Consider the following 140,746-nt stretch of genomic DNA (forward strand, 5'->3'; position numbering starts at 1 on the left):
CACTGTACATCCGGGCTCTTGTTACAGATCCCTGAGAGAGGCCTTGTTCTGGACAGGGCGTTCACTGACTCACGGGGACACGTCAGCCAACATCGCTACGGAGGCTACATACTCAGGACAGATAAGCCACTTGTACAGATCGGACCTGACCTGGCTCACGGATCACGACGCAGAACTCAACGCCGGGCTTCAGAACAGGCTCCTTATTCCACGTGTGGCTGGGTTACTGCTGGTGTGGGTTGCATCCCCCAAAGTTAATTTAGCTTTCGAAGTCCACATATTCCATAAGAATTGTACATGATTTTAATGAGAGACTAATTACGACTTGTAAGTAGCTAAGCACATCAGAGTAGGGTTACAGCAGGGCAGGCGGGCCAAGGGGGCAACGTTAGAACTGCACGTTTTTTAAAATTTTTATACAAATATATATTTATTGAAGTATAGTTGATTTACAATGTTGTGTTTCAGGTGTACAGCACAGTGATTCAGTTATATATGTGTATATATTCTTTTTCGGATAATTTTCCCTTTAGGTTATTACACAATATTGAGTATAGTTCCCTATGCTATACAGTACTGTAATTTTAAAAGTAAGCTCCGAACCTGCAGTGGCACATGGCTACAATTAGGAACAGCGGACAGTAAGAGGAAGAGCCTGGGGGAGAGGCTTGGACCACATAAACCCGCTCCTCTGGGGACCCCAGCACACTACTGCGAGCGGCCTGCACAGGGCCTTCTGGAACCAGGGTGCCACGGACACAAGAGCTGCCGGGAGCGGCCTGACATGTACGACGGCTCTTCTCTCCATGTCTTCCATCTCGAAAGGCTTCCTTTCCACATCTGGAGGTGGCATCTGAGGCGCAGGTAGGATGCTCAGTAGCAGGCAATGACAAGGATGCTCAGCTGTGACCCACACCCGTCCCCCCCTTGAACTGAGCAATGCAGGGGACAAAACAATGGAGAGAGAGCTTACCTCCTCTTTTCCGCTATTTGAAGATTTAAAAAAATTCATTTATCCAAATCACTAGAGTTAGTTACTTTGGAAACAGCGAACAAGAATCATCTGAGGGCGTGGGTCAGCTTTCACAAACTTGTCAGGCTGCCCCAAGGGCTTACTTTAATTCCAGCAGCCCAGTCTTGCCCACTTGAACTCCGGTTACTGGAAAAGGCATTTGCCGTCAAAGAAACACCACACACGCAGCTTTAAACCAACTGTGTGATTTTTATTGATGGGCGACAACTTTATACTCCTAGCTATCACTAACTGTGTACAATTAGAGACGCGGCATCGTAGAAGAGCAGACAGCAGAGTTAATTAGACAGCAGACGCAGGGAATTATCAATCTTCATTATGTTGCCCGTGTTTCATTACGTGTACACAGAAGCATGAACGCAATTTGAAATCTTTTAGTGGCAATAAAGTTACAATCACCCATCCATGTGACTGACACCTTAACTCCAAGTATTTGATCTGCAATGTGTACGTAAGCAGCTTCTCACCGCACAATTATTAAAATGTGTTTTTCCTATTAGGAACCAGCAACTTATTTTTTGTGTTTGTTTATCTTTTGAAGTAAGAGCTATTTCTTCTCTGATAACTGGCTCATTTTTATCATTTATCAAAAACTAAAGGGTGAGGGAAGAAAGTGTGATGGATTAAAAAATTTGTTTTTGTAAGGAAAGATAAAATTCATTTTCACAAATTTACAAGTGTCGTTGCTGGTGCAGGATTTATTCTACTACGCAGTTAGACTGGGAATCAAATGCAAGTTCCCCTTCTTACTCAGGAACCGGCATTATTTCGGAAATGTGGTGTTTTGTGTATTTGCTTAAATCAAGTGACAATCTGTCTCAACCAGATGATTTTGATTTGGAAGTTAGAAGTCAACATAAACTATGTTGTGCACAAACCCCAGGCGTCTCCTTTCATTCTAGCCCATTTCTGCAACAGGAAGAAAGAGTTTCTCTCTAAAGAGCCACTAAAGAGAGGAGGGGGGTCGGTGAGAGCCGGTGCCCCACGAGCAGCGTCGGCACACACAGCGGCGGCTACAGCAGGTCCACGCGGCGGTAGTACAGGAGGTAGGCCGTGCGCTCGGCAGCGGGCTTCACCACCTGGTACTGGTTAATCACCTTGACCGTCTGGTCATCGATGCGCAGCCAGCCGTTGAGACCGATCTGGAAGACGTCCGTGGTGTAGTGGCCGCCCGTGGCGCTGCTGCCGTGGTGGTAGACCACTGCAAGAGAGGGCCCGGGCGCCCGTGAGAGCGGCTCCGCACACCAGCGCCTAAGTGCCCGCCTGCCCCGGCCACGGACCTGCCTGTCCCACGAACGGCCTGGCACCAAGGCAGGTGGGACAGAGAAGTGGGATTATACAAAGCAATGCCGTTTCAACTCAAAACCGTTCAACAATTTACAATACAAAGTCATACATCTACATCTTAATAACATATTCAAAACGCTCAATACCTCACAAACTATAAAAGAAATGTCAACTAATGGGGTCGTCCCATCTGTCAGCCCTGTAGGCAGGCTCGTCAGCCGCCTTAAGACTTGATACAGGAGACAGTCCCCTGGGAAGCAGGACACAGAGACGCTCCCTGCAGAGCCATCAGCCAATGGCCCTCTGGGAACACACACCGAGGCCCAAACAACAGGCCCTGATCCAGCCACTTCCACTTCTAGACTGTTCTCAACAGAGTATCTGAATCTTGGACAAAGTGAAAACATGGAAAAGCCTATATTCACACTACAAGGAATGCTGAGTGCATTACACTACAATAAGGTGAATTTTTTCGTAGACCAGATTAAAAGCATTTGGTGGTGTAGGAATATGCTTACATTACATGAAAAAAACAAGAATCCGAGGTTTTCTGTGGACTGTCACCCGTGACAAGGACAGCACCGCCCCAGGAGGGTCACCAGCGCAGTTAGCTGGGCTGAGTGGGCAGTTGTGGAGTCACCCTGCAGACACTAGTCATTGCTCTTTTTTCCTTTTAAAAAAAATTTCTAATTTTTCTACAACCATGTTTTAACAGAAAAAAATACCTGCCATGTACTTGTTCATTAAAGTTGTGTAATTCAAACAGGAAGCCTTACTTAGCCAGAGGTCTAAAACAAATATAACTGTCGGAAGACGCTGAAAAGGTATTAAAGACAGTGGGAGGGCACATCCTCCCCCTTCTATGCAGAGAAGGGGCTGGGAGGTGGCCCAGCCACCAGCAGACCTGACCCTGTGTGAGGGAAACAGCCTCCAGTGACATTCCGAGGGGGGGGGGGCAGCAGTGTGGCCAGGGTGAGCTGCGCGTTGCCGTGAGTGGCCTGAGGACAGTCACTTGGAGAGAGGGGCACCATCTGGTACGAAATTTCAGCCATAAATAGCCTGAACGTCGGCGCGCTCTCCCACTTGTAGGGACATCCAAATCCACCCTGAGCTAGTGACCTGGGCTGGTCAGAGCCGGGCTCTGCACAGAGGCCATTCTGCTGGGGCTCAGAGGACACTGAGGCCCTGGCCTGCTGGTGACGAACGTGACTGGTCACTGAGGGACAGCAAGACTGTTGGGCCGTCAAGTGGGAAACCAGCAACGGAACCAGCACCAGCTCACGGCTGCATCGAGTCCTGCAGGTCACAGCGATGGAGAGGCTGCCGCAGGGCAAGGGAAGCCCCGACACCAGCATGTCCCTCTGACCCCAAATCCAGCTGTGGGGCGTCTGTCCGGATTTTCACCTCTAAGACCTACCAGACTTGGTTTTGGTTTTTTTTAAGTGACCAGGTCAGTAGGATTTAAAGGACCTGTGGGTTTAACTGATTTGCGTTTCCTCTACGACACTTCATTTTAAATATTCAGAAGAGAAGCGCTCTACCCGTATTCAGGTTTCTCAAGCGGCAGACCTGTACCTAACATGGTGATGTGTAACAGACGCCCAGCAAGCCCACGTCACAGAAGCAGAGCTGAGAATGAAGAGTTTTCCAAAAGCTCACGCAGTACACTAACTCGTTTTCTTTGTCCCACAGTCAAAACCATTTTTAAAAGTACCTCTTTACTCACAGTTTACAGAAAGCTGCAACCAATCCGGTGACCGTATTTCTGAGATTAGAAGGCTCAGATGAGGATTCAGGGGTGCAGGCGAGAGCAACTCCAGAGGGAGCCCCGGGGTCCCCTGACCAGGAGACGAGACTTGCTAACCCTGCCCCTGATCATCACCTGGCCCTGACAGGGACCCAAGGGAGGCTGAAACACGTCATCACCCTGGTACCTCAGTGCCAAACCCCGAGGAGCCAGGCTGGACCCTGGGGGCCCTCTGGCCTCAGAGGAAGACCACAGAGAGGCCTCCGAGCTTCCAGCCCAAGGCAGGTCAGGGGGAGGGTGGCTACACGCCAGGAGTGTGTTGCCCACCAGGTCCCAGCAGGCTGGGGTGAGGCCGTGATCAGCCACCTCCGGGGAGAAGAGCGAGTCAGAGGGAGCAGATCCTGGTGGGAAGAAAGGGCCAACTGGGCCCAACACCTTCTAACCTGGCACCCGACCCACCCAACGACCAGGGCCCAATCCAACATCCCAAGAGCTCAGGGGTGGACCGAGGGCAGGAGTGTGAAGCTCCGTTCTGCCACTTAAGGGCACAGAGCGGCCAACGTTCCTCCACGAGTTTCAGTTTGTCCTTTTACAAAATGGGGATAGCGCCACATACCTCTCAGGACACTGTAAGGACTAAATGAGATACTACATAAGAAGTATCCAGTGAAAAGGCTCAATGAACGTGTGAGGGCCAATAAACAGCAGTCATTACAGACAGGCTCACCAAAGGCAACACAAAAGGAGCGGTGGGAGAGCAGCTAGAAAATTCTAATAAAAACGGCCAGAAAAGCAAACACAACTGTTGCAACCAGCAACTCTTAAAAGACACATAAGGCCTCAAAGGCATAAAAGACTCCGGCTGTAAAAGAGAAAGAAGCATGGAAGGACAGGAGGCGCAGAAGATGGACGGGCTCTGCGGGGAGCTCTGCGGGGTGGGGGTTGGGGGGTAGGAGGTCGTGGGCTGCTGAGGAGCCTGCGCTCCCCTAGCCTGGCTGCGGCCACACCTCAGCACCCACTCCTACAGGCACCACGACCGCAGCAGGGAGGGTTCCCAGCCTGGCAACCCCACACCTCTGGCTCCAAGACAGAGACAGTGGTGTTAAACGACGTCTCACGCTGGGCTGAGCTTTAGAGCCAAGAGAATATTCTGTCAAATTCCAAACACACCAAATTTTAGGTAAAACGCACGTTTTCAAATGATTTCCAGACTTATAAAGTCCACAGGGATACCAATAATCTATTCTCTACGTTAAGTGGCATTACAACAAAATTGTGCCAGGATTATAAACCTTTTCATCGTTGCTTTAACGGGAAAATGTCGTACAAATTTACTTACCTGCAAATAGCCTATAGGTTCTGTGGCATTTAAAATTCTTATTTTTAACCCCTGGAGAGAGCAGTTCTGAAAAACAAAATATCAAGAGCTTTAATCTATAAAAGCGCTGACACACAGAGCTCCCAGAAAGGGGCAGACAGCAGCCTCCATTCAAGTAACCCACCCAGTGGACCAGGGAGACCAAACAGAACTCCATCCCCTCATCTGCATAAAAACTGAGCAGCGAGGAAGGCCAGCTGCAGGGTAGTAACGGATGTCACCAGAACCCACCCATCAGAGGACAGGGGCATATACCGAGCCTCTAGCTCATGCTAGAAACCCCTTACAAGCAGATGTTCTAAAAAATGGGAAAGAAAAAAACAAAAGCAAAGCAGCTCTGGAAAGCCTAAGGTTTAAAATGTTTTACACATGAGTCAGACCACAAAACTCCAATAAACAGTAAGATGATTTTCGGCTGGCGTTTCTTCCCCTTTCTGGTCCTCAAACAGACCATGAACGGGCACAGGAGGCAAACCTATCAGCCGAAGGCGGCAACTCGTGAGAACAGGGTTGAGAGCCAGAGTCCGAATCTTAGGGGGAAGGAAATGCAACGTGCCTGGGGTGCAGGTGAAGCGATGGTGACCCCAGGCCCACTGCCCGGCAGGTCCCAGTGCCGGGCAGCGTGGGGAGGAAGGAGGGAGGAGGACGGGAGTTTGCGCCTCCAGGAGACCAGGGACGACGTCCCACGTCCTCTTTTCTGTTCTCCAGGCCCCCGGACACTTGGAGCATCACCTCGAGCTCGTTACACTCCTGATCGAACTTCACTGTTGCACAGAACATTTCTCACAAATTCTGAACCTTTCCAGGAAAGTTTTCCTTCAAGCTCACTTCTAGCAAGACAACTAGGTGTTTTCACCACAATGTGCCCAAGCTGCCGAGCCCCGGAGACCTGGCGGAGACCCGGGGCTGGGGCTGCAGCTCTGAGGCCGGGGTCCCTGCCGCCGGAGGGCAGGGGAAGCATTCCCCACCCGCTAAAAGCCCAGTTAGCCAGGCTGCTCCACTCAGCTGTTAGCACTCAGTATAAGGACAAGTATTTCCTACCAACAACCCACAAACTTTTTATATTTAGTATTTTTCTCACCTAGTAATATTTTCATATAGTTTATTTTTGCCTTTATTTTTAAAAGGCCATTTTAGTGAGAAATTTTAACCTAAAGGTCTATTAACAGTCAAGAAATTTAAAACAAAAAAGTCATGAAAGAGAGCTTCTGAATCCTGCCATGACAGAAAATGCTGAAGCATCAAGAAGCCGGCTGATTTCCAGAGCACTGTCATCATAAGCGCTTTTGCCTTACAGAGTCGTTACCTTTACTAATTTCCAAGTCCACAGGATATTCAATATTTTTGATAAGCTTCTGACATCCACCTGTCTTCTCGTAAACAAACCGTTTCAGGTGCAGCACGAGGACAGGAGGGAGCTTTTCCAGAGTCACCCTTCGACTGATCTCAACCTGAGACACACAAAGCACACAGGAAACGCCATCTTACTCCGAGCGGCAGACGCCACCCCACCTCTCGCTCCAAGACTCAAATGTTCCGGGGCGGTGCTTCTCAAAGCTTCCTGAGTCACAGGGTCTTTGGAGAATCTAATGGGATCTTTTGAGAGGTACTGACCTTCCTCTTAGAAAAATGCATATATCTCTACAGACACAACTGCAGGAGGTCCTAAAGGTCCCTGAGCCAAGTTAAGAACCTTTGTCCCAGGGCATTAAATTGGCATAAAAATTTAGAAGCTAACTTAGTAATACCTTGAATTACATACGTATTAACTTATTTTTTAAATAACTCTCACAGTGCTGATAAAGCTGAAGCCAATGTGTTTCTTGAATTAGATGCTCTAAATAACTCTAAAGCTATTTAGTGTAACCATTGGTTTTATAACAGTTCCGCTTTTATCAATTCAAAATGCCCCTTATGAACTTTCAAGGTCTACTGAACGCTGCTTTTTATTAAAATCCATCTTCACAAGCAAACTTAACCCCTTTATGTACTGTTCTCTGTGTCTGCAAACGTGTTGATGCTTCCAGTATTTAGATGGAGAATACTTTCGGTAGAAATACTTGTCCACGTAACAATCCGAAAGACAGGAGCATATAATAAACACCCAGAAAGCTTTCGGAGGACTACACGCGTATCTGGCTGAAGGTATCTGAAGCGAAACTAGTGGTCACTGCCACCTGGTTTATTAGGGTTGAAGACCCTTTCAGGCCTGTCTTCCCACCCAGACTGAGGTCCCAGGCATGGAAATGGCCCGATCACCTCGACATTCCCATTGAGTCTCTGCTGTCCAGTGTCTCACATCCAACAAGAATTGTGAATGAAGAAAAGCATGACTCCAGTTCCACAGTCAAAACCAGCGATGACGATGTAAGACTCCAGCTTCCTCACTTGTAAAATGACAGTCAGACTAAAGTACCTCTGGGATGGTTTCTCAGTGCTAGTGACGTGCGATTCTGTTCGTTAAGGAGCTAATCTCAAATCCTTAATGAATGTTCCGGGTTTCCAGAGAAACTGAGCCACACTTTCTAACACCCAACAAATCCAGACCTTTTTTATTTAGCTAGTATTTTGTACAATCATATTTTCCCACGGTCTTCCTGTGTTCCCAAAGAAAAACAACTTTTGACCTAAAAACCTAATAAAATTAAAGTAGGTACTTTGAAAAGTAAATTAAAAAAATCACATTCCAGAAAATGTGTTACTTGCTCTTCACAGACACGCTGTACAAGCTCCCTCCTCAGACACCTGCTTCCATAGCCATGGAGCGAGAACGGCCAGCAGCCTTCTCCGTCGTCTTCAAGGCGCCACCGAGACGCCACTTCTTCCACGACTCCTTCCTCCAAACCTGCCATCTAGAATCCATCACCTTTTCCTCACCCTCCTCTGACCCCAGGCCAACAACCACAGCCACCGCTACCTCAGTCATCACGCCCCACCCACCTCTGCCCAAACAGCAGTTTAACTGCAGCAAGAGGAAAACAGACATATCCCCAGAGGGCTCTCCTGGGAGCGCAGGGAAAGGCTGCCCCCCGCCCCGGCAGGATCGGCTGCTCCAGTGGGGAGGGGCCAGGATGGCGAGTCCACCTCTGGAGTCACGGCTGCCCCAGACAAGCAGGTGGACAGTCCCACAGCCAGTACATGACCCAGCCTCCCAAGAACAAGTATGCACTCTCTCTCTCCCATTAAGTTCCACCGTTTCTCTAAGGAAAAACTACCACTTTTACTTTTTGAACAAAATGATCCACGAGAAGCAATTAGAAAACACGGGGGAGAACTAGGCCTAACTTCTGCAGATGCCCCGAGAGGTTGGCTTGACCAACACACAGCAGACGGACGGAAGCTCTCCACACCCCGCCTTTGCTCCTCTTCACGTGGATGGAGCCCGAGCTGCGAGGCAAGGGCAGGGCCCTTGGCCCCATGAGGTGCTGGCAGGTTTCCTACGCTGGGCTGTGCTGGCTCACCCTGTGGCCATCACACACAGCTACTGAAATCAGGCCTCACAGGAGTACTGTGAACTGTTCAAAAAGGCACCGCCCTAGCCAGTCTACATTCATCTCCCCTACACACCTCTATGAATGCACAGCCACGACCTAGGATACATAACGGAGAAGGCACGCTCTACTGTGGAGGAGAAGTCGGGCCTAACTGGCACATCTGGACGGCCAGCAGCTAACAAGCCCTCAGAGAGCAGAGAATTATCGCCTCTCTCGACGGAGCGGACACGCTTCCTCTTGACTCCTGAACACTGAAAGAATCAAGACTTTATCTTTTTTTCAGATTAAATCAAAGAGTAACAGGCACCAGAACAATTATTTTCTATTTTTCAACGTCCTTGAAGATCTACAATCAAATGCAAACCAGACTAGAACATCTTTTATATCCTAACTCGCTCATGAAATTGTGCTCTATGGTATCAGGAATGTGAATGAGCTATCGGCCTTTGTCAGAGGTGGTATTCACTCTACGGTGCCATGACTGGATGGCCAGCAAATGAAACGCAACTCAGAATAAATAACCCCAAAGATCGTGACCTGTGTTTCATGACTTAGACCCAAGGGAAGTTGGGAGGATCATCTGTTTCAACCATTTCATTCTCAGAATGTGGAAGCTTTCCGTCCAAAAAGAAAGTTAAGCCACTGACTTGAGAGGCAGGGCTCAAACCCACTCCTCCTCATTCCAGAGTCTGTGCGCTTCCGCCCACCTCAGAGGGCCCCGGGATGAAGGTCCAAGACCAACTGTGAACGTACCTCTTGTTTGGTTTTGGTGGTGTAACCCTGGACAGACTCTCTTGCCACCAGGCTTTCCAACGCATCCTGGACGGTGCGTATCTTGTCCGACTGGATATCCAGCTGCAGCGTGAAGAACGGCTGCAGGGTGGCAGATTCTTTTGAACTCTGCTGGTAAACCACAGACCTGAAAGTGGAAAACACACCACATCTAAGAGCTCGCCTTGCCACTCTCCCTGAGGTTATCCAGCAGGACAAGAGGCACAAACACTGCAAGCGAGGTTACTCAGCATCACTGGCCAGAAGACCAGAGAGAACAGAAATGCTAAAAACACACTGAAGAAGTTTAAAATAATTCCACTCAGTACCACCTCGGAAGAATTTCTAGCAACTCAATCCACCAGCTGAAAATTTTCCCAGCTTAAGAGCTCTGGAAGAAGACCTATTTCACCTTCCAAACGCCTCCCCTCCACTTTACTTAATGCACAGACTAGCAAAGGTGACAATCTTCCCAGAGTCAAAATGCTGACACCTTTTATCCTCTCGGGCGTCACAGCCTGTTGTAATAAGAGAGGAAACCCCGAGGTAAACAGAATACTTTGGACAGCATTTCCCCCATGAGAACGACTTTACAATGGAAGGGGAGCAGGGTGTGTGTGGCAGGAAGGTGGCCACCACCCTCAAGCAGGAGGCTGCCCGCTGAGCCTTGCTTCCTTAGCTGGGTTTTCATTTCATTTTTCTTTGTCCAAGTTTTCCTGAGTAAAAATGTGTGTCGGGCCCACGTCTCACGTAGCCTCAGCAAGGAGATGTTCCAGGAGTTCAACGTGGGATTGTCTCTCTACAGTCCGAGTGCCCCAGTTTATACATGAATAAAAGGGGCGGACAGGTAGTCAGACTGCTGCGAGGGGCAGGCGAGCGGCTCTCTCGCCAGCTTTCCGTCTCACACACTGCCTTCCCGACACACAGCACAGGAAGCACCTCCAGGCTCCCTGTGAGGAGGAAGCCTTGAGGGGGCGGCCGTTCCCTTGGTTCCAGAGAGAAATAGTGGGAAAATAGTGGGAACAGCAGTAATGGGCCTGGACTTTACCAAAAGGGTAGACAAGGTGGAGGAAGGTGCTGGTCTTTCTGGGGTAACTGGAAAACCACCAAAGGAGCGTGAATTTTAGGAGAAAAGCTTTCAGTTCGTCTGAATAAAGAATAATGCTTGGGAGTTCCCTGGTGGTCCAGTGATTAGGATTCCGTGCTTCCACTGCTAGGGGCCTGGGTTCGATCTCTGGTCGGGGAACTAAGATCCCACAGGCCACACACCATTAAGAATCATGCTTAACGGTGCCTACTACACACACAAAAGCAGCTCCTAAGTTATAAGGAGTAGTTCTGTACCTTTGCTTTATAGTTAAAAAACAAAAATCAACACCCAATTTCAACGCAAAGAGCCCACAGAGGCTGAGGCTACAGGGACATGAAGAGTCATCTGGGGCAAGCTAGGAGCTTCTCCAAAGTGGATCCTGGTTTTCCCACTGCTTATTCTCAAGCACATCTGGGATCTTTGTGGCCTTGCAGTCCGGTTGCTGTGCCTCCCCACAAACACGGAGCCCTCGTCACAGCCACTGGGCCGCGCCCTCGCTCCTCCCCGACCCTCAGTGAGCACCCCGAGGGAGACAACTTCAGGCTGCTCTGCTGACAGAGAGTTAAGGGCGCTGACAGCCTCCTCTCACTGCTGGTCACCAAAGTGGAGCCCCGCTTCCCTCTCCCAAAAGGGCCCTTCCCGAGGATCTGCATCTGGTGAAAACAAGCTGCAGCCACAGTGGTGGGGTTGGTGTCGGGAGGCTGACACGAGACTCCAAAACAGAAAGGGGCCTGCAAAGTCTAGCTCACAGGGAGGGCACAGAAATGACGTGTTCAGTGTCGTGTGACCAGCTTGGGAGGGGGTCGGGCACATTTCTGAGGATTTCATTAGCCTGTTGCAAGGTGCTCAACCTAAACTGTTTTAGAGCAGAGAGACTGAACTGACTTGCGATGCCTTGCAAAGGGTGTTACTTCTTGTTCTGGGACGACGAAAGGCTAAGAGGCTCACTAAGAAAACCAAAAACACACTCCTGTAGGTGAAGCTGTAAGGTCTTCAGAAGGAAATCATGCCATAATGCGGTCCTTCAGACTCTGGATGAGTAAGGAGGTCCTCGGAGTCAGTGCAAGTTCTACTGAATTCCACATAATGGTGGTACTGAACGGCTCTAACGTAGATAAGTCAAAACCTTCTAGGATTTGCCTGGTGGCGCAGTGGTTGAGAATCTGCCTGCTAAGGCAGGGGACACGGATTCGAGCCCTGGTCTGGGAAGATCCCACATGACACAGAGCAACTAGGCCCGTGAGCCACAACTACTGAGCCTGTGCGTCTGGAGCCTGTGCTCCGCAACAAGAGACGCTGCGATAGTGAGAGGCCCATGCACTGCAATGAAGAGTGGCCCCCGCTTGCCACAACTAGAGAAAGCCCTCACACAGAAACGAAGACCCAACACAGCCAAAAATAAATAAATAAATGTGGGGTTAAAAAAAAAAAAAAGTTATTAAAAAACCTTCTAGAAGGACTCCATGAATGAGCAATGGGCAGCTAGTCTGAGGGAACTGGGGCGGGGGGGGGGGGGGCGGTGCCCAGGTACTCCAGAAGGCCACGTGTCCTCCTCTGTGTAAAAGCAGCTCCCTCTGCACTCTCTCAGCTTCCGAGCTCGCCTGGCTCCCGTGCCTACAATTCCTCCAATCAGATACATGAATTTCTTCTCTTAACAACACATGTATTTCCATTAACTTGTCTTTCTCTTCCTACCCGGCTGTGAGCAGCTGGATGGAGGGAATGTCAGTGTCACTGAGGGGTGAGGAGCCCCTGGCAGAGAGGCAGGGGCAGCGCCCACTGCAGGACCCACCGTGGGTTGTGTGAGAGCCGTGGGGCCGGCAGGAAGACTGTCAGGAAGTCCAAGAACAGAGCAGGCACAGAGTGCAAAGGCAAACCATCCAGTCCCAAATTTCTTAGGACAAATCTTACACCTCCCCCCCTCCAGCAAAATGGCAAAACCTGAAAAAGGCAAATGCTAAATTATTCCAGAAAAGCATAAAACCTGATGTGGCCACCAAAAATGCCAGTGATGGGGGTCTGAACAAAATCCGCCTGGCGAGTGACCGAAGTCTTGTTTCGGGGGCCCACTTGCTCCCATTCGTCCTCACTTCCTTCGCCTAGTTCTTCCTGCTCGTCTTCATTCACTGAGTGGCTTCGGGGTCCATTGGAAACAGTAAGTTCTGAAAAGGAGACTCTGCTTAGGCTACTATTTACACAAAGAGCAAAAACTAAAAGTTCTACACAAACCACCTACACAGATTGGTCCACTGGAGCTTTACAGTGAGATCAGAGTGTATTCTACACTGAGGACAAAAGCCATGTGTGCGAAGCTACAGCATCTCCCTGCTGGTGTGGCCGGCGACGGAAGATGCCGTGGGACACTTGGAGAACTCAGGTGGGACGGGGAAGCCAACTCTACTGCGTAACTGCAGTCGGACTCCATCATCTGCGAAGGGACTCGGGTCACGTGGGAGAGCCAGCCATCCCTATCTCAGGAGACCCATGCTTTACCATTTGGGGTGAACTAAACTGCCATCTGCAACTTGATTTTGAATCCCTTGGGGAAAAATGTCGTGGGGGGCTGGGGAAGTAGAAAGAGAGATCAATAAGGACAACACGGTAGCAACCGTGGAATCCAGTGGTTATGCAAGTAACCAACCTATTCTTTCAGTTTTTCTCTATGTGTAATCATTTTCCTAATTACAAATTGAAGGGGAAAAAGCAGAGGTTCTGGAAATACATTTATGTATCTGAAATATACAAACACAACATTCTCAATGGTACATAATAAGCAATGTAAAAGTAACTAGTTATCTTAATGAGTAAATAAATGATTTTTGAAGGGCGAATGACTGTTGGGGGAAAAGGCAGCTTACTGTATGAGCATATATATAGCATTTGTTTAAGAATAATTCTTAAGAAAATGTTCTACCCAATTCTGGAGCAAGCACACCATAACCTACTTTCGTTATTTGGTGAGAGAAGTTTCTTCAGGTTCAGCATTTCCTCATGAAGTCCATTTAGAATGAAGCCTAAGTACTCCTCAGCATCTTCTTGTCGACCCTGAGAAGTTCAAATAGGGTCACGTTAATCTTAACCAATTACTCTTCAAGGCCTGAGCGGAGTGTGTTACCTGCATATACAAACTATGCCTTCTCTTAAATTTTCAGTAAGATTTAACATAAAGTGTTTCCCAAAAATCACATGAATTTTTCTTTGGACAGTTAAGATGTGTGAAGTGGGGAAGACTGGGTGTGCGAGCGGGAGAGGATTAAATATCTATCTCTAAGCAATAGAACAGGGATTTCTTTTTAATTTTGCTTTTCTGTATTTTCGAAATTTTCTACAATAAGTATACGTTACCTTTATAATAAAAAAGTTATTTTATAAGTTGCTTTTTTGTTTAAACGAAATAGAATGCACAACCTCAGGGGTTACCATTCACACTGCAAGTTGTAAAATTAGCAGCCCTGTATGTCTCCTTTTATTTTTGATGATGGGCAACCATAGGAGAAAGGACCCAAATTATATGTGAAAAACTCTATTGATTTAAAGACTTAGCTGCCTGCTTTACCAACACACATCAGCACAACCATTCGCAGATGAATCACACAATATGGTCACACACTAGTTGTATAATCTTACACTGGTTTCATCTGATCATATAATTTATCATGATTGGTTCATATTTCATTCTTTGGAGCATAATGGCGTGAGTGTTCCAAGGATCTGCAAATTATTCTGCTTGCGGTCTCTGAGTAGATCTGTTTGCTTCAATGGAACTACAGCTGTGGACGGGGCTGTCTGGTGTGAGTGCGTCTGTGGGAAAGGGCAGAGGCTGGCACAGCCCAAGACGCAGAAAAGAGTTAACAGTGCTGGGAAAGGCCTGCTCACCAGGTTGGTCCTTGGCTGGCATCTGGGAACTTGGATTTCAGGAGGGTTCCCACCATTCCAAGAACTGAAAAGGGAGTGTGCCAAATTGTGCAAACAGTGTGGTTTGTGCTGAGCACTGGCCTTCCCCCCAGGAGTCTGGACTGGAGGCTCTGTGAGGCAGAGGGTAGGGTGCCTATGTGACCAGCCCCTAGCAAAACCCTAGGACACTGAGCTGCTGAGGAGCTTCCCTGGTGGACCACAAGCCACACAGCTGCCACAGTCTGATGTGGGAGGAACTGAGTGAGTCCTGTATGACTATACCCGGAGAGGAGTCTCGTTTCCTGCAGACGTTGCCTGAGTCTTTACTCTGTGCTGATTTTGCTTTGTGTCCTTGGGCTGTACTGAATCCGAACTAAGGGTAACAGCTCCTGAGTCCCGTGAGACCTAGCGAATCCTCAACCCTGAGGGTGGTCCTGCAGACCCCAACCAGCCGAAAGTAATGTAACTTCAAAAGCTGCAGGATCTCAGTGCTGCTCAGCCACAAGAAGCACCCTGAGCGTTACCTCTGCTCCCCCTGAGCTGGGGGGCCCGCCCCTGGCTTCTAGAGCATCTGTGTACTCATCTCTCTTAGTACTTGTCTTGTCTGCTTCCTCAGATGATAGATCTAACTCCCCCACTGGACGAGGCGCTCTGCGAAGCAGAGGGCACCGTTCACTCCATGCCCGCCTTCCTAACACGAGCAACACCCCCAAATCCTGAGCTTAACACCAAAGGCTACGCCATGGGCACATGAAGAGCCCCTGGTGGCATGCTGCTGCAGTGCCCTGAGTGTTCCCTCTTCTTCGAAACAAAGGGGCTGCAAACAATATTACTTTAGTCAGTTTTAACACAACTTCCTTAAATATTTCCTAAAGAATTCCCCTTTTCTGGCATCATTTCAATTGCTTGTACTGACTCATCACGAACTCTGTCGGGGAGGAAAGAAACGCTCCGGTTAACTGTGCAAAGGGTGCCCTTGACTTACCCTGAACGCCGTCAGGGCCCTTTACAAGACCTCCGTGGCCCTTGGCCCCATGCCTTCAGCAGCAAAGTGTATGACTAAAAATGAAGGCCCGAGGGAGCGTGGAGAAGACGCAGCACTCCTGAATGCGGCCATTGTTCCCGGCCCCACGGCCCCGCCCCTGCTGCAGGGCAGTCCATGTGGAAGTGAAGGAGCTAACTCCGCTGCCAGGCTCTGCCACTTCTTAGCTGTGACCTTGGACAATGACTTCACTTTTCTCAAATGGAACAAGCAGGCAATAATCACACTTTATTCACAGGGTTAAGTAAGTTAACGGATGGAACAAACTTACAGCTGTGGTTGGTCCCAGTAAATGACACGAGCTGTCTCTGATTACCATCATTATCATCCCATACTCTAATTCATCCTAGCAACTGACTCCAAAGCAAGCTTAGATCCACTGAACACCCACTTAATCGCCGCAGTGCAAGCAGAGGGCAAGCACTGAATACGCAACAGGTAAGGCACAAGCGTCACACTGGCTACGGAACGGCAGCCCCAACCTTTTCGGACAAGCTCGACTTGATAACTGTCAGCAGTCTATAAATGTACGTGGGCTCAAAGGCAGCTCCCGGGCGGATGTCCCTCACGGCTTTATCCCCAGGAGCTGCAACGGAAACAGGACACAGATCTTTACACCTGAAGAAGTCTTAAAATGACAAAAGGCATCATCATCAAAACTCCCCCCAGCACCAGCCCAATGCTGAGAATAGTACAGGCGTAGTAACCTGCATGTAAAGAGACATTTTCTTTCCAGCAAGCCTGAATTTCTCAAACTCAGTCACCTGATTTCATAACTCCCAAAATGTAATGGCATCAGAACCCTCGTTTGTACTCACCTTGTCTGGGTTTTGGAGGTACTGGCATATTAGTAAACTCATTCATTAGCCGAACACTAGACACGGGGGGGAAAAAGTGTTTAGTACATTTTTTTAAAAAGACATACTATTACTAAAAAGTCTTGACGGCTAAGTAGAATGTTATCTAGTATGAAGATAGCCAACTTTAGATAACCAATGCTGTAATAGCTAGTGAGCTCGTAAATCTTTTCTACATAAGTTTTTGGTATATTTCAAAGTGATATAATTTGGTAAACACTAAAATTTATTCAACTGAATCTAAAGAACACAGATAAACAATGTTCCATTTCCATTTCTGGTTAACTTCCATAGAAAGTCATGAACACCACATTTAAAAAAAAATAGAATTACAGGATTCATGTGCAGGAAATCAAGAACTTTGTTATTTGAATCTAATTATCAGAGGGGGAAAAGCCCACCCCTTAACACATTTTCAGCAGCTTACTTACAAGCTATCTATCATGGGTGTGGACGTACAAGGCCTTTGCACTTTTGAATACAGAGGAATGAACTTCATCAGGTGATACATCGGAGGGCAAGCAACCAATGCCTGCAGTGTCTAAATGATGGCAGTAAGGAAGCGTAAAGGAAATAAAACCAATGCTCCAAATTGTGGAAAGGCACGTACAACACAAGAGCATATAAAACTAAGCAAGCCAAGGACACTGAACGACTTAGATATGTAAACACAAAAGGGAATAAACCAACTAATCCTGGGGATAACTGCCTTGTGATATCCAAGTAGTTTATAAATAAGAACTGGATTCAACCAAGATAATCAAGTCAATTAACACAGGATTTCCAGTTTAAGTGGTCACTCTGCCCTGTTATTCAGGACCATTTTAATGAGAAACTTGCCTGATTCTGTCAGTCACAGGTCAACAAATCATCTCTCTTTTTGGTCACGAATAGCCCAGTTAATAAGCAGCAAGGAACAGAGGTTTTGGATTCAAAATGTGGGGTAGACACCCCACAGAAGCGGAACTAAGTCGAATGTGCCCAAGGAAGAGAAAGCTGCAGAAAGCCAGCCTTGGGGACAGCCTCTGAGAAGGATACAGCATTAATGTAGCACCAGTTTCCTTTATTGATCAGCCCGCGGGGTTGCAGTGACACCGGTTTATGAATCAGGGTTACGTTCTCCAGTAACTCTGAAAGAGGGAAGCACAGTGAAGACGTTAATGGCATCTTGAGAACAATTCACGCTCTGCTCTGGGAGGGGGACCCCCTTCAACAGAGCACACACGTCACATCCAAAGCGAAGGCAGGCTGTGTTACAGCTTCGTTCTGTTCAGCATCACGTAATTATTTAATTATTAAAAATTTCAAAAATATTTGCCCCCCGAACACTGATGGCATTTATTTATCTTCCTGTGGCACAAGGACTGTTTTAATAAGAAACAGGAAGGGCTTAAAAAATGACGTGACAGTATTCGGGAACAGACTTAAAAGATACAGGCTCTTCTAACACCGACGGCCGCGCAGGCCTCCTTAATCGCGTGGCGCTCAGACTCCATCCAGGGAAGGGCTTACGGGCAGGACACGTCTCGTTCACGTCTGGACGCCCAGCACATTGCAGTGGGTGTTCGGTGACTGTTCAGCAAGTGATGATCCCTCTTTTAGGGACAATTATCTCCTACGAACTGAACTGTATTTTCATCAAAGTCCCACTCAGAATACTAAAATCCCTTATTCCATTTAGAAATAAGCTTCGTTATCCTCAGATTCCCCTTTTGACATCACTCTTCCCCATAGTCTTAAAATAGCTGTAAATGCCATCTTTACAAAAGAATGCTGTAAATATTGGTAAGTAACTGGCCCTTTTTCTTTTTAGAAATGTGTTATGACAAGGTCTCCCCACGTCCCTTACAGATCCTTTCACAGTGACAGCCACAGTGTTTGCCTACCCCCCACTCTTGGCAAGTGCGTTACAACTTATGACGTTAACTCGCTGCACTGGATCCTCAGGGATCCCAGAGCACCACCAACCATCCCGCCTTCACCAAAAGGAAACAGAGGCTCAAGGTTAACTCGCCTGCCTGTGACCTCACAGGAGCCAGGCAGCACAGTCGGTACCCAAATCCATGACGTGCAGCCACACGACACAGCCCCCCCCGTAACTTTTAGACTGTGTACTAGGGAGCACGCATTTGATATCAGCACCCACCACCCAAAGCATCAAACAAAAGAAGCCTTTTTTTCCTAAAAACACAGTTGCACTGGCAGATGCCAGACTTCAGAATTAAATGAAGAAATTAATTTGCAAGATTCTAATGTCAACACACACACTCTCTCCCTCTCTCCTGTGAGGGTAAATGCCCTCTGGCCTCTAACTGAGGAGGCACAGAGAATAATTTTCCCATTTATTAAAAAGTGAAACATAAGCGACTCAAGAGAATCCATGGAATCTGTTCAGTTAGACTAAGCTTGCCAAGGTCCTCTTGTCTCTCTCACTACGGGGCACAGCGCTGGGCCTTCACGGAGGAACAGATCAGATACACAACTGAACCACACGCCCACGTGACTGACACCCAGCACAGACACCGCTAGGAGCTCCATCTGTATTATTCATAATCGGCCTAACAACCCTGTCAAAGAGACACCATTATCATCCCCATTTCACAGGTGACAAAACTGAGGTCCAGAGGGGTTAGGGAACTGGTGCAGGGCACATGACTGAGCTGACATACGAGTCTGGGTCCCAGAAGCCGGGCTCTTTGCCCTCAGGAGACAATGGACTCTGCTTTAAGATCCTTTACTCTAAGGTTTCTGATACTAACTTTTCCCCACAAGCTGAAGATCTTCTTCTCACAGAGGATTTTTGCATCCATCTTTGAGCCATTTTATCACAACAGCCCATAATTTCCAGTATGTGCCACAGAATGGCCATTATTTCATATAGTTACTCTGCAAAATATCTGTGCATTTTCAAACAAGCATCAGTCCAAAATGAACGCCCCATCAAGACACCTGTGAATCTTTGCCATAGCACTTTTATATCTAAAAACAAATTAAGCTTTCACATAATCATACAACTCAAAACCAACTGCCTTCCTAACACAAGGACCCCTGATGAACGACATGCTGCAGTTGGCTAAGCCTTGCCTGGGCACCAGGACCTGCAGGTGCAGAGATGACTGAGCTGTGGCCCTGCTGTAGCGGGGCCTGCAGACCCGTGAAGAAGGGACCACACAGTGCAGGCTAAGCTGGGTGGCGGCAGTGGCGGGGGCTGCCCCGCCCCATCCAGGGACTGGAGAAACCTGAGGTAGCCGGGGGCCTGTGACGGCAGATGGTACCAGGAGAACATCTCCAGCTCGGGGTGATGGTGCCTTCCACCCAGAGGAGAGAAGCAACAGGACAAGCGGGTTCTCTCCTGTTCTGGGCAGTGATGAAAGAAGGAGTTCAGTTTTAAGAGTTTTACAGGCTCAGATAAAAAGGTACGTGGAAGACACCAGTAAACAGTACACTGACACTCACAGACCAGCCAGTAAAACACACACACACGCGCGCACACACGCGCGCGACCCTGCAGCTCGGGGCCTGAACTGTACATTCTGACAGCGGTGGGTCGGAAGCGGAACCCTAAGCACCACCCACGTCCAAGTGACAGGCTAAGGAGAATCTGTCACGGTGATCTAGAAGGACAGGGCAGCTGGAATCAGTAGTGGAAGCAGAAGCACGTTCGAGGGCCTCAGGGAGGAAAGCAAGAGCGGAGACCACTCGTGCAGGCTCCCCTGGCCAGAAGCCTGGCTGAGGAGTAAGACACAAGAAGGGGGTCACTAAGGGGCTCCCAGGAGCTAGGGAAGGGGAGACTCACCACAGTGTACGGTGGGGAAAGAAAGGAAATAGCAACCTCAATTTTCTCGATGATACTGGAAGCAAAGTCTCCCGGGGTTGGGGGCAGGGGTGAAGATGGGAGGGGAAGTGGCTTGACAATATCAATTCCTGTTCAATACAGACACTGAAGGAAAACAGAAAGAAAATGATCAGGGACAGGCATGCAAGATCTATCTGAAACTTCCCTTCCATGCATCTGTTTTAACAGACTCAGAAATAAGTTTATACGTAGTCAAAAGTGCTTTGGATGCATATCTTGTTAAACTAAAAACAATCATTTACAACAGGCCAACTCCACTCTCAAAGGGGAAGCAAGGGGCTTCCCTGGCGGCGCAGTGGTTAACAATGTGCCTGCCAGCGCAGCGGACGTGGGTTCGAGCCCTAGTCCAGGAAGATCCCACATGCCACGGAGCAACTGGGCCCATGCGCCACAACTACTGAGCCTGCGCCCTACAGCCCACAAGCCACAGCGATTGAAGCCCACACACCTAGAGCCCACGCTCCGCAACAAGAAAAGCCACCGCGATGAGAAGCCCGCGCACCGCAACGAAGAGTAGCCCCCGCTCACCCGCAACTAGAGAAAGCCCGCGCACAGCAACGAAGACCCAACGCAGCCAAGAATAAATACATAAATAAATAAATTTATATTTTAAAAGAGTTTGAGAGAACCAACACTTTTCAGTTCTCCAGAAAGAAATGTTTGCTTCAATTCCTTACAATTAAGTTCTGAATATTCTGTGAGTATACAGCATATTAATAAAGTCACATTTCAAAAGGAATGAAAGGTTGTAAAAAATTAAGATTAAATATCTTATTGCCTACGATTTTCTCTTAAAAACCAAACATCCACATAATTTCAACGTTCAGCTTCATAACACACTGGAGCTGGGTGGAGCTGAGCATTCCTCCCCCTGAAGAACTTCAGTGACCACAGACCGAGCCAGACGCTAACGTCTGACGGAGTCCACGGCGCGCTGCCCCTCTCCTCCCACCCAGTCAAGCGGCACCGGTGCAAGGACAACGCTCACTCCTGTAAACGATCTCCATTCCTGTTACTGAATGCTCCTAAAATAAATGAATCTTACTGCTCTGTTTCTGAGGTCAATATTCATGAATGCAGACAAGCGAGTATGAATACTGCTTTTAATGTGTTGGTGTAACAGTTGGCTCTACTTAATGAAGTTCCTTTTATAATAACAACATCACCGTTTCCATTTAGATTTTGCTCAAGTCCAATGAGCACTGAGGGGCAGCCAAAGAAGAGAGACGGGGGGTATTTCCTGAGGCTGAACCTTTACATCTGACCTATGGTCCCAAGTCATCACTGTTGGTTTTCTATTTTACTTTCTTTTAGGGCACATTATCAGAAGTTGACTGTAGTAACAGACTTTCCCCCCAGAGGCCTTCTTTTCAATCCATTGTTGTTGGTATAATTTACTCCTCAGACCTGTTTAGACAGTAACTTTAGGAAGGTGGCCTCCTCAAGCCATCTTTTCCACAGGAGTTGGCAGGGTTGCCCAGGAATGATGTTACAGGCACAGCACAAAATGCCAGAATGGCTGCATATCACATAAAAGATAGGAAACTGAAACCGTTATCTTCACCTTCGTAACATCTCAAACACTGACATATATTGTAGCCCACACACATAACCACAAATCACTCAGATGAAATGATCCATAAGCTCAAGGGCAATACTGGCACTGTAAACTTTTAAGTCCATATAAACTATGATTATTCTTATATTTTTATGCATCACATTTTGTTTTCCTAAAATTAGCACTTAGGTCATATTACCATTTAAAATCCATGAAAACGCAAGTTGCAGAACTTTCACTGATTCTTAAGGCTCAATAACTGGCTCGTAATTGACATTCTGATGCTGCTGACCTGCTTTTCTGTCATCTTCCTAACTGTCCAGAACATTCTCCAAGTGTTTTTCTTTTCCTCATTACGTCACTTTGGAACAACACACGCTATCTTGGTTACCTAATCAGGTGGAGGACAGCAAAGTGACCAAAATGTACCACTACCCGTTGGCTATAGATCAACTTATGTTTCGTAAGTGGAGGAGTGTCCATTTAGTTCTTTAAAAGAGACATGACAGAAATATTAGCAAGGACATACACCTATCAAGTTAGATACGGACTGAACTCTCACCCCACAAGTGTGACTTCTGCAAACAGGTGCTGGACCTCCTCAGCTCAGGGCCTGCTGCATGATCACTGCCTGTGTTGCTTCGGAGAATTTGAAGAGAAAATGCAAATTGTTGGAGAATTATTTCTCAAGGACAGGGAAAGTGTTGAATATAAACGTGATTTATAAACCACTAAAACAAAGATCAATCGGGGTATGTTTTTGTTTACAATAAATACAGACCCAGGAATTCATTTTTCTGAGCAGATCCAACTTGTAGTGATTTTGTTGCTCTCTCCAGCAACAATTTTTAGGTATAAAACTGTGCAAAATCATCTATTAAGTGTGTTTTACTAAAATTCATAATAAATGACATTACTAGATACCTCAATTCCCCCACAGAACAGAATTTTTCTAAAGCTTTCTAAGACCTCAGTTTACCTAGTTCTCTTACACTGGAAGTTTAACTCCTTCTATTTGGGCATCTGGCCTAGTCTCTCTCCTCGCCCACCATTATTTACACTCCTTTAAAACAAAATACACTGACGCAAAACATAAAATACAAAATAGCTCTATTTGTGATTTGAAAGCATTTGATACAATTTAGGTTTGGGACAGGACAAGTGATCCTCAGTAAAAACCCAGGAAGCATGTAATGTTCATCACAAGGATATGTTTCATTTCGAACTCTGACCCTGAGCTAACGGAGGGAGCACAGGCAGAGATCACGCCTACTTTTCTGGTATTTGTCATACTTACTCTCCAACAGGGGTGTGCCTCAAGTTTTGCAACTGCTTTCAATACAAGCTATAAGAATTAAGATTTTCAAGTTTCTTCTGCTCACCTCCTAGCTCAGTTATTCCTACTGAAAAATGGCATACAGCCCCTCACAGACACAAACCACTCACTGAGACACAGACCCCGCGGGCCTCTCGTGCAGGTTCATACTCCCTGCGAGCTTAGGGAAAGCATGTGGTGTTTCAGTGTAAGTGCTCTCCCTTTCCATCTCCTTCTTAAGTAAGAGTTTACACTTAAGAAAAACAGCAAATGAAAAAAAAATGTTGACAAAGGACACCAAGCAGACGGCCTTGCCACCAAAAAGGTAAAAGCAGAAGCCATTACAGCAATGGGTAAACAGACCGTGGGTAACTGAAAGCTGGCTATATTTCATTTCAAAAGGCTTTATGTGATTCTCATTCTTTGTTTACAGTTGATTTGTCTTTCTAATTTGTGTTTCACTTGTGGTTATACAAAAACTACTTGGCATTTGTTAAGCACAGACTTAATGGCAGGGCAGATGATCCAGAAATGCAGACATCCAAATTAAATGACCCTGGGGTCAAAAACTGGCTGTGGATATTTATATTATTCTAAGAACTCAAAAAAGAATAAACTTATCTGAACTGTTGTTCCCTCCTCTTTCTTTCCCAAAAGTTAATAAATATAATGATAAACACAAAAATTATTCTCTCAGTAGAACCACTTAGACGCTAATGCAAGTCAAATTCTGTGATAACCAACATCAACAGATCTTTTAATGGAGCTAGAATTTCACACAGTTAAATACTGCTTAAAATAAGTGGACCTACGCTTAAAAGTGTGCCCATTTAGGGGATGTCTGTGGTAGTGATCTGACCTACAATAAACTGAACCTACCTTATCGTTTTTATAAAGTAAAACCTCTCAGGAGGAGAATGTGACAGAAGGAAAAATTCCAAACAATCCTCTTTCCCTGAGCTCGGTATGAGTCCAAGAGTGACAACGATCACTGCATTATTTTACAACATGAAATACTGAACACTGTCAGCAACTACACTGTGTATTTCCAAGGTTCAATAACCAGGCTCAAAAGAATGAAGTATTTTAAAAGGAACCACACTTCTGCTCAGATAATTAAAACATCTTTACAACGGACCTAATCAAAAATAGAATTAAGAAAGTAAATGGGGGTCCCCCCGCGGCAATGGAGGAACACACTGCATCAACTCAAAAATGATTCGATTGTAGCAACACTCTCCACTAATACAAATAACTAAGAGCCTCTACTTTTACATCATTTTAATTTACTTTTCTTTTTTTGTTGTTGTTGGCCGTGCCGTGGGGCTTGCAGGGTCTTAGTTCCCCGACCAGGAAACCCAGGCCCCAGCACTGAAAGCGCCTAACCACTGGACCACCAGGGAATTCCCTTCACAGTGTTTTAGAAAGCAGGTTAACATTAGATTTTAGCAGGTCAACTAGATTTTAACATACACAGCAAACTACGTATCAAACCACATTTGAAGTCATATGACTAGAATGCTTTAAAACATTTAAAATGAATCTTTTCTTTCTTATTTTAAACAAAGACTGAGAAAATTTCCCAGGAATGGGAGGTTTTTCCTCTGTGAAGCAATTTTTAGGAACAGAAATACAATTACAATGCCTTCTGACTTTAAACTCAGAATGCACGTTTTTAAAAGCGTCGCACCATGTATCTCTCATTACAGACTAAAAATAAACTTTTAACTTAATGATCTATTCAAAGGCTTTTACTTCCCTTTCCTGACCTTGACAGCTTTCCCTTGCAATGCACACATTTTAATAATAATAAAACATTACTAGCGTTTTAATATTTGTAATAAAAAATTCACCCAAATAACCTAAAAGTTATCACTTTAAAGCCCAAAATGGTGATTCATCTATCAATTAACTTCTCATTTTAAGAGAACTCCAGACACCTAGATTAATCAAAATAATGTATTCTGTATAAGGAATAAAATGCTCATTTAAAAAAAATTTAAATTATTGCTTGCTGTCATCTTACTGCCATCAAAAGGATGTGTTTTATATTTGATGGAATTCTGACCATTCATAAAAGGGTATGCATTTTGCATCTTGCTACTGCTATCCCCCTCACCCTGGTAATGAATGCTGTCAGGCATACCAAAATGTTAAATCAGCAAACATCACATAAAGTCGAAATAAGACAGCTAATTTTAACTCGGCTAAGGGGCAAAAACCTGGAAAGGTGGTTACTAGTAAAGTCCTCGGTACAATGAAACCCGAAGAGCAGCCCCGGCTTCTTCGACAAATATAAACAGACACGGCCCCTCTGCTTCTGACTTTCTACTTTAACTTTAAAAGTCGTAAGTCGTGCAGCTTTATAGTTTTACTGTGAACTGGTCCTACTTTTGAGCCTCAGCATGTGGAATAAAACATTAACTTTAGGCCAAACTGTTACCGTTTTTCTCATCTTGTCAAGGGTTGGCCTTGGTGTGCTAAAACTGAGTAAAATCCATTTACTCAATCCAAAATAGGCATTAAAAAGAAAAAACTCCAAATACTTTCTTATACCCTGAGAAATAAAGAAACAATACAAAGTGAGTCCAAATCAGGGATTATGACACCAAAGGTATACAACAGCTGGAACATAGATGGGACTGCCTATTACACAGTCACACAATGGAGCACAATGACTTGATCAAAAGGCAAGAAATGGAAATGTAATTTGTCAATAGAAAAGGACTGGTAAAAAAAGTGGTAATGGACATGGATTTTCCACTTAACATGAAGGTACGACAACCCCTCCCCACCCCATTTTGCTCATATACCATTATACTTTTAGTAACATTTAAGGTACAGGCATTATTCAGAAATTCCTCTTAACACACGGGTAATCAATCTACTACCGCTGTGGGCAACAACATACCAGCAAAGTTTTTAGCCCAGCCTGTCTGTGCCCATCTTGGCTTCACACTTGTATCTTTTGAACTATACCTGCAATCTTTATAGCTACAGGATCTTCTGAAACTGGAACCAGCCCTTCCTTGACTTCGGCCTGCTTTTCAGAGACCAGGGAAGATGTGGCAGGAGGGGAATACTTAGCTTCCATGGAAACCACAGGCGAGGAGGAGGCGCAGGAGGAAGGGGGCTTAGAACCATGAAAAAGACTGGCCCACGACTTGGCGGGCTGCCTGTGACCGGCAGGGGCGGTGGCCGCCGCAGAGGCCACGGCGTCCACAGGAGGGGCGCCGCTCTCGGCCCTGACGGGCTCTGAGTCCAAGCTCTCCACAGTGTGCAACTCCACCCCGTTGGCAGCCGTGCCCTCACCCAAGGATTCAAGTATTTGTCCGTTAGTGACTCCAAGGTTCTCAGTAGTATCGGTCCCAACGGCAGGCTGAGCCACAGCTGTCCTCAACAAGGTGTCCCTGCTGGCCTCTGCAGGGAGGCGAGAGGGCTCCAAGTTGGCCCCGGGGCAGCCCTCAGGCTGCCCTGCAGTCCTGGCCCCGCTGTCAAGGGCTCCAGGGAAAGAACCAGCAGGCACGGCGTCGCTGACGAAGTCCGTGGTGTCCTGGGGGCTGCCCCAAGTCCTGGGTGTCCCCATGGGGGGCACATCACCCATCGAGTCCACATCCTCCGTGCCTACACTGTTGGGGACTGCTGGACCGGCATGGCCATTGACCAGGGCTTCTGTGGAGGGACCACCCTCGCCGCCGTCTTTCAAGTAACTGTAATACCCAGGGGGGCGTTTTTTCTTCTTTTTCCGCTCCCTTTGTCCAAGACCACCCGAGACGCCGTCGCTCTCCAAAACTTCCGCCTCCACGTTGGAGCTGCCGTCCAGGGCGAGGGCAGAGCCTGGGTACTGGCAGTCAGCTGAGCTGAAGTTCCCTTCTTTATCGATGTCATTGGGGATCTTTTTGGAAGTTGTGCAATTAAGGATAAATTCAGGGGCCTGAGGATTCAATGTGCTTGAAATACTGCAGCTGGGAGTTCTCAGCAAAGTGTCATTGGGTTCAATTACTTCATTAACACCAAATTCAATTCTCTGACAGTCCTGCCCTGTTTAGAAAGAAAATGATCAGTAAACACCCCATTAGTTAAGAACACAGCTAAACAAACTATAAAAGTCTCAGTAATTATGCCTTTTTGAAAATGAAACCTAAAGTCTTATAGTAATTAACGAAGCTCTGACATTTAATTTCTGTGAATAAATAATTTGCTGAAATAAGTAATAACTACAAAATTATATTTAACCTGGGGATATGAAATACAGAAGCCTGTATGTATTTTCTACTCTCAGGGCAGCTAAGGGAGACTTTCAGAAGGTAGAAATTAAAAGAAAATTATAACAGAAAAAGCAAAAAATATTCTGCCTACCTAAACACATCCCTCAATAATGATATCTGACTTTATTAGCTAACTCTCTATAAGCCGGAGACTAGGGCATATGTATCTTGGAAAACTTAATTTTAAAAAACCAAGATGACTAACATGGGGACTTAAAAATCAATGCCATATATATATCTATATATATATATATATCTATATATATATATATATATATATATATATATATATATATATGGCTTCTCTAATTCGTGTAATTAATTCCAAAAATATGAATCACACAAAAGCACTCTTTCAAATTATCCATCTCCCGGATCGTCTCTACTGACAACCTTAACTGAAGTCCAAAAATGGCCTTACATGATGAGTGCATGTGAATTCTACTAAATTAATTCATACTGGATTAACTCCATGGGTAATGAAGGTACTTCCAAAAATCCCAGAAAGATAAAGTTAGGACTGCAAACCTTTAAAAATCTCCTTGCAATCCTTCAACTACTTTCTCCCCACTGACAACCAGCTACATATTCTATCCATTCTAACATGGACATTTTTCCATGGGTCACATCTCAGAAATTAGGTTGAGTTTTAGAATCAACTGAGTCTTTCAACAGACACCGAGCACCAATGTCATCTTATATCTGATGAAGTAGTTATACATTTAGAAGTTAAGGAAAGGACACGTGCTTTTAAACTCATTTTTCGTGCATAACTGAAGATTTCTCCAAGTCTAGAACAAGAGACCCACTTTTTTTCCAAGGTATGTATTTCAAGGGGAAAAAAATCACCATACCAAAATAATCATATTCTATTAACAAAACTGAATATATTTTACTTTGGAAGTCTTTTTAGAGAAGAAAAAAACAGCCCCACAGAGGGGCCAGGGCCCTAAACAGTTTCCTAATTCTCCATCTGTTTTGATATCACATGCCCTGGGGGTGGGGGGAATACAACAGCCTGACAAACAAAAAGTTCCTGAAAAAAGAATACTAATGATGGATATGCCTAACAGCAGGCTTTACTATAAAGCCACCAATAGGACAATTTGAATCCTTTGGCCCCTGAGAGCTGAACTGTTGTTTCCTTATTTTGAAAACAATCACCACAGAGAAATTAATTTCTCTATTATTATACCTAAAAGTGAAGTGTCCAGTCTGCTTCCAGGTATCCCCTATCCTGTGAGGTTTCAAGGGTACAATGCTGCTAAGTGGACTGAAATGGGTAGACCTGAAGAAGTGAAGGACACTGGGCATGAGGAGACTGTCCTTTGGAGACTGTGATGTACCTTGTGAATCACACTAAAAATTAGTATGTGCTGTATCATGCAGTGAGTGCCAGATTTTTATTATTTCCGATAGACACAGTGCCTTCCACATCTCAATTCTTAATCTTATCGTATCATAGAACATTCTAGAATGTGACGTGACATTAACGGAACCATTTCAATATGCTACAGTTGTCATCAAAACATTTACCCAACAAAGTATCTGATCACATCCCTGGAAGCCTGATTCCTACCCAGAACAGTTCCTTTTCTTATTCAGGAACACTGGTCATGGACACACACGTGCACTGCACTCCAGGGCAGAGAAGTCAGGACTAGGCCCAACCTGTCAGGCCAGAAGAGTGGTGGAAGGCCTGGAAGCTCCTGAGCACTCGGGTCATGCAGGCAGTGGATTTGTTGAAGGAAGGAAAACCAGCTCAAATAAAACAATTACATCCTAACACATCACTTCTCAAAGTCTGCGCACTGTAGCACACACGGTACAGTGGCCTGGGGTGCCCGGATGGGGTCCCGGAGTCTGCGATGTTCAGAGGCCCCCAGGAGATTCTCATGCCCAGGACTGTCTGAGAGCTACTGCTTAAGTGGCTTCCTCGGCTGATTTCTCCGATCAACTCTTAGTGAGTCAATTCAACAATCACGGAGCACCTAGCTATGTGCAAAGCACTTATTATCGGGGAGGGGGGTGGGGTACAGAGGTAAGGCAAGGTCTCTGCCTCAAGGAGTTACATCTACTAGGGAGACAAACATTTAAGACGGGAGATGACAACGCAGAGGGTGGGTAGGAGGACGCCTCAACAGCTTTACGAAAAGAATGCTTCCTGACACAGGGAAAAGAGATCTACTTCGATCAGAAGCTAGAGAGAGGTCAGTGGAATTGACAGGATAACTAGATGGGGTGGGTGGTGAGAAGTAGGGGCTATTTCCCGCTTTGGGAACTGACTTAAAAAAGGCAGCAGTGGGCCTCCCTGGTGGCGCAGTGGTTGAGAGTCCGCCTGCCGATGCAGGGGATACGGGTTCGTGCCCCGGTCTGGGAGGATCCCATATGCCGCGGAGCGGCTGGGCCCGTGAGCCATGGCCGCTGGGCCTGCGCGTCCGGAGCCTGTGCTCCGCAACGGGAGAGTCCACAACAGTGAGAGGCCCGCATACCGCAAAAAGAAAAAAAAAAAAAAAAAAAAAAAAAAAAAGGCAGCAGTATAAAAGGCACGCCGTGCAGGAGCCCCCGCCAAGAGCGTGAGTCGCTGGCCATGGTGGGCAATAGAACAGATCCCTCTGAAGTGTTCATCCAAAACCATCCTGAGGGCTTCCCTGGTGGCGCGGTGGCTGAGAGTCCACCTGCCGATCCAGGGGACACAGGTTCGTGCCCCAGTCTGGGAAGATCCCACATGCCGCGCAGCGGCTGGGCCCGTGAGCCGTGGCCGCTGAGCCTGCACGTCTGGAGCCTGTGCTCCGCAACGGGAGAGGCCACAGCAGTGAGAGGCCCGCGTACCGCAAAAAAAAAAAAAAAACATCCTGAGAGTCTACAGCACGGCAGATACTGTACCGTGCAGCTGCTAAACGCAGAAACGGATGAACTGTGGTCTCTGCCACCCACAGCTGAACTCAGCCTAAAGAGGGAGGCCGAGGGAGCCAGCACTGCAGGAGAAACAAAAGTAACGGAAACAGAGCAGAAAACGCCTTGGAGAAAAGGGGTCTTTAAGCTGGCCTGTCACTAACAGTGTGAGTAGCCGTGTTTCTGGAGGATTAAAAGATGGACTTGAGGGCTTCCCTGGTGGCGCAGTGGTTGAGAGTCCGCCTGCAGATGCAGGGGACACGGGTTCGTGCCCCGGTCTGGGAAGATCCCACATGCCGCGGAAGCGGCTGGGCCCGTGAGCCATGGCCGCTGGGCCTGTGCGTCCGGAGCCTGTGCTCCGCAACGGGAGAGGCCACAACAGTGAGAAGCCCGTGTATCGCAAAAAAAAAAAAAAAAAGATGGACTTGAGAAGAGAGAGGAGAGAATGGAGAAAAAGAGCCAAGAAGGGGATCCCCTGGTGGCGCAGTGGTTAAGAATCCGCCTGCCAATGCAGGGGACACGGATTCGAGCCCTGGTCCAGGAAGATCCTACATGCCATGGAGCAACTAAGCCCGTGTGCCACAACTACTGAACCCACACGCCACAACTACTGGAGCCCATGCACCTAGAGTCCATGCCCCGCAACAAGAGAAGCCACCGTAACGAGAAGCCCACACACGGCACTTGAAGAGTAGCCCCGCTCGCTGCAACCAGAGAAAACCCACGCACAGCAACAGAGACCCAACGCAGCCAAAAAGAATTAAAAAAAAAAAAGAGCCAAGAAGCGTAACTTAGCAAGGATGCCAGCCTAGAAGGAGGGATGTGGCGAGAGAGAGAAGGAAATGGATTAGTGGCGAGTGACACTGGAACACTGGGGGGTTGGACGAGGGGAGGAGGGGGAGGTGCAGCCTCCATCTCCAGCCTAAGCGACTGGGAGGATGGTGAGGCCACTACCTGGACCAGGATGGAAGGACTATTATAACAGGGAAAATAATGAGACATCTCTTAAGCACTGAGTAAACACCTGTGGCACATCTCCTATGCACCAAGTACACGAAGATAGGGAGAACCTCAACCCACAGATAACAAAGCCACTCTGGAGGCTGGGCGGCCCTGCAAGGGCATGTGGGTCCCTGTAGCATCGCTTAGTTTACTGTCGTCCTAAGCCATCATTGGAACTGTTCTCTCCCTTACGTTCCTTACAAAGTTGCTAATAATTTTAGATATAATCACTTTCTCATTTTACTATAGACAAAGTTTACATAGTCTTTTCACGGTTTATATTTAAATCTAAACTATAATAAAATCCTTTCATAGGTCAGACAAGGCTAAAGAAACAGGGAACCAAATCCCTGCTCTCAAAGAAAACGTTAGGCTTTTAGCTTCTCCAAGGCCAGCAAGGACCTTTAACACAATGCAAACTGAAAAATGGTCTAACGGGTTTGACATGTGCAAGGCCCCTGCTGTTAGAAACACTGGGCACTTAAATAATACGAAAGGGTTGCATCTCAACAACCGCCATCTCCACTGATCAGCTCAGTGTCTGGGACAGAGGCAATCAATAATAACAGGCCAAGAGGTGAAGAGGTCACCTGAATTCCCAAGAGCCTTGGTGACAGACGGGGACATAAACACAAACTGCAGGACAACAGACCCGAGCTGCCACTGAACCAGGCAGAAAGCACATGCTCAGAGAATCGCCAGCTCTGGACCCAGCAGCCAGCGCATCCAGAGAGAAAGCTCACTTCAGAACCTTTACAAAGAGCTTTGGCTATGAAGGAATATATATCTTTGTCACTGAGGACTGTTAGGAAAAAAACAGAAATGAGCAACTATTTCCTTAACTCACCTTTGCACGTCTGGCACTCTGAAGCACAGAAAAAACTTTAATTCATTCGTCAAAGTGGTTCGGTGATTAAATCTGCTATAGCTTACAGCAAAAACATCAAGCAATAAGGGAATGCTTATCCAAAAGGTATGGACCAACCGAACACCACTTCCAGGGAGCCTGCCCACCCAGCACACACGTCAGGGAATGAAGGAGAGCACAAGCTTACCATCGGGTAGCTCACCAGCGGCCTGTGCGCCACATAGAACTGCTCCACCGTACGGAGGAAGCTGCACAGGGAATCGGAAAACAAATTTTAATTCAACAAATTGTTAAAACGCAAAACATGCTATTTCATTACAGCAACCTTCATTAAAACACTTTATCCATGCACCTTCTCATGACATTTTAACAAAATAACACAGACAGAGAGGCAGTAAGATTAAACATCTTCATTTTAAAACACCACTGGAATGCTTTCAAACATTTATTGTTAATAAACAGATCCAAAAATGAGGCAAAAAATAAAAATGGGCTCCAATGGACATGTCAATCCACTACAATAAAAGTCTCATGCCACACCCTTCATTTCACAGGAGCTGCAGACTGCCCACCAGTACAACAGTGCTTGTCTTTCTCCATCCACTAGTCAAGAGTCTTCGTGGCCATCTGCGCTTGACGTTCACCATCACTACATGTCCACTCAGCCAGAGGCAGGAACCAGGCCCAGGGGCAGAGAGTGGACAAAGCCTCTGAGAAGGAAAAGCCTGGGAATCGTGGCTCCCTTTTTAACAGGGTGCCTTAGATAACTGAATTAACAGCTAGTGATCACATTCCTTGTTTGGAAGAGAGAAAGCAAAATAGCAGGTGTCTGAGCTCTTTGTAAATGCAGGAAGGTATCATGAATATACCCAACTTTTCCTTCCTAGCTATTCCATAATACTTAGAGGAGTCAGAAATGTTTCAAATGGATATGTCTGAGATGAGAAAGTTTAGGATGGGAAGGGGTAAGGTTAAGTGGACAGATAACTGCTACCTGAAAGCAGAACAAAAGAACAAAACAATTATCGATACATCCTGACACAGAACTTCTCGAAGTCTGCACCCGGCAGCACACACAGTACAACGGCCTCGGGTGCCTGGATGGGGTGCTGGAGTCTGCGATGTTCAGAGCACCCATGAGATTCCCATGCCCACGACTGTCTGGGAGCTACTAAAGTGGCTTCCTCAGCTGCTTTCTGCAGTCAACTTACTAAGTCAATTCAACAATCACAGAGATAAAAGTTCTCGCCTGAGAGAATTAATGACAAATAAGAAGCTAAGAAAACAAAGGCAGATTTGAAAGGAACTGACCGCTTCCTGGACTTGAGAGCAGCACAAGTTTCCACCACACGGGGGCACCCCAGCATTCATCACGGCAAAGCCCAGGTGGGCTGCACTTGGCCTGGCACCTGCCGCGCAAGACCATTCCACATAACATCCAAACGCTCACACCCGGTGCCCCAGCATTTACCGCTGGCGTGGACACACGGAGCAGAAAGGTGTGTCTGGGGAAGCCACACATCAGGGTGGTGTCACTCGGCCGTCACGCAGGACGTTTAGCAAACGCCCATACACCGAACTGCCTTTTTGTTTCCATCAGTGATACTAGGGTGCCCCCTGGTGATGAAAATTACACAGTTGTAAGGTGCTCAAAGTATTTTACTTTGTTTTTTAAAATCACACTGCACTTCCACAAAATCTAGGGAGTGGTAGAGGCAGGATCTGAAAACAGAGCGCCTGGCACATGCCAGGGCAATACTACTATTTCCTGTTTGTGTATTTAAGACATTTATTTTGACTTACTAATCTGGTAAGTGCATAATTGTGGGAATTACTGAATGCTGGAGTGAGTTCAGGCACAGAAAAAATGTGTGTTTTATTTTTACTCTATAGCCTCATACACGGCACCTTTAATGCAATGAACCTCTGTCACTTGTAAGATGCCCCTTAGTCTGTGGTAAGTGGGTATAATAAATACACAGCAGAATAAAAGTGTAAGACGTGTTCAAAGTTCTCATAGTTACTTATAAGAATAGAGAATTTTAAAAGCACAGCAAAAATATAAAATCTCACACACAAATGCAAACTGAGCAGTGTAAAAAATAGAAATCTAGGGCTTCCCTGGTGGCGCAGTGTTTAAGAGTCCGACTGCGGATGCAGGGGACACGGGTTCGTGCCCCGGTCCGGGAAGATTCCACATGCCACGGAGCGGCTGGGCCCGTGAGCCATGGCCGCTGAGCCTGTGCGTCCGGAGCCTGTGCTCCGCAACGGGAGAGGCCACAACAGTGAGAGGCCCGCGTACCGCAAAAAAAAAGAAAAGAAAGAAAGAAAGCTAGTTACATCAGATACAAAATCAAATCGACTCAGTCCGAAAATAGTGCTATCGTACTGTGAGGTCAGTACCCGGGCCCTTCACTAAGAAGGTGATATTTTACAATCTTTTGGGTGCTGCCACTATTTATTGATCGTGCTCTCTCTAAAAGACCCTCATGAACCCTGAATCTCCCCTCTGAAATCCCAATAAGACACCAAACCACTGAGAATAACTGTCTTAACTCTGCATCACTATACACACCCACACATGCACGCACACACCTCTACAGCTTGCACTATGCTATCCTGGGCTTGTTTATTCCACGGCTGGTTGAGGAGTATGAGTTGCCCAATGTTGAGTTTCTGGAAAGTTTCAAGAACAATAAGCATTCTCCCCCTATTTTTGAACAGCAATATAATAGGATTATGACTGGAGCTCAAAATACGCTTATTCAGTAAGTATACTGTATATTTTTTCCAGTTGGAGAAATTCATTTTTACATTGCCCTGGCTTATCAACTGGAAGACAGCTTTAGAAAAGATATCAAAACTCTCAGTTGAGAGGTATGATGCTTTTGTAGAAAGTTAGACTGTTTTTACAATTTAACACCCTGTATTTCTCAAATCTGGTTTCTCAGTCCTTGGTCCCAAGCAGAGAAAAAATACTTTAAAGTTCCTAATAGCCAAAAAAATATACGACAGGGTTCTAATTTATGCCATGGCCACATGGAAGGAACTGTGAAGGTATGAGGTGCAATTATTTTACCTTTGAGATAAAAGGTCAAACAAATGATTATGCAGTGGAATGAGATAACCATTCCTCACCCACCAGTGCAACCACACACCACCCCCATTAAGCAGTCCATGTCCCATGTGATGATATTACTATTATAACCCAGCCCCCTGTGTTATAATAATTATACAGTGAGAAAGATAACTCAGCCTAATCATGTTAATTAGCCTGTGTCTCTCTTCTGCAGGTTACTGGACCATATGTGATTCTGATAGTCAACACTTGTCATACCTCCCCCCAAACACTGATGACACACAACTACAGTTTCCACAAATAAACAGTCTGGGGACTTCCCTGGTGGCACAGTGCATAAGACTCCGTGCTCCCAATGCAGGGGGCCTGGGTTCAATCCCTGGTCAGGGAACTAGATGCCACATACCACGACTAAGAGTTCACATGACACCACTAAAGATCCCGCATGCCACAACTGAACACCCCACGTGTTGCAACTAAGACTCAGCACAGCCAAATAAATAAATAAATATTTTTTAAAAGTTTGATGTAACTTTACTATCAAAATCCTTCGTATCTACTAACATTTGGTACACACGAAATACTACAGAATACATTAATGGCTTCCCAACATTTCTGTGAGGTAAATAAGCATCCTCCACTTTCCAAATTTACAGTTTTAAAAAAAGGCACATTGGGCTTCCCGGGTGGCGCAGTGGTTGAGAGCCCGCCTGCCGATGCGGGGGACACGGGTTCGTGCCCCGGTCTGGGAGGATCCCACATGCCGCGGAGCGGCTGGGCCCGTGAGCCATGGCCACTGAGCCTGCGCATCCGGAGCCTGTGCTCCGCAATGGGAGAGGCCACAACAGTGAGAGGCCCGCGTACCGAAAAAAAAAAAAAAAAAAAAAAAAAAAAAGGCACAATGAGATGGAGGGAACTGCCCAAGACCATCAAGCCTGTTTAAGTAGCAAAGGGAGAAAGGAACCCAGCTCTTTAGACTTGATATATTGTACATTCTCCATTTTCATACCACAGGAAAGCCCAAGTTTTTATTCTGACACTTACTTGCAAACAGGCGCTCACAAACTCACACACACACACGCACTCACTTGAGACAAGCTATAACGTAAAGAATTGGGCTTTTATTGTTTTTTTAAACTCTTAATCACAAAGAGCACAGTTACAGTTAGACTGTGGCGTTCCCAGCAAGTACCACCATATTTTAGCGTGAGTCAAGACAGAAACTGTTTAAAACTTGAATCATTAGTATAGTACACAGAGTACAACGTCAATTAACACTAACACTTGGGGAATATAGGATTTGATTATGTTTGTCCTAACTAACTGTTTTTTAAATCATTAAAGACTAAACTTCAATCCTTACTCCACAGAATTCTAAAATGCATAGATACATTTTATTGCCTGAGTAAATACAATATATAATCTAGCTTTCACTATTCCCCAGCTCATATCCTTATATTTCTTAAAATCATAACTGCTAACATCAACAAACACAAGAGACAGAGATGGCATTGAGCTGAATTTGTTCATTTTCTAAAATAAAACCTGACATAAGCTTTATCTCCTCTGATATCTTTCTTTTTCCTAAAGTGAAGAAAACAAGTAATAAATCTTTCTTATATCTGCATAGCCTACATAATGCTTTCAAAATGTTCTCACTTAGTCCTACTTCCACAATCCTAAAAAATTTTAGAATTCAAGAAGCCAAGGTGAAGAGCCAAGGACTTGCCAAGGTCACATGTAGGTGGCCCACCCAGACCCTAACCCTATTTTAAGCACTTAACTTCTCCTGCCCCATTTTAACAAACAAAAGAACCCCATACATGAATATCTAATATGCATGCAAATATCCAAAATTAAGGAGTCTAAAAGGCTAGTTAGATTTCATTAAAAGTTAACTAAGATTTTACTTAATATATACACTTACTTCTCCCTTTTCTCCTTTTCAATGCAATTTCAACAGTCTTCATATTTAAAACATCAATCTGAAAAAATGTTCCAGATAAGTTTTTATTAAACTAAAATAGTAACCATCAATCACATGAAGAGTGGACATAAAAGAGGACCTGGGTGGAGATATAGCACAATCCTGTTCAGGAAACTATCATAGAGATGTTAACTCTCCTACAAATTAATGCATAATTTTAACACAATTCCAACTGAAAATTCAATAGGATTTTTCATGGAACCTCAAGTGCTTATCATAAATTCCTAGGGAAGAGTTATGGATGAATAAGAGACAAAATACCTGTAAGTATAAAAGGGTGCCTGTCCTATCATAAGACTGATTGTAAAGCTGCTGCAATTAAAACAGGGGAAGCAGAACCCACTGAGCCCATGTGGAGACGTGCGGCCTGACTGTGGCACCCCAGCAAAGGGTGAATGGTGCTGGGACAACCTGCTATTGCCATTGGGTGGAGGGAGGTTAACATCCCCAATACACACACACACACACACACACACACACACACACACACACACGATCAACACCACAATCTGTTTCATTATATACTAAACTGAAACAAAAACTTTAAAACTTTTTAAATGTCTTTATTACCTCAAGGAAAGGAAGAATTTCTTAAAGATATTTTTAAAAAAAACAAAAATCCACAAACCATGAGGAAAAAAAATCAATACATTTAACATTAAAACTTTTAAATGTACTCCCAAAGATTATTAATCTTATAAATCAATTTAAAAAAAGATAAGCCATTTGATAAAAATATGGACAAGGGGTACAGACCAGGTAATTAACAGAAAAGTAGAAATCTACACTGCCAACAGACATATGAGTAATGTAATGGTGCTCTATTGTTTGTAATCTCGAAATGCAAATTAAAATAATGAAGATCCATTTATTACCCATCAGATTAACAAAAATTTTAACTATGTCTATGCTGACAATTAGCAAGAATTTTTTTAGGGACTTCCCTGGTGGTGCAGTGGTTAAGAATCCACCTGCCAATGCAGGGGACACGGGTTCAATCCCGGGTCCGGGAAGATCCCAGACACCGTGGAGCAACTAAGTCCATGTGCCACAACTACTGAGCCTGTGCTCTAGAGCCCGCGAGCCACAGCTACTGAGCCCGCATGCCACAACTACTGAAGCCTACGCACCTAGAGCCCGCGAGCCACAACTACTGAAGCCCGTGTGCCTGGAGCCCGTGCTCCGCAACAAGAGAAGCCAATTCAATGTCCGTGCACGGCAACGAAAAGCCAAAGCAGCTCCAAAGAAAAAAGAAGAAGAATTGTTTTAAAAAATGAGATCTAAAAACCCTCATGCCCTGCTGATGGGAAGGGAGACTGTTAAAACCACTTAGAAGGCAGATGCACAGTCTGTAATAAAACTAAAGATTCTTATTCCTTGCAGAGCCTCTCAATTCCATTCCTAGGAATATTTCCTGGAGAAACCCACAGAGGAGCACGAGGAGACATGACAAAATATGTTTACTGCCACATTTTTGTAACAGTGGAAGAAGCACAGACTTAAATAGTCCTCAACAGGGGAAAAGGTATGTTCAATATTTAACAGTTAACGGGGAATTCCCTGGCGGTCCAGTGGTTAGGACTCAGTGCTTTCACTGCCGTGGGCCCAGGATCATGCTCTGGTCGGGGAAGTAAGATCCCACAAACCACGCAGGGCGCGGCCAAAACAAACAAACAAAAAATATAACAATTAAAATCAAAGACCAAGAACAAAATGTTCAGATAAATCTAAAGAATATTTAACTTAAAATAAGCAAACTACAAAATGATGAATACAGTATGAAACCACTTATGTGACATTATAACCACAAAAACAATATGCTGTACTATCTATCAATACATATGTACGTAGTACAAGGCGAAAACCATAGTCAGGAAACAATGTTGAGCAATTTCAGCAGAGTTAGCATTTCTGGAGAAGAAGAATGAGAGGATACAATGGGGGCTTCCACTGTAATGCTTTGCTATTTATAAATATAGCAAAATGTTAAGAGTAGTCAAATCTGATTGGTGGGTTCAGTCATTTCTCATGTTAGTCTCTACACTCTTCTGTACGCTGGAACTCCTCATCAAAAGGCATAAATTAAAAAACAGAACTAACACATAACCATCAATTAAATGCACGTACTCAATAAAACAAAGTTGTGTCTTACCTCTACTGAAGAGCGAGGAGTCACAAAGAACTGATTGAATTCATCGGGGCTAAAATCTCCAAAAATATACTGAAAAAAAGAGAATTACTGATCACATAAAATACACAAATCATACAGTTTCAGAAAAAAAGTGTTATATCTCAATCCTATGAATAATTGGGCCAGAACCCCTAAGACCCTTTCTCCGTTAAACAAATCAAGGATCTGCAACAGATTTCTAGATGGAGTGTTTTCCAATTACAAATAATAAAATACTTAGGTTTTCCATAAATTGTCAAAGAACAGCCTAAGGTTAACAGAGCTTACTTTTGTTACCAAGGCTGTTGCCCCAGAATCATGTCCCTGCCCCTCCCTCAAATAGAAACCTTATTCTTCTCTAAGTTTCGGGAGGAAGCTGCAAAGAGGAAAAAACAACTGGTTAGAACCAACAAGGCCCAAGATGGCGGAGGAGGTGACTTCCAGCGGAAGGTGAGTCTCATTACATCCTCATGGTAATAGGTGAGCATATGCTAAATGACCCACCCACCAGCACCCGGCTGAGGACCGCCTCGACAACTGAGAAAGTCCAGACAAGGACTGAAAAGGAGAACTGCGACAGTCCCAGGTCCAAACCACACCCCTGTTCTCTAGGGAGTCATGAATATTCCTCCCACTCTTTCCAAATCCCTCTCTTTTACCTTGACCCTCCTATATATTGGTACCTCTGCCCAAAGTGCGTTGAGAAGTTGATTTGGAACTAGGTTCCTGCTTCTCCATTCTCTGGCCATTGAATAAAGCTTGTGCCGTTCCAGTCTCAGCATCAGTTTTGTTATTGGCTGCACAAATCCGATCAGAAAAAGAACCTCCCTGGTGTAGACAGGTGGCCTCAGCCGGGGCTTAGGACCACAGCTCGGCAACACTTTGAAACAGGTCAACTCTGTACATCAAACTTGTAAATAGACTCCTGCTTGCAGGAGAATTGTTTTGGTTCACAAACATTTCTAGTTGTTCCATTTACCCTTCGGCTGACTCATGTCACTACCTCCTTTTCAGCTGTCCCTACCATACATATTAAAGAAAAGCAGAAAACGTGGTTCCAACGGGAAGATAGGGGAATCCAAAAAAGGGAAATGTTAATGACTGTGGTGGATGAACTTTAAAAATATATGTGTAATTTTTTTACCTTAGAAGTACACTGGAACATGATACACAGATAAACATATTGTTCAACAGACACAAACCTCGCTGTGAACTCTCACTTCATAGAATTCTGAACGTTACTTTCTGAAAAACTGGTTAACCCGCAAGGAAGTAAGTTTGACGAGTGCCAAGCAGCTCATATTCTCCCTGAAGCTTCAAGAAACAAGTCATTGATAAGAATCAGTATGACCTGATTTCTACAACAGAGAATCACTCACTTAATAATTATTTAGAGCCTATTAAGTGTCATGCACAACAATCGGTATTAGATATAAAAATGGCAAAAGCAGAGTCGTGGTTCCTCTAACAGAACTGCAGTCTAACAACTTGTGGGGAAATTTACAGTATCTAAACATATATAAATAGATAATAACCATCATTATTATAACTGAGTAAATGGAAACTAAGTCTCAAAATCTGTTGGTAAGAATGCACCAGTAGGGACTTCCCTGGTGGCGCAGTGGTTAGGAATCTGCCTGCCAATGCAGGGGACACGGGTTCAATCCCTGGTCTGGGAAGATGCCACATGCCTCAGAGCAACTAAGCCCGTGCGCCACAACTACTGAAGCCTGTGCACCTAGAGCCCGTGCTCCGCAAGAGAAGCCACGGCAATGAGAAGCCTGCGCACTGCATCGAAGAGTAGCCCCTGCTCGCCACAACTAGAGAAAGCCCGTGCACAGCAATGAAGACGCAACGCAGCCTAATAAATAAATTTATTTTTTTTTTAAAAAGGAATGCACCAGTATTTCTGGGGAAAACATTTTTTTGGAGGGCTCTTTCACAGTAGCTACCAAGACCGTGAATATATATTAAAAACAAAAATGTCTTGACATAATATTTACGTATACTTGCAAAAGTCCACAAAGAAATTGTGCACTGACAGTAATGGTGAAAATGCAGAGTCCCAAAAACAACTTAGAAACAGTCTTCTTCTGAAATACTTCTGAAATATTGTGAGCTTAATTAGACTTATCACCAAAACTGGGGGAAAGCTTATTTTAATTTCACTCCAGCATAACACAAAGCAATGGAAGGGAAAGTTATCTTTAAATGACAAGAAAGAAAGGTGGGGTGGGGGAAGAAATGACACTGCTGCCTGGCATGCCTTCATAGTCCCATTGCAGAGAGATCTGTAAGTCTAGATATAAACCTTTAAATTTACTCAGAAGAAAAAAAAAGATGAGCGATACAACGGGAGAAAATATTCCAGACAATACCAACTGCTGGCAAGGATGTGAAGCAACTAAGGATGCGGAAGGATACAGCCACTCAGGAAAAGAGTTCGGCACTTTCTTATTAAGTTACTTACCATACAACCCAGGAAGCCCCCTCTTAAGTACTTACCAAAGAGAAATGAACATCTATGTCCACAAAAAACAAAACAAAACAAACAAACAAAAAAAACCCTGTATGCTGAAGTTTACAGCAGCTCTATTCATAACTACCAAAAACTGAAAAGAACCCAAATGTCTATCAAGAGGTGGATGTGATACATCTACATGATGAACTACTACTCAGTGACTCTCAAAAGCATCACACTAAGTGAAGAATTAGACTTAAAAGGCCAAAAGCTACATGACTGAACTTATATAACATTCTAGGGCTAAACTCTAAGGACAGAAAACAGACCTGTGGTTGTCAAGGTCTGGGGAAGAAATTATTTTAAAAAAGGCACACGGGAACTTTTAGGGGGAATGGAAATATTCACAGGGCAAGCCTGTTAGAGAAATAGTAAACTTCCAACCTGCCAAGGGAACACACCCACGAAAATACTAATGATTTCAGCCCTTGAATGTGAATGGACAACAAGAAATCACAAGACACGTGAGGGAGCAATCAACAGCAATAAAGAGAGTTACTATTAAAATGAGGGTGAAATGAATCTGCGTAAACAAAATATAGGAAACAGAAAAGAACTTAAAATTCCAATCTGTATCCTGAAAGAAATTCTAGCAGGTAAAATAAGCAGATTGCCATGAAAAAAAAAAAGGACGTATTAGGGACTTCCCCTGGTGGTCCAGTAGTTAAGACTCCATGCTCCCAATGAAGGGGGCCCAGGGTCGATCCCTCGTCAGGGAACTAGATCCCGCATGCCACAACGAAGATCCTGCATGCTGAAACTAAGACCAGGTACAGACAAATAAGAAAAATTTTTTTATTTAAAAACAGGAACCGGGACTTCCCAGTGGCGCAGTGGTTAAGAATCCACCTGCCAATGCAGGGGACACAGGTTCGAGTCCTGGTCGAGGAACCACAACTACTGAGCCTGCACGCCACAACTACTGAAGCCCGTGCACCTAGAGCCCGTGCTCCACAACAAGAGAAACCACTGCAGTGAGAAGCCCACGCACCACAATGAAGAGTAGCCCCCGCTCGCCGCAGCAAGAGAAAGCCTGTGCGCAGCGACGAAGACCCAACACTGCCAAAAATATAAATAAATAAATAAATAAATTTATTTTTAAAAAGAGGGGGGACCAATTACAGAACCAGAAAGTATTCACAGAAATCAGAAGATTATTAAATTTAAATTACAAAATTTACAAGCTCAACAGAAGATCTTAACGTAGAATCAACAAAATAAATACAAAACAAGACAGCAATGCCTTGAAAGTTCCAAGAAAAAAGTATTTTTTGTTTTCATAGAATTCTATTCTATAGTTTATTACTCAAGTGCAAAGGGCAAAATAATTCTCTGACACTCATACACCCTTGGGATGGGTGGGGTGGGCTGCTTAAGAATTCCAGAAAATGAATTCAGGAGGTACATGAGCAGCAACAAAGAGGATCCAAAAGATGATTGACACTGTAGCTGTGAAGCCCAATGCAAACATGAAGACTCATGTTGTTTTATTTAATACCAAGAGTAGAAATGTTGTCCACGTAAAAGATATCCACTCTACCTTCTAAGTGACTACTTTAATTCAGAATGTGGGGAAGACATTAGGATGAGAACTGAAGGTTCTATAGGATTGCTAAATTATTCTTTTTTTTTTTTTTTTTTTGCGGTACGCGGGCCTCTCACTGTTGTGGCCTCTCCCGTTGCGGGGCATAGGCTCCGGACGCGCAGGCTCAGCAGCCATGGCTCATGGGCCCAGCCACTCCGCGGCATGTGGGATCTTCTCAGACCGGGGCATGAACCCGTGTCCCCTGCATCAGCAGGCGGACTCTCAACCACGCGCCACCAGGGAAGCCCCTATTCTTTTTTTTTTTTTAATTTAATCTATTTTTTATACAGCAGGTTCTTATTAGTTATCAATTTTATACGTATTAGTGTATATATGTCAATCCCAATCTCCCAATTCACCCCACCCTGCTTTCCCCCCTTGGTGTCCATACGTTTGTTGTCTACATCTGTGTCTCTATTTCTGCCCTGCAAACCGGTTCATCTGTACCGTTTTTCTAGGTTCCACATATATGCGTTAATATACGACATTTGTTTTTCTTTCTGACTTCCTTCACTCTGTGTGACAGTCTCTAGGTCCATCCACTTCTCTACAAATGACCAATTTCACTCCTTTTAATGGCTGAGTAATATTCCATTGTATATATGAACCACATCTTCTCTATCCATTTGTCTGTTGCTGGGCATTTAGGTTGCTTGCATGACCTGGCTATTGTAAATAGTGCTGCAATGAACAGTGGGGTGCATGTGTCTTTTTGAATAATGGTTTTCTCTGGATATATGCCCAGCAGTGGGATTGCTGGGTCTAAGTTATTCTCTTTAGGCTGGTTTTTTTTTTTTTTTTTTTTTGGCTGCTTTGGGTCTTTGTTGCTGTGCACAGGCTATTCTTCGTTGAGGTTCCCAGGCTTCTCATTGAGGTGGCTTCTCTTGTTGCAGAGAACGGGCTCTAGGCGTGTGGGCTTCAGTAGTTGTGGCATGTGGGCTCAGTAGTTGTGGCTCACGGGCTTAGCTGCTCCATGGCATGTGGGATCTTCCTGGGACCAGGGCCCGAACCCATGTCCCCTGCACTGGCAGGTGGATTCTTAACCACTGCACCACCAGCGAAGTCCCTAGGCTGGTTTTGTCTTGGAAAAACAAATATTAATGAAATGCTCATTTAAATCACATTTCTAAGTAAATTTATTTGAGTTCCTATATAACGTCTTTTAAAAAAGAGAAATTGGCCAATCCAATAAGAGAATTAAAATTCCTAAAGATTTAATAAAATCTTGTCAATGGAGGGGGAGGGGCGATAGAACCCCCCCACACACTTGCAAGCCTTCTTGTCAAGTCCCTGTGCCAGTCTGCTGGGAGCAACCGCATGGTCAACAGTCAGAATGCTTAGAAAGGCTCCAGGGAAAGCCTTTTTCTATTATTTTCAATTTTACTATTTTTACTTAATTCTTTATTTGTAAAGTACTATTTGAAAAACTTTGCTATAGATTTTAAATGTGCTTTCTCATTACAACTTCATGTTAACAACTTCCCGGATATGTATCTTTAACCTGATTACAAAATCCACGTGGGGGGCTGGGGGTGGGGCAGGGCACAGATTCCCCAGCAGTCCAGTGGTGAGGACTCCACTGCAGGGGGCACGGGTGCAACCCCTGGTCACAGGGAACTAAGATCCCGCATGCCGTGTGGTGAGGCCAAAACAAAACGAACAGCACACACACCAAACTCACTGGGTGGGGGTGGGGTGGGGGGGGTGGGGCTGAGGAAGGAGCAAGTACAGAGAGCAGAAATCTCCAGACACAGGGAGGGTGGGAGGGTGGGAGGAGATATGGGGACATATGTATAGGTATAGCTAATTCACTTTGTTATAAAGCAGAAACTAACACACCACTGTAAAGCAATTATACTCCAATGAAGATGTTAAAAAAAAAACACAAAGAAATTTTCATGGCAAAAAAAAAAAAAAAAAAAAGAAATCTCCAAGACACTGTTAAATAGAAAACATTCTTTAGGTTAAAAAAAAAAGGAGGAAAACAGAAATATTGATTTGTGTTTGCATAAAGAGATAGATATTGGAGAGGGTACCAAGAAGGGAGTAAAACCCTTGACTATTCAGAGTTGGGGGCAGGGCGGATCCCTGTGGAGGTAGTGGAGCGGGAGTGAGATTTCTTAGCGTCTATCTTTTCAGAGTTCTTAGTTATCTATTCAAAATATTAATTGTAAAAAGTCAATGTAAACAAATCATTGTACAACTATTCAAATATACACATTTTGCAAAGTTGTGTTTGCATCTATGTTAGTTTCAAGATCTCCCTGACAACAGAGACTAGGACTTGATGAAAACATTTAATCCAAAAAAGATACCATAAGCAACTGCCAACTATCAAATATGCAACGCTAAAGTATCATTTAACACCTGACAAACTGCTAGCCAGAGCTGCTCTGAACTCCAATGTAATTCCTGTAACACCAGCCCACATATATCAATAAACAACTCCAACAAAACACACATGAATCACATCCTCTTGCCCCTAATCGGACCTACTTTCTATCTTTAAAACGCATGAGTTTTTTTAAATAAGTAGTTACATTTCAACAATATAAAAAACAGTCCTTTCAGTTTTGCGACTGAGATAACAGAGGGGGTTGCTAAGAAGCTGGTATTATCAGCGTCTCTGCAAGGTACTCACTGTCCAGAGTTTTGGTTAGGATTTCTATTCCCTATACAATGAGTATTTCCCATATGCTCATGGCAGATAAACTACATGTATCTTTCTCCTATGTATCTGTACACATATTTCTTAGACTCAAATAGGAATTCAAATGAAACATAGTAACTGCAGATAAAGAAAGGCCTGATAGTTGGGGAGTTCATTCTCAAAGGTCAGCAAAGGTCAAGTCACTGAGGTCTCAAGTAAGGGGAGATTAAGAATAAAAGACAATTTCCTGCCGTCACAGTGAGTGTGAAAAAAAGGTAAATATTTCTTTCATAGGCAAAGAAAGTCATGTTTCTTTGGTAACCACTCAAACATTTGTGGGAAGTGATATAGTAAAATACCCCACATAAACCTGGAGGCTATGACACCATTTCAGTGCTTATCAAAATCATCTGCATCATTCAAGAACAATTACAGGAAGCATTACTATGAAGAAGCATTTTTTAACCACACTGTTCCAAAATGGCAAACAGAAATACTGCTTGTACAGTAAAATTTACCTTAAACAAATAAGAAAAAAAAAGTTAAATTACAAAGTTAAAGCTACAAAAGCAAAGAAAGGCCAAGTATTTATTCAACTGCAAACCCCAGTGAGTGTACATAAATCACACTGCCCTGCATTTTAGTGACAATTATTTAACTAAAACTGTATCTGAGTAAAGGTTAGAGCATCACAAGTCTTGTGACACCAAAGAGTTTATCACAGAAATTCAGGGCAGCCAACTGCCATTAAAATGTTCAAGTCTCACCATCCCCCAAAATTTTCCTAATCTTCAATCACAAATTATTTTAGATGTTTGGCAAAATGAAGAATGTTACCGAAAAGCAGGGGGAAAACTGTGCTCTCCCAAAAACTCAATGTCACAAAAGGCTGTGGAAAAGTTCCAGATTACAGGAAGCTAAAGAGACAGGACAGGCACTTCCCTGGTGGCGCAGTGGTTAAGAATCTGCCTGGCAATGCAGGGGACACGGGTTCGAGCCCTGGTCCGGGAAGATCCCACGTGCCGCGGGCTCCGCGTGCCACAACTACTGAGCCTGCGCCCTAGAGCCCGCGGGCCACAACCACTGAAGCCCGCGCGCCTGGAGCCTGTGCTCCGCAACAAGAGAAGCCACCGCAATGAGAAGCCCGCGCTGCCGCAACTAGAGAAGAACCCACGTGCAGCAACGAAGACCCAACACAGCCAAAAGTAAAATAAATAAACTAATTTATTTAAAAAAAGAAAAAGAAAAGAAACACATCAGGAAAAGGGGCACGCCCACAGCACATTTAGGGTAGAAACAAGCCACTTCACTGCAGCCCAGCCCCGGGGGCATGGATGCTCTGAGCCTGGCCCCAGAGGGCCTAGGGCTGTACAGCCTGGGGAAGGGGCAGGCCGTTTTCCTGCTAAAGGAAAAGCAAAGACACAGTCTCAGCCCAAGGGAGGTAAGAAGAAGGAAAGGCATTTGCCAGTCGCCCGCATGACCTACAGTTGGTTCTCCACGGATCTAATGAAGCCACAGGAAACAGCACTTTCTGCTTTCTACAGAAAGCAGGGGACACGGAGGACGACCACCACAACGCGGCACTAGGGGGCGCTGGAGCACAGCTTCCAAAGCTCCATCTCCAGAAACACGGGTAATTATATAGGCTGCCACCAAATCCATGTCCTCTGCCTTCAAAAGGACTCAGGAAAATAAGACGTCAGCCTCTGAGGTAAAAAAATTAGGATACAGAGGCATGATCAATAAACACATTGCTGCGTGTGCACCGTACACACTGTACAAGTTCCAAGGCAATCACTGGAACCACTGTGAACCCAGCCCCTGGGACAATGTCCTGAGAACAGACACAAAGCCAAGCCTCGCAGGGTTCAATGACAGAACCAAGCACAAAAAGTACAAAGTCTTCTCTCTCTTTTCCCAACCCAAGGAAACTGAATTTGGGAGACAGGAGGAAACATTAAGGACTAATAAAGTGTTCCAAGCGATAAAAACTTTACTTTCGTCTCTAAACTAAGGGTATATGCCAGACTGAACAACCTCCAGGGTTCTTCCCAGCTCCAAAAGGATCTCCTGGATATAACCAGGAGAAACACAGGTTTGGAAATGCTCTCAGACTAATATGGCTACCAGGTGGTTGGCCCCTGAACACATCATGCTGACCGAAAGAGGCCAGACTCAAAGGGCCACACGTTGTATGATTCCCTTCGTGTGAAATGTCCAGAAGAGGTAAATCCCTAGAGACAGAAAGTAGATGGTGGCTGCCAGAGGCTGGGTGCGGAGGGGATTAGGGAGTCACCACTGATGGATATGAAGTTTCTTTTTTTTTTTTAATACATCTTTACTGAAGTATAATTGCTTCACAATGCTGTGCTAGTTTCTGTTGTACAATCTTTTCGGAATGATGAAATGTTCTAAAATTGACTGTGGTGATAGTTGCACAACTCTGTGAATATACTAAAAACCACCAAAATGTACAGCTATTTTTTTTGTACAGCTATTTAAATGGGAGAATTCTATGGCATGAAATTATTCCAACGAAATAAATGAAGTTAAAAAAAATCAGGTCGGTAAGTACTTGCATAAAAAACCATTTAGATTTCTTTACTAAACTTTTTTTTTTTTTTAATCAGAACCCAGTACTTGCGGACGCTAACTGACATCTACTGAACAGTCACTGTGTGCTAATCTTAACTTTGGAAAGTGGTGTGCGTGGCCTGGGGACACCTGGAGATGACGCTGTTCAGTCACCGCACAGCAGAAATTTCACTGATTTAACAGTACGGACAAAGCACCAACTACCACACTGAACTGTGCTAGATTTTGAGAATAAATTTTGAATAAGACAGACATAAGGTTTGGGACATCGTGACAATTATAGTTTTGTCACAGTGCAAGTGGACTGCAAGTTGCAAAGAGCATTACAAATGGCAGAAGCAGACAAAGGAAGAGGGACGCAGAGAAAGGCTTATTCCTCCACTGACTGGGTAGCAGCAGGATTCTGCTTACTTTCTTGGGGCCAAGGAGTCCTGAGAAGGGAACAAATGGAAAAACTGTGACAAAGCCACTCCCACAGAGCGCATCCCTCCTTAGGATTCAAATGTCAACCTACTGCAGTTTAGTGTTAGCTTCATGTGGTTTGTGTATTTCATTCTGACTACTCAAGTCCTATCACAAGTTATTCTCTCTTTTCCAAGCAGGACCTTTGATAGGTTGCATGTATTTCTTTAAGTGCTCTCGTGGGGAGTCTAAGCTAAAACTTGTTGGCAGACTGCATTCTCCAAATTGGAAAACATGATTCACTTAACAGAAATCCACTTTTACCAACTTTCAAGGCCTATTGTACATTACACAATGCCAGTTAAATTTTAACTTGTTTTGCTCTAAACGATTACTAAACAGCCCTCATTATACAATAACTTGGTATACAGACTTTTTATCACATGGAACAGAGCTGATAGATTAGGGAGTTGGTGCTTGTTATCTGGGACGGCCCTAGTAGAAAGAAGTTCAAAATTCCACCTATCTTCATATCCATTACAATCACCTTGGTGCTAATCTAGGAAGGAAAGGGAAGGGATGGGAAGGGGAAAAGCAGAACACCAATAAAAAAGAAACATGTGTCACAACTCATCAAACTATATACATTAAATGAATGAAACTCACTGCACACGTATAACGCCTCCATAAAGCTGGTTTTACAAAAGGAACAGACACCAAGTTCAATTCATCTTCCCATCGCCTGCAGTTAACGCACTACTTGGCTTACAGCAGGTGCTCAAGAGTTCTGTTGAAAAAATGAATTCAGGTAGAGGAGGAAGAAAAGCAAAGCCCACAACAAGTACAAGTTCCAGGGCTGAGGAACGATGACCTCTCCTTCTACTGCTCTACAGCAACAGTCCCACTCCCAGATGTCAGCAGGCTGACAACAAAACTCCAACTGAACTACTCACTGCTTCTTGTTCTCCTGTTTTTACTATCGCCAGAGATGCGCCAGCAGGGGCACAAAATATAAACTTTTAACATAGTCACGATATAACATTTAATTTTTAAAAGTAACACTTAAACACAATCAAGAAAACTGAATTAAAGCTTTACAGAAAACTTTAATAAGAGGATACCTATTCTGACCTAGAGAAAAATAATTCACAATTATCACGTGGTCTCCCAAACTAAAGAAAAATCAACTTCCAAAATGTTAAATCTTGAAGGGGAAAAAAGAGGGCAAAACAAACCATGGATGTGCATCAGGGCAGGTCAACCTTTTGAAAGTCCATTTTTACTCCCCATCCCTACATGCCTGACCACCAAATAAGTCTCCTGTGTCCAGCATGAAGGAGGCATTCTCTAGTCTTTCTTGCCCCCTCTCTTTCCTACTTAAACTTCTTTTTAAAAACATATTTCAGGGGACTTCCCTGGCGGCTCAGTGGTTAAGAATCCGCCTGCCAATGCTGGGGACACGGGTTCGAGCCCTGGTCCGGGAAGACCCCACATGCCACGGAGCAAATAAGCCCGTGCGCCACAAGTACTGAGCCTGTGTGCCACAACTAATGAAGCCTGTGCACCTAGAGCCCGTGCTCCGCAACAAGAGAAGCCACTCCAATCAGAAGCCCTTGCACCACAACGAAGAGTAGCCCCCGCTTGCCACAAGTAGAGAAAGCCTGCACACAGCAATGAACACCCAATGCAGCCAAAAGTAAATAAACAAACAAAATTTATTTTTTTAAAAAAAACATATTTCAGGCTTCCCTGGTGGCACAGTGGTTAAGAATCCGCCTGCCAATGCAGGGGACATGGGTTCGAGCCCTGGTCTGCACGCCACAACTACTGAAGCCCGTGCACCTAGAGCCTGTGCTCCACAAAAAAAGAAGCACCGCAATGAGAAGCCTGAGCACCGCAACGAAGAGCATCCCCCACTCACCACAACTAGACAAAGTCCGAGCGCAGCAACAAAAACCCAACACAGCCAAAAATAAATAAAATAAATAAATGCATTTAAAAAATAAATAAAAACATATTTCACTAAGAACTCCCTATTTGCAGGCAGATTCACTTTTCTGTCATAGATGTGGCTCATGTTCCTGTGGACAAAAAGTCTTTCCTTTAAAACTGAGGCATGGGGCTTCCCTGGTGGCGCAGTGGTTGAGAGTCCGCCTGCCGATGCAGGGGACACGGGTTCGTGCCCCGGTCTGGGAAGATCCCACATGCCGCGGAGCGGCTGGGCCCGTGAGCCATGGCCGCTGAGCCTGCGCGTCCGGAGCCTGTGCTCCGCAACGGGAGAGGCCCCAGCAGTGAGAGGCCCGCGTACCGCAAAACAAAAACTGAGGCCCAGTAAAACGAAGAAGACTGAGAGTACCAAGTGTCGATGAGGCTGCAGAAGGGGACTCAGGCACTGCTGCTGCAGACATGAAAGGATGCCACCACTTTAGAAAAGCCTGGCAGCTTCTTACAAAATAAAACATACACTTACCCTATGACATATAACCGTTCTACTTCTAGGTATTTCAACCATGCGAAATGAAAACATATGTCCACACAAAGACTTGCACATGAACGCAGTCAAGAGCTTCATTCATAATAATCAACACTGGAACAACAAATGTCCATCAAGAGGTGAAGAGATAAACTGTGGTCCATCCATACAATGGACGATCACTCAGCGCTGAAAAGGAAGGGACTCCTACAACACGGGCAAGTATCGAAAATGTTATGCTGAGTGAAAGAAGGCAGATAGAAGAGTACTCTCTATATAATTCCACATGAAGAAAATTCCAGAAAACAGAAACTTAGCCTATAGTGACAGAAAGCAGATCAGTAATTGCCCGGCTAAGGGATGGGGACTCATGGTGAAGGGGCATGAGGGAAATTTCTGGGCAGTGAAAATGTTCTATATCTTTACCACGGTGACAGTTACCCTGGTATATACATTTGTCAAAACTCAAACTGCAAGCTTAACATTGGTACAGTTATTGTATTAAAGTATACCTCAATACGGTTGACTTTAATTAGACACACATCTATAAATAAGGTGGATGAAGCAGCTGTAATGTAAAAACAACTCTTGAAGACCAAAGACCACAACACTGATGTTTCATTCACATAAGCAGAATTCTTAAGTACTCGATAAATATTCACACACACATCAGGACTTTTTTTTTTAAGATTTCATGTTCCTTGGTTCAAAGACCCTAACTACTGCTACACAACACCACCTAAACTAGTAGGCATGTATTTGTACTGTGCTACCTGTTATCACTGTAACAGGCTCCTGTAAGCCTCCAACCTCAGGTTGTTCATGACTGGCCTGGCCTTTATAACTGCCTAGATCCCCTGACCACCTACTCAAACTCCACACTACATACAGACAATAACTGCCCACAACGCTGAATCAAAACTAGTGTTGCATTAAACAGAATGCTCCATGAGCAGAAACTTGTTAGGTCCATCTGTTCTACAGGATTTTTCACTTAATGAAATATGCTGGAACCAAACCAACAAAAGCTTGGCTACTGAAGGCCACCTGCCAGAAAGGAAAGTGCACCACTAAACCAGAGCTCCACATTAAAAGACACTCAGGAAAACAGAAGTGTGACTACCTAAATTATTTTCTTCTAACCTAATGGTCACTGCCAATGGTCTCTTCAAACACCTTGGAAAATCTAGAGATGCCTAAGAAAAAGGACTCAGGTTAGCTGTTACACACACCCCTCTCCTTCAACTTTAAGGAGGAAGTATATAGAATATTCCCTTTCATGAATTACTTTGGTTGTAATGAAAACCAAAGTTAGAAGAGTTGGTTGAAGCAGTAAAAGCTGCAAAATTACTATCTGCTAAAAATAAAAGAATGCAAAAGCAGGTGCTGAGGGCTTGAGGACCACCATGCCTACTGAGGAAGCAGTCCACTGCTTACTTTCTCAATTTAACCTCCACCTAATGGCCTGTTGAAAAATAGCCTCCGAAGACTGTAATTACGGAGGTCCAGTTTACTTTACCAGCCAAAACAACAGACTGCACTCCATTCTTGAATTATGTAAGTTCACTGTTACGATTAAAAATCTTTTATTAGAAAAATGAAACTCGGGACTTCCCTGGTGGCACAGTGGTTAAGACTCTCCGCTCCCAAGGCAGGGGGCCCACGTTCAATCCCTGCTCAAGGAACTAGATCCTACACGCATGCCGCAACTAAGAGTTCACATGTCACAACCACGAAGCCCAAGAGCCACAACTAAGGAGCCAGCCTGCCACAACTAAGACCCAGCACAACCAAATAAATAATAAATTTAATAAAAAAAAGAAAAATGAAACTCAAGACTTTCCAGAAAGTCTCCCTTATGGTAAATATGTGAAGCTCAGGGCTTCAGTATCCTAGAAAAGAAATTTTTTTCACCCAATCAACTCACAATACTCTGTTTTTCATACAAAGGCAGAAAACCAACCCCAGGAAGAGCTCACCAAGCAGGGGAACAGGGTCAGCTGTGCAGGACAAAGGCCTCAAGCAGTGCTTCTCAGCCTTGACTGTACCTTAGAATCACCTGAGGATCCTCAGGCCACAATTCTGGGTTCAATGGTGGGAGGCAGGCTTCCTGTGTGACTCTGATGTGCAGTCAGGGTTCAGAATCACTGAACACAGGGGCATTCCCACAACCCAGCGATTCAGGGATGGGAGAAACAAGGCAGACAGCTGGAGGGAGGGCCAGCAGAGCTATTTCGACACTCAAGTATGCCCCCAAACCAGACAGAAGGAACTATAAAACAATGAGATGACTGTTCACTCTATAGGAGGACCCACTGCTTGATGAACAACCAAAGCAAATGTTTTTAAAATGGAAAACTATTTTAGTGCTTTTAAGGATTTATTTATCATTAACAAGTTAAAGGCAAACAATCAGAAGAAAAACTATAATGCAACTAAGCTAGAAATAATGTGATAGAAAAATTCCCCTCCAATGCAACTTTTCAGAAATGTCTTTTCCACAGAGACACTTCTTTGTAACTGAGCTCATTTCCCATTTGCTCTTTAGACTCAGTGAAATCTTTCACCTTCAACATTCTGCTGTTTCAAAAATAACCTCCCAATCTAAACCAAAATCATTCTACCTCCTTAAGCTAGTCAATCTATCAAGCACTTGATTAGTAATAAGATCTCTCTCACACACACTTTTCATAATAATTTTACCTTCAGGGGATTCCATAACTCTACAAGACTTGGTTCTGTTTCTTTAACCATTCTCTCTCCTCTGGGATGGCACCTGGATATTCCCCCGCTAAGCAGCTCACCTATTCTCAGCTTCAAGTATGTTGATGAATTCCAAACCCACATCTTCAACTTGGATTGCCCAACTATACTCCAGTTCCATATTTCAAGCTGCCAGCCCCTAGGCTCTTCCACTGTTACGTTCTAGTTTAACCTTAACATCAAAAGGTCCATTATTGGGCTTCCCTGGTGGCGCAGTGGTTGAGTGTCTGCCTGCCGATGCAGGGGACACAGGTTCGTGCCCCAGTCCGGGAAGATCCCTCATGCCACGGAGCGGCTGGGCCCGTGAGCCATGGCCGCTGAGCCTGCGCGTCCGGAGCCTGTGCTCCGCAACGGGAGAGGCCACAACGGTGAGAGGCCGGCGTACCGCAAAAAAAAAAAAAAAAAAAAAAAAAAAAAAGTCCATTATTTTCTCAAAACCAGGTTTTACACTTATGCCAATAGCAAACTTCACTGTTCTTCCAATCTTCTAGATGAGAAACCTTGAAGATTATCTTGAATTATATACCCCAATTCCTGGCACAATCCCATCAAAATGTTCAAAAATTTTTATTTGGTAAAAACAATAGCAACTGCATGAATTGAAATAAGCATTCTAATTAAGTGATGCATCCTGACATCCATACACCCACACCTGAGATCCAGAGAACAGGATCTCAATGAGTCAAAGGCAAGAGCAGAACCTTTCTGAACACAGAATATACCTCAATAATAAGATTACTAAAAAAAAAAAAATGGGGGGAATTCCCTGGTGGTCCAATGGTTAGGACTCCACACTCTCCCTGCCGAGGGTCCAGGTTCAATCCCTGGTTGGGGAGCTAAGATCCACAAGCCACAGGGCACAGCCAAAAAAAAACCAATTTTTTTTTTTTTGATGCATCTCTTCAATCCTAGTGTTACTATCCAGCTCAAGCCCTTACAACCCCTCCATGCCAGGGTATCTGCAATAACCAAGATTAGACTTCAGCATCTCAATACCCAATAAAATGCTTGGCACATAACAGACCCTCAAATGTTGACAGAATGACCAACAGTCCTAAAACCGTCTGTCACCAAACTAAACATATTTTTATTGAACACCAATGGCACAGAAGATATAAAAAAAGATATTTTAAATGTTTAAGCAATGTTTACTGCCTTCAAAAAACCTGGGGGATGGGACAAACACCTAACACATAATGAATGACTACGGTGGGTTAAACACTGCCCTGAAGGCACTTAATATACAGATCTCATTTAATCGTCACAATATTTCTAAAAAACAGTGATTCCCCTAACCCTTTTTGGGTGGCAGTACACTCCCCTGAGGATATGATGTAAGCAAATTAAGCCCACTACCTGAAGAATGCACATACACATATTTTTGCACATGATTTCAGGACTTGCAGACCCTCTGATGCTCCTAATGTCTTATAGTACCCTGTTACTCAAAGTGTGGTCCCCAGCCCAGCACCAAAGGAATAACTCAGGAGATTATGCAGCTCTCAGGCTCCACCCCAGACCAACTGAAGCCAAATACGCCATTAACATGATCCCCAGCTGATTCTTAATGTAGGTTTAAGTTTGAGAAGCAGCAGCTGTATCTCACACAGTCCCAGGGTCCTACCGTAGGGTAAGCCCTGCATCCTGTACACCACCACCACATAGCTCCAAACTCCTCTATTAAGCTGGGTGATGGTTTATCATCCAAACTGATGTCACCTTTCACAGTGAAAGGACCGCATTAATTACCCTGGAACACGTGTCAACTAGGACATATGGTCAACTCCTAATTGTAAGGGATACAGAGATGGGACCTAAACTCTTGGTGTAATGGCCTAAACAACCTAGCCTCATCTCCGTGTGCACGTAAGAGCCCAGTTACTCCAAATGTACTCACTACTCCTCGGCTCTCCATGCAGGCAGCTCCCTGGTGCCTAGTCCTCTGCCCATCAAGCTCAACAGAGGCATCACCCCCTCAGGGAAGTCATCGCAAGCCCTATTTCTTTCAAACCCTTTTTCATACCTCATGGTAATTCTCACTTACCTACATGTTTCTGTAAATGAACTACGATCTCCTTGTGTCTTTCAGTTCTGGATCCCATCCACTTAAGTACAATACTTAGACTCTGGTAAGTAGCCGTCGACCGAGTGAAGATGAAAACACTTGAGGTTCAGAGAAATAATCTTGCCCAAGAGCCCAGGAACATAAAATGGGACAGCCAGCACTGGAACCTGGGGCTGGCCTCAATGCACAGACACACAGATAATAAAGCAACAATAAAACTTAAGGAAGAGGGCTTCCCTGGTGGCGCAGTAGTTGAGAGTCCGCCTGCCGATGCAGGGGACGCGGGTTTGTGCCCCGGTCTGGGAAGATCCCACATGCTGCGGAGCGGCTGGGCCCGTGAGCCACGGCCGCTGAGCCTGCACATGCGGAGCCTGTGTTCCGCAACGGGAGAAGCCACAACAGTGAGAGGCCCATGTACCACAAAAAAAAAAAAAAAAAAAAAACTTAAGAAAGACTATAAGATACAATAAGAAACCATCAGACAGTCCAGGATGACCTGCCAAGGAGAAAGGACCGAGTCTGAGGAGCCCAGAAGGAGGAAACGATAAACCTGGAAAGAGTGGGGAGGGATGAAGCGTCAGGTAAAGGATTCTGCGGCCATCCTCCCAACGTTCACTCTCTTCCTCCCCTGTTGGATAGTGGTCACCCAGTTCAGAAGGCTGACACTCCCCACTCCAGAGGGGAGCCAACACAGCATGCCACCCCTCTAGCCCAGAGCACTTGGTTCAGGGTGACCCAGAGGGCACAAAGCTCAGGGCACTGCCAAGAATTCTGGGACACACACACACTCTCTTGGGCCGGTTTGTGTGCTGGGCACAAATGTGAAGCCCACAACTACTGTAGCCATTTTGCCACTGGGGGGGAAACTAGGCTTCGGATAATAGTGATACAACACAAGTGAAGAGAAACCAGGTCTTCAAAGATGTCACTGAACTGATGAATCAAACCAACCTTGAAGACTGACCTACGTACAGAATTTCTAGCGGCGTGAGCCAGTAAATCTCTAGGTTATGGTGTAAGCCAGTTAGAGCTGAGCTTTCTCTTACTTGTTATCAAAAGTATCCTGAGACAGAAATGGAGTGAGTGATCCAGGGGATTCATACCAAGTAAGATCACTCAAAAAGCAAAAAAAAAAAAAAAAAAGTTAATCTGAAACCTAAGTCCTCCTCACTCTCCCACACGGAATGCCCTCCTCTTTTCTCTCCATTTGCCCAAATCCTGTTCATTTTCAAGGTCACTCATTGCCCACTTCCTTCACTCCCTGAACTCCCCCTGCAGAACCTGACATGCGCACCACCTAGTTCAGCACATTACACATCTCAGAACCCGCCCCAATGGTTCCCTCTGCCTCAGTCACCTGCTGAGTCACCCACTACCTACACAGGGTTAAGAACGCTTTAGTTACCTTCCTGAGCAGCTACAAGCAGTAGCTAAAACAGCCTTCAGCAAACATGAGCCAGCTGGCTGACAAATATTATATAAAAAGACCTTTCTCAATCTTTTTCAAATATTTCATAGTGTAACTTGCTTTTGATCAAATTAGTATGTAGTTTAAAAATAAAAACATAAAAAAACTTCATGTTTTAATCTACCACTAATTATTTCCTTAATATTACTAAGCAAAATGTATCTCCCATTCTGCCTCCAAGTAACCAATGAATTAAAGATGTTCATCTTTCAGTTTACAATACTGGGCTTTAATTATCTCTGGGAAATAAGATCATTCACTCACAATGAGAAACAGCTAATAAATAGATCCAAAACATGCCAAACATCACTGTTTTTAGTATGCATAAAATATAACTTGTGGATACTCCACAGTACTTAAAAATAACATTGAAGAAAAATGTTTAATAATCAAGAGTGTTTACAATACAAGAAATGGGGAAAAAATACTGAACAACATACAGCATAGTCCTAGGTTATTAAAAAAGGAAATGCATTACCACAAATACATCACAAAGAAGCTGCCCTGCTCCCTATGCATCCCGTTCCAACTGGTCACCCCAAGGCCTTCGCTTCCTCCACCCCCTGCCCCAGGCTGAGGTGAGGCCTTCAGCACTTCTCAACTGGATCACTGAGTGCCTAACTGGTCTTCCTGCCCCCGGACTCATCCTTCACCCTCCAAACCACATGCAGCCACCACACTGCTTTCTCTAAAATGTGAACCTGATTATTTTAGTCCCTAGGAACAGGCCTGCAAGGCCCCCCAAGACCTTTCAAGACAAAAGGCTCCAGCAGAGCACGCAAGAGCCCCCAGGGCTGCGCCCCACCGCCCAGAACTGCAGGCTCAGGGCCATCCACACAGGGTCTCTTGCCCAGAGCGCCTTCTCTCCCACCAGGAGGGGTGCCGCTGGCTTCTCCTCATATCACAGAACTCAGTTCCAAAGTCTCCTCTTCGGGAACTACTTTCCTAACAAACCGACGAGTTACTCACTCTGGATTTCAACAGTGGATGAGACTCTTTCCCACATTCAACCATGGACTTCCTGAATATACCCACGGTATTGTATCTTTCATTAATTTATTTATCAATAATATTTTTGAGCACTTACTACATTCTAGGCCCGGGGAATGTATCAGTGAACAAAAGAAATCCTTGCCCTCATTAATCTTACATTCTAGTAGGGAGAGAGAAAATGAACAAAGTAACTACGTTAGGATAGGATATTAGATACAGGATATCAGAAGGTGGTAGGTGCTGTGAAGACAAAGCAAGGCAAGAAGGTGGTGAGGGTTCAGGAGGCTGGATTTTAAAGAGGCCAGGGAGCATGGACATATATACACTACCAAACGTAAGGTAGATAGCTAGTGGGAAGCAGCTGCATAGCACAGGGAGATCAGCTCGGTGCTTTGTGACCGCCTGGAGGGGTGGGATAGGGAGGGTGGGAGGGAGACGCAAAAGGGAGGGGATATGGAAACATATGTATATGTATAACTGATTAAATTTGTTATAAGGCAAAAAATTTAAAAAAAAATAAAATAATAAAATAAATAAATAAATAAATAAAGTAAAAAAAAAAAAATAAAGAGGCCAGGGAGGCAGGCCATCCTGAGAAGACATCACCCACACCGAAAGCCGCCCAGGGCCAGGCAGCAAGCTCGTGGACAGAGGGGGGGCATGCTGCAGCAGAGGGTCTCGGGTAGAGAGGACTTATTTGTACTCATTTTTGTGGCACTTAGCTGAGCTCGAAAAATAACCAGTGGATGGGGCTTCCCTGGTGGCACAGTGGTTGAGAATCCACCTGCCAATGCAGGGGACATGGGTTCGAGCCCTGGTCTGGGAACGTTCCACATGCCACGGAGCAAATAAGCCCATATGCCACAACTACTGAGCCTGCGCTCTAGAGCCCATGGGCCACAACTACCGAAACCCGCGCGCCTAGAGCCCGTGCTCTGCAACAAGAGAAGCCACCGCAATGAGAAGCCCGCACACCTCAATGAAGAGTAGCCCCCACTTGCTGAAACTAGAGAAAGCCCATGGCAGCAACGAAGACCCAACGCAGCCAAAAAAATAAGTAAATAAAACAATAAATATTTATTAAAAGTAAATAACCAGTGGATAAATAATGACATTGGCTGAGATATCTAAGGTGACAAAGGTGGCGAACACAAAAAATAACTGAGGCAAGCCAATGGAAAAGTTCTCTTTCCACACTCACCGCTGACACACATTTGGGCTCTCCACCTTGGAAGGCAGACAGCTCTGTGGCTCTTGAATTTGGGGATAACAGCATTTGTTCAGAGCAGGCCAACGAAGGATCAATGCTACGGACCACTAACTGGGACCAGGAAAGCTATAGTGAAGGCATTTTATTTACATCAGTAACGGTGCTCTGATCTCCGCTACAACTGTTGAGAAACAGCCCAAAGAATGAAACAAAACAGCTTATTAGCTGATACACAGATCAGTCACCTGGATTCAAGAAACTACACAACAGAGATAAAGAGAGTCGTGAAACCCTTAAAGAAAACTTAGAGGTCATCTGCATTCTTAATGCAAGAATTACCACCGATCTGAATACCTCAGGAGCAGCTCACCTCTTCTCCATCAGCTCTCATTACTGTAAAGGTATTTCTGGGGAGGGCAAAGCCGTCCCGTGTGCAGAACCACACCATCATCCTGATCTTCATTCCTAGAACTGGAAACACCAAAACCAACCCTCGTGCAGTCCTGAACCTGACAGCCAGCCAGCTGCCCCCACATGCAGGACAGGATGCTGTGCCCAACAGTGGGGCCGCTGGAGGGGAAGCAGACCCCTCAGCGCTCAAGAAAGCTTTCCTGAGCCCCAGGCCGCTCCCGGGCCCCTGTGCTCCTACCCTGGAACACCTGCCAGACTCTAGCCAGACGACCGTCTGTGTACTGTGCCCTCCGCCAGGCAGGGCCATGCTGTCCTTCCGCCACTCAGGCACTTGGCCCATTCGGGGCCAGCAGGCTGCAGGCCTCCGGGAAGGGCTGACTGACCAGGGAGGAAAGACACGGCACCCCCAGAATCCAAGTCCACAGGACCCTCCAGGCTCGCTGTGCACGACACACATGGGTGTCCTCCCCTTCTCCCCAGGGAAGAGAGGAAGCTAACTCAGATCTGTTTTCAACCAAAAAGAAATCAATGGCCAAGAAACAAAATGGCAACATATTTCACTTTCTTTCCACCTTAAAAAGAAAAGAAACTCATTTTTCAACATGTGTCAGGGGGTGAGAGGCAAACTCTTTCCAAACTGAGCTGCAGCAACTCTGTGTCCAGGACTAGTCATGGCTAGGATATTGCTACAGTGTCACTGCATGTGAAGTTCAATTTAGAGCCAGTAAACTTCCAGCCCAAACTGAAGAGAACGCTTTTTAAGATTTTTTTTTTTAAAGCTATCTCTTAGCTCGTTCTCACTGAATAGAACTCTAGTCACAGATGAAAAAGGAAATTTGTGCTCCTGGCACTTAACTCACACTGTGTAGCGTGGCATGGAAAAGCCAAGAATTCAGTAAGAACCAAGATGGAACCAAGAGTGATTATTTTAACACCAATTTGCGACAAACTGGAGACAAGAATTTCTAAGCTGACAAATCCATGACCAGCAACCAAAAGAAGGCAGCAAGAGTTTCCGATGGCAAAATGGCTTAATGCTCTGCACAAATCCCCAAAGAGATCTTGACCACAAATGGGCTTCGGGATGAATTAGGAATTTTGTTCCGTCTTGCTGGGACATCAGACGGTCACAGTTAAATCGAGCTGTGGCCAAGTCTGTGCTGCCCGCACACCATCCCCAAGGGCCCCATCTCACCACACGGAGCACTGCAGTCTCCCGTGGCTACAGGGAACGTAATGTTCATGTATATATATGTATCTTTGTAATTGTGTTTTGCAGCTTATGAACCCCAACACAGGCCTCAGCACCGAGCAAGAGCCGGATACATGTTTGTTGAGAAGGAATTAGTCAATGAGCTAGTTACTGAACTTCAAACAAAACTGAACTCTCATTCTGAAGACCCAGTGCGGCAGGTCTTCAAACAGCAACATTTTCAGGCTCCTCAGTTGGTTCTCTTCCCAACTCACTCTACTCAGTGCTAAAATTAATAATATTATCTCTCAGAGAGCCACAAACCTGTACCTTTTGTTGTTGTTCATACCTAACCTAGACTGGAAAAGTTTTAAAATGTCCAAGATAAGATTTAGTTAATCCTAGTCATTGAAAAGTGTTCAGCAGGTTAAGGGAAAAGCTGTAAACAAAACGATGTGGAGGGGGACTTCCCTGGTGGCACGGTGGTTAAGAACCCGCCTGCCAGTGCAGGGGACACGGGTTCGTGCCCCAGTCCGGGAAGATCCCACGTGCCGCGGAGCAACTAAGCCCATGAGCCACAGCTACTGAGCCTGCGCTCTAGAGCCCGTGAGCCACAACTACTGAGCCCACGAGCCACACTACTGAAGCCTACACACCTAGAACCCGTGCTCTGCAACAAGAGAAGCCACCACAATGAGAAGCCTGCGCACTGCAACGAAGAGGAGCCCCTGCTCGCCGCAACTAGAGAAAGCCCACGTGCAGCAACGAAGACCCAACACAGCCCCCAAAATTAATTAATTAGAAAAAAAAACCTATGTGGAGGCTCTGACACCTGCGTGTGGCTGAGGCCCTAGGGGGCTGAGGGAAACACAGACTTGGGGGCCTAATTAGGAGTCCCTACTTAGTGTGTCTGGATGGCCACCAGGATGCCAGGTGACCTGATGAGAGAAGACCATGACCAAGGATCACAACTTAAAACATGCTATTACATAAAAAGATACCAAATGTCTAAAATTTACCACAAAGAGTACCAAAGGGAAGCATTTCAAAATATTAACAAAAGTCATCTCAGAGTCGTGAGATATTAGGGGTGATGTTTTTTCTAATATTTTCTTTATTTTCTAGGAGCATAATCAAGTATCTAATGCTTGTTTTAAAGGTGCCCCCCAAAAAACATAAAGGGAATAATGTCCCCAAATGACATTCCCTAACAACTCTATCCAACTATCACTGAGGACATTCAAGGGCTATTTGCCTTGCATTAATCTGCCTCAGATGACCCCAAAAGAATGTCCTAATTTTTCCCCCCTCAAAGTTTTGAGATTTAAGATGCTTGAGGTGCTGAGGTGAGCAGAGCGAACACCCTGAGACCTGGAGGAGAGCCAGAAGAGGGACACACCCTTGCCACCCCATATGCAGGACCCCAAGCGGGCCCCTGCACAGCCATCTCCCTCAGCAACGCTAACAGAGAGCGGGACGAGCCACTTCCTCGAACCCATGCTTTCCCACAGATGCCCACCTGCTGACAAGGGCAGACGCCGTCCAGGCTGGACTGGCAAGGTCCCTCGCCCCTCCTGACTTCGGTCCCGGCCCCTCACCCTACACGCCAGTCACCCATCGAGCCCACGTGCTCCAGCGTACCGCAGGCTTTGAGACTTTGTTCCTCTGCATGCTTTCCCCCCACACCCTGTCCTTATGCTTCTCTGCACAAATGTCGCCTTTCTAGGAGGGTCGTCTTCCCAGCTTCCCCTGATGCTACCCCTTGTCCAGTCCACGTGACGCTGCCACTCCTCCCCACCTCCACGGCACCCTCCCCACGGTGGCCCACAAGCCACCGTGAGCCCACTGGGATGGTTCTGCAGGGCAGGCAGAGTGTGAGCGCGTGCCGCCCTCCTCCACACTCTCCCCGGGGTAAGGCTGGCCGCCCGCACCTCAGCACCCAGCGTTCTGAGTTCTCAGGGGCTCCCCACACCCTCCAGCTACAGAGCCGTCTCCGGCTGGGTATCAGCCAAGGCACCGCTTCCGGGAGCCCATCCTTGACTTCCCAGGGCCGCGCCGACAGACCTTGTGCCCTCCCTCCCGGCACAGTCCTCCGTTTGGAATGCCACAGGCATCGCTGTGACTATCTGATTAGCGTCTGTCTCCCTCACTAGACAGTGAGCTCCCTGGTAAGAGGGACAATGCCCGTCTCTGCTCATCACTCCATCCTCAGCGCCTGGTACACAGCAGCCACTCAATAACTACCTGCTGAATAAATGAATGAATGAATAAATGAAAGTTTCTGACTGTATTGTTCACACCTCTGTTACAGGAATTAACACCCTAAAACAGTATCTACCAATTAGCCTGCTTCCCTCTCCCACTACCCTGTGAACTTCTAAAGCACAGAAACTCTCTTTTCAGCTCTATCCTGCTAATGCCTGGCCACCAAAATTTTTTGTTTGAACAATTACAAAAGATATAAAGTCCTTTATATGTCGTTCTGAATAAAGGTGTCTGGTATCCTACAAATTAATTCCGAAGGACACAGAATGCAACCCCTAAAAGACCTGATTTTGCATTTTATTAGAAGTAGTTGAATATGGTTTCTGGGGAGAGGACCTGACATGAGAAACGGGACAGTTTTTTTGGATTCTTTTCTTTCTTTTGCCATTGCAGTACTTTGATAAAAACAAAGTGGGAGGGACTTCCCTGGCAGTCCAGTGGTTAAGACTCCACACTTCCACTGCAGGGGGCATAGATTCGATCCCTGGTAAGGGAACTAAGATCATCGTGTGGCAAAAAAAAAAATAATGATAAATAATGATAAATAAATAAACAAAAACACAAAGGGGGAGGTGAACAAAGCCTGATTTTGGAGAAGACGGGGAAAATCCAGGTGCATCACCCAATTCCCCACTATTCACTAGGGTTGATGACCTATCAACCTTTCCAACTAACAAAAGGTTTGTCCTCTCAGTAATCTTCTTTAGTGCAGAGTTGACCAAGAGACAAGAATTTAATTTTGAATCAGACTTTTTTTTTTTTTTTTTAACAATACAGAAACTTAACAGCATGGCTGCTATAATTAAGGGGCTGAACGTCTTCAAAATATTACTTTTTAAAAAAATGGTTTGGGCATTTTAATAGTCATAAATTTCTACAGCACTTCCACAGTTCTCAGTATACAGGTCCCAGGGAACCACTTTTACCTCCAGAACATCTGCTCCATCCCCTGGCAAAATTTGGTAAAAATAAGAACACTTCCTATACTTGAATAGATGCCTTCAATAGTTTTAGAAACAAGACTAGCTCCAAAAAATCCAGCTCAGTGACTACCTGGTTAGAAGAGACTGCATTATGAGACAAGGAAACAAAAACAACAATGCCCAAACACAAAAAGGCACAGAAGACAGACATCAAGGTGAGGACCAAGGATCAGGGAGGAAGAGAGTGACATACTTTTTACTTTAAATATTTCTGTTTCAGAAATTGCAAGTCTTTATTTTGTATTTAAAAATAAAATCAGTGGGGCTTCCCTGGTGGCGCAGTGATTAAGAATCCGCCTGCCATTGCAGGGGACACGGGTTCGAGCCCTGGTCTGGGAAGATCCCACATGCCGCGGAGCAACTAAGCCTGTGCACCACAGCTACTGAGCCTGCGCTCTAGAGACCGCAAGCCACAACTACTGAGCCCGCATGCCGCAACGACTGAAGTCCTCGCGCCTAGAGCCCACGCTCCACAATGAGAAGCCACAGCAATGAGAAGCCCGTGCACCGCAACGAAGAGTAGCCCCCGCTTGCCGCAACTAGCGAAAGCCTGCACGCAGAAACAAAGACCCAACACAGCCAAAAATTAATTAAAAATAAAATCAGTAAGAACTTTCACCAAAATGCACTCTACACAAAATCTTGTAATTAATAATTAGTAGCAGATTAGCAACCCTTAGTAATTACTAACACATTAATATCTTTAAACATGTAAACCTTTATTTCATTCATTTGGCCATTCCATGAATCTTCACTGAGGAACTACCATGGGGAAGTCACACTGTGAAACATCAGGCCTTTATCCGTTCAGCCAAGTAGAAAAGGCAAAGGATAGAAGTCCAAAGACCTGCTCCTAAGTCCCTGATAGCTCATTTAAGAGCCATGCGACTTCACATCACAACCTTTTTTTAAACCTTTTTTAAAAATTTTATTTATTGATTCATTTATTTTGGGCTGCATTGGGTCTTTGTTGCTGCGCGCGGGCTTTCTCTAGTTGTGGCGAGCAGGGGCTACTCTTCCTTGCGGTGCGCGGGCTTCTCATTGTGGTGGCTTCTCTTGTTGTGGAGCACGGGCTCTAGGTGCACGGGCTTCAGTTGTGGCACGTGGGCTCAGTAGCTGTGGCTCGCAGGCTCTAGAGCGCAGGCTCAGTAGCTGTGGCTCGCGGGCTCTAGAGCACAGGCTCAGTAGTTGTGCACGGGCTTAGTTGCTCCGCGGCATGTGGGATCTTCCTGGACCAGGGCTCGAACCTGTGTCCCCTGTATTGGCAGGCGGATTCTTAACCAACGCACCACCAGGGAAGTCCCACAACCTCTTGAGTCTCACTTTATTCATCTGTAAAATGATGATAATAACAACACATTACAGAGTTGCCGTAAGGATCAAACCAGTCACGGCACTTCATAAACCACGCAGCTTATACACTGCACAACTTTCTCCACATGCTGATTGCTGCAATGCTTAATTTTATAATAAGTATGCTCTTCCCCATCCAATTATCAGATCTACCCAGAAGGCCTACTCTCCAGGGTCTCAAATAAATACACACATCTTAGCAGCCACTTAAGGGGAATTACTACTTAAATATCGAGAGAAGTTTTTTTTATAAGATCAGGCAAGAATCTCTGAAAACTCCAGAATTAAATGTCATTTTCAAATTCTCTTCTATTTCCCCCCCCCAAGTCCTATCACAAGAAAAAAATTGATGTTTTCAAAAAAAATAGAAAGGGTATATATTTTAATGATGCAAGTGTCTCAAAAGAGGCAATTGCTTCACTCCTCTGGAGTTATGAACTGTCTAAAATAGGAGAGACACAAAAGAAGAGGAACACTAGAAATCCTCTTGACAATTATCAGAATACCAAATAAATTCACAAGTTGAGTGGCCCTGACTAAATTTAAATGGATATAATAAAATTTAAAATGTACTGCTTATATCCAGAGCAAAGGATACCATCATGTTTATGCAAGAACTATTAAACAACGCAAACTAACTCATTAGACCAAAAGGCAAATCCAAATTTCCCCCACAGAGCCATGTATTAAATGTTCTTGGGCAGTGCTAGTTCTAGTTCACAAGGCCCATGGCTTGCAACACGTAATTTATACAGATATCCAGCCTTATTCAACGTATTTTAAAACACAGAAATAAGTATTTTTGACTTGTACTCACAATAATGATAAACTTCTATTTTTGTGAACAGTGAGGAGAGTAAGTTGAGAAAATGGTCTGAAAAGCTGTCCCCACCGCTTCCCGTGCAACCAGTGCACCTCATGGGACTAAAGCCCCAGGAGTGGGGGGGGGTGCTATTCATGGGACCCCTCCCTTCCCACCCCAGCCAGCTCGTTCACAGTAACAGGTCTATAACACGAACCCCTCCATTTTGTGTGGTCTTAAATGCGTGTTTTTTCCTACATTCAGTTTCTTACAGCAGGAATACCTCTAGTATTATCCAATTAACATTTAAGTTTTCTTTTTCACAGTAGCTCCAATGACAACATAAGTTTGCAGCTGTCATGGTGAATCTTTTGAAACTTTAAAGACTACTTGCCACAAAAGAGCACGGGCATGCCAGCATTTCTTCATAAAACAAGTACAAACGGGGAAACAAGATTGTACCAGAAAAAGAAAGGGGGGGGGGAGAAAGAGAAAGGCAGGCAGCTATGTGTAAAACTCAAGTACCAAAGGCACAAGAGTGGGGCACCAGCCTTTCTATTAGGAGGTACTTTCATTTCTAATGCACTACTTAAATCAGAGAGTGTAGGCTTACAAGATGGCCCTTGAGCTGATACCAGAAAAATAAATTGAGAACTGATCTGAAGAATGACAACCAGTAAAGCTGCAGACGAAGCCCAGGAGGGAGGGGCCTGAGGGACAAGAGCAGGCGTCCTCAGTGCGCAGACTCTTGGTGCGGACCTGGGCTAACACTCTCCAGGCACACGGTCATCTCTCAGTTCTCAAGTGAGCCAGAAAAGGAAAGTCCAGAAAGACACGCTGTATTCTCTCGCTCCCTGCCCCAAACCACACTTCCACTCTACACCTCATCGACCCTGTTCCCAGGAGAGGGCAACCTGAGCACAGTGCCTTTCAAAACAGGGAGCGGCATGGAGCTATTGGTTTCTTGGGTCTCCTGCTGAAAATGGGGTCATGTCTGAGGAGCTTTTAAGCAGTCAGAAAGTAGCCCACTCATGAAAAGTCTACACTCTGAAGACTCTACATCTAGGTTTATGATAGACTCTACAATTTCTGATTCTTGAAACAAATACTATAAACCTACCCCCACCGGCTGCCTTTGCTTTGCCTACTGTTCTTAGTACGGACTGCACTGACAGGAACGGTCACAGAGAGACCTATTGGGAGATCACTTCAATAAACAGGAAAACTGCAGTCCAAGCACACGTAAGTCTTTGGAAATGAACATCTACACTGCTGAAGTAGCACTAAAGTGACAAATGACAGTAATCCAGTGGCCCAAGGCCAGTAAATTCCATTGCAAACAGATTTATCTGTCTTGTGCCACAGGGATTCTTGCATGTGTGGCAGTAAAGACAGCTGTAACAGCGTAATTACAAATTCAAAAGCAAGTGCTTCCCACTGTTCTCATATTCGGTGTATTATCAGTAAGAAGTGTCCTCAGCAACCACCCTTAATGTGCCACTTGAAAAACCAGACCCACTAACAGCCAAGTACTTGCCTGTCTGAAATTTGTAAAAACACAAGAACAAACAAAAAATAACCTTGATGAACTATAATTCAAGTAGAGATGATACAACTTTTCTCAGTTACTTCAATATTATATTCTGAACACAGCACAGAGTAAATGTACCACTAGGCCTGGCATTAAATAATCATTAAGCTTTGGAATTCTTTTCTCCTTTAAGTTTTCCTATGCAAACCACTATTCAAACCACTTCAGTTCCACATAAAAAAGCCCTCAAATATATGTCCTAACTGTTGCTCTAGAGAGGAATTTGGAATGAGGCGGTCCACTTACTATTTGCTCATTTCAGGACACTGGTCCCCACAAGACAGGCTCCAGAGGGTGAGGGTGAGGCCCTGGATAAGGCTCATCTCCACTGCTCCTGTGTAGAAACCACTGAGGCGACCATCAACGCACAAGCTTTAAATGGCTTACCTAGTCTTAGGACATGTTTCAAGATTTTGCTGTCACTATGCAAAGGAAAACTGCTATCTCCAAATACCCCGCATTGCAAATAATTTTATTTACTTCAGTTGCTCACTATGAAACTCCAATAAAAATGTCTCTCTTTGGAAAACTACTAATACTGCTGTCACTTACAAAGATATTCAACGATACAGCAACACTACCATACGCTGTAAACTGGATCCAAGAAATTCCACAGTGGAAAATGTGGGCGCCCCAATGCTGTATGTGAGGCAGTGAAAAGATGAGAGTGAGCCCGCTGCACAGGACCAGGACAGGAGCAGCCACACGATGTCCAAACAGGGTGTACGAAGAATTATTGTAGAGTTTTCACTATAAATGACTGCAATGATCACAAAAATCTCTTCTGGTTTACGGCAGAATTGGTCAGTTCAAATTAATTACCCCAAATCATTTTCATCAGTTCCCTCATGCCAACAAATGTCAGAGATGTACTTTCACTCCAACTGTCAAAGTTCGTTGTATTTATTAAAATGTGTTGAAAACGACTGGCATTAGAAATGTTTCTAAGTTTTGCACTGTTTATGTCAATCCGGGGAAAAGGGTTCAATCAATGGTGTGGAAATAGGCTATAAACTATATAAATGTTTTAAATTGTGACCTTAAAATCCAATTTTAAAATAGGACTCTTATAAAAACTTAATAAAAGAAAAAAGAAAATAGGACCCTTACTGTTAATCTGTGATTCATATCTCCAATAATAAACAAGAAACACGCATAATAACAAATAACAGTGCTTAGCAGAGGGCAAGAGCCCAACCAATATTTGTTGAATTAATGAATGGCCATGACTATGGCAGGACCTTCAGGACAGCAGGTAACTGAATAAAACAAAATTATTAAAATGCTTAGCCTGACTCAAGCAGGATCCAATCATTAAATCCTATCACATATGATTTCATTACTTGTTTTCATTACTATTCTTCTAAAAGAAAATTATGAAAAGAAAAGAAAAATATGAGAACTCATACTATTTCCTTTCCTACCTTCTGCATGCTACAACTTAAAAGCATTTTAATCATACTTTAGTTTTTTTTACAAATTTATTTATTTTATTTTTGGCTGCATTGGGTCTTTGTTGCTGTGTTTTCTCTAGCTGCAGCGCGCGCGCAGGCTTCTCACTGCAGTGGCTTCTCTTGTTGTGGAGCACGGGCTCTAGGCACACGGGCTTCAGTAGTTGTGGCACGTGGGCTCAGTAGCTGTGGCGCACGGGCTTAGTTGCTCCACGACATGTGGGATCTTCCCGGACCAGGGCTCGAACCGTGTCCCCTGCATTGGCAGGCGGATTCTTAACCACTGTGCCACCAGGGAAGCCCTAATCAAACTTTAAAAGAATAAACCCAAAGTGCTGCTAACATTTATGTTCAGCTAACTGTTGCCACTCCAATTTTTTAAAGATGTGTATAGGCAATATTGCTGTATAAAACATAAATACTAGGACATTAAGGAAAGTAAATGAAATTACAATCACTTTTACCTATTATCACCACTCATTAACATTTCACTTTGCATTGCGATTGGTGCTTCCTGGTGCTTCCGATAATGGAAGTGGGGACTTCCCTGGTGACGCAGTGGTTAAGAATCCGCCTGCCAATGCAAAGGACACGGGTTCGAGCCCTGGTCCGGGAAGATCCCACATGCCGCGGAGCAACTAAGCCCGTGCGCCACAGCTACTGAACCCGCGAGCCACAACTACTGAAGCCCGCGCACCCAGAGCCCGTGCTCCGCAACAAGAGGAGCCACCGCCATGAGAAGCCTGCGCACCGCAACGAAAAGTAGCCCCCGCTCGCCACAACTAGAGAAAGCCCGTGCACAGCAACAAAGGCGCAACGCAGCCAAAAATAATAATAAAATTTAAAAAAAAATTTTAAATAAGAGCAAAGCTTAATTTAAAAATAAAATTTAAGGTGAGAAAAAGGCAAACACCAAACCTCTTAAGGAAAGAAATCTTTGAATTGCACACTTGTAAAACTTATTCAACCACTACTAAGCCCTTTTTTTGTGCAAAGAACTATATTGAGTTACTTTAAAACGCAGATGTACACGTGAACAAAAGTTTAAAGGGGAAAGTTGTAGAGCAAACTAAAGTGCCAAAAGTTTAACAAAATTGCTGCTTCCTGTAAGGTCTCATTTTTTAAGTTATCGAGTCTCAAATTCCGCGACACGCGTTAATTCCAATAGTTACTAAAACCGACTCCATTTCCAAAAGGGCAACAAAAACCAATTGCTTTGAAAGGGTTACGATTTACCGGCCACCAGTTTTCCAACAGCTACTTTGTTTCATTTTCCTTTATTTAATACATATTTAATACAACAGCACACTGAGACGATATAAAAACGCGCAATAACTTCTAGGGCTTAGAAGTCAACACATCAGCGGTCCACAGCAAGCCTGACAAATAATACCACATGCCGATTTTTATCCAGACCAATTGTATTTGGGGGAGTGAGGAGAGGGAGTAAGAGCTCAACTCTACACTCACATCTCTCTAAAAGCGTGCGTTTTACTCTTTCTTTCCACTATGGGATTATCACAAACGACCCCTAAGATACCGCTCTGACAGGGTGCGTTAGTAGTGTCACCCAGGCTGAGGCGGATTCGTGCAAAAGATGTCACTCAAAGGCAGGTACAAGTATGGTCCTGGCGAGTTATTTAGAGTTTTCTTTGCACCAGTAACCTTAGGCTGCTTCTTAGTGACTTGAGTCTAAAAGTCAGAACACCGGCAAGCCGCCCCCCCGCGCCGGGTCAATCAAACTGCGAAAGCAACCTTTGGGGCCATGGGGAAAACGGGGCACCCCAAATCTTGGTGGCTCGTTCCGGGCAGAGAGGCGACCACAGGGCGTGGAAGGCTATGCCGCCCCGGGGCCTCCCGAAGATTCCCGGCTGCCTCCTGGAGCAGCCAGGGCCCCATCTGCACCGCCGGCTCGCCCCGCGGTCCAGCCCTGAGGTTAACCCCTTCGCGCCCCCCACGCCCTCTCCAGGCCGGCCCGGGCGCCCCCTCTCCGCCGCCCCTCTGAAGCGGGGCCCGGTGGGCTCTGGCGCGGGGCGGGCCGGGCTGCAGGCGGCCGAGGCGCGGAGGCGGCGGGAGGCTCGGGGCCTAGTCCCGGGCAGCGTGTCCCGGCGCCCTCCCCCACTCCCACACGCTCGCTCGGGGCCGGGGTGCGCCCGCCCGCCCGTCCGCCCGCCCCGGCGCCCACCCGCCCGCGGCCCGGGGCCCCTTCCCGCCGAGGGCGCCGGCCGACTGCTACCTGCGGGTTGCGGAGGGCCATGGCGGCCCGTTTCAATGAGCCTCGGCGCTCGTCCGACTCCTCACGCTGCTTCCCCCGCCGCCGCCATCTTCTCGCCCGCACATACACACTCGCATCGGCCGCCGCGCCTGCGCACTGGCCGCGTGCCGCGGGGCGCGGGGAGGCCGGGCGCGCCGAGCGCGCGCTGCGCATGCGCGGCCGACAGGTGGGCGTGCGCGGCAAGAGTCGGCCCGGGGCGGACCGCGAGCTCGCGGCCCTCGGCGGATGCGGGCCCGCCCGCCGCGGACCTGGAGCTCCCGGGTCCGGCTGCGGCGCCGGAGGGGAAAGGACAGTGGACGGAGGTGATAACGCCAAAGCGCCTGGTCGGCTCGGGTTTCTCACCAGCCGGGAGGCCACCTGGGTGCTGGGTGGGACTCGGGATGTCCGGAGCCCGGGAGCCGCGGCCTGAAGTCCGCCCGCGCCCCCGAACCCCAGGGTCGTCCTGGGCCGGGGTCTCCGAAGTGCGCGCTGAAGATCTCAGAGTAGTCCCGGTTTATGGAGGTCACATCCGTCCATTCATTAATTTATTCACTTTTCATTCATTCCACAAACACTATCTGAGCGTCTACTCTGTGCCACGCCTTTAGCTAGGCATTGGAGAATATTTTGAAAAAATAAAAATGAAAACGCACCGGTAAAGCATTTAGGATTGGGGCCTGGCAAATAGTAAGCACTCAGCGTTGCCTACTATCACACGCATACATGCACGCATACAGACAGACCAGCTTTCGGGTCATTGGTTCAAGAAACAGTGAACCCCCTACTTGACCATGCAGTTTATCACCTACTTTGGCCCTTCTAGCTGAGTGATTCGGGCAAGTTAATTCCGTTTCCTAAGTCTTTGGTTTCCTCACCTGTGAATGAGGCTAATAAAATTTCTTAACTCCCAAGATTTCTGTGAGGATCAAATTAGGTGAGTGTGAACGCACCAGCCCTCAATAAACATTAGCTTCTGTGATTATTATTCATAACCATGATCGCTCTTTTCAAGTGCTCAGCAAACAGAGAGCCTATTACCAGACCCTGTGCTGAGCAGAGAGGATCAACAGTAAGATCCATTGCCACATTCCACAAGGCAGAGGGCCTGGTCTTTTCAAAAATGGGATGCCATGAAAAATATAAGAAGGGGAAGAGATTGTCTAAAATAAAAGAGCTAAACTGATACAAACTACTATATATAAAATAGATAAAAAACAAGGTCCTACTGTATAGCACAGGGAACTATATTCAATAGCCTGCGATAAACCACAATGGGAAAGAATATGAAAAAGAACATATATATGTATAACTGAATCACTTCTCTGTACAGCAGAAATTAACACATTTTAAATCAACTATACTTCAACACAAAATTCTAAAAATAAAATAAAAGAGCTAAATAAAAAACTTAACCGAATACAGTGTGTGAAGCTTGATTGGATACTGGTGTGTTTTAACCTGGTAAATATTTTTTGACAGTTGGAGAAAGTTGAGTATGGCTTGGATGTAGATGATTTTCGTGAATTATTGGTAACTTCCATAATATAATAATGATATTACGCTCATGTGAGAGAATGTTGTTTTGTTAGGATATGCATCTGAAGAATTTAGGGGTGAATGTCATAATACCTGAGTTATTTTTTAATGGTGCAATAAAAAATAAAATTATATAAGCACACACAAATACACATAGAGGGAGAGAAACTAAATAATGCAAAATGTTAACAGTTGTTGGATCTAAGTGGTACCATCAACTTTTCTGTATGCTTGAAAAAAATTTTTAACAAAAAACTAGGGAAGGGAATTCCCTGGCAGTCCAGTGGTTAGGACTCCGAGCTCTCACTGCGGTGGCCCTGGTTTGATCCCGAGTCAGGGCAATATGATCCCACAAGCCCCGCGGCTCGGCCAAAAAAAAAAAAAAAAAAAGCTAGGGAAACAGAATACAATAATGTATCCATGCTGTGATTAAAACCACAGAAAAATTCTGCCTACATATAGAGAAAGACAGGGAGGGATATGAAAACACATTGGTGACGTAATGGTTGATATCTGATTTTCATCATAACGGTTCTTGAACAAAAAATCAAAATTATGGGACTTCCCTGGTGGCACAGTGGTTAAGAATCTGCCTGCCAAAAAAGGGGACTCGGGTTTGAGCCCTGGTCCAGGAAGATCCCACAGAGCAACTAAGCCCACGTGCCACAACTACTGAGCCCGCGCACCTAGAGCCAGTGGTCTGCAATGAGAGAAGCCACCACAGTGAGAAGCCCGTGCACCAAAACAAAGAGTAGCCCCCGTGCGCAGCAACAAACACCCAACTCAGCCAAGAAAAAAAATCAAAATTATGATCAATGAGACCCAGTTTCAATTTTCAAATCACTTACAGAGATATTACCACGAATTTTTTTTTTAATGTTGACACTATTGGGGTTTTTTGGGGGGTGTTTTTTTTTTTTGGTTGTTTGTTTTTTGGCGTTTTTTTGGCCACACTGGGTAGCTTGCAGGATGTTAGTTCCCCAACCAGGGATCAGACTCGTGGCGTGCCCCCTACAATGGAGTCCTGGAGTCCTCTCACCACTGGACTGCCAGGGAATACCAAAAGTATGTTTTCTGTTTGTTTGTTTTTAATGGTGGCACCACATAATTTCAATACAAGGAGATAAATGTGAAAAGGAAAATATGAACAAACACTGTGGGCCCTGCAGTCCTTAGCAAACCCTCCTACTAAGAGCCAAGGGAGGAACCCAGAGTAAAGACAGGCCAGAAATAAAATCCTGAGTCCCCCACTCACTGGGTTGCATGAATTTCAGCAGGTTACTTAAACTGTCTATGACTCTTGTAAAAGGATGTGTGGTAGGCAGAATAATCTCATCCCAAAAATGTTCACTTCCTAATCTCCAGAACCCTGTGCAGGTGTGACTTTACATGGTAAAAGGGACTTTGCAGATGGGATTAAACTGAGGACTTTGAGATGAAGAGATAATTCTGGATTATGTAGGTGGGACCCATATAAACACAAAGATCCTTAAAAAAAGAAGGGAGGAAGCCAGAAGGTCAGACAATCAGAGAAGTAACAAGGGGCGGTTGTGGCGCGGTGGTGGGGGGGGGCGGATTTCAAGATGCTAAGCAGCTGGCTTTGAAGATGAAGGCAGGGTTATGAGCCAGGGAATGCAGGAGGTTCTAGAAGTTAGAAAAGAAACAGACTCTCGGGCTTCCCTGGTGGCGCAGTGGTTGAAAGAACGCCTGCCGATGCAAGGGACGCGGGTTCGTGCCCTGGTCCGGGAAGATCCCACATGCCGCGGAGCGGCTGGGCCCGTGAGCCATGGCCGCTGAGCCTGCGCGTCCGGAGCCTGTGCTCCGCAACGGGAGAGGCCACAACAGTGAGAGGCCCGCGTACCGCAAAAAAATTAATAATAATAAAATAAATAAAAATAAAAATACCAACTTGCACCTGCAGACGCCGTCAATGCCCCCCTCCCACAGATAAGGCGACGTGGCACAGAAAGGCTCCATGACTTGCCTGAGGCCACACAGTGGGGGAGCAGGACCAGAGCGGGGACTATGGCCCCAGCGTCCAGGTGTTAAAAAAAAAAAAAAAGAAACAGACTCCTAAAGCCTCCAGGAGGAACAAAGCCTTGCCTACACCTTGATTTTAGCCCAGTGAGTCTTCTGACCTACAGAACTATAAAATAATAATTTGTAAACCAGTCAATTTGTGGTCATTTGTTACAACAGGAAATGAACATAGGGGATAATACCACCTCCTTTGCAAGCCTGTTGCCAGGAGGAAACAAAGTAATGGGTCTAGCACACTGAGTATGGTGCTGAGCACTTTTTAACTACCAATCAATAAGTGACAAGGGACTTTTTTTTTTTTTTTTTTTTTTTGCGGTACGCGGGCCTCTCACTGTTGTGGCCTCTCCCGCTGCGGAGCACAGGCTCCGGAAGCGCAGGCTCAGCGGCCATGGCTCACGGGCCCAGCTGCTCCGCGGCATGTGGGATCCTCCCGGACCAGGGCACGAACCCGTGTCCCCTGAGTCGGCAGGCGGACTCTCAACCACTGCGCCACCAGGGAAGCCCTAAGGGACTTTTTATTATATCCCAGGGAGGCTGTAAGTTTTCTCCAAGGAGGTAACATTTGAGCTAAGCCTTGATGGCTATGTCTTGAGAGGGCACCCATATTTCCCCATCTGAACCAATGGATACATGTTTTGACAAGCAGGAGTTAACTCTTGGGCCCAAGGGGTCAGAGTATTTCAGTTAGACCTGTCCTACCCGGAAAATTCTTTTCTGAAACTCTGATAGTATAGAAGAGTACCACTAGCTGTGTGACCTTGGGCAAGTACCTATCTCTCTGGACCTCAGTTTCCTCATCTGTAAAATAGGAGGAATAATACCTTTCAGGAATGTAGTAGAAATAAATATAATGACAAGAAAAGGTACGTAAATTGCTTAATAAGACGTTCAGCATAGAACAAGGGCTCGATAAATGATGGAAATTATCATTAGGATTCCCAGACTTTTTGGAAAGGAAGGTGATGTTTGCACAGGCTCAGTGCATTTGACAGGATATATCGCCAATGATAAAATTCAAGCTTTCAAACAAAAATTAGAATTTGAGGAAATGTATCCACCATTGTGAGCTGGGCAGCTTTCCAACACTGAAGGACTTTTCTGATGAGATTGGTGGTGATAGTAACAAATGAGATTTAAAAAAATATATATTGACTAATGGAACATTTCAACATTTGGAAGATGTGTATAACTCACTGAATCAATATTTTCCAAATGACCCGTGTAGGATGTTATAAAATCATGCATGAATAAAAGATCCATTCAAAGTACAAGATAGACCAATGGACTTTAATCTAACAGTGTACGAAAAATTCAGAGATGATTTCACATTCCACTTTCCAATTTTCCTTTAAGAAATTTGTCTGCTTTTCACAGAGCAACAGAGAAAACTATCCATAATTACCAAAAAAGGTCATTCCCTTTTTTTTCTTTTTTTCTTAAGAAAGGCCATTCCTTATGAGGACTATACTTTTCAGGAAAATACTCCTCTCTCCCTTTCTCAACTGCATGCCCTGTGTGAGGCTGGATTTTCTTCACACTTCAATCAAAGCAATATAGCACAACCAACTGAAGTCACAAGCAGGTATGAGAATGCAGCTGACATGGAAAAGCTTTAAAAAATACAAAATAATGCCACTCTTCTCACCCACATGTTTTGTTTTGAAAACAGTTATGTTTCATTAAAAATATGTTATTTTTTACATTGGCATGCAATGAGTTTATGAGAAATAAATTGCCATACGTATTTGTAAATGTCTTGGTTTTCATTCCTAAGTGGTAAATAGCAATAAGATAGAACACACAAAAACAAAAGCTTCTGGGGGTCAGCAATAATTTTGTAGGTGAAAAGAAATCTGAGGACCTCCCTGGTGGTCCAGAGGTTAAAAATCCGTCTGCCAATGCAGGGGACACGGGTTCAAGCCCTGGTCTGGGAAGATCCCACATGTCGCAGAGCAACTAAGCCTGTGCGCCACAACTACTGAGCTTGCGAGCCACAACTACTGAAGACTGCACTCCACAACAAGAGAAGCCACTGCAATGAGAAGCCCGCACACCACAATGAATAGTAGCCCCTGCTTGCTGCAACTAGAGAAAGCCCATGAGCAGCAGCAAAGACCCAAGGCAGCCACAAAAAAAAAAAAAATTTATTTTACTGAAATATAGTTGATTTTAAATGTTGTGTTAATTTCTGCTGTACAGCAAAGTGATCACTTATACATATATATACATTGTTTTTTACTTTTCTTTCCATTATGGTTTCTCACAGGATATTGAATATATTGATAGTTCCCTATGCTATACAGTAGGATGTTGTTTACCCATCCTATATATAATATAATAGTTTGCATCTGCTAACCCCAAATCCCAACCCATCCTTCCCCTAGCCCCCTCCCTCTTGGCAACCACAGTCTTTTCTCTATGTCTGTGAGTTTGTTTCTATTCTGTAGATTAGGTCATTTGTGTCATATTTCAGATTCCACATATCAGAGATATATTTGTTTCTCTTTCTAACTTACTTCACTCAATATGAGAACCTCTAGGTCCATCCGTGTTGCTGCAAATGGCATTATTTCATTCAAAAATGTATTTCTGAGACAACCTAGTAGTGTACATAAGGCCTAGAGGAGACTAGAGAATTATTCACCAACAAACGTGTTGGGTGTGCTAGTGGCTTTGAGATTATGCTAGGAAACACTACTTCCCGCTTTAAGGGATATATGCTGAAATATGTACAGGTGAAATGACAGGATGTATGGGATTTGCTTCAAAAGATTTGAGAATAAAAACAGAAAGGAAAAAGGAATAGATGAAGCAAAAAAGGTGAAATCTTGACCATTGAGATATGAGGGTGTCCGGTCAGGTCGTCTGAGAAGCAAGAGGGAAAATAGAAGGGAGCTGGGGGCGGTGGGGAGAGACCTGGACTGGTGCCTGGCTGTCCCCTGGGCAGAAGTGGGGATGGGGAAGGGCTGGGTAAAAGTCCTTGAGCCAAATTTGCCCATCAGAGCAATCCCATTCCCTTGGGAAAGGACCTGCCTAGTAGGTCATACTACTCATACTGCCTGTATGAGTTTCCTAGGGCTGCTGTAACAAATAGATGCTCTGAGGAAGCATCTATTTCAGGCCTCTCTCCACCTTCTGGTGCTGCTGGGGATCCTCGGCTTAGAGCTTCAGCACTCCAATCTCTGCTTCCATTGTCACACGGTCTTCTTCCCTCTGTGTCACTTAATAAAACCAACTCTGGGGCTTCCCTGGTGGCACAGTGGTTGGGAGTCCGCCTGCCGATGCAGGGGACACGGGTTCGTGCCCCGGTCTGGGAAGATCCCACATGCCGCGGAGCGCCTGAGCCACGGCCGCTGAGCCTGCGCGTCCGGAGCCTGTGCTCCGCAACAGGAGAGGCCACAACAGTGAGAGGCCCACGTACCGCAAAAAAAAAAAAAAAACTCTGAGGCTTCTTCATCCGGAGCCGAAAGGAAAGGAACCTCAGGTTGTCCCCCTGAGCCCCTAATCACGGCTTGTTCTTCAGCACATGTTATCTCAAATATGTTAAATCTTTAAACATCAACGTCAAATTCAGCCCAGCAACCTGCCCGAGGGAACACAGGTTGCTGCCCCTCCTCTCAGCTCCCTGACTGGTGTGTTCACCCATTTATTTCTTCTCCTTCTTCTGCTCTTTTATTCTTGGTGGCAGAACTCGTATAGTTGATGGCTCTTCTTGAGTAAAATACCCGCAGAGTGCCAGTGCCGTTCCTCCCTTCTCTGTTATACTTATCTCCTTGTCTCTGCCCTCCCCAGGGTGGGGCACTGTCCCCAGATAACAGAACAGGTGCCACTATCTCAAAGGACCTTGGCCAGGGGGAAAAGTGCTCAAGAAAAGGAAAAAGACAAGGTAAGATGCACCATTGGTCTGGGTTGCATTAATTCCAGCCTCAAGTCACTTTGAGAACTCAAAGGAATCATTGATTTTCTGTAACTTGGTTCCTACATAAGCAGGAAAGGCCAGTGTGTCCTGCCTGCCTCTTGGGTTAGGTACTGAGATCAACTGGGACGATGAAAGGCAGCTTGTACCATGTAGATTAATCCATTAACTGCAACACTTTCACATTACTAATTAGTTAAAGTGGCGACATCACTACTTAATACCCTTTCATGTTTCTTTTTTTTTTTATGTGCACTTCTTTTTTTTTTTTAATTAATTAATTTATTTATTTATTCATTTATTTATGGCTGTGTTGGCTCTTCGTTTCTGTGTGAGGGCTTTCTCTAGTTGCGGCAAGTGGGGGCCACTCCTCATCGCGGTGCGCGGGCCTCTCACCATCGCGACCTCTTGTTGCGGAGCACAGGCTCCAGACGCGCAGGCTCAGTATTTGTGGCTCACGGGGCCAGTTGCTCCGCGGCATGTGGGATCCTCCCAGACCAGGGCTCGAACCCGTGTCCCCTGCATTGGCAGGCAGACTCTCAACCACTGCGCCACCAGGGAAGCCCCTCCTTTCATGTTTCTTGATTCAGTCACCCCTACCAACCTTTCCCTTTCCCATTCATCAAAGAATTTCTTATTTTTCATTGATTTTCACCTAACATTTTTTATTTTCCTGCCAGACAGACAGCTGGGAGTGGGAAGAAATAGTGTAGCATTCTTTCAAGCTCCTTTAGCCTACCAAAATAAGTATCTTTTCTACTCTCAAGTGAAGATTGATTACTGTAACAAAATCAAGAGATTTGAAAGAAAAAAATAATAATCCATGACTCCAGCACTCTGGCACAAGCCCTATGATTGTTTGATTTTTTTTCCCCCCATGAGCTTGTTATTAGCATGGATGTGATTGGAATCCACAGCACGGGCTTTGGTGTCCCAGGTCCAAGTTCAGTTCCCAGCTCTTGCCAGTCAGCAGGGGGTGAGCTGTGGGCACGTCCACTGCAGGAAGCCTCGGTTTCCTCCTTTGACGCCTTTTTCAAAGTGTGGTCGTCAGGATTAAATGAGATCATATAGGGCTTCCCTAGTGGCGCAGTGGCTGAGAGTCCGCCTGCCGATGCAGGGGACACGGGTTCGTGCCCCGGTCCAGGAAGATCTCACACGCCGCAGAGCGGCTGGGCCCGTGAGCCATGGCCGCTGGGCCTGTGCGTCCGGAGCCTGTGCTCCGCAACGGGAGAGGCCACAACAGTGAGAGGCCCGCGTACCGCAAAAAAAAAAAAAAAAAAAATGAGATCGTATATAACAGCCATATAACAGCATCATAAATAAGGGTCAGCCAAGGCACCCCAAGAAACAGACACCACTGACCCTCCAAGTGGTGTGGTGGAGCATGAACGGGTGGAAGGGGTGAACTAGAGGCGTACACTCAGTACCTCTAAAACCCAGGGTTGGCCTGGCAATTGAGTCGGGGGTGAGGGAGCCAGGGAGTCTTGGCAGAGATGGTGTTGGAGAAATGATAATAACATCTACCATTTACTGAGGCTGTGTGCTAGGCACTCCAATTACATCCTTTAAACGCAAAAGCCAATCTTTTTTGTTTTTGGCTGTGCTGCACGTCTTGCAGGATCTTAGTTCCCAGACCAGGGATCCAGCCCAAGCCCCCTGCAGTGAAAGCCCGAGTCTTAACCATAATTCCCCATAAGCCGATCATTTAATTCCCGTATTTATTCATTCGGCAAAGCGTAGAGAGCTCCTACTCTATGCAAGTGTCCATACAGACGCTGGAGATAGGAAGGTGAGTAAAACAATGTATATGCAGCACATATCCATACACGGACTGTACATACAGAGACACACATGTGTTCTCAGCTCACATTGTCCCAGGCAGGTTGTTCCCAGTATTTCCATCATGGAGGACGCTGTCATGTGTTTATTATCTTCCCTGGACTTTTAAAAAAATCATTAAGTAATAAAATAATCAATGACTTGGTGGCTGGTTGAGCACATTTTAGGTGGGGGAACCACCCAAGAGTTTCTTTTTTTTTTTCCTAATTTATTTATTTATTTATTTTGGCTGCAGTTGGGTCTTCATTGCTGCACGTGGGCTTTCTCTAGTTGCGTTGAGCGGGGGCTACTCTTCCTTGGGGTGCACGGGCTTCTCACTGTGGTGGCTTCTCTTGTTGCAGAGCATGGGCTCTAGGTGCGCGGGCTTCAGTAGTTGTGGCACGTGGGCTCAGTAGTTGTGGCACGTGGGCTCAGTAGTTGTGGCTCGTGGGCTCTAGAGAGCAGGCTCAGTAGTTGTGGCGCACGGGCTTAGCTGCTCCGCAGCATGTGGGATCTTCCCAGACCAGGGCTCGAACCCGTGTCCCCTGCATTGGGAGGTGGATTCTTAACCACTGTGCCACCAGGGAAGTCCCCACCCAAGGGTTTCTTGACAGCAGTGACTCCTCTTAAGGAGGCCACTTACTGCTGATGAAATTGAGCAGGAGAGTAAGCGATGGTTTTGTCTCATCACACGCTGGTTTCCGGTTCAGCCCCAGCAATCACGATTCTGCTCTGGGGAGATGGGGACCACGCTCACCTTGCTTTCCACTGTAGTCCCAACATGAGGCAGAATTTCTAACATGTGGTGAGTACTCCACGAGTTCCTGATGACTTCATGAAGAATTAGGGCCCCGAAGAACATCTGAATGGTAGCTAGCCTCTCCAGACAGGGAGGTGACAGCTTCAAGGCTTCAAAAACCACCTTCCTGTCTTTTCCTGAGTAGAGATTCTCTTTCTCCCATTCCAGGACAATCTAGGTTTCGTAAACTTGGCAAGCTCACCCAGCTAGTTAGAGACAGAGAAAAATTAGCCCCTCTCTCCTTGCCTGGACGATGGCAATTCTCCGCTAATAGAATATCCTACAGTTTCACCCTGGTCTCTTTCCATCTACCCTCCATGCAGCAGCCAGAGGGATCCTGTTAACACTCAGATTGGATCCTGTGCCTCTGCTGCTCAGAACCCTATGCTGGTTCCCATCGCTCTGAGGAGAAGTCCACACAGTGACCTATGAGATCCTAGGAGAGCTGGTCCAGCGTCACTTCATCTCCTGTTCCTCTCCCCCATATTCCCTCTGCTCCAGCACACTGGTCTCCTTGCCAGTCCTCAAACAGGCCAGGATACTCCTGCCCCAGGACATGTGCACTAGCTGCTCCCCCTGCCTGGGATGCCCTCCCCACGTCCCAGTGGCCACTCCTCCCTTTTCTCCAGGGTCACCCTCTCGTGACAACTTCTCTGGCCGCCCCAGATAAAATGGGAACATCCTTCCCAGCACTGCTTATCCTCTTGTTTCATTTTTCCCCTTAGAACTTATCACTCACAAGCCATATATTTAATTAATTCATTTCCTTTAATGTCTGTCTTGCTCCCTGAAATGGGACCTCCTCAAAAGCAGAGATATTTGTTTTGTTCACTGTAATAGCCTCAGAGCCTAGAGCAGCACCTGTCACATAAGTGTTCCATAAATACATGCCGAATTTGTGAAGCAGTTAGTTAACGAACCAGAATGGAGGTCTCCTGAGAACCAGTACAAGTCACTTTCCGTATCTGGGGTCTTCTCTAGCAACACATGGAGGATGGCCTCAAATTTCCAAGATCTCTTTTCTCTCTGAAAACTATTACTTCCAAACATCAAGATTTTGACTCTTCGTCCATTGGTTCCAAAACATTCTTTCCCGCCACACCCCCTTTTGAAATGTGCTCTAAAGTATGCTAGCCTATAGCTCCACCACGTTCAAAGTCACCATGGGGATTTCTTCCTGAGTTGACACCTCAGAGCCACCTGTGTGGAAGATTAAAGATGGCAGCCAATCCTCGACACTCCACGTAGAGAGATGGAGTCTCCTTTTCTCCCCTTGGATCTGAGCTGGCCCTGGGACTTGCTTTGACCAACAGAAGGCCATGGAAGTGATGCTGTGTAGATTCCTAAGCTGAGCCTTTCTCTTGAGCACTTGGAGTGTTTCCTTGGAAACCAGCCCCTATGCTGTGAGAAGCCCAAGTGACAGAGAGACCCTGTGGAGGAGAATCAAGAATCCCTGTCCTCGGGCTTCCCTGGTGGCGCAGTGGTTAAGAGTCCGCCTGCCGATGCAGGGGACACGGGTTCGTGCCCCGGTCCGGGAAGATCCCACATGCCACGGAGCGACTGAGCCCGCGAGCCATGGCCGCCAAGCCTGTGCATCCGGAGCCTGTGCTCCGCAACGGGAGAGGCCACAACGGTGAGAGGCCCGCGTATCGCAAAAAAAAAAAAAAAAAGAATCCCTGTCCTCACCCTGGCTGGGCTCCCAGCTGACAGCCAGCACCCACTGCCAGCCACGTGTGGGAGGCCCCCGGGACGTCCCAACCCAGTTGAGACTCTATAAACAGCAAACATTCATTTCTCAAAGTGATGGAGCCTGAAAAATCCAAGATCAAGGCACTAGCAGAGTCAGTGTCTGGTGAGGGCCTGCTTCCTGGTTCATAGGTGGTATCTTTACTCTGTGTCCTCACACAGCAGAAGCAGGAGGGAGCTCTCTGGGCTCTTGTTATAAGGGCACTAATGTCACACATGAGGGTTCCACCCTCATGGCCTCATGACCTCCCAAAGGCCCCAGCTCCTTTTTTTTTTTTTTTTTTTCAGTATGTAAAATTTTTTGGCTGCAGCCATGCGGCATGCAGGATCTTAGTTCCCTGACCAGGGATCGAACCTGTGCCCCTGCAGTAGAAGTGCAGAGCCCTAACCAGTGGACAGCCAGGGAATTCCCTGGCCCCAGCTTCTAATACCATCATGTTGGGGGATGGATTTCAACATACAAATTTGGGGGGTGGTGTGGGGGACACAAACATTTAGTCTGTGGCACCAAACAATCTCCAAAACACAGACACAGACATATTCCTAGGATTCCTGTCCCTTAATAAGATTGTCTAATGGCAAATGGAGATAGCCAACTCTGTATTTAGTTGAATTTTATGCACTTATGTTTTGAAGGACTAAAATGCAGATCCTAGGGACTTCCCTGGTAGTCCAGGGGTTAGGACTCTGAGCTTTCACTGCCGAGGGCGTGGGTTCAATCCCTGGTTGGGGAGCTAAGATCCCATAAGCTGCGTGGCACGGCCAAAAAAATAAAATAAAATGCAGAGACTAGAAGATTAGCCTTTTCACCTGCAGGAGACTTTGTGGAGACACCGGGAAAATCTTGTGCTTCTCCTGAGTCCCCAGGACCTCATCACCCAGGGGATGGACATTAAGTCATGTATAGGGAGGGTAATCCCTGATGACACTCACTACTTAGGCTCTGGGTTGATATTTTGTGTCTATAGGCCTATGTAACACTCACCACAACCTTATGAAAGAGGAACTCTTATCATTAGCCCCATTTTACAGATGAGCAAATTGTGGATTTGCCTACCCTAGCTCCCTCCCCTAGTCCCTGGTCAAGTCAGGATTTGAACCCAGGTCTGTCAGATGCCTGAGACCTTGGCCGTAACTTCTACCCTCACTGCCTTCAAATAACTCAAGTTTCACTGTCTGCACCTTTACTCTCTGAAAAGCCCTTCAGTTTCAAGGGCTTTTCAGCACACAAGGGCTGTGTGCTGAGCAGTAAAACTGCTCCCACCTCCCCGCCAAGCGCCTTGTTGGGCTCTGTAGCTCTCCTACTGTTACCTGAAGCCTGGGTTCTTCTCTTGGGGGCTGTCAGGCCAATAGACACAACCAAGACAAAGATGGAGAGAAGGAAGTACTTATCATCACTTGCAGCAAGTGAGGAGAACACCAAGGATCTTTCCCAAAGCAGTGTCTCCCCAAGAGCCAAAGTGGGGAAGTTTGAAGCTAAGGGAATATGCCAATTCATGAAGGGGCATGAGCAGAGGAGGATTTGGCATAGAATTGGGGCCAAGGTCGACAGAGCCCAAGTCTTAGTTGATTGAAGTCAGGAGGGTCAACATCCTGCTTCCATCTTCCACCTGGGTGGGGGCCTTAGTTCCTGCAGAACTCAAAGATATACTATTATGTACATCCCTTGTGGAGGAACTAAGACTCTGCTTGTCACTGCCTTTTCTCTATTCCTGCATTCCTGTGTTCTTTTAAGATCATTGATGACTGAGACCTGTTCAAGGGCAAGCATGGTGGCCGGGCTTAGCTCACAAAATGGCTTAGGCCAAAATGGCTTCTCGTATGTCAAGAAAGCCATTCCTTTAAGGGACCCCCTAACGTATCTGCTTACACTACCATGTCACTATAACAGGGCACCAGGTGACCTGGGTCCTAGAGTGGCTCTGCCACTGGTGTTGGTCTTTGTCTCTTTAGCAACAAGAGTCATCTGCCTCCAAAGTCTGGACTTTGCTACCATGTTTGTGCTGTTATGTTAAAACTTCTTGAGGAGTTTTTGCTTTTGCTTCTATTTATAGTTTTAAAATACTGACACTGGGACCCAATCCTAGACCAACTCAATCAAAATCTCTGGGTGCGTTTAATGAACACCCCATCCCCCCAGGTGTTTTTTTTTTTTTTTTTGGCCTTATCGTGTCTTCGTTGCTGCGCGCGGGCTTTCTCTAGTTGCAGCGAGCAGGGGCTACTCTTCATTGCAGTGCAAGGGCATCTCATGCGGTGGCTTCTCTTGTTGCGGAGCACGGGCTCTAGGTGCCCGGGCTTCAGTGGTTGTGGCGCACAGGCTCCGTAGTTGTGGCTCATAGGCTCTAGAGCGCAGGCTCCGTAGTTGTGGCGCACGGGCTTAGTTGCTCCACGGCATGTGGGATCTTCCCGGACCAGGGCTCAAACCTGTGTCCCCTGCACTGGCAAGCGGATTCTTAACCACTGGGCCACCAGGGAAGTCCCCCTCCCCGCAGGTGTTTTAACACGCAGCCTGGACAGAGAAGTACTGCGAGGCTCTCTGGCCTGGCCACGGCCTTACTGGGTTGCCTTCCCAGTCGCAACGTGGTCTCCCACTGCTCCATAGCTTAGCAGTGCCCTTCCCTCTGTCTAAAACACCCTTCCCTAATCCCTGCAGTCTAACCTGCAGACTCCTAATTTATTCATCTTGCAAGCCCCAGCACAGGCACTATTGGAAACCACACAAGCTTCGGATTTGGATGGACTTGGGTCACAATCCGTGTCACTTATTAGCTGTGTAAACTTGGGTGAGGTACTTAGCTTTTCCAAGCCTCAGTGTCTTCTTCTGTGAAATGGAGCTACTGCCGGTAGGAAGAAGGTAGAGCTGTTTGTGATGGGAGGCAGATTAGGAAGGTCAAGCATTTGGCACAGGGCCGGCTCCTTAGCATGGACTCAATAACAGATACCGTGTATTATTATTATTATTTGTTGTCGTCACTGTTGTAGGCACAGCAGAAACAGCAGTCGAAGCAGCAGACTCCAGTGGTCACCTGTGGTAACAGAAGAGTTATGCTGGTCTGCCCAGCACCCCACTCCTACTCCAGAATCACCTTGGTCCTTCTGGGGGGCGGGCGGCTCCCACGCTCCCCTACCCCAGGGTCAGGCCCCGATCTGGACCCAGCTCATCAGAGGATGATTCTCATCAACGGAGCCAAGTGTTTGGCTCCTAGAGGGCGCCGGACCCAAGCTGGGTCCATCGAACTGCTCCCAGGATATATCAGAGCCCACGAGACAAAGACAAGCACTGTAATGGGGCCACACACTGAATGCCAGGCTTCTAGTGGGTGGGCAACTTGTGGTCACAGGAGAATCCCCTCTAGAAGCGAAGCAGGAACTGTATGCAATATCCTGTAATACACCATAATGGAAAAGAATATGTACAACTGAATCACTTTGCTGTACACCTGAAACTAACACAATATTGCAAACCAACTATACTTCAATTAAAAAAAAGAAAAAAGAAGCCAAGCAGATTTCAGCAGAGACAAGATGGAGAGAGGGAGAGAAAGACAGAGACAGAGACACAGGTGAGAGAGAGCTGACAATATTTCTTGAGCCCTTGGGTACAGCAGCTTGAAACTGGAGACAACTCGGATTTCCACATGAACTGAGACCCCCACCCCCTTCAAACTTTTGCTACTTTGGACTGGAATTTTGTCACGTACCACCACATGAGTGCCATAAATACATTATTATTGTCGGTGTGCAAGTGTCATTTTCCAAAAGTTAAAACATGACATGCAAATATAATAGTGAGCCCAGGTCAGAGTTTCGCTTAGCTCAGGAAAAGCAGCAGGGTCGGGGGTGGGTTCAAGGGAGAACTCAAGACACTGAGTCTGTATAGTTAATGAGAGAAAGAATGCTGGAATAAAATGATAAAATCCAACGCAGAAACGTTAATGCCCTGCAAGGCGATAAAATGGTAGCATTTGGGGCTATCTTTTCTTCCGGAAGTAAATCATTTTCATCTCTGTGGGACAAGAGTCATTTGTTACTTACTAATACTCCTACAAGTCAACATCTAAGTTGACAGAGTGTAGGTCCTAATGATAAATAATAAGTCAAACAAAATGACCATTCCTTGGAGAGGCAAACTCCGGGTCAGATAAGGCCCACTGCTTGTTTATGCAAACAAAGTTTTATCAGAACACACACGTTCAAGCCCATGCATTTACATATCCCCTCTGGCTGCTTTCCTGCTGCAATAGCAGAGTTGAATAGTTGCAACACAGATCATGGTAATCTTTACTATCTGGCTCTTTCCAGGAAAAATTTGCCCTAGAGCTGAGGTTCTTCAAGTGTGGTCCCTGGACTAGTTGCATCAGCCCCAGGGAATTATTAGAAATGTAATGCTCAGGCTCCACCCAAATTCAGGCCCACCAAATCAGAAATTCCAGGAGGAGGCAGGCCAGCAATCTGGGTTGTGACTCCCTCAGGGGGCTCCTGATGCCTTGAGAGTCAGATGACCCTTGGGCAGACTTGAGGACAAAGCTGTGGTAGCCTGCTATAACATCCTGAGGGCGTCCAGTGTTCCAAACTGGGGATAATTTTTCTTTATATGGCACGTGGGGAAAAAAAGTGGGAGGTGAGATTGGGGAGCTCGACATATGACAGGTTGTGACAAGGGAGGAGTTAAGATATCCTGCCGCTGAAAGCTTTCGGTGATCACATTTTCATTTTAGAAAGACGTCTCAGGGATTGGCAGATTGACGGATGGGGTTGGGCTGGGAAGGTGGTGAAGTTGGAGGAGCACAGACAGATAGGAGGACTTGGTGCTAGTTAAGAGCCTGCAACTGAATCCCAGGCTGGAGACACTCTGTGAACTCCTGGATACAGCCATACGTGAAGCTAGAGAAAATTCATAGACTTCCCAATTAAGCCATCCTGAACAGAATGCGGCAGAGGAGCTGGTTCATAGGGGAAAGAACTGAAAGATGTTGATGTCATGGAACTCATCAACTGTTGTGGAAGGTAAGAGAGAGGCAATGTTATCCAAACGGCATACGGATTTCTGTTTTGCTGGGCTGGGTAGATGGGACAGTCTAGGAAATGGAGCAGGATCCTGTGGGGCCGTCCTGGGTATAAGCCCTTTCTGTGTCCTTGTTTCTTGTTTGTAGGAAATAGGCTTCATTCAGCCTCCTTGACCTTCCCTGAGTTCCAGAGGGCAAATCCAAGTGGTTGCTAACCAGGGAAGGGAAGGAACGCAGACACAAAGGAGGAGCCTTCAAGAAACAACAGTGCAGCCATGGGGCAGGGTCCTGGCTCCTCCTCAAAGGATATACATAAACAATTTTTTTTTTTTTTTTTTGGTCTTGCCATGTGGCCTGTGGAATCCCAGACCAGGGATTGAACCCAGGCCATGACGGTGAAAGTGCCAAGTCCTAACCACTGGATCGCCAGGGAATTCCCCGTAACAATGTCTTTGAGTTCTTCTGCGGAACTAAGGCCCGCACCCAGGTGGAGGATGGTAACATCAGGCTGAGCACAGGATTCCTGGAGCCCCGCCCTGTTACCTCACCATCAACCAATCAGATGAAAGTCACAAGCCCTGCAGCGCTTCCCCCAAATTTTGCCTATGTGAACATCTCCCCGAAAACCACTGGTGAGTTTGGGTTTTTCTGAGCACGAGCTAGCCATTTTCCTTGCTTAGCCCTGCAATAAACCTTTCTCTGCTCCAAACTCGGGCATTTCAGTTTGTGTGGCCTCACTGTGTGTCGGGCACGCAAACTTGCGTTCGGTAACAGAACCTCTCTGGTTGCTCTCAGTCTGATGGGAGAGAGAAACACAAGCCAAGGGAATGACAGTTCTCCTCTAGAGGCATAGTGCCTTATTTTTTTCTTCGTTTGCATCAACACACCTTTGTGAACAGAGGTTAAGAACACACCTGTACTGACAATGCAGCATGCTGGCTAACATTACCCCACTTCTGAGTTCCAAGGCTTAAATTGCTTAAATTGCTCCAAGGCTTAAATTCCAACTCTGCCCCCCTCAACAAGAGACTTAATTTTTCTGTCTCTGGTTCTTCATCTCTAATCTCGTGATTTACAAGATGCATCTCCATCAAGGAAGTGAAGAGACCTCAAATCCCAAGGGTTCTGCAGGATGCCTGGTCCATGATAAGCATTTCATAAAGGGTAGATGTTACCATGATCATTCTGGGCCCTCCATACAGACAAACATTTTTTGACTAACTGGCTTGTGACATGGATTGTTTCTTTCCAATTTAAGATGCTTTCTTTTCATGAAAGTTTAAAAAATAATAAAAACCGTAATTACCATTTGATAGGTAATTACTATGCTGCACTTGCTCTATGATTAAATAAAAGGGTTTTGCATATAAGATAGTGTTGCTGCTGTTAGCAGTATGGATACGTTAGTTATACAATGATTTTGAATTTAACTTCATGAGCAGATTCTGGGGAGGGTAGCCTCCCGGGAGAGGGGGAGGGGCACCCAAGCACCTGTCATCATTACCCCCACTAGGACCATGACCTCAGACAAATGGGATGAAAGGTCAGAGGCAGGAGGTTGAGTCTCCATCCTACTTGTGAGATGCCCGTTTGTTTTAATTCTTTCCGATTATGAAGGCAATACAAGCTCAAAGTGTTAAAGAGAGTAAAGCGAAGTAGAAAGAAGAAAAACTCATTTCTCTTCAAAGACAAACACTGTTGGCTTCTTGATGTATCACTTTCTTTTCTTATATAAATTTATTTTTGGCTGTGTTGGGTCTTCCTTGCTGTGCGCGGGCTTTCTCTAGTTGCGGCGAGTGGGGGTTACTCTTCATTGCGGTGCGTGGCCTTCTCATTGCGGTGGCTTCTCTTGTGGCGGAGCATGGGCTCTAGGTGCGCAGGCTTCAGTAGTTGTGGCACAAGGGCTCAGTAGTTGTGGCTCATGGGCTCTAGAGCGCAGACTCAGTAGTTGTGGCACACAGGCTTAGTTGCTCTGCGGCATGTGGGATCTTCCTGGACCAAGGCTCAAACCCGTGTCCCCTGCATTGGCAGGAGGACTCTTAATCTCTGCGCCACAAGGGAAGCCCTACTCATTTATTTTATAACAGCTTTATTGAGATATAATTGACATACCATAAGATCCACACATTTAAAGTTTTCCACCAGGTAGAAGTCAGAGCTTAAAGTCTAATGGGGACCGTTCCGTGTCCCTAGGTGGAAACATTAACTTCTCTGAGAACTTGGACCTCTAGACCCACAGAGCCAAAAGTTGGAGGGATGAGAAGCACACCTCTTACAGGGTCGCTGGGAGTGGTACTGACCAGGACCAAATCTGCTTCTCTGTCCCTTGCTTCCAGGACCAGTGTATTCTACTTTTTGGGGACACATCATACTCTATTGGTAGTTAAGTTGGGGAGTAGATTGCATTTGGGGAGATAGTATGCCAAACTCTCAGGGAATCATCTCTAAGCTGGCACCTTGACTGTGCTTTCAAAAGATCTTTCTGTCATGTTATCATGCCGGAAGCTTCTGGTATAGGGGATAGGACCAGGAATCCCATGGCTATATGCTCACCTCCTTACCTCCTTTCCTATAAAATGCGTCTTCTGGTTCAAGGGGATGTTATGTTGGATTCCATGTCAGCAGATCAAGCATTCTGTATGCCATCAGATAGTGACGCTAGCAGAGATCCTTTGGACAGAAAAAGCAAACCTATACCTGGATTATCATTAATTCCGGTCTAGATGAATTGCTGAGCCTTCCAAGGTCTTAGGGGTCCGATGTAACCAACTGGCCGCCAAGCGGTAGGTGGGTCTCCTTGAGGGATGGTACCATATGTGGGGCTTGACACTGGTCTACGTTGGTGGCAGTGGCAACAGCTAGATGAGCCTTGGTAAAAGGAGCCCATGCACAGCCTTCACCCCTGTTGCCATGGCTACTCTGGTCATATGCCTGTTGTGTCAGCACTGGGGTGGCCTCTTCCATAGTGAATGCTCTCTAGTGAACATGGCATGCGATACAAAAACCTACATGCTTGGGGCTTCCCTGGTGGTGCAGTGGTTGGGAGTCCTCCTGTCGATGCAGGGGACGCAGGTTCGTGCCCTGGTCCGGGAGGATCCTGCGTGCCGCGGAGCGGCTGGGCCCATGGGCCGTGGCTGCTGGGCCTGCGCGTCTGGAGACTGTGCTCCGCAATGGGAGAGGCCACAACAGTGAGAGACCCGTGCACCGCAAAGCAAAACAAAACAAAACACAACAAACAAAAAAAAAACCCCTACACGCTTGGTTTTAGTCCTCTTTTTCTTCCAGGTCTCTGACTAACCAGTGAAGCTATTTATCACTGTCCGTGAATCTATATATATTCTTATCTCAGGTTACTTCTCTTTCCCCATAAAGTGGGTGACCAGCTGCATTGGCAAAAGTCTGCTCTTGGAAGGAGTTCCCTTTGCTGAATTCTTTCAGAGTCTGGCTCATGTAGTGAGTTCCTTGAGTCTGTTCTTTTACGGGTGCCATGTTAGTCAGGGTTCTCCAGAGAAACAGAAAGAATGGGATGTGTATGTATATATAGAGAGAGACATTTATTTTAAGGAGTTGGCTCACACAATTACAGAGGCTGGCAAGTCCAAAATCTGCAGCAGGCTGGAGACCCTGGGAAGAGCCAGTGCTGCAGTTCAAGTCTGAAGGCCGTCTGCTGGCAGAATTCCCTCTTGCTCTGGGGAGGTTGGTCTCTGTGCTATTAAGGCCTTCACCTGGTTGGATGAGGCCCACCCACATAATGGAGGGCATTCTGCTCTACTCAAAGTCCACTGATTTAAATGTTAATCTCACCCAAAAAACACCTTCACAGGAACACTGAGAGTCATGTTTGACTAAATATCTGGGCACTGGGGCCCAGCCAAGTTGACACATAATATTAACCATCACAGACGCATTAACCAGATCAAGATTCTAGGTATGCAAAATTAAAAGCCAGACCTTAAAACACAGTAACCACATCAAGCCAATGTCCTCCATGGGGAATCCTAAAAAATCAGCTGACCATCTTCTTTGACATCTTTGTGGCATCTTTCCAAGTGGGTGATGGGACAATCGCTGAATCTTTGACTGTCAGAATTGATGGGACACAGAAATCTTTTAGCTTCCTATTCCCCAAGAGGTGTTATGATGAGATAAAGTCTCTAAAGTTATTAACAGAGGAAAAAGCAGGGAAGGGGCCGGGGGCAAACAAGCTCGGGAAATCCTGGGTTAACTATAGTCAGGTAAGTAACTTTTTTTTTTTTTTGGCTGCGCGGCTTGTGGGATCTTAGTACCCCAACCATGGATCGAACCTGCGCCCTCAGCAGTGAAAGTGTGGAGTCCAAACCACTGGACCGCCAGGGAATTCCCAAGGTAGATGTCTTTAATGGGATTTTCATAGGCTGTAATATACAAATGTGTAGCCTGATGTGAATCTCCAAGAGCGGGACTTCACCTCCCAGTCCCCCACGTATTTCCTGACCAGAGCTCCTTCAGGCAGCTGTTTAGGGGACAAGGGTGATGCAGGTCACACCCTGAGGGATATCTCATCCTACAGTGTAAGGAACTGAGATTTAAGAGATAAAATGTCTTGTCCAGGTGGCATGTGACAGAGCCAAAGCTAAAACCCACATTCCTGGCACTGCCCCGCTGGTCCAGTGGTTAAGGCTCTGCCTTCCAATGCAGGCGGCATGGGTTCGATCCCTGGTCAGGGAACTAAGATCCCACATGCTGTGGGGTGTGGCCAAAATCTTAAAAAAAAAAAAAAAACCCACAAAATACCCCACATTCGTGATGCACAGCCCTGTGCTCCATCCATGTCACAGAGGTGGGATCTAGTCCCCATTCTGTTTTTTTTTTTGTTTTTTTTTTTGCGGTACGTGGGCCTCTCACTGTTGTGGCCTCTCCCGTTGCGGAGCATAGGCTCCGGACGCGCAGGCTCAGCGGCCATGGCTCACGGGCCCAGCCGCTCCGCGGCATGTGGGATCTTCCCGGACCGGGGCATGAACCCGTGTCCCCTGCATCGGCAGGCGGACTCTCAACCACTGCGCCACCAGGGAAGCCCTAGTCCCCAGTCTGAAAGGAGGGGACACCAAGCACAGCCTTCTTCGAGGCTAATTAGTTACAAAGATCAGACTGGAATCCTGGTCTCTTGAATTTCAGCCTGGAACAAAAAAAGAAAGCCCACAGCATTGGGGCACTTAGAAGTTCAGAACTGCATATAAGAGTGATATATTTTTAGCGCCTTTAGGTGACCCCTGAGAAGATGAATCATCACTGTTGTGGCACGCCGGGTAAAATGATTCTGTTGGGCCGAGCGTGAAGTTCCAGAGCCAGCGGATGCTGGCTCCTATTCAAAGGGTTGGGCCACACCCCAGGGCTTCCTGCCTCCTCCCCTCCCCCCCATCAACAGGAAGTCCACAGATGAGGCTCACTTTCCCTGGGATGCAGCAGGTGTGTGGCCCCTGCAGGGGTTTGCTCCAAGACCGCGCCAGCCTTCTCAAGCTCAAAGCTTCAGCTACCCCTGGGCTGGGTTGTATTTAACCAGAGGGAAGCCCCACGGTTCAGGTTTGGCCAGTGCAAACCAGGCACAGCTGTTGGAGATCTGGCCAACTCACAGCTCAGGAAAGCCTTTGGGTGCAGAAAGGAGACAACCCTCTAGAGAGCAGCAATTCTCAACCGAGCATGAGTGAGACTCTCCAGGCGGGCTTGTGAAAAACACTCGTCGCCGGGGCCCACCCCAGGAGTGGCTGAGGCAGCTGATCGGGGGCGGGGCCTGAGAATCTGCATTCCCAAACTCCCTGGGATGCCCAGGCTGCTGCTCCAGGGACCACTGTTGGAGGACCCCTGCTCTAGGGCGCCTTCTGAAGGATGCCACGAGGTCTGCACACACAGAATTGCTCCCTGGTGGGCCTGAAATCAACACTACCTCTATGCTTACCATTTTATCCCCAATTTTAGAACCCAATTAGGGAGGTTTCTTCTATCCTGGCGCTCAACCTGTAGCTATCTGGGAGACTAACACAGGAAACTCAGGGAACGGGGTGAATTACTACTGCTTTCATATTTTAAACACATTTAATGAGATGTAATTCACGTATCATACAAGGCAAAGACTTTTCATATAGTCACAGAGGTGTGCAGCTACAACCATTGTCAACCTTAGGGCATTTTCATCACCACACGAAGAAACCCACACCCTTTAGCTCCTGCACCCCTATCCTGTCTCATCCCCACCCCAGCCCTAAGCAAGTACTCATCTACTTTCTGTTTCTAAATTTGCCTGTTCTGGCCACGGCATATACACAGAATTCTACAATACGTTGTCCTCTGTGCCTGGCTTCTTCAGCTTAGCACAATGTTTTCAAGGCTCATCCACATCATCACGTCAGTGCTTCATTCCTGTTCATGGCCAAGTAATATTCCACCATCTTGTTAGACCACATTTTGTTTATCCACTCGCCCATTGTTGGGCTTTAATTTTTGCAGTGAATAGTTGATTGGTTATTTGTTTCAATTCATAGAACTATACACACACACAGAGTACATTTTACTGCAGGTTATTTTTAGAAAAGGACATAGGTGGCTTCTACCTCTTATCTCTTAGGACAGGGCTGCCTTGAGCCAGCAGGCGGGAACTCCTCAGCCTTCTCTGAGACCACTCCGTGGGAAAGGCCAGGGGTGCAGTTATAGGTCCCAGGTGAAGCCAGCCTTCCCCTCCAAAGCTGCCACACGGGTGAGGTTGTAATACCGAGGGACCCCGGCTGAAGCCACGTGGAGCAGTAGCATCTCCTAGTTGAGCCCCACACCAATTCCTGGCCTACAAGATTGTAAAATATAATTAAGTTGTTTTGAGCCCCAGCAATAGGGAGCTGGGACAGCTGGGGTGTGTTCCCACGGGCATTTATCGGGGAGTCTCTGCTCCTGGCCCCCATCACTGGAGCGGATGGCGGCGATGGCAGAGGCCTCCTGATGGGTCTCCTTCCTTCTATCCCTTTCCCCCTCTGCTGCTCAGATGCTCTGTGATTTGCCCCCAACTCTCTCTCGTTCAGTGCCTTTTGTTCCCCTGACCTGCCATGTGAACTCCCCGTGCAGAGTTTGAAAAAAAAAAGGCTTTGCTGAGATGTAATTCCCACACATAACATCTGCCCATCTAAGGGTACAGTTCGACGGGTTTCAGTGCGTTCTGTCGCTATCCCTACCTGACCTGGGTTTGTTGGTCTGTTTCTCCCACTGGGATGTAAGTCCTTGGGGAGGACGTCTTGCTGTCTGTTCACCACCGTATCCCCCCCTCACCCCCCTTGGTGCCTGCCTGGCACAAAGCGGACACCTAGTGACTGTGTGGCAGCTTTGTGAGCACACTCAGAGTTGTCAAGCTCCACGGAGAACGCAGGCAGGTCCTTGAGACAATGGCCTTGGCCTCGGCCGACATGAGGTGTGGACCTCATCTGTAGGTGGATCTGAAGAGAGGGGCTTGGGTCCTCTCTCTCCCCTCCCCCAGCCCCCTGCAGACCTGCCTGTCCTGCACCCACTGCCTCTCTGCTAATTCTGCGTTACGGACAGCATCTGTGCCTGTGGTTGAGTGAAAGCTGACGGCTTCCCTCGTTAGCCCTTCAGCTCACATATGTGCACCCCAGCAGGGCCTTCTGGGGACATAATATCCCATGCAGGGAACGTACATGGTGATCGTTTTCAGGTAGCTGAAAGAGCTGGGTCTGAGCTGGCAGACTCGGGTTAAAATCCAGCTCCAGACGTAGCAGGCGCCTCTGGGATCCGACACAGACCCTCTGCCCTCCTCTGATCCCACTACAGGGTGGGCCCCGCTGGCCTCAAGCTGACAGCTTGACATCTCCCTCCGTCACACACAGTGCTTCTCTCTGCCCCAAGTCCTCCCAGACACTGAAGAGCCAGCTCGGTGAGCAGGGCAGCCCCAGAGCGGAGGTTGTTAGGGCCTCTGGCAGCTTCCGCCCCCCTTCCTTGGGCAGAGGATGTGTGGGAACACACGGGCTCCTGTGGCATTTTCCAATTCATTGATACCCACCCGCCCCCGCTTCCCGCTGAGAGGTGCCATCTCTGTCACCAGAGAGAGAGACCCGTGGGATGGGGCAGGGGCAGGGGCAGCAGAGCAGAGGGAAAGGAAGGAGGGGGAGGGGCAGTGAGCCTCCAGGAGCCGCCACCTGGCCGGGACTGTGTGAGACCGAGGTGAGAGCTGCTTACCTGAGCCCAGGCAGCCCTCAGATTTGTCAGCAAAAATAACCGATGCTATGGCTTTAAGCCACGGCGTGGCGGGGGCGCCTCCTACTCAGCCGTAGGTAAAGCACCTGATGAGCAGCTTTTCCTCCTTCCTGGTCTCGCTGGGCTTCCTGGGAACATGAGGACCAGCTCCAAGTCCTCATCTAAGGCTCTCTGTTCAAGAGGACCCCACACCAAGACGAGTGCGGACCTGCTGGGGAGGTAAGGTAATTGCACTTGGGTAAGATAATTAGCTCGAGCTCTGGGTGCTTCATCCGGAAAAGGGGAGGAGTATTGTTTCTAACCTAAGATTCTTCTGGAAATGAAAGAATCCAGGCAAATTTAGCATCTGGTAGCCGGTGTCCCATCTGGGGCAGCTCACTGGCTCAGAGGCAAATTCGAATCCAGTTTCCAGGTGTGATATGCATGGCAGGTACTTCCCACCATCCTCCCAAAGCTGAACTGCCAAACGCTCGGGGAAGAAACGCCGGACCGTGACTGGGCTTGTCTGCTTGCTGGTGTCCGTGCAGGGGAGCCATGTTCCACTTCTTGGGCCCTAAGGGCAGTAAGGGGACTCTGTTCTTATAGAAATGTTATTGTATCTTTCTGATGAACATAACCCATTCCTTGTCTGTTTTTCTTTTCTTATCAAATTACCCCAACTGACACAAATTTAAGCAAATAGTTTCAGTTCCGGTCATAGGACTTGGGGCTGCAATCAAGGATCTGAATGAAATTCCTGGTAAAGTACAGTAATTAGAAGCACAGTTGAGAGCAGAATCGAAACGTCCCAGCCTGCCGTGACACTGAAAGGCAGTCTGGTTAATTTCCAAATTATATTTGGGCTCAACATGCAAGGAGTTCTTTTTCATTTAGGCAGAGAAAATAGGACTGAAGATTATTACAATAACCACACAAGACTAAGGGATATGATTATAAAATAAGCCAGACCCTAGCAGGCAAATCATGTTTAATGTGTTTTGAGAATTGAATATTCTTTATGGAATTAAAAACAGAGGGGGGAAAAATCAACGTGCAGAAAATTAAAGAAGAGGTAAGACACAGAAAAGCTTTGGGTGTCATACAACTACAAATACAAAAGCAACAAATTAAAAAAAGAGCACACATGTAATTACAGATTTCGGTAACATGAGTAGCCAGAACATACCCAATGAATTATCAATACTTAATCATCAAAGATCTTACTCATTTTGCAAGGGGGCTGGTAGTGATGATGGATTTCAGTTGATCCAAAGGACTTTTCCTTCCACCGCAAGCAAACCTGTAAGGACGGCTCAAGTAACTCTGAAAAGTGGAGTTCCTTTTCTCACAGAAAACTGACACGGGAGGGTTCTTCTCCTCCGCCCCCCTCTACCACCAAAATTTGTACATTCATTCAACTCTTTTAACTAAGGCAACCAAAAGACAATTTCTTGAGACCCCCAAACACCCTGCGAAGCCACAAATTCTACCCATGTAAAAAGGGGAAAAAAAAAAAAAAGAAATGAACGACCTCCAAAACTACGGGTAGTCACTCTGCAAAGTGCAGGATGGTTCACTGTTAACAGCTTCTGTGGATTTCATGTTAAAATGTCTCTTTAAAAGGAGGCGTGGACGGGAGTGACTCAAGACCCAGCCACGCCCTGGGTTGAGGAACGACCTGTACTGGACAGGTGATATATGGATCAGCCCCCAGGTATCTTTTCAACTCTGCACACTCTGCTGAGGTAGGACCTTTGGAAGAAATGCACAACATCTCAGGGCGTTAGAGTGTCCTCATCATAAAGCACTGCCCTTCTGCTCAGTTGGGGGGTCCAAGACAGTCACACTCCCGGGCCACGTGTGCCCTTACACAATTCAAGAGTTTGTATCAGACCGCAGCCATGGAGGAGAGTCACAGCCACAGGTAGGCGAGACCCTGGCGCTGACCCGGGGACGCCTGCTCTCTAGCGCAAGCTCGAGGGGTGGGGGGAGGTGGAGAACCCCGGCAGGCAACTACAAAAGGTTATTAGCAAATGGTATCAAAAAGTATCAAAACATTTCAAAAACTTTAAAAACTGCCAGGCTTGGGGAACACACAGGGCAGGCTCTCTAAGCACCCGGAGGGCTGCCCTACGTTTCAGAGGTTTATCCTGGAGATGGGGACTCCGCCCCTTTCCCTCTGAAGATGCTCAGAATCTCCACGGAGACAGCAAGGACGTCCACGCCACATGGCTAGAACTGCCCCTCCAGGTTTGGGACCAGTGGTCTGAGATTCTAGCCAAAAGTTCCGAGAGCCAAAAGCTAAGTGAGGTGCTGGCAGGGCCACGTGCCACGGAGGACCAGGGTAAGAGGAGGAGGAGGCTGCTAAGTCTACAAGGGGGTTGGAGTGGCAGGGTGCGGTCCTTTCCCTTCCCCCACAGCTGCACATCACCCAAAGGTCACTCCTGGCTTAGGGGCCAGGCACTTTGAGCCACAGGTGAACTCACCTGAACTCAGAGTGGGACCTGGGAGGGATTCCACTTCCCTTTGGCATTTGGGTTCCCATCCCAAATTGAACACCCTTTAGGGTTGGCTTCTGGGGTTCCTATCATTCAGGGTCAAGGGGAGGGGCATTCAGAATATAAATACACACATGAGGTTTGCTGCTCAGATCAAGATCTAGAAGGAGTCCTACCTGGTATTCTAGATTTCTAAAGCAGCAGGATGTTAAAAATACGAATTGAGCCGTACACACAAGCAAGGTGCTAAGATAATCTCTGTGTATTTTAAACAGCAGAAAGACCACTGTAAGTAACCAGGATGCTTCAGCTTTTCTACTCTGCTTAAGCAAACAGGGTTCCAACTTGGGTGAGGGTCAAACTCAAAACCTACCACTAATATGAAGTTAAAACTCTAGTTCTTTAAAAGAAAAAAATCAGAACCTGAATAAAAGCCCACCAGGCTCATTCTGAAAGATCAAAGTAAGATGATCCAAGAATTGTCAAAGTTCTAGCAGAACAGCTCGGAGCGCTGAGTTTGACAAAATAATGGCAAAAGTTGCTGTTTCTGTCTCAACATGGCAGCCAGGAGAACCCAAGCCTTCATCACCATGGTTTGAAATCACACTATCGTGATTTTGCAGTTCTAATGGTCACCTGCATAAGTACATCCCCAAGCTCTGCCCACCTGGGTTATAAACCATTTTCTTCCGATCTTAGCTGCACTGCACAGCACGGTGATGTCCATCTTAAAACCACAGACAGCAAGAGACCTGCCACAGTCCCACCACTCTACTCTCCCTTATCCAGGCAGGCGCTGCTCACGGGTCACGATGCTCCGCTCCACGGACCACAGTGAGCTCGAAAACCTTTCCTAGCGCAGTGGAGCCACTGCCAATTATCTGAAGTTGGTCTCCAAAAGGAAACTTCCTCACAACCCTACCTTTAAAGGAACACTCACCGCCTCAATCATATTAGATTCTAAGGCGTGTAAATCACAAACAGCCTTCACAGTGGCAAGGGAGACATCACAGAATAGGAGGTGCAGGACATGGTACGTTAACCTGCAAGGCACAAGAAAATCAGAAGAGAGGCCAGCACTGCACCCTTATCCTGGAACACGTCCTGCAAGTCAAAAACACAACAGCTGGCTTAGGCTAAAAATTCGTGCCTGTCTCCTTCCCAAGGTCAAAGCCTTCCCAGCTCCCCAAAGCACGCATGGTCTTTCCATGTGCTCAGCGCAGCCTGCCCCTGGATTCTGACTGAACGACCACCTCTTTGCTCATGACCTGGGCTGAGGTGGGGAGAACAGACCACAGGTTCTGTGCCTTCTAAAGGGTCTTCAAATAATGAAACCTTTCCTGGAACAGGAAGGGGGTAAGCTTATCCCAAAATTGGCAGTAGTTCTGCAAAACATGTTTCGAGGAGGGCTGGACTAGGTTTGAGGTAAAAGAAGGGTTTTGGGCTCAATGAAGTTTGGAAATGCTGGGTTGATGGAGGGTTAGTAGTTAATGCAGGACTCCTCAGAGCCTTTAATACACCTAAATGTTGTTTTAAAGAGCTCCAAGAAGATGGACACTTTTCTGGTTTGACTGTTTGTATGCCTTGCAGAACCTCTCAAGAGTCTGGAAGCCTTTAGCGACTTCCATAGGCAAGGAACCAGCTAAATATGCAGACAGGTCGCCCGTCTCACGAGAGGGGGCAATCGTTTGGGTACCGAAGCTTTCAGCTCCCAAGTGGCTCTCAGCTCTCCTGGTTACTAGAGAAAGGGGCCAATCAAAATCACAGTAAACCTTTGCGAGAAAGGAAAGCAAGTGTAGTAAAGAGACAAAAAAGGAAAAAAGAAGTTAACTGAGATTCTTATTCTAATAGCAGTGTTAACGATAAATCTTGAAGTGTTCTCGTCTCTGCAGTCAGATCTCTGCCACAGTATAGATCACTAAGGCTTCCCTTGGCTCGTGATTAAAACCCACCCCATGCCCATCGTCCTGGTGTGACACAGCGGCTTGGGCACGAGTTTCAAACTCTCCTTAAACGGCACACGCTACTGTTGTGAGTTCCGGTAACTGCAGGAGCCAGAGGCCTGGCCGGTCACGCATCTCCTGAGGAGGTGCGGAATCCACTTTCACAGCTTATATAGACTGAGCGAGCTTAACCCCTGGGAGGAGACCTGGCCATTGTTTCATCTGTCACTTAATGAGGGGGGAAACAGCTCATGACTTGTTAAAGAACTTTGCCCCCAGCACAGACGGCCAGGACCAGGATCTGGCGCTGGAGTCAAGGGAGGTACTCGGACACCCTTCCCTTGCTGGGGATCCACGGGCCCTCACTCACTCGTGTGGGAGCTTCCTGTGGCTTCTCAGAGCTGCAGTCACAGGAGACAATGGCACATTCTGCGGGCTCCCTTTTTCTTTCCTGAGTGATAAATGGAGATCTGTGGGGCTCAGTCCATCAGTAATCTGAGAAACAGCGGGTTCCAGAAAAAAGAAACAGTAAAAAGACGAGAGCACAAATCACAGAATAAGGCGCCCTTTTTTACCTTTCTTCCTTGATTATCTATCCCCTTTCAGAATTTGGGAAGACGACCAACCAGGAGAAACAGGATTATTTAGAAGCAGCAGTCACCTGAGCAAGAAATCCAGGTGGGGAGACCTCCCTGGTGAGCAGTCCCACGGCTCGCCTGACTGCCGGCCAGCTGGTGGCTCTCGGTCACGCGGGCGCCCCCTGTGGGTCTCTGTGCTCCACCTGGAAAGACGCCCTTGCCGGTGATTTCCGAACACGGCCGACGCTCAGTCGTCCCAGGGACCGGCTAAAGGAGTTTCTAGGCTCCCCTACACCACTCCTGGTAGGCGGGGCTCAGGAACCTGTTTTCTTCAAAGCTCAGCCAGGTGTGGGGAGGCGTGGACCGGGGAGTCTGCCATGTCCCACCGCAGCCCTGCGTCTCGATAGGAAAATTTCTGCGTCACCCCTGCCCTGGCTGCTCTCTGGGGGACGGTCAGGGGGGTCACCCATGGGGGTTCGCAACGTGGGAAGCAGCCCTGCACAGACACAGGGGGTCGCTCCTGCCTGGGCCCCGCTTTAATTATTCGAGCAAGATAGTATGTCAAGTCATACAGAATATTTAATCGGTTACTGTGATATCACAGAAATACCAAGAATCATAAAAGTAAAAAAAGCTGCTAAGTCGTTGATAATGGTTCCGGGATTCTACCACGTGGCTGCTGGTCTCCAGACGCGCCGGAGTCACTGGCCGCGGTCCTGGGGCCTCTTGCCCTTGCCCTTCTTCTTCTTGTCCTCCAGCCGTGGCTTCAGGGCGCACACGCAGGCGGACACGCCGGCGATGGCCTTGGGCAGGTCGGTGCCCTTGCTCCACTTGTCCTTCTCGCGGTCGTACACCTGCACCGTCTTGGAGAAGGCCGTGCTCTCCCAGCTGTAGCCGCCCAGGATGTAGATGCGGCCCTCCCACACGGCCACCCCCGACTCGCTGTTGGCGTGCAGCAGTGGTGCCACGCGGGTCCACTGGTTGCACTGCGGGCTGTAGGCCTCCACGCCCAGCACGTCGAAGCGCTCCATGGACTCGAGGCTGTCGTCGCTGCCGCCGATGGAGTAGATGCTGTCCCCCAGGCTGCACATGCTGTGCCAGCCACGCGCCGTGGTCATGGGCCGCCGTTCTTCCCACACGTCTGTCCGGTGGTCGTAGCACAGCAGGTTCTTGCGGTAGGGGCCGATCTGGTAGTCGTGGCCCCCCGAGATGTACACGAAGTCTTTGTAGATGGTGCCCGCGTGGCCGTACGTGAACCTGTGGAGAGACAGACGGATGGACGGGCCGACAGAGACAGAGGGGGAGCTCGGTGCTGCACAGGCTGGGCCTCTGTGAGCCGGGGACCCGGTCTTCTCCTCGGCAAAATGGGGACAAGCTGCCCTCTGAGGGGGTGGTGAGGATGGGAGGGGGTGACAGACGGAGCAGGGCAGGTGACACACGGGCAGCTCTGCAGCCGGACCGCCTGGGCCAGAATCCCAGCTCTGCCCTCTCTCTGCCCATCTGAGAAGTGGGCATCATCACAAGACTGCATCTGTCTCATTAGGGCTAGAAACGCTACGCTACTGAGGCACACGTGTGGCCCTGGTCCCATCACACGTCAAGCAGGGCCTGCAACAAAGTGCAGCTCCAAGTACAGGACAGTCTGGAAAAGTCAGCCCTAAAGGGACAGTAAGTATCAGTGGCTGCCAGCGGTTCAGGGGAAGCAGGGAGAGATGAAAAGATGGAGCTCGAGGGATTCTTCGGGCACTGGGACTATTCTGTACGACACTGTAATCATGGATACGCATCATCCTACACGTGTCAAAACCGCAGAATGCACAACCCAGAGAGGGAGCCTAATGTAAACTAGAGCTTAGTTACAGCGAATGTATCGACTTTGGTGCATTAGCTGGAAATGATGTACCAGTCACTGCAACGGGGGGAGCTGGGTGCGCGTGGGAACCTCTGTACTTTCTGCTCCATTTTCTCTGCACCTAAAATCACTCTAAAAAATGAGATCTATATAAAGACAAAGAAGAAATTACCAACAGCAAAAAAAGTGCACACAAAGGTGGAACAAAAAGGGAATGGCGTCACGACATTCAGGACGGTGATTCCTTAGCTGGAGGCAGGAAGCAAGCGGATGGGAGAAGCGCACACGGGGCAAATGGGTCCCAGGCAGGCGGGCTACCGCTCAACGTCTTCGACTCCTGGGTTGGGCTGTGGGCTCGTGGAGGTCTCATTATGCGAGTCAGTCAATGAATGAGAAAAGGTATGAGTCAGCAAACGGAACAAATGTGGGGCATGCATGCCCTAATGACGGCAGCATCGTGGATCATGTTTACTCCAACTCTGGACACGGACGGTCCACTTAGAAAACGTAACGATAGGGTTGTCGTTGCACTTAAGGTACACAAGCCACCCCGGCTGGCCTAGAGCAAGTGACAGTGGCAGATACTCTTATGTGATTAAGCCTCACTTCTCCATCCGTAAAGTGGGATGGTACACAAGACCTGAACCTGGGGGAACACAGATCTTGGTTTGCCCAGGACACGGTCAGGATTTATACGGTGAGCTCTCCGTTCACGGTCATTCGGGTTTGGGTAATCCATGACGTGGGTTATTACCCACCCCACTGGATCACTGTGGGTATCAAGGGACTCATCACATCAAGCACATGGCCCAGGCTGGCACGTGGTGATCAACAGCCACTATCATGATTGTCCAATCATCTTATCCACAGGTGTCCAGGTGTTACTTCATCGGCGTCTTGGAACCTTGACCTGAAGGTGGTAGTTACTGTGGGGTGGGGGGAGGGGCGGGGACTCGAGGAGCCGTGCAGCTTCTACTACAGGGAGCTGCTCAAATAAATGGCAGGCGCCTCTGCTAAGCCCGTGACGATAACAAACGCAGTGAATGGACACCTTGACAGGGTGGTACTGACATCACATCCCCTTTACAGATGAGGAAAAAGAGAGAGTGTGGGGTGAAGACACTTGCTGGAGTCAGATGGAGGATAGGGAACCCTCACCCTCTGTACTCCTCCTGCCCAAAGTCAGAGGAATTTTCAGTAAACCTCTCACTCTCTGAACTCAGCACTCATTTCCTTGAAACTCAGGAAGTGAAGAGATTCAGAAACAGAGGGATGTTTGTCTCAGTGGCAGAGCTGGCACTGGCACTCCGATGGCCCAGAACAGGCACCCTGACAACCACGCCCTCTGCTCCCCACGCCGTTATTTACAAGCCAGGAGATTCTTCCTGGAATCGGAAGGCCAAAATATCCAGAAAGGGAGGTGGGCTCAACTGTAACCCCAAAGCCTCCATGTCTGCAGGGTCTGCCACAAAACCCCAATCACCTTGGCAAGCCGGCTACATAGGACCAGGAGTCGGTCTTGGGACTGTAGGTCTCTACCGACGAGAGAGCTCCATTCTCATTCCGGCCGCCGACGGCCACCAGCATGTCTTCAATGGAGGCCAAGTAGAAATCCACGCGGCGCTGGTTCATGGAGGCCACCTGCGGAGGTGAGACACCTGTACCTTCCCTTCCCCAAACTCGGGTCAGCATCAACATCCAGTACCGCATCCCCAAACATGCTCCATGGAAGGCACAGCCCCGGAAGGTGAGGTGGTGGCCACATGAGCCTGGGGAAGGGAGCCAAACTTGAAGAAAGGGGGGCTCTGTAGGCGGGATTTCTCAGGGCCCCCAGGACCCTCGAGACCTCGTGAATCCCCAAGAGGGGGACGGAGAATTCACTTCCCCAAACCTGTCTGGCCACGTGGCCGACCTTGTGGGCTGGAATTCTGCAGCACACACAGGTCAGAACTGCTGATGTAGTGGTTTCCTGATATAAAAGTTCATCTTTTCCCCTCACCCCCCACAATCAGATATTTGAAAAATTAATGCGGATTGTCATCCATGTTGATGGGCAGAAAGTGGTGCTCCACAGAAAATTAGCAATGGAAGACCCAAGCCTTTTTCTTTCTTGTTTAAATCATCCAAGCAGAACACACGAATGAACACGGTCCCGCAGGAGACCACGTCAGGCCGCGACCGCTATGAAGGTTTGCAGGACGGGCTTCAAAGCTGGGAGCCTCTTGCTAGTGCAAGTACAAGACTTACACCTTGGTTTTAGAGGTTTGAGGATAAAATCAAAAGGTCATCCAAGTCCCTTCTGAGCCTTGAGCTCAGAAGAGCACCGAGTTAAGTAAGAAGACTGAGGTGTGAGTATAAAGATTGAGACAGACTTTCATGGGTGGCCATCTGGTTCTTGGGAGGGAAGGAGCACATGTGCCAATCAACGTGAGCCACAACCACCGACCCTGGAAGGTCAGCATCCCCCTACCCGTTTCCAGAGGGAGAAGCTGAAACTTGGAGCGGGCAAGGAACTGGTCTGAAACCCCTAGCTACGATTTAGCCAAGTTGGGGCCCAAACCTGGGTCTGACATCAAGACCCAGGCCTGTCCCGGAATCAGCTGCCACATCTGCTGAAGGGCCATGACTCCTGCCAGGTGTGAGCCTTCGTAGCCTCCTTGACCAGCTCCAAACCTGCCCCAAAGAGGAACTGAGCGGAGACTCTGAGACACGGGGACATTGTCAGAACTGTGGGTCAATCTTCCAGAGCAGTGTCATCCAATACGGTAGCCACCAGCCTCCTGTGGCCATTTACACTCAGATGTAAATTAGTGAAAATGAAATAAAATGGAAGACTCAGTTCTTCAGTTCCACAGGCCACGTTTCAAGCGCTCAACTGCCACACATGGCTAGTGGCTACCGTATTGGATGGCGCAGATGAAGAACGGTTCTGTCGGTGAAGAAAGTTCTACTGCACGGCAATGCTCTGGACACCGACCGTCCCTGCAGAAGGTGGCCGGTCAGCCCTCACCACCCCCAACCGGGGGGGTGGGGGGAATGATGTGGCTTGTCACTTTATCGTCACACCTCGTTCAGAAGCAGGGTGGTGGTCAAGGCCCAAGAGAAGGGGGTGGGGGGCAGTCAAGGCTAAGGTTAAGGAGATCAAAAGTCCTCAAGAGTAAAGAAATAATCTGGCTTTAATCTCACCTTGATCCACTGTTTACAGCGGGGGTCATACCTATAAAGAAGATTGGATGCCGCATCCCCTCCGTTGTCCCGTGAGAAGCTGCCGCCGGCGATGAAGATGAACCCCCCCAGCACGGCGACGCAGTGGTGGCTCCGCCGGGCCGGCAGGGGCGTCTCCTTGACCCACTGCTCGCTCTGGGCGTCCAGGTAGCAGGTGTCGTCGCTGAGCTCCAGACACCGCTCGGAGACCTCGCCGCCCACAAACAGCAGGCACTCCTGGGTGGTGCGGAGGGCCGTGCGCTTGGTCTGCATGACCGGCTGGGCCGCCAGGCTGTTGTGGTAGCGCACAGCCTCCTCGATGAAGCCCTCGCAGTTGGCCTCGCGGGGCAGCAGTGAGCACACGGCCGGCTTGACGCGGTGCAGCAGGTCGTTCTTGGGGATGAGGGGGAAGTGGATGTTCTCCAGCACCTGGTAGGCGTGGGCCTCGCGCTCGGGCCGCTGCGTCAGCCACTGCAGGGCCGCCTGCAGCAGGTCGTGCTCGCACTCCCGCTGCACTTGGCTGCTGCCCAGGTAGGCGCACAGCTTCTGCACGGACACGTTCTGCAGGAAGTCGGGCGTGAAGGACAGCGTGCCGAAGCGGCTGAGGATGAAGCCGTCCAGGAAGGCGTCCAGCCGCTTGAGGCTGTAGATGGAGGCCAGCTCCTGCAGGTACAGGTAGTTGTCCTCGCTCACCTCCTGCTCCAGGTACTCGCAGCAGAAGTCCACCACCGTCCAGATCTGCAGCAGGTGGGCCGTCTCCAGGACGTAGTCGATGTTGCCACCGTCCAGCACCAGCTCCCCGCCGTACAGGAAGTCCACCACGGCCTTGAGCCCGATGTAGGAGGCGCCGATCAGCTCCACCTCCTTCTGGAAGGCCTCGCGCATGCCGAGGGTGAACATGGAGTTGAAGTAGTCGCTGCACACGGCCAGCAGGTTGCGGTGGGCCGGCACGCGCTGCTCGTCGGCCACCAGGACCACGTCGCAGAAGAGGCCGCACAGGCGCTGCTCGTTCAGCCGCTGCAGCACTGTGCTCGAGTGGTCGGCCCAGCGGTACACCTGCGGTGGCGGTGGAGAGCGCGCGTCAGGAGGGGAGGGGGCCGCCAACCCGCCCCCACACCGCAGGGGCCCAGCTAGCGCTACGCGACCAGCACTGACACACAGTGGAATGAGAGAGAACAGGAAACAAGGTGTCAGACCACCGCGCAGAAAAGCAGGGTGTTTCCCTGTATGTGTGCATATGTATTTGTACATTTCCTTTCTTCCCTTCTCTACAAATAAAAATTTTAACTCAATCTTTCTTTTTCCCTTTGTTTCGTTTTCCCTCTCTCCTCCTTCTTTGTAAGCAGAATTCCCCAAAGTTTCCTTCCTTCCCTCCTTCCCTGTCTCTCTTTCCTTCTTAGTGTGTGTGGGTCACGGCACATAGGTTCGAAAACGCTGTCCTATCGGGAGGGTGAAGTTGCCTGGGGTGTAGCCTCCCAAGTCGGACAGAAGCTAGTGGAACCCCAGCTCCACTGCTCTGCAGCTGTGTGATCTGGGTGAGTCACGAGCAGCCTCTGAGCCTCGGCTCCTGGTCTCACCCAGGTCTGGTGCGGGGAAGGGGTCATGAGACAGAACATGGCCCAGAGCCGGCCCGAGGAGAGCGGGAGCAAAGTCAGCAGCTGTGACCGTCCGTTCCCACGGAGTCGCGGTGCCGACAGTTATGCTACAGAGACCAGTCCAGGGAGGCAGAGGGTCCCAGAGACTCTGCAATATAGCCAGACTAACCTGCTCTGGGGAATCTTACTTTCAGAAACACGGCTTCAACAGTCATTGCCAGAAAATGTACGTAAATTGCAGGAACGCTGTCTTTTCCCGGGAGCTGTATGTGCCGCAGACCGCGCTGTGCACTCGCCTGCACACTCTCATTTGAGCATCCCAGGAACCCTCCAACGGAACGTCAGTTGTAACCCCCTTATTCCAGATGAGGAAAAGTGAGCTTCAGAGAGACTAAGGAACTTGCCCAAAGTCCCACAGGGACTGAGGGGCAGGGCTGGGATTTGAACTTAGGTCTGATCCCAGAGCCCAAACCTTTCATCACCACGCTACACTGGAATTAACGAATCAATTAATATGAAGAGTTAATAGGAATTAATTCAAAAAATTCAGGTTGGTGGACATTGCTTGACTGTTATCTGCCTGCCCTGGGCTTTTGAAGATGCAAAGAAAAATCAGACCCAGACAAGGGTTTCTATACCCTGGAAGAACTAATTAGGGTATTTCACACTGCTGTATTTATTCCCTATAAAAACAACAAGAAAATTCAACATATGGAAAAACAGACCACTCAGAAATGTCAACTAGGTAGCAGGGCGATTCAGGGACGATTGGGGAAAGGGGCGGGGCGGGCGTTAAGCCCCAGGGGAAGTGGTGGTGGAAAGGAAGACAGGTTGGTGAGGGCTCAGCAGGTGTGAGCAGCTGGGTGACTGGGGCACAGGTCCTGCTGGGTTACTCCTCAACATGTGTCCTACGGCAGGGGGGTGGATTTTTCTTGCCTTCCAAATCTGCTCCTTACCGCCTCCGATGCATTAGTAATTGGGGCACTTTACTTCCCGTGGTTCTTCCCCATCCGGCCAATTCCCACATCAATCGCTCTGTCTGTGCAACAGTCTGGGGCAACGTCCTCACCTTCTGAGGGCACCAGACAGACGTTCCCTAAAGCTTCCTTCCCTTCCAGGTTTACAGAGCCAGGCTCTCCTACCTTACATGACAGGATGGTTTCTTGTAGGTCCACACACAGGTATCTCCCTCTATTCTGGTTATTCAGAGAGAGAGCCAGGCTGGCCTGGTCTGGGCTTCAACACATGTTGGCTTGGGGCCCCTCTTGGGTGCGGACTGAAGGAAGGAAATGAAAAAGGCACTACAGCGGCAAGCTCCCGAGTAATAGTGAAGGCTACGGTCCCAGAGAAGCAAGTGAGGGGCATCAGGTGGGCTGTCAGCCCACCCCGGGCTCCTGGTTGTTTCCAAGCTGGTGAGGGTGCTGGAATTACCCCACTTAAATAGGGGCACACCCGCCCCAGGCTACCGCGTGAAAAGGGAAACAGCCCTAGGGAGGGGCGGGGACTGGGGAGAGCCCCAGATGACAGCTACCAGGGGAGCCTCCTGCTGCACTGCGCCAGGGCAGGGGGGACGGCGGCCACTGTTTCTACAGCTGGGTCTCTAGGCTAAGTAGGCACGTTTAATTCTTTACTTGGGTCCTGACTACAGCCCATTTCTGGTTATTTAGTACAGCAGCAGAGATCAAAACTAAAAACAGACAAATGTAACTTCCCAACATTAAACTGGCATCAGTAACTGAGTTGCAACATTTCATATAATTTAGAAACTCCGAACTGCAACATTCTCCAGTGATATTAACCCTGTTCATTCCTTTGTTTCTTACTTTAGCACCTTAATCAGGTGAAGAAACTCAGGATCTAACACTGGGCAGAAAGCAGGCATGGGGTATCTTATATTAAAAAAGAACTCAGGGAATCCCCTGGTGGTCCAGTGGTTAGGACTCCGTGATTCTACTACAGGGGGCACGGGTTCGATCCCCAGTCGGGGAACTAAGATCCTGCAAGCTGTGCGTCATGGCCAAATAAATAAATAAATAAATAAATAAACAAACTAACTAAATAAATAATTAAAAAAGAAAAAAGAATTCGGCATCAAAGTAGATCAACACATTTTAGAGCAGATAAATGAACAGCGGCAGCCACACGGTGGAAGAATCCACCCGCTCTGAGAAGGGCACGATCTACCACCACATGCAACAACCAGGGTGAACCTCAGAAGCAGGGTGACAAGAGTAACGAGCCAGGCACCCAGGGGACCCACCCCTGACTCCATCTATATAAGTTCAAGGGCAGGCAAAACTGCAGGGCTGGAAGCTGGGCAAGTGGCTGTCTTTTTTTTTTTTTTTTTTTTTTGCAGTACGCGGGCCTCTCACTGTTGTGGCCTCTCCCGTCGCGGAGCACAGGCTCCGGACGCACAGGCTCAGCGGCCATGGCTCACGGGCCCAGCCACTCCGCGGCATGTGGGATCTTCCCGGACCGGGGCACGAACCCATGTCCCCTGCATCGGCAGGCAGACTCTCAACCACTGCGCCACCAGGGAAGCCCTAAGTGGCTGTCTTGATTGTAGGGGCTGGAAGGGTTTGATAATGTTCTTTAACTGGGTGTGTTGAATGTCTAGAAAATCAAGGGTACATTATGATTTGGGCACTTTTTAAATATAAAGAGTTAGGAACATAAATACAACGAACCAAGGGACAGAGAAGCCTATTCCTAAAAGCTTCAATTCAGAGAGAGACAAGCTCAGAATCTGGCTTGAAGGGACAAAGATTTCTAGTGCTGTCGAACTTAGAAAGCTACGCTGTCTCTGCAGCCAAGCTCCCAGACAAAGCCCCTTTGAGTCAGCAGCAAGACCCTTCTGGGGTTTCGCAGCAGATAAAGCCGGGCTTTGGCAAGAGTCTTCTCAGTCAACTCAAATGGAAATATGAGAGCATTTCTCAGGAGGACCAACCTCCCCTGAAAATTACACCGTTTTTCTTTTTTACACATCTGTCGAACCTCGTTCTCTCTTCTTCTCCTCTTATCTACAGGCTGCTCCCAACTCCCTTTATCTAAAATGGTATTTCTTCATCTTTTTTTCAGTCTGCTTTTAAGATATTTTTTCCCTAATAGCTTGCCATGTCATTTTGTTTTTTGGTTTTTTTTTGCGGTATGCGGGCCCCTCACTGTTGTGGCCTCTCCCGTTGCGGAGCACAGGCTCCGGACGCGCAGGCTCAGCGGCCATGGCTCACAGGCCCAGTCGCTCCGTTGCACGTGGGATCTTCCCGGACCGGGGCACGAACCCGCATCCCCTGCATCGGCAGATGGACTCTCAACCACTGCGCCACCAGGGAAGCCCCTTGCCATGTCATTTTAACGCAAGATATATATTCTATATATCTGTGCGTGTATTATATGTAGAGCTTTATACTTTAAAAGAGTAAAATTATTTCCAGACCCCCAAGAACCCATTTCATGTCCTTGTGAGCAATATCAGCCCCATGGAGAATGCATGATCTAAGCTAAACATGACATTTAATCTTCAAAAAAGGACACTTTAGGGCTTCCCCGGTGGCGCAGTGGTTGAGAGTCCGCCTGCCAATGCAGGGGACACGGGTTCGTGCCGCGATCTGGGAAGATCCCACATGCCGCGGAGCGGCTGGGCCCGTGAGCCATGGCCACTGAACCTGCGCGTCTGGAGCCTGTGCTCCGCAACGGGAGAGGCCACAACAGTGAGAGGCCCACATACCGTTTAAAAAAAAAAAAAGGACACTTTAAAAAAATTCCCTGGCGGTCCAGCGGTTAGGACTCTGCACTTTCACTGCCGAGGGCCAGGGTTCAATGTGTGGTCAGGGAACTAAGATCCTACAAGCTGCGGTGCGGCCGAAAAAATAAATAAAAAACAAAAACTAAAGAAGGAAAAGGGTGTTATGAATGTTCATAAAGAGACAGGTGTAAACTGGGACAGGGTCTCACCAACTGGCCCCCCAAACCTCATCTACAGCAGCTATGGGGGAAGGGGCCGCTCCAAGTCACCTGAGGAGTTTGCTAAAGGTATAGATTTGCAGGTCCTGCTCTGAGATTTTAACTTAGCAGGTCGGGGGTGCGGCCGGGCATATGCACTTCTCATGAGACACCTGCTCCCTCCCCGTCTCCCAGGGTGAGTCTGATGTAGTCAGTGTGCCACAGGTAGGCAGCCTCGCCATGGAGAATCCACCCACACTGGCTCCTACGGTCTCAGAAGGTCACGGCCGGGGAAGACTCTGGGCCCTTAACATCCAGGTACACAAAGCGTTGCCCCCACGATAAGGTTGGGGACTGGCTTCTCGATGGAAACAGCCTTGGAGTTTTTGAGTCCAAGTGGAAACAGAAATCCCACGGCGTCCACCCTGTCCCGCAGATGCCAGGTGTGGGATAAACGAGTCAAGTTGTGTCGCTAACACCCCTCGCACCCCCCAACCCCTGCTCTCTCTGATTTTACGATTTTTCCACTCCTTGCCTGTGCCACCTCTAGTCATTGCTAAGGAGATTAACACCAACACCAAGGACAGAAAATCAGTCTGTGCAATCACAATGAGCTCATTAGAAAAATCTCATGCTTCTTTGGCAATGTGCACAGGTGGCGAGCGACCCATTCACAGACCTTTGAGGATTCGCTGATCTTGTACGGCCGAGACACTCGCGTCTGCCGGCTTCCCTCCATCATAAACAAGATCGCAGCCCTACGACAAGAACAGGACTTCTGAGCGTGTAGTAATAACTCGAGGTCATTCATGAATCGCAGGCTCTGCTGGCGCGTATCAGTGACAGCAAGAGCGAACCAGTCACATGGAGGAAAAGAGGGAGAAAAAACTGTTCTACAAAGAACGCCCTTCCTCTGAGAGCTGGAAAAATCAGAGGGTTAGAATCAGACAGAACATTTAATAAGGGTTCCTTTTTCACCTAAAATCCGACAACATCGTATCTTTTAGCCCACCTCCTACAAGTACCTACCTTTGGATGCTTGAGCTGAATTAGGCCTTTTCGAGAGATCAAGATTATAATGACAACAGTTATCATTTCAGAACCCAGACTATGACCCTGGAACCAAGCTGACATGTGCTATCTCATTAAACTCCCACAACTATTTGGCCGGGCTGATGTCACTTAACCCATTTTATCGATGAGGATATTGAGCTCAAGGTCACAAAGCTAGTGAATGGCTGGGAATCAAACCTGAGTCTGTCCAGCTTCAAAACTGGACAGACATGGGCCCTTCACTGGGATGCCTGGTAGAATGTGGCCTAATCTTTATGAATCTCATACTTTTAAAATTTCATGAAGTTAAGGATATGATGCAGTGATGACTACCAAGTATAAAATACGTTCTAAACACAGGCACTGTCTTAAGTGTTTTCTGTGTCTCACTGATTTAATCCCCACAACAAGCCCACCAGGACAGCACTATTATTATCCTCAGTTTATAAAGGAAGAAGCTGATGGCAGTGAGGGGAAGTAACTTGCCCAGCGTCACACACAGGAAGAAGCAGACCTAAGGAGGCTTTCCTGCTCTCAATCCCTGGGCTATTTCACTTGACCATTAAAAAAATGCCCACAGGCAGGAAACCTCTTCAGGGGGAGCCCATGCCCCGGCTGGAACATGCAGGATAAACTTGAACAAGCAAGTTAACCTCTGTAGACTTCATGGTTGAATCTATGGACTGGGCTGGTGTATCAGGGGATGTTAAGGTTTCTTCCAGCTTTGAAAAATCAAGCAACCCACTAACAGCACAGAGCCGGGCTTTGGGGGGACCTCGGAGGATGGGGGGCACACAGAGGAAGGGTTAAGCTAGCAATATGGGCACAAGTCACATACTGGGACTGAGGGTTTAAGGAGGAATTCTTCCCCCTGCTAGCGGAGTTGAAAAGAGTCCATTTGTTACCAACTGAACACACAGCCTTTGCTAAAAAGGAACAATGTGACAAGGAGTCGGCTCTGTGTCAGGATAATCAGGGACACACAGAGGGGGCTCCAGCGCTCCCACGGAGGGTGGGGGGACAAATCCAGGCACAGTCCACCCTGCCAGCTCCCTGGGGGGAAGGAAGGGCCAACTAGATTTCTCTCGACAAACTAGCAACTTCGTGACAAAGACCAGCTGTCCCCACCCCTGTCCTTTCTGTCTGCTCCTAGGATGCTGGGGGGCTCAGAGGGGGAAGAGAAGGACACCAGCATCCAACCTACTGCTCACCCCTGACTTCCTTGTTTCACCTTCACCCTCTGAGACAGGTGCCACCATCGTTTCTGACACCCAGGCTCAGGTGGCCGTGCGGCCCCGCCCAAGGTCACACAGCAGACAGTCTGCACCACCGCAGGCAGCCAGGGCTCAGGTCTGCCTTTAGTGCTAAGAGCTTTCTTTTCTAGGCCAAGATTTCTAAAGAGAGTATCCCCTTGTGGAGGCTCCCTTTTGTCTGCGGGCAAGTGGTCTGGGGCTCACTGCTACAAGAGTGTAGGTATCAGCTGCCTCCTGTGCTTTCTGCAAGCAGGAGAGGGGTCAAAGCCACACGCAGGGACGGTGGCGATCCCCAGTGAGGCGTAAAAGGTCTTTTAGTAAATACGGGAACCGAGGCCGCGTCCGGACGGGAGGGTCCCCAGGGAGCCTCCTCTCCCGGCTCCTTCCCCGGGTTTCGACTCTGAACGTGCCCGACCGCAGCGCTCGGGCAAACAGCGTCGTGGAGGTGGACGCGGACGCCCGCCGGCACCCACCCGTCCCGGGTCTCGCCGGCAGGGTCTCCGGGGACGCCTCTGTAGCTCGCTCGGACCCAGCACCCCCTGGCGGAACCGCCGGCACCACGGCCTCCAAGGCGGGCTCGAGCCGGCTGCGAGGAGGCGGAGCTGGGTTGCGCCCGGGGCTAGCGCCCGCGGCGGGACACGAGGGCAGTAACTCACCTGGGCCGCGCGGGCCGGCCGCACAGGCCGCACCTGTCTCACCTGCGGGGGCGGCGACCCCCTCTCCATCCCCCAACCCCGGCCCCGCGGCGGCCCCTCCGCTCGCCCCCGGCCCCGCGGTCCACCCCCCGAGCACAAAGAGATCCCGGGGGCGGAACCGGGTCGCAGCTCGCGGGGCCGGGGACCGTTCCCAGGCAGGCCCGCCCCCCGCCCCGGTCCCCGGACGGCGCGCGGCTCTCGGCCCGGGCAGGAGAGGGGCGCGCGCGGAGGCCCACCTGGGAGGGCGCGCTACGGGCGCGGCGCGGGGATCCCGAGCGGCGGGGCCGGGCGGTCGGGGCGGCGGGGCCCGGGCGTCGGAGCCCGTGGGCCGGCCGGGTGCGCGGCCATGGCTCCGCCAGGAAGTGCGAGGCCGAGGGCGGAGGCGCGCGCGGCCAATGGCGGCGGCCGGGAGGGGGTGGGCTCTGGCGGCGCGGGGGCGGGGCGGGGCCTGCCCCAGGCGGGCGGGGCCTGCGCGGGGGGCGCGGGGGGCGCGGCGTCCTCGCCCAGGCTCGCCTCGCTGTCCACCCGGCCGCCGGACTCGCTTGCGGCCCAGGCAGGCCACTCACAGTCACGTACCGCGAAATGGCTACTGGGTGCCACAGGGACACGGCGTGGAGGGACAGGCATGGTCCCGGGCCTGGGGGACCGGAGTGCTGGGAGGGGCCATCGCGGTGGCACCTTCGCACCCTCACCTCCTTCCAGCCTTAGCTCGGTCGGCCTCTGCGTTCACCCTACGGTGAGGCCTTCGCTGACCCCGTGATTAAAGTCACCATCCCTCTCTCCTCACCCCGTTTCCAGCTTTCCGCTTCACTTAGCTTTTACCACCGTCTAATCTTCTGAATCATTTCCTTGTTCATTTGACTTATTGTCTCTCTCCCCCACTAGAAACCCTCCAGGGCAGGGTTTACTGTCGGTTTTATTCCTGGCTGGGCCCCCAGGGCTGGCACCTAGTAGCCGCTCAATAAATATTCGAGGAATGAATGAGTTTAATCATCACGGATCTATCCTTGTCAAACTGATGCTACAGCCTGGATAAACCTTGAAAACATTATGCTAAGTGAAAGAAGTCAAACGCAGAAGGACACATATTGTATGTGTGAGTATTGTATGAGTCCATTTATATGAAGTGTCCAGAACTGGCAAGTCCATAGAGACAGAAAGATTAGTGGTTACCCAGGGCTAACCAGGTGGGGGGAAATGGAGTGGGTGGCTGTTAAGAGATTTTGCAGGGGGAGGGTGATAAGAATGTTCTGAAATTAGGTGGTATTAATGATTGCGCAACTCTGAATATACAAAAGAAACATTGAAATGTACAATTCAAAAGGGTGATTTTGGGATTTCCCTGGCGGTCCAGTTGTTAGGCCGTGGCGTTTTCACTGCTGTGGCCTGGGTTCAATCCCTGGTCAAAGAGCTAAGATCCTACAAGCCACCCGGCGCCGCCAGAACCAAAAAGAAAATATGGTATGAGCTGTATCTCAGTAAAGCTGTTGTGCTCGCTTCGGCAGCACATATACTAAAATTGGAACGATACAGAAAATATTAGCATGGCCCCTGTGCAAAGATGACATGCAAATTCGTGAAGCGTTCCATATTTTTGTATGGCTGATTCACTTTGTTATAAAGCAGAAACTAACACACCATTGTAGAGCAATTATACTCCAATAAAGATGTTAAAAAAATAAATAAAGCTGTTACAAAAGCAAAACCAAACAAAAAAACTCTCTGTCCTTGTTTTTCTATTCCTGCCTTCTCTGGGAAGGATTGAGAGCGTCTTTTTTTTTTTTTTTTTTAAATAAAGACTGCTCTCTTCGTGGTACAGGGAGGTACCTTTTGATTTAAAAAAATTATAATAAATTTATTTATTTATTTTTGGCTGCATTGGATCTTTGTTGCTGTGCGTGGGCTTTCTCCAGTTGCGGCAAGCGGGGGCTACTCTTCGTTGCGGGGCGTGGGCTTCTCACTCTGGTGGCTTCTCTTGTTGCTGAGCACAGGCTCTAGGCGCACAGGCTTCAGTAGCTGGGGCACGCCGGCTCAGTAGTTGTGGCTCGCAGGCTCCAGAGCACAGGCTCAGTAATTGTGGCGCACGGGCTTAGTTGCTCCGCGGCATGTGGGATCTTCCCAGACCAGGGCTCGAACCCGTATCCCCTGCATTGGAAGGCGGATTCTTAACCACTGCGCCACCACGGAAGCCCTCATGTAGCTCTTTAAAGCCTTACTTGCCCAGCTTTGACCTCTCCTTGACCAACAAAGCTAATCTCATACTCCAACAAAGCTAATCTCACATCTTGTTCTATGTCTGTATCTTGACGTGCAAATCTCCACTATTACATGAATTCATGTACTTCTTCATTCATTAATTCACTCAGCAGACTTTTAGGGAATTCCTACTATGTGCCAGGCACTGTGGTAGTTGCCAGGGATAGTTTCAAGGATTTTAGGGAGGGAGACAAACAAATAAATGAGCAATTACTGTATCCGGGTCAGTCCTGTGTTAGGGATATATTCAGAGTGCTATGGGTGGGATGTATTCTTTTTTATAGCTATACTTAAAGATTCTTTATAGAAAGATATGGATACGGACAGGTAGATAGATAAAGGTATATATGGATCTCTCTACGCATACATGGATCTATCTATCTATCTAGAGAGATTTAGCTATAGATTTTTTATTGTATTGTATTTAATTATTTATCTTGGCCGTGCCACATGGCATGCAGGATCTTAGTTCCCTGACCAGGGATCTAAGAACCCATGCTCCCTGCAATGGAAGCATGGAGTCCAAACCACTAGACCGCCAGGGAAGTCCCTAGATATTTTAGCAGCCTATAACTTGGCATGGATGTCTGTCTTGCTGGTGATGGGTTCTATGTGAATGAGAAGATGTACAAACTGAAGGGACTGCCTGTAGTAAGGGCCTGGGACATGCTCAGGAATCCCCACGTGACACTGACCTGAAACACGTGCAGGCTTGGCTAAGTTGACTTTGTCCTGTTTTCCCTATCACCACCTGGTGAACCATCTTTCACTTTTTTTTCCTTTACATCTCATTTTCTCTCAAATTAGAAAAGTCACGCATGTTTAAGTTAATTTGGAAAATACAGAAAAGTCTGAAAGGAAAAATAAACCACTCACTCCTGCACTGTCCAAAAATAATTATTAATACTGTTGTCTCTCCATATTTTCCCCTTATGTAGTTTTTCACAATAATATCACCACTACCACCACAACCCCTGTACAGCTCACATGTGCTACACGTTGCTCTGAGCTCCCTGTACCTACTCACTCATCTCATCTCCTGGACTCTTTGAGGGAGGTACTGTTTACTTTCTCTGTTTACAGAAGGGGAAACTGAGGCCTGGAAAAGTTAACTCTGTGCCCAAGGTCACAGAGCTCCTAAGGAGCAGAGGTGGGCTTGGAACCTTGGCAGTCCTGTGTGTATTTGTTCCCATGCCAGAGACAACCTGGCTTAGAAAAGACGAGTTTTTCCCAATATTCAAATTTCAACGATCAGACTTGTTTTGGTTCTGAATTTGGTCAGAACTGGGCACCACAGTCCGCAGGCCTAACCTTGCCTTCTGCACCCTCCTGCCTTTGTGCCATGATAAAAGTGAGGCACGCTCCATGCAGAGAACTTGGAATACACAGACAAGCACAAATGGGAAAACATTACCCACCCGAGGAGAACAGCTGTCAGTACTTAAGTGTCGATCGGCCCAGTGTTCCCCACGCATCCATGCATGTGACTCCATGTGGCGCAGGCCCTCTGGAAACTGCCACCCCCACACACACTTTTGCAAATATCATGAGCTTTTCACGTGTCAATAAGTTCTCTTCTATTGGATTGTGGACTTGACCCTCCCTCATTTTGGGGCACCCAGCTGGCTTCACTATTATCAAAACACAGGTGAACATTCTTGAACTCACGCCTGATGGTAAAATGAAGTTGCTGGGTCAGAGGAGCGCCTGTTTGTAAGGCTCTGACCTCCCCGCAAAGGCTGTCTCGGAAGTACCCCTAGTCAGTGGCTCAGCACCCCATCATTTCTGAGATTCAGCCCCATCAAGTGGAACCAGGGCCAGGTGGTTCCCTGGTTGTTCATAAAGCAGGAAAACAGCTTTTTCCTTTCTTCTGCAGTCTCTCCTGCGACCCGTTGTGGTGCTTTGTATTTGCTGTTTCATGCCTTGCTCCTGTGGACACAGGGGTACTTGTGGGACTTGTGCAGGCAAGACCCTCACAGGCACCTAGGGCCATGCGAGCTGGTGGGCAGGGCAGAGGCTGCCCCAAGCCTTCTTGCAGTACCCAGGCCCCTGATGCGCGACAGTGATTGCCGGGCAGGGGCAAAGATGCCTGGTCAAGAACCGTCCTGGACTATGTATGAAACAGATAACCAACAAGGACCTACTGTATAGCACAAGGAATTATACTCCATATTTTGTAATAACCTAAAAGGGAAAAGAATCTGAAAAAGAATATATACATTATATATGTATAACTGAATCATTATGTAGTACACCTGAAATTAACCCGACATTGTAAATCAACTATACTGCAATTTAAAAAAAGAAACAGGGGCTTCCCTGGTGGTGCAGTGGTTAAGAACCCGTCTGCCAATACAGGGGACATGGGTTCGAGCCCTGGTCCGGGAAGATCCCACATGCTGCAGAGCAACTAAGCCCATGTGCCACAACTACTGAGCCTGCGCTCTACAGCTTGCGAACCACAACTACTGAGCCCACGTGCCACAACTACTGAAGCCTGCATGCCTAGAACCCATGCTCTGCAACAAAAGAAGCCACTGCAATGAGAAGCGCGCGCACCACAATGAAGAGTAGCCCCCACTCCCCGCAACTAGAGAAAGCCCGTGTGCAGCAACAAAGACCCAACACAGCCAAAAATAAGTAAACAAAATTATATTAAAAGAATAAAAAAGAAAAGAAGAGAAAAAATAAAAAAAAAGAAACAAATGGTCCTGGGGGGCAGGGTAAGGGGAGATGGAGCCTGTGAACGAGGTTCCAAGTCCCCCAGAACATGCTCCGTTGTCCCATTTGGCTTTGCTTACAAAATACAACATCAAAAGATAAAATTATTAAGAATTTCAAGACAACAATCGTAGAGCATTAAACCTCTAGTGTGGGGCCTTTCTGAGTGCGGGACCCTGTGTGTCTGCTGGCCCTAGATGGAACAGTTGGGACTGTCACCAAAGAACCCTTGAGGCTAATGTTATGTTCATTCTCCAAGCCTCAGTTCCAAAGCATATGTCACAGCGGAACACCCTAGTACAGACGTGCATCATCTAGACACACAGAATAACCAAAGGAGGGAGGGGAGGGGGCCGAGGCTGATTGTGGGTAACGCACAGGCCCCATGCCATCACCCGTGGAATCCTCTTGGTACCTTGTGGGTCCATGCTACTCTTATTCCCACTTTACAGATGAGAAAACCGAGGCTCTGAACGATTGGCTGGCACTAATATCACACAGATGGTAAGTGCAGGAACCGGGATGAGGAACCCAGGCCATTGTATGCCAGCGCCCAAACAGTTACCCTGTTACCCAGCCTGGAAGGGCTGCAAGCTGCTTTTCTTTCAAATTACCTTCTTGGCTCTGACCTTCCTGGTGCTCAGGAGGTTGTAGCTGGTCCTAAGGGGAGACAGGGAGAGGTGTCAGCAAGCTGCCAGCTGGGTCCCCGGAACAGCTGGGCCTGGTTTGGGGGGGGCTGGAGGGGGGAGGCTTGTGGGGAGGCCCGTGAACACTGCTACTTGCAGCTGCAGCCCTCGCCCTCCAGGGAGTTTCCAGGTCCCTGAGTCTCTTGGAGGAGGAGGGGGAGGGGAGAAGGAGGAGGCGGGGCCAGCTCTCTAAAAACTGTTCTTCTCACCAGAGGTTTGTCCTTGGCCCAGCTTCCCTCCCAAAGCCTGAGTAATGTAGAAAAATCGCAGCCCAGGATAAACGAGTCAGCCTAGGGGCCACCCGGGATCACGCTGGCAAGCGGAATTCTTGGCTCCATCACTCCGGTAAGTTTGTAACTGTTTAGACTGGAGGATAAGAAGCAACAGACCAGCAAATGGGTCGAGCCACAGCGGGAATGTGGGCCCAGGCCTTGGTCGTCCCTACAATCTCAGATTAAAAGAGAAAAGACCTCCCCTCAGTTGGCACTTGCTGTTTCCTCCTTCCGTCTCCCCAAGACTTTTCTCCCCAGTTCTGCCTGGATTTGAGCCCCGGCCTGGCTACTCCCCGGCTGTGTGAACTGGACCGGCTACACCATGACTCAGTTTCCCATCTCCAAATGGGGAAGCCTTTGTTCCTGTCATGGTGTTGACGAATTAATACATGACAGATGAGTGAGTGAATGAATGAATGAATAATAATAAACGAATTACTACATGCTGACCACTTCCAACAGCACCCCATGCATAAAGCTCCATAAACAGGAGCTTTTGCTGACGATGCCTGACTGTCCACCAGTTAGAGAACTCTTCTTTGGCTGAAGCCTTTGTTTCCTGTTAAAATAGAAATCATTTGAAAATTGACTTTTTTTTTTCTTTTTTAATGGTCACTCTGCAGAGCATGTGGGATCTTAGTTCCCCGACCAGGGATCACCCCCTGGATTGCAAAGGTAGAGTCTTAACCACTGGACCTCCAGGGAAGTCCCCAGAATGGGCTCTTTTCTATTAGCCATTGACACCTTAGCATTCATTCATCAGCTTCAGGGACGTTCTCAAGATCACGTCGTTGTGTTGTGACCAGAGGGAAAGGAAGATACCAGCCCTCAAGAAAGGAAGAGAGGGCTTCCCTGGTGGCACAGTGGTTGGGAGTCCGCCTGCCGATGCAGGGGACACGGGTTCATGCCCCGGTCTGGGAGGATCCCACATGCCGCGGAGCGGCTGGGCCCGTGAGCCATGGCCGCTGAGCCTGCGCGTCCGGAGCCTGTGCTCCGCAACGGGAGAGGCCACAACGGTGAGAGGCCCGCGTACCGCAAAAAAAAAGGAAGAGAGAAGGCAGGACGGGAGGCAGGTACCAGGCACAGAATGTACAGGAAGCTCCCTGTAGGTCACGGCTTCTCCGGGAGCTGACTCCGTCTTGGGGCCCGTCCGGTCAGAATTGCTTGTCACTTATCGCCAAGGTCCCTAACTAAGCTGACATTGCCCACAGCCTGACTCTGCCATGGTTCACCAGACCAGGCACATGCTTCCCTCTTTGCCAACTGTGAAAATGAAGCGCTTGGCATTTCAGGGTTGCAAACCTGGCTGAGGTCCAAGGTCAGCAGGTAACCCTGACTGAGCCACGTCTCCTCTGGAATCTTCAAACCTCTCATGTGTAAAACTAGGCACATGGAGAAAAGCCTTCCCAGAATTGTGTGGCCAGAGGAGCACAAATGCAATTCCTTGGAGATTCATTCACTGATTACACCCCCTGCCCTCCCCGTTTGACTTGGAGAACCTGGGCCGGGTGTCTAGGGTGGTCAAGCCTTCAAGCTCTAGAGTTGTGCTAGGCAAAATGGTCACCATCAGCCACATGTGGCCATTTCCATTTCAATTAGTTAAAATTACATAAAATTTAAAATTCGCTTTTTCAGTTGCCTGAGCCCCAAGTCACATCCTCACCAGCCACCTGCAGCTAGTGGCTCTGCCCATATGAGACAGCACAGATTCTAGAACAATTCCATTGTCTCACAACATTCCAGAGACACTGCCCTAGAGCAGTTCTTGCTAACTGCATGACTTTGAGCAAGTTACTTCTCTCTCTGGGCCTCAGTTTCTTTATCTGCAAAACGGGAATTCATCTACTCAACAGCAAATACTTATTGAGTGCTGGCCATGGGTCAGGTACTCTTTTAGGTGCTGGGATATAGTGCTAAACACAGATAAATAAAATCATGACTCGCGTGGAGCTGACATAGAGGAGGGACCAGAGTACTCTTCTCCGAGAGTTGGTTTGAAGATTAAATGAAATAGAGCAGGAAAAGCATTTAACATGGTGCCTGGCACATTCCAAGTGCTTAAGAAATGTTAGTCACGATTATTACTAGTAATCTGCCCAGCTCCCTTCTCCCACAGCCCTGCTACTACCTGGGTGGTAAACACATAACAAGTACGCCTTCACTTCCCATCCAGTACCCATGGCAGACATTGCTAATCCATCACAGCACTTTCCCCCTGAGCCCAGAGGTACCGATGGGATTCTAGGAACAGCCTGGAGCAACACTCTCAGGCACATCCTCTTCAACATCCACTCCAAGTTCTCCTATGAGCTGCATGGCCCCCACAATCCTTAGGTTCTGTCTGTAGTGTTCAAGCTCAGACTCCAGGCACAGGCCTGACCCTTCTTAGGGGAAAGAGCAAGTGCCTGGTCGGTACCTTGTCAGCCAAGCAGCTGGTCCTGCTTTGACCACTTGGCAGTAACTGGCTTCTTGCTTTGCTGCCTCTTGGAGTGGGGTCTGGCCGTGTTCTCACCAGGGCTCCTGCGGTCTTGAGTACCGTTCCTCTCTTTTATTCAAGAAAAATGGATTGTCTCCAGGCCGGACAAATGGTCCTGGCCAAAAAGGGCTGCATGAAACCCGGCCCCATATCCAAAGTGGGAGAGAGACACGTGAACTTGCAATTGTAATCTAGTGAGATAAGGGGGAGGTGGAGGTTGGCCCTTGGCCGTGGGGACCCAGGGCAGGAAGAACACTGGGTCCTTGGCAGTCTGCTCCACGGGAAGGGTTGCAACCTTCTCCATCCTTTGAACAGCCTGTCCTAGCTCCCGCTCTCCCCCACTGCAAGGAATGACCTGAACAGCCCGACCTGACTCAGCAGGGCTGTCTTCTCTCTGTATCACCCATCATTTTGGTTCTGCTGGTCGCCTTCACTCAGTCATTCAGTATGACATGTGGTAACGACACATGGTGTGAAGATGTCTCAGTTCAACTCTTGCTTCTACCACTTACCAGCTGTGTGACCTTGGGCAAATTACCCAGCCTCTCTGTGCCCTGCTTTCCTCCTCTGTGAAATGAAGTTTACAGTAGAGCCTTTCCACCTCCCCCTCCATGGCTTAGCATGATGCCTGGGGTGCGATACTGGCTCACTGCTGCTGTCATTCACATGCACATCTCCAGGTCCCCAGAGATTTTTGTCTTTTACTCGGATGACCTGGTTCATTCCAGGAATGAAAAATTTCTTTCAAATGCTAAACTTTTCTGGCACCCCTGGGATAAAGCTTTTCTGCTCATGACATATAACTATGGGGAATGACATTTGAGCTATGTTTGGAAGGGTAAGTTGGACATCCCAAGCAGATGAGAGAGGAGAGGGCATCCCAGGCAGAAGGAATGGCATGTGCAAAGGCCCAGAGGAGTGAAGCAGTGGACAGTCGAGGAAGAACCCGGGCTGGCTGGAACTTGGGGTGCTTGCAGGGAAACAGCAGGAAATGGGGTCCACAGAAGGAAACTGGACATCACGAGGACAGATACCCTTCGGCAATGAGGTGGGTGCCTGGCAAGGGTGGATGAAGTAGCTTTATTTTAATTTATTTTTGAAGTATAGTTGATTTACAATGTTGTGTTAATTTCTGTTGTACAGCAAAGTGATTCAGTTATATGTATGTATACATTCTTTTTTATGTTATTTTCCATTATGGTTTATCACAGGATATTGAATATAGTTCCCTGTGCTATACAGTAGGACCTTGTTGTTTATCCATCCCATATATAATAGTTTGCATCTGGAAGTAGTGTTATTTTAAATTCCACAAGCACGCCATGAGCTTTGGGAAGGCGAAACTCTTGTATCCTAATTCTTTGTTACACTCAGTATATATTTGTTGTCTGTGTCAAAAGTTTCAGCAGCCTTGAGGCTCCTTTTCCCTATAACCCGTAATAATCCACAAGCAGAGGATGCTGCTCAAGCCTTGCCCAGATCTCACCTGCCCTGGACAGCCTGGAAGTTTTCAGCCACCGCTGCCCCCCGCTGCCCCCGCCCAAGGGCACCCTGCAGCCAGTGGCTGATCAATAGCAAGGTGTAAAGGTCTGGCTCTTGCCTCAAGGTAGAGAGGCAAAACTGTCCTTGCTCCAGGCCTCCTCTGTTCATGCTCCAGGACTCCTCTGGGATCACGCTAAGGCTAGTTTCCCCGCCGAGACCCCCGCTTCGTCGGGCTTTCTCGCTGCCCTGTGCTGCTTCCTTAGCTCCTTCTTCGGCAAACTCTCACTCAATAAACCACTGCATGAGAATCCAGGTCACAGGTTCTGCATCTTAGAAACCTGACCTAAGGTGCCACAGATGAACAGGGGCACAAAGGGGCAGGGCTGATGGTGATAGCTGCCCTTTTATTCTTCTCCTCCTGAAACAATAGCCCTTGTCCCGTACCAATCCTTTTCTCCTTTGTCTGGGTTCCCCCAAAAGCAGACCCTGAGGCTAGAATTCAGGTTCAAGTAGCTAATTTGGAAAGTGCAAGAAGCAGTCATGGGGGCGGGGGGAGGGAGACAGGGAAGGGAAGAGGTTCTAACAGTGCAGCTCAACTGTAACCGCACTGGAAATAACAGTAACTCCTGGAAATAACAGAAAACACACACCTTAGAGCTTTTCTACACAAGAGGTGGGGCAGATGGGGTATTTGCACATCATTCCTGGTGCATATTGGCTGACAGCTCTTTGTGGGTGTTAATCAGCCTGCATTCCCAACCTGCTGGGCCAGTGGGCAGAACATTTTCTGTGAATCGGGGGCAAAGCCCTCAGACCCAGAGCTGCAAATACTGGTATACCGCTGGAGAAGTAAGGCGTGAGGAATATGGATGGAACGCCAACAGCATCTGCCATACCTTCCTTTACGGAACTATTCCTCCCCAAAGTCCTTTCCAAAAGCTTCTGTTGAAGCTGCCGATCTGAGAACCCCAAACAGCCCCACCCACTAGTGTGGGCACGTGATCCATGTCTAGCCAATCATGGTAGCCGATTCCTCAGCTACAGTGATTGGCTCAAGGAGTGGACATGTCATCCAAGCAGGGCCAATCAGAATCTTTCTCTGGGATGTTTATACAGTTGCTGGGTGAGCGAAGTTCTACTTTCTGTCACTAACTGGGGAGGGTGTAAACTCAAAGTCCGCATGGAAGTAGCTCATTTGCAATAGAAGCGAATGTGGCCAACGCGCAGGGGAACAGCACTGAGAGATGGGAGAGACAGAGTGAGAGAGAGGATGAAGATGATGATGTTGAATTCCTGGTCCCATTGTACTTCTAGGGGGTTATTTGTGCCAGTAAATTCCCCATCTTTTTCCCCCCAAACTACTGGCTTAAGCTGGTGTGATTTCTGTTTTTCTCACTCACAACTCTGAGTCCTTACTAATGCAGAGTCTTCATACTTTAATCCCTCAGTCTCAAAAGTGGCAGCATTTCAGGGATGAAGACATATCTGTTGACTGAGAATCTTGGATTATGAGTCTCTGTCCTTGAGGCCAGGCCATTCCCATGCTGTTAGTTCCGGGAAGGCTGAGCTCAACTGGAAAGTTTCATATTTTTCTTTTCCAAGTTATGTAATACATGTGATTCCAGGAAGCAGGAATTCAGGATGGGGGTTTGGAACAGGGGATCAGAGGTTGTTGGTCCAGGGATGTACCCTCAATTTGCCCAATGCTGGGGTGACTGTGTAGTCAATCCCATGGGACTTCTTGGGGAAATGCCTTTCAGAACTGTCCACCCAGGAGATGGAAGAGACACACATTTGTTTATTGGTTCCTGCACCGCCACTGTCAAGGGTAGCCCATGGGAGTTAACCCCACCGCCAACTTCTGGGTTGTGTAGTGTGAGTCCCTAGCGGGCTTTGTGGTATTTCATGCCATGGTGTCTGTGAAGTCTGGGGATTGAAGACGTAACTTAGTCCTGTGTGGGTGTGTGTGGGGGGTCCCTGTCATTTTGCTTTTGCCCAAAATCGGCAAGGCTTGGGCAGAACTGCTGGCTGTAGTGAGATGAGTTAGAGGTGGGGAGAGAGGATCTGAAGAGTGAGCACTTCACCAGCGACAATTTCTCATCTAGCAGATTAAAGACCATAGTCCACACTTACCCCTTCCTCTCTTAAATCAGGATGGGGACTTCAGAGTTGTCTCTGCCACAACCCTTGTCTGCCTGTTGACCTTCAATCTCTTGCAAAGTCCCCTTTCTGGCCTAAGTGTCACCTTCTGAGCATCCAGAGATTTGGCAGGCCTGGGTCTGCATATTGGTTCCCTGCCCGTACCCACTCCCTCTGACCACCTTGGTGGGCTGGCACCAATACTGCTCTGGCTGGCATGTCCTCCCCTGCCCCTTCCTCTTGGGTCAGTCTCGGAGAGTTCTTAACATTGTAATGGGAGAAAGAATTCTGACAATGTCAGTTATGCCACCCATTGGCAAACGCGGTGGGCTGGTTATTCTCTATTTGCTTGCTCCCCAGATTCATTCTTCACTTTCTCTCCATCCTGGAAGTCTGACCTTAATGAATGGCATCACCTAGGCTCCCTCCCCTATGACTTCCTGTTGGGGTCAGCCAGTGGGAGGCACCAGCTGGAGACTGGAGTGCAGGAGGAGAGAGGTGGGGGCATTTCTTTCCCTGTCCACCAGCTGCTTTGGGCTGAGACTCTGTCAGTGGCTTCAGTGACCACAGCTCCTGCCAGGCAATCCTGTTAAAGAGAAACTATTCTGACACTAGCTAAAGATGCAAGATAGACTTTATTCAGGACTACTGCAACAGGGGAGAGAATCCAAGCTCACCTCTGAATATAACAGAGACAGCTAAGGGTTTATAGCAGAGTCAGTGGTCAGTGGATGGAAAATTACTAAGGGGAGCTATCAAGGGTTGAGAGATTCTTGCTAAACTGACTTAACAGGATTCTTGCTAAAGGCAGGCCAAGGGCTTAGATATCAAAGGTGGGGGATGAGGAATTTGACAAGATATCAAGGGTGAGGGGATTCTCCCTAAACTGACTTATCAGGATACTTTGCTAAAACTGGGCTAGTCAAGCCAAAGACAGAATGGGGCCATGGTCAAGGCCTTGTTGAGAACAGGGATCAGAAGAGCATGACTAAAGTTTGGCCAAGGAGGCATCTTTTCAATCCCTCTTCCAGGCTCTAGCCCCCCAGGCCCTAGTAATGCTCTTTCCTGCATGTTTGTCTTCAGGCCCAGGGTGGTGACAGCTGCATTCTTGCTGGCCCTGGGTACTTCAGTGGGTTCTTCTAACTCGATTCTCTAAATAGTCCCTTTTTTTTTTTTTTTTTTTTTTTGCGGTACGCGGGTCTCTCACTGTTGTGGCCTCTCCCGCTGCGGAGCACAGGCTCCAGATGCACAGGCTCAGCGGCCATGACTCACGGGCCCAGCCACTCCGTGGCATGTGGGATCCTCCCGGACCGGGGCACGAACCCATGTCCCCTGCATCAGCAGGCGGACTCTCAACCACTGTGCCACCAGGGAAGCCCCCCTTATTTATTTTTTAATTTAATTTTAATTTTTGGTTGTGCCATGTGGCTTGCGGGATCTTAGTTCCCTGACCAGGGACTGAATTCATGCCATGGGAGTGGAAGCACCGAGTCCTAACCATTGGACTGCCAGGGATCTCCCTATGGTCTTTTATTTAAATTCTCTTCAGAATCCCATCTGATGTGCCTTCTGTTTGCTGTTAGCACTCTGACTCCAAACACTGGGAAAATTTGGCTTTCAATCTATTTATCTGTCATTTTCCAAAATGGCTTATAGAGTTGTCTGCTTTCTCCCTCATACTGTCATAAGAACCTGAATTTCTGGCCTAAGGGGAAGGGAAATATGAACCCACAACATTACATGGTAGGGAGCACATGAGGATGTACAACCAGGAGACCCAGCACTTGTACTTACATGTGTGTGGCAATGGACAGATGGCTGAGCCTCAGTCGTTCCATCAATAAAATGGGCAGGGGCTTCCCTGGTGGCGCAGTGGTTAAGAATCTGCCCGCCAATTCAGGGGACACGGGTTTGAGCCCTGGTCCAGGAAGATCCCACATGCTGCAGAGCAACTAAGCCCATGTGCTGCAACTACTGAAGCCCATGTGCCTAGAGCCCGTGCTCCGCAACAAGAGAAGCCACCACAATGGGAAGCCTGCGCACCGCAACAAAGAGTAGCCCCCGCTCGCCACAGCTAGAGAAAGCCCGTGCACAGCAATGAAGACCCAACGCAGCCAAAAATAAATAAATAAATAAATAAGTTAAAAAGAATAAAATAAAATGGGCACAATAAAGCAACCCTGCCAATCAGCCTGTAGCCAGCAATATGTCTAGTATTGTGAGGTCATGGAAGGAATATTTATTGAATGAAAGAATGAGTGGATGATCGATTAAAATGACCTAATGCAAAACAGGCACCTCTGGGGACTTCCTTGGTGGTCCAGTGGTTGGGAGGCTGGGACTCTGCGCTTCCATACAGGGGGCATGGGTTTGATCCTTGGTAGGGGAACTAGGATCCTGCATGCCACGCAACACAGCCAAAAAAAAAAAAAAGGCACCTCTAGCTTCTAATGTCTAAGCAAATTTTAATTTTTATACACTTATTTTTTTAAGATGCTCTCTTAACCAACTTCCACTTTATTGACTCACTAGATTAATGTACCTGTTCCATTTCTTCTGTGAAACACACAAGCACATTGAACCCTCCACCTATGTATTTCTTCCCCTACCTTCGGCCTCTGTGCTTAGGTAGAGTCAGTTGTGTTTGCTCCCAAATTTGTGTATAGCAGTTGTGTTTATTATTGTCACTAATTGATTCAATTAAGTGTTACAGAAATTGTGGAAACATGAGGGTAAAAAGAAAGAATATTGTCTCTATGAAAACTGCTATGAAACTTGGGAAAACTTGAAGCGAGTGACTGAGGAAATTGACATCAAATGAGCTGTAGAAACTGGGACAGAGAAAATGGAAGGAAATTGTGAGCCCCAGGTGGGGGGCATCGTTCTACACATGGATAGATTTGAAAGCATCTTTAGGTTCTCCAGCTGCCATAAAGAATAGGAAATGGGAAATTGTAGCAGAAGAGTTTTAGATGTGCTCCATGTGAGAAGAAAGACCCAGGCCTATAAAAAAGAATGAAATAATGCCATTTGCAGCAACATGGATGGGCCTAGAGATTATCATACTAAATTAAGTCACACAGAGAAAGACAAATACCATATGATATCACTTATACGTGCAATGTAAAAAAATGAAACAAATGAACTTATTTACAAAACAGAAATAGACCCACAGACATAGAAAACTTATGATTCCCAAAGAGGAAAGGGGGAGGAGGGATAAATCAGGGATTTGGGATTAACAGATATACACTACTATATTTAAAATAGGTAAACAACATGGACCTACTATCTGGCACAGGGAATTGTTTTCAATACCTTATAATAACCTATAATGGAAAATAATCTGAAAAAGAATTAATATAAATGTAACTGGATCACTTTGCTGTATGCCAGAAACTAACACAACATTGTAAATCAGCTATACTTCAATTAAAAAAAAAAAGAAAGAAAGAAATACACAGGCCTGTTTCAGCCAGCCCATGCTCAAAGAAGAATGTACACGCATGTGTTAGGTCCAGTCAAATACTCATGGTATGGATGAACTTAAGGTGACTCCCTGGGACAACTGATTTCTTAGATTCACTGTTAGCTGATTGACCAAAATCCTGATTTTATAGCATAAGAAAGCTTCCTTGTCTTTCTGAAGTTCTCTGCTTTTTTTTCCTTTTCTTCCAATTTCTCATTTTCTGTTTTCTCTGCTATTTTTCCTTCCTTTTTTGCTACTAAATGTCCAAGTGTGAAACTGGTTTTTAAATTTATTTAATTTTATTTAATATTAAATTTTAAATTAATTTAAAATTTATTATATCTATTGAATTCAATGGCATATTCTCTGTTAATAAACAATATTTCTTTACCTACTGCAGGCTGCTGTTATGGGCTGCTAAAAGCCAAAGGGATGCTTATTTTAACACATACTGCAGACAATTGTGGCTTTTTATTTGCATATTGTTCACATTAATTTCTTCCTCTCTGTGGGCTTCTGCTGTATAATAGTTTCCCTTTGCCAGCATAAAATAAACACTTCAGAAAAAAACCTTATTTGACCCTGATAGTATATTTTAAACGCTCTAGGGAAAATTATTGTTGAAAGGAATTCAGTGGTAGATTTTTTTTTTTTTGGTTTGTTTTAGTGGATCCAAGAACCAAGGTTTTCATATATTATGTTTGCTTAAAATCAGCCAGAACTATAAACATGTTCCTGTCTGAGAGGAATTTATAGCCTGTTAAGGGGAAACAAAACAGAGGGTTTTTACAAAGCAAGTTTAAAAGTTTAACTGATGGGACTTCCCTGGTGGCACAGTGGTTAAGAATCCACCCGCTAATGCAGGGCAGAGGGGTTCGAGCCCTGGTACAGGAAGACCCCACGTGCCACCGAGCAACTAAGACCATGCGCTACGACTACGACCATGAGCCACAGCTACTGAGCCCGCGTGACACAGCTACTGAAGCCTGCGTGCCTATAGCCTGAGCTCCGCAACAAGAGAAGCCACCGCAACGAGAAGCCCGTGCGCTGCAACAAAGAGTAGCCCCCGCTCACTGCAATTAGAGAAAGCCCGCGTGCAGCAACGAAGACCCAACGCAGCCCAAAATAAATACTAAATAAATAAATAAATAAATGCATTAAAAGGAAAAAAATAAAAGACTGTGGGTTCAAGTCCCAATCTGGGTTTCAGAGTTTAAAAAAAAAAAAGCTTAACTGATGACGCAAGATCCTCTGTGTTACTGAAACTTCTTTGTCATGTCAAAAGTAGAATCTGGGCTTCCGTGGTGGTGCAGTGGTTGAGAGTCTGCCTGTTGATGCAGGGGACACGGGTTCGTGCCCTGGTCGGGGAAGATCCCACATGCCGCGGAGCGGCTAGGCCCGTGAGCCATGGCCGCTGAGCCAAAAAAAACCCAAAAAACAAAACAAAGGTAGAATCTAGTTCAGAAAAGCAACAGTCACTAGATCAAGAATTAACGCTCATGGATCCTTTGCTGTGACAGGGGACTCCCTACCGCTCAGAGGACTCCACTGGAAGGAGCTTCTTTTTTCTTTAATCTATCTATATATATATAATATATATGTATGTATATACATATATATTTTATATATATATATAATATATATGTATGTACATAGTTTCTGCTGTATAACAAAGTGAATCAACTATACATATACATATATCCCCATATCTCCTCCCTCTTGCATCTCCCTTCCACCCTCCCTATCCCACCCCTCTAGGTGGTCACAAAGCACCGAGCTGATCTCTCTGTGCTATGCAGCTTCTTCCCACTAGCTATCTATTTTACATTTGGTAGTGTATATATGTCCATGCCACTCTCTCACTTCATCCCAGCTTACCCTTCCCCCTCCCCATGTCCTCAAGTCCATTCTCTACATCTGAGTCTTTATTCATGTCCTGCCCGTAGGTTCATCAGAACCATTTTTTTTTTAGATTCCATATATATGTGTTAGCATATGGTATTTGTTTTTCTCTTTCTGACTTACTTCACTCTGTATGACAGTCTCTAGGTCCATCCACGTCACTACAAATAACTCAATTGCATTTCTTTTTATGGCTGAGTAATATTCCATTGTATATATGTGCCACATCTTTTTTTTTTAATTAATTTATTTATTTTGGGCTGCATTGGTTCTTTGTTGCTATGCACGGGCTTTTCTCTAGTTGCGGTGAGTGGGGGCTATTCTCCATTGTGGTGTGTGGGCTTCTCATTGTGGTGGCTTCTCTTGTTGTGGAGCATAGGCTCTAGGTGCATGGGCTTCAGTTCTGGCACATGGGCTCAGTAGTTGTGGCTCACGGGGTCTAGAGCGCAGGCCCAGTAATTGTGTTGCACGGGCTTAGTTGTTCCGCGGCATGTGGGATCTTCCCGGACCAGGGCATGAACCCGTGTCCCCTGCATTGGCAGGCGGACTCTCAACCACTGTACCACCAGGGAAGCCCTGTTGGAAGATTTTTAATCACAGTTTCAATTTCAGTGCTTGTGAATTGTCTGTTTATATTTTCTATTTCTTCCTTGTTCAGTCTTGGAAGCTGGTGCTTTTCTAAGAATTTGTCCATTTCTTCCAGGTTGTCCATTTTATTGGCATATAGTTGCTTGTAGTAATCTCTCATGATCCTTTGTATTTCTGCAGTGTCAGTTGTTACTTCTCCTTTTTCATTTCTAATTCTGTTGATTTGAGTCTTCTCTCTTTTTTTTTTTTTTCTTTTTTTTTGCGGTACACGAGCCTCTCACTGTTGTGGCCTCTCCTGCTGTGGAGCACAGGCTCCGGACGCGCAGGCTCAGCGGCCGTGGCTCACGGGCCCAGCCACTCCGCAGCATGTGGGATCCTCCTGGACCGGGACATGAACCCGTGATCCCTGCATCGGCAGGCAGACTCTCAACCACTGCGCCACCAGGGAAGCCTGGAAAGACAACTTCTTTATATTGACTCCAAATCTTTCTTCCTGTAACTGGTGTTGATTTGCTCCTGGGAGGGTTGTATAAGTAGACTATCATCTGCTGCAAAAGAGACCCCCTCCCAAATGGAGGGGCAGTTCCCCTACCCTCCATGAAACTGCTCTCCTGCAGGATAAATTGCATCTGTGGCTTCTCATCCCCTCCCTGTTTCAGCTGGGGTCCTCCTTTAAGCACGATTCCCACATCGGAACACAATTCTCAGGGTGTGGTCAGACCAGTGCAACCACATGTTCTCCTTCCCTGGTTCTGGGCCTTAGAACTGCTCCTCCCACCTGCCCTCCTTGGCCCTGAATGGTTGGGTGGATGGTGGTGGCGTGGGGGAAGGGTGTCCCCACTGCAGGCTGGATTTCCCAGCTCCCTGGTTAAAGGCTTCCTGCTGAGTCTGGCAGTGGGAGACCCTCATGAGAGAGTGCATGGCGGGAGGGAAGAAAAGGCAAGGGTATTTCTGTCCCTCTCTGGAGCAAATCTGCATCAGCCATACCTCCTCTGAGCTGCAGCAACCCCTGGGTGACCCCAGCCCCTACTCTAGTGTCCCCTCCTCCCCTCTCTGTCTCTCTGACCCAGAGCTGGTCACCAGTCTCTGGCCTGTGGCTGATTTCTGGGGGTGCGTCACCAACCTGCTCGGCTTCTCAGCTCTCCTGTACCTGCTGCAGCCAATACCCTGCGTTCAATTCTTCCTGCTTATATACTTCTCTCTCTCACTTGCTTGATTATTTATATACATACAGTTTCTGTTTTCCAGTGGACTCTAGTGCTGTGTGTTACTTCTAGTAAGGCAGTTTAAGGTTACATACCACTTGGAAGGGGCAGGGGGCTGGCACTTAAAGTATTAGGTGCTTTTATATCCTTTGATATACATTTTCCACATGTGATCTTCAAATAAGTCCTCTGTGGGAGGTACCCACTTAATGGAAGAGGAGACTGAGGCTCAGGAAAGGTAGGCAGAGCCAGGATTTGGGTAAGCAGTTGCCTGAACCCTTAGCCATTAGACCACACTGCCCCACTCAGAGACTTGGACCCACCCTGCCCTTACTCACGGTGGATAAAATCCCAGGTCATGTTGCCCCTTCCAGTGTCTTCTTGCTGGATTTCTGGAACCCAAGTGGAGTTCTCTCAGGGACTCATGGTTCCTGAGAAAGACCATTCAGGACATAGGTATTACGTTCCCCCAGTCAGTTGCTCAGCATCTTCATTTCCCAAAAGTTCCTGGGGGCCTCTTTTCAGAGATTTGACAAGGAGTGAGCTCAGTGCTGATTTTATAAATATCATTTTCTATAAATATCCATTCCATGTAAGGCACCTGTTTCAGAATGATGACCACTTTGCTGAGAACAGCAATTTCAGGGTTATGTTTTATTCCCATCTCTAATTACAGCTGAGGTGGGATTTCTTTCTTTCTATAGCCCCAAGGAAAGTGTGGAACCAGGACACTGACCTTAAAAATTCTGTAAGGTTTTTTTTGCAATGAAAGAAATAAAGCTCATGCAAAAATTATGGTCTTAAAAAGTCAGCACAGGACTTCCCTGGTGGTGCAGTGGTTAAGAATCCGCCTGCCAATGCAGGGAACACGGGCTCAAGCCCTGGTCTGGGAAGATCCCACATGTCGCGGAACAACTAAGCCCATGTACCACAACTACTGAGCCTGCGCTCTAGAGCCCACAAGCCACAACTACTGAAGCCCAGGCACCTACAGCCCGTGCTGTGCAACAAGAAAAGCCACCACAATGAGAAGCACGCGCACGGCAACAAAGAGTAGCCCCAGCTCACTGCAACTGGAGAAAGCCCGTGCATAGCAACGAAGACCCAATGCAGCCAAAAATAAATAAATAAAATAAATAAATTTATTAAAAAAAAAAAGATCAGCACAGATGTTTCCAGTCTCAGAGCACACATAGCTGAGATACCCCGGGTCAATGTGAGAGTCTCCAAACTGTTTCTTGCTGGGGAGGCTCAGATCCCTGAGGTCACACTGTCTGGGTTCAAACAGTATCTGCGATGTTCTTGCCGTGTGACCTTGGGGAGATGGCTCCACCTCTCGGTGCCTCAGTTCCCTCTCTTATGTTGGGGGGTTAGTGACACGGTCTCCTTGGGCTGATATGAGAATTACCTGAGAAAACAGTCGTAAAGCACTTAGCATGGTGCTCGGTACAGAGAACACAACCCACAGAAAGACATTACTACTGATAATACTGCATAATATAGTTACTGTATCATGTATAGGATATGTAATTACTATTATTAATAATATATCAATATAGATTATATAACTTGCCCATCTGGCATAGCGGTGGAGCTCAAAAGAGGCAATACCTATGCATGGCTGGGGATCCCACCCACACTTGTCTCTGACCATCATCCATTTTATGGGCCAATGACAGATTTAAAAATTTATTGGGCACTGTCTCATGCCCCCTCCCCAATTGCTGCCCCCTTCTGCTCCCCTGTCTAATATCACAGGGATGGGTTCTAGCTTGTCCCATGCTGGTCGCTCCCCCTTTCCTGAAAACCACCTCTTCTGGGCTTCCTCTTCCCTTTCTGGAAAGTTCTTCTCTGTCTACTTCCTGGGCTTCCTTTCCTGTCCATGCTGATGACCCTTGGGGCTCCACCATAGACCTTCTACCTAAGCATCCTCCCTGGACCCTCTCAAACACCCCTGGCCTGAGCACCACCTGTAGACCCACCCAAGCTCTGTCCTGCGTCCCTGTCCTGCAACTCTGCTGGCCGTCTCTACTTTGATGTCCCATGAGCAGTTCAAATGCCACCTGTCCCAAACTGGACTCATCTCCTCCACCCACCCAGATGCTCAGGCCCCAAACCCAGGTGGTTTCCTTCACTCTTTTAAAAAATTCCATTAGGACTTCCCTGGTGGCGCAGTGGTTAAGAATCCACCTGCCAATGCAGGGAACACGGGTTCGAGCCCTGGTCCGGGAAGATCCTACATGCCGCGGAGCAACTAAGCCCGTGCGCCAGAACTACTGAGCCTGCACTCTAGAGCTGGCGAGCCACAACTACTGAGCCCGTGTGCCACAGTACTGAAGCCCACGCACCTAGAGCCCATGCTCTGCAAGAAGAGAAGACACTGCAATGAGAAGCCCGTGCACTGCCACGAAGAGTAGCCCCTGCTCACCGCAACTAGAGAAAGCCGACACACAGCAAAGAAGACCCAACACAGCCAAAAATAAATAAATAAATAAATTTTAAATTTCATTAAACATTTTAAAATTGATGTATAGTTGCTGTACAATATTCTGTAAGTTTCAGGTGTACAGCATAGTGATTCATATGATTAAACATTTTTGAAGTGTGCAGTTCAGTGATTTTTCATATGTTCACAAAGTTGTGTGACCATTATCACTATCTAATTCCAGAACATTTTCTTCAGCCCCCCAAAGAAACCCCATACTCATTAGCAGTCACTCCCCATTCTCCCCCTCCCTCCAGCCCCTGACAGCCACTAATCTACTTTCTGTCTCCATAAATGGACTATTCTGGACATTTCATATCAATGGAATTGTATATTTTATGATCTCTTGTGACTGGCTTCTTTCACTCAGCATAATGTTTTTTTTTTCATTTTTAATGAAGGTTTTTAATTATTTTAAAATTTTTTTATTGAAATATAGTTGATTTACAATGTTGTGTTAGTTTCGGGTGTACAACGAAGTGATTCGGTTATACATACATATACATACATCTTTTTTCCATTCTCTTCTGTTATAGTTATTACAAGATATTGAGTAGAGTTCCCTGTGCTATACAATAGGTCCTAGTTGGTCAATATACATAGTACTATATGTGTTTTATCTATAGTAGTGTGTGTATTTTAATTCCAAACTCCTAATTTATCCTTCCCTTCCCCCTTCCCTTTTGGTAACCATAAATTTGTTTTCTATGTCTGTGAGTCTGTTTTGTAAATAAGTTCATTTGTATCATTTTTTTAGATTCCGCATATAAGTGACATCATATGGTATTGATATTTGTCTTTCTCTGTCTGACTGACTTCACTTAGTACTTTGTAGGTCCATCCGTGTTGCTGCACATGGTGTTATTTCATTCTTTTTTATGGCTGAGTAATATTCCAGCATAATGTTCTCAAGGTCTGTCTATGTTATAAGAATGAATCAGTACTTCATTCCATTTTATGGCCAAATAATATTCCACTGTATGGATAGACCATGTTTTTGTTTGTCCAATCATCAGTTGAAGGACACTTAGGTTTTCACTTTTGGGCTACTGTCAATAATACTGCTATGAACATTCACATACAAGTTTTTATGTAGACATATGTTTCCATTTTTGTTGGGTATATTCCTATACATGGAATTTCTGGGTCATATATAATTACATGTTTAACATTTTGAGGACCTGCCAAACTGTTCTCCAAAGCAGATACACCATTTTACATTCCCATCAACAGTATATGAGGGTTCCAATTTCTTCACATCCTCACTGATACTTGTTATTGTCTTTTTAAAAAATTGCTTTATTTTATTTTATTTTTATTTTTGCCTCGTTGGGTCTTCATTACTTCATGTGGGCTTTCTCTAGTTGTGGGGAGCGGGGGCTACTCTTCGTTGCTGTATGTGGGCTTCTCATTGTGGTGACTTCTCTTGTGGCGGAGCATGGGCTCTAGGCATGCGGGATTCAGTAGTTGTGGCATGCGGGCTCAGTATTTGTGGTGCACGGGCTTAGTTGCCCTGTGGCATGTGGCATCTTCCCAGGCCAGGGCTTGAACCTGTGTCCCCTGCATTGGCAGGCGGATTCTTAACCACTGCACCACCAGGGAAGCCCCCAACTTCATTCTTTTGTATGTGCTATTCAGTGGTTCCAGCACCATTTGATAAAGGACTACTCTTTCCCCATGAAATTATCTTGGCATCCTTTGCAAAAATCAATTGACCATAAATGTATGAGCTTATCTCTGGACTCTCAAAAGTGTTCCATTGGTCTATATGTCCACTCTTATGCAAGTATCACCTTCCTTGACTCTTCTCTCACCCTCATCCCACATCCACCCATTCAACAACCATAAATTACCTGCTCACCTGGGACCAGTGCCGTGCTTGGACCTGAGCATACGATGGTGAGTGAGATGGACACCATCCCTGTCCCTATGGACCTGACATTCTTCTGGGAGTGGATAGACAACATAGTTATAAAGAGATGCAGGAGAAAGGTGATTTCAGATAGCTATGACTGCTAAGGAAAACAAAAGGCTATGTGGTAGACAGTGGCCAGGGGAGGTCCCAGAGGGGGCTGCTTTATATTGGGATGCTGGGGAATCCTCTCTGAGGGGCAACCTGTGAGGTCTGAATGAGAAGTCAGCCATGCAGAATTTGGGGTAGGTTGTGCAGCCAGAGGGGCAGAATTTGCCTGGAGATGAAACTAATACAAAAAGGACGGCAAGGATTTCCCTGGTAGCACAGTGGTTAAAAATCTGCCTGCCAATGCAGGGGACACCAGTTTGAGCCCTGGTCCCAGAAGATCCCACATGCCGTGGAGCAACTAAGCCGGAGTGCCACAACTACTGAGCCTGCGCTCTAGAGCCCACAAGCCACAACTACTGAAGCCTGTGCACCTAGAGTCCGTGCTCCACAACAAAGAAAAGCCACTGCAATGAGAAGCCCGTGCACCACAATGAAGAGTAACCCCCGCTCACCGCAACTAGAGAAAGCTCGCACGCAGCAACAAAGACCCAAGGCAGCCAAAAATTAATAAATAAATATATTAAAAAAAGAAAAAAAAGGAAGGCAAAGTAGAAACATGAAGAAAGATAGAGGCCAAGCCCTGATGAAAGCATGCCTGATGCCTGAATTCCACTAAGTTTGGACCTTCCCATCATGGAGTCGTTGCTTTCTCTCCACTGTGTAGGCCTATTTGAACTGTAATCCCCTAGCCCTCCTAGACTGTAATCCCCATGAGGGCAGGGAGCATATTTGTCTAGTTCAAATTTGC

At 47.1% G+C, this 140,746-nt stretch overlaps 2 protein-coding genes across 2 annotated transcripts; both read right to left on the reverse strand.

The window, feature by feature from the left end:
- Window positions 1-1,392: 1,392 nt before the first annotated feature.
- Window positions 1,393-72,792, reverse strand: USP10 (ubiquitin specific peptidase 10; the record flags this gene model as incomplete). The annotated part of the gene is made up of 14 exons (XM_082606023.1): window positions 1,393-2,234; window positions 5,407-5,472; window positions 6,752-6,896; window positions 9,693-9,858; window positions 12,785-12,962; window positions 13,746-13,845; window positions 16,219-16,322; window positions 16,555-16,610; window positions 17,025-17,134; window positions 17,632-17,723; window positions 26,302-27,363; window positions 32,543-32,603; window positions 39,574-39,642; window positions 72,601-72,792. 14 exons carry the CDS (start codon window positions 72,790-72,792, stop codon window positions 2,047-2,049), a joined length of 2,589 nt encoding a protein of 862 aa, XP_082462149.1. The 3' UTR covers window positions 1,393-2,046.
- Window positions 72,793-98,636: 25,844 nt separating this feature from the next.
- On the reverse strand, window positions 98,637-116,752 carry KLHL36 (kelch like family member 36). Its single transcript, XM_082606145.1, has 5 exons — window positions 116,531-116,752; window positions 113,973-114,051; window positions 107,742-108,815; window positions 106,039-106,196; window positions 98,637-103,960 (listed from the first exon to the last, which is right to left on the reverse strand). The coding sequence occupies exons 2-5, from the start codon at window positions 114,033-114,035 to the stop codon at window positions 103,405-103,407; spliced, it is 1,851 nt and encodes a 616-aa protein (XP_082462271.1). The 5' UTR covers window positions 114,036-114,051; window positions 116,531-116,752; the 3' UTR covers window positions 98,637-103,404.
- Window positions 116,753-140,746: the final 23,994 nt, after the last annotated feature.

The sequence above is a fragment of the Mesoplodon mirus genome (genome assembly GCF_964341445.2).
Source record: "Mesoplodon mirus genome assembly, chromosome: 19".
In the NCBI taxonomy this organism is placed as follows: domain Eukaryota; kingdom Metazoa; phylum Chordata; class Mammalia; order Artiodactyla; family Ziphiidae; genus Mesoplodon; species Mesoplodon mirus.

Bases quoted from the DNA above. Each gene is read 5' to 3' on its own strand.
- KLHL36 (XM_082606145.1), bottom strand. From the start codon at position 114,035: ATGATGGAGGGAAGCCGGCAGACGCGAGTGTCTCGGCCGTACAAGATC. The intron at 106,197-107,741 runs GTGAGATTAAAG...TCACCTCCGCAG, and splicing joins GCTGTAAACAGTGGATCAAG to GTGGCCTCCATGAACCAGCG. The intron at 103,961-106,038 runs GTGATTGGGGTT...GTCTCTCCACAG, and splicing joins TATGTAGCCGGCTTGCCAAG to GTTCACGTACGGCCACGCGG.